Raw genomic sequence first — 144179 nt, 5'->3', positions numbered from 1 at the left:
GCCCCTGCCAATCGAATCCGATTGGGCGCCGATCATGGAATTCACCGCCACAGATATCTTTCAGCACTCGCCCTTCGGCGACATTCTGAATTCACTAAAGTCTCTCTCTTTGTCAGGAGAGCCCTGGCCGGATTATGGCCAACAGGATTGAGATGCGGACGACGAAGAAATTCGACGCCCACCCACCACCCACTTCGTAGCCACTGTCGATGATTTAACCGACATGCTCGACTTCGACTCCGATGACATCGACGGTATGGACGACGATGTAGGAGACGAACATGAACCAGCACCTATAGGGCACTGGAAAGTCACCTCGTCATATGACATATACATGGTGGATACACCCAATGAAGGCAATGGCGACGAGATAGCGGAGGATGACCCCTCCAAGAAGCAACCCAAGCGCCGACGTCAGCGGCGCCGCTCTAAGTCCCGCCAAAGCAAAAGTGGTGATACCGGCATAGGAGATAATAACACTCCGGATAGTGCCGAAGACAACAACAATCCCCTCTAGCAAGATTTAGAGCAGGAGGATGAAGGAGCCAGCTCTCCTGAGAGAGCGGCAGACGGAGCGGAGGAGGATGACAATTACATGCCCCCCTCCGAAGACGAGGCAAGCCTCGGCGACGATGAATTCGCCATGCCAGAGGATCCCGTCGAACAAGAGCGCTTCAAACGCCAGCTTATGGCCACGGAAAATAGACTGAAGAAAAAGCAGCAGCAGCTTCAAGCTGATCAAGATCTGCTAGCTGACAGATGGACTGAAGTCCTCGCGACCGAGGAATATAAACTCGAGCGCCCCTCCAAGAGTTACCCAAAGTGCAGGTTACTACCCCGACTGGAGGAAGAAGCGTATGATACGGCTGATCGGCCACCTCGTGGCCGCGATAGAGAGGCATTCCAGCCAAAAGCTCAGCCTCCACCCTGACGCCATTCAAATAAAAAGGCATGGGGAGATACGCCAGACCTGCGAGACATATTGGAGGACAAAGCAAAGCATGCAAGATCGATCTACGGATCACGATGGCGCACCACTCTGCGAGACGATAAACGTCACACCGGATACAGTAAAAGAAAATCCGGCCGGGCCGAACACAGCGGGCAAGACCCATTCGAGCTGCGTCGCGACATAGCCCAATACAGAGGCGCCGCACACCCCTTATGCTTCATAGACGAAGTAATGGAACATCAATTCCCAGAAGGTTTCAAACCTATAAATATTGAATCATACGACGGAACAACAGATCCCGCAGTATGGATTGAGGATTTCCTCCTCCACATCCACATGGCCCGCATCCACACTCATTGGACCGCACACATCAGTATGTATGATTTCCAATAAGTTGGTTGCTCGCTCCATTGTTCCTGAGAACGGAGTCTTGGTCATTTTACCCATGAGGCATGGTTCGCACGTGTCAAATGATTCGTAATCAAGAGACTCTAAAAGTCCATCAGCATGGAGCTTCTTCATGCGTTTGACACCTATGTGACCAAGGCGGCAGTGCCACAAGTATGTGGGACTATCATTATCAGTCTTACATCTTTTGGTACTCACACTATGAACATGTGTAGCATTACGCTCGAGATTCATTAAGAATAAACCATTCACCATCGGAGCATGACCATAAAACATATCTCTCATATAAATAGAACAACCATTATTCTCGGATTTAAATGAGTAGCCATCTCGAATTAAACGAGATCCTGATACAATGTTCATGCTCAAAGCTGGCACTAAATAACAATTATTAAGGTTTAAAACTAATCCCAAAGGTAAATGTAGAGGTAGCGTGCCGACGGCGATCACATTGACCTTGGAACCATTCCCGACGTGCATCGTCACCTCGTCCTTCGCCAGTCTCCGCTTATTCCGCAGCTCCTGTTTTGAGTTACAAATGTGAGCAACCGCACCGGTATCAAATACCCAGGAGCTACTATGAGTACTGGTAAGGTACACATCAATTACATGTATATCACATATACCTTTCATGATGCCGGCCTTCTTGTCCGCTAAGTATTTGGGGCAGTTCCGCTTCCAGTGACCACTTCCCTTGCAATAAAAGCACCTAGTCTTGGGCTTGGGTCCATTCTTTGGCTTCTTCCCGGCAGCTTGCTTGCCGGGCGCGACAACTCCCTTGCCGTCCTTCTTGAAAGCTTTCTTACCCTTGCCCTTCTTGAACTTAGTGGTTTTATTCACCATCAACACTTGATGTTCCTTTTTGACTTCTACCTCTGCTGATTTCAGCATTGCAAATACTTTAGGAATGGTCTTTTCCATCCCCTGCATATTGAAGTTCATCACAAAGCTCTTGTAGCTCGGTGGAAGCGACTGAAGGATTCTGTCAATGACCGTGTCATCCGGGAGATTAACTCCCAGCTGAGTCAAGCGGTTATGCAACCCAGACATAGTGAGTATGTGCTCACTGACAGAACTGTTTTCATCCATCTTACAGCTGAAGAACTTGTCGGAGACTTGATATCTCTCGACCCGGGCATGAGCTTGGAAAACCATTTTCAGCTCTTCAAACATCTCATATGCTCCGTGTCTCTCAAAACGCTTTTGGAGTCCCAGCTCTAAGCTGTAAAGCATGCCACACTGAACGAGGGAGTAATCATCGGTACGTGCCTGCCAAGCGTTCATAACATCTTGTTCTGCAGGGAGAACAGGTGCGCCACCTAGCGGTGCTTGTAGGACATAATCTTTCTTGGCAGCTATGAGGATGATCCTCAGGATCCGGACCTAGTCCGTGTAGTTGCTGCCATCGTCTTTCAGCTTGGTTTTCTCTAGGAACGCGTTGAAGTTGAGGACTACGTTGGCTATTTGATCTACAAGACATATTGTAAAATTTTAGACTAAGTTCATGATAATTAAGTTCATCTAATCAAATTATTCAATGAACTCCCACTTAGATAGACATCCCTCCAGTAATCTAAGTATAACATGATCCGAGTTAACTAGGCCGTGTCCGATCATCACGTGAGATGGACTAGTCAACATCGGTGAACATCTTCATGTTGATCGTATTTTCTATACGACTCATGCTCGACCTTTCAGTCTTCTGTGTTCCGAGGCCATGTCTGCACATGCTAGGCTTGTCAAGTCAACCTAAGTGTTTGCATGTGTAAATCTGTCTTACACCCGTTGTATGTGAACGTTGGAATCTAACACCCGATCATCACGTGGTGCTTCGAAACAACAAACTGTCGCAACGGTGCACAGTTAGGGGGAACACTTTCTTGAAATTATTATGAGGGATCATCTTATTTACTACCGTCGTTCCAAGTAAACAAGATGCAGAAACATGATAAACATCACATGCAATCAAATAATAATAGTGACATGATATGGCCAATATCACATAGCTCCTTTGATCTCCATCTTGGGGCTCCATGATCATCTTGTCACCGGCATGACACCATGATCTCCATCATCGTGTCTCCATGAAGTTGCTCGCCAACTATTACTTCTACTACTACGGCTAACGCGTTTAGCAATAAAGTAAAGTAATTTACATGGCGTTTCTCAATGACACGCAGGTCATACAAAAAAATAAAGACAACTCCTATGGCTCCTGCCGGTTGTCATACTCATCGACATGCAAGTCGTGATTCCTATTACAATAGCATGAACATCTCATACATCACATATATATCATTCATCATTCATCACAACTTTGGCCATATCACATCACAGAACACTTGCTGCAAAAACAAGTTAGACGTCCTCTAATTGTTGTTGCAAGTTTTACGTGGCTGCAATAGGGTTCTAGCAAGAACGTTTTCTTACCTACGTGAAAGCCACAACGTTATGTCAACTTCTATTTACCCTTCATAAGGACCCTTTTCATCGAATCCGCTCCAACTAAAGTGGGAGAGACAGACATCCGCCAACCACCTTATGCAACTTGTGCATGTTAGTCGGTGGAACTGGTCTCACGTAAGCGTACGTGTAAGGTTGGTCTGGGCCGCTTCATCCCACAATACCGCTGAAGCAAGATAAGACTAGTAGCGGCAAGAAAGTTGACAACATCTACGCCCACAACAAATTGTGTTCTACTCGTGCAAAGAGAACTACACATAGACCTAGGTCATGATGCCACTGTTGGGGAACGTTGCAGAAAATAAAAAAATTCCTACGGTTTCACCAAGATCCATCTAGGAGTTCATCTAGCAACGAGTGATTGGATTGCATCTACATACCTTTGTAGATCACGCGCGGAAGCGTTCAAAGAACGGGGATGAGGAAGTCGTACTCGACGTGATCCAAATCACCGGAGATCCTAGCGCCGAACGGACGGCACCTCCGCGTTCAACACACATACGGTCAGCGTAACGTCTCCTCCTTCTTGATCCAGCAAGGGGGAAGGAGAGGTTGAGGAAGATGGCTCCAGCAGCAGCACGACGGCGTGGTGGTGATGGAGCTGCAGTACTCCGGCAGGGCTTCGCCAAGCTCTATGGAGGAGGATGTGTTGGAGAGGGAGAGGGAGGCACCAAAGGCAAAAGGTAAGAGGCCCTCCCTTCCCCCCACTATATATAGGGTCAAGGGAGAGGGGGGGCGCAGCCTTGGCCCTTCCTCCAAGAAAGGGTGCGGCCAGGGAGGAGTCCATCCTCCCCAAGGCACCTAGGAGGTGCCTTCCCCTTTTAGGACTCTTCCTTTCCCTTATCTCTTGGCGCATAGGCCTCTTGGGGCTAGTGCCCTTGGCCCATATAGGCCAAGGCGCACACCCCTACAGCCCATGTGGCCCCCCGGGGCAGGTGGGCCCCCGGACCCCTTTCGGCACTCCCGGTACAATACCGATAATGCACGAAACTTTTCCGGTGACCAAAACAAGACTTCCCATATATAATTCTTTACCTCCGGACCATTCCGAAACTCCTCGTGACGTCCGGGATCTCATTCGGGACTCCGAACAACATTCGGGTTACTGCATATACATATCCCTACAACCCTAGCGTCACTGAACCTTAAGTGTGTAGACCCTACGGGTTCGGGAGACATGTAGACATGACCGAGATTGCTCTCCGGTCAATAACCAACAGCGGGATCTGGATACCCATGTTGGCTCCCACATGCTCCTTGATGATCTCATCGGATGAACCACGATGTCGAGGATTCAAGCAACCCCGTACACAATTCCCTTCGTCAATCGGTATGTTACTTGCCCGAGATTCGATCGTCGGTATCCCAATACCTCGTTCAATCTCGTTACCGGCAAGTCACTTTACTCGTACCGTAATGCATGATCCCGTGACCAGACACTTGGTCACTTTGAGCTCATTATGATGATGCATTACCGAGTGGGCCCAGTGATACCTCTCCGTCATACGGAGTGACAAATCCCAGTCTTGATCCGTGTCAACCCAACAAACACTTTCGGAGATACCCGTAGTATACCTTTATAGTCACCCAGTTATGTTGTGACGTTTGGTACACCCAAAGCACTCCTACGGTATCCGGGAGTTACACGATCTCATGGTCTAAGGAAAAGATACTTGACATTGGAAAACTCTAGCAAACGAACTATACGATCTTGTGCTATGTTTAGGATTGGGTCTTGTCCATCACATCATTCTCCTAATGATGTGATCTCGTTATCAATGACATCCAATGTCCATAGTCAGGAAACCATGACTATCTGTTGATCAACGAGCTAGTCAACTAGAGGCTTACTAGGGACATGTTGGTGTCTATTATTCACACATGTATTACGATTTCCAGATAACACAATTATAGCATGAATAAAGACAACTATCATGAACAAGGAAATATAATAATAATCCTTTTATTATTGCCTCTAGGGCATATTTCCAACAGTGGAAGCGTGCTCAGGGACGTATATGTGTTAGAGCCAGTCGCCCCAAAGTTCAACCCTTGGTCCTCCTGTCCGATCACCTTCGATCGCAGGGACCACCCCACTAGTATCCGTCATGGCGGATTCGCCGCACTGGTCCTAGACCCAATCATTGACGGATTTCACCTCACTCGAGTCCTTATGGATGGCTGCAGCAGCCTGAACCTGCTTTATCAGGACACGGTGCGTAAAATGGGTATAGACCCTTCAAGGATCAAACCCACAAAAATGACCTTTAAAGGCGTCATTCCAGGTGTGGAGGCCCATTGCACAGGCTCAATTACACTGGAAGTGGTCTTCGGATCCCCGGATAATTTCTAAAGCGAAGAGTTAATCTTTGATATAGTCCCGTTCCGCAGTGGTTATCACGCGCTGCTCGGGTGAACCGCATTTGCTAGATTCAATGCGGTACCGCATTATGCATACCTCAAGCTCAAGATGCGAGGACCTCGCGGAGTTATTACAGTCAATGGAAACACAGAGCGCTCCCTCCGAACAGAGGAGCACACCGCAGCCCTCGCAGCAGAAGCGCAAAGCAACCTCTCAAGGCAATCAACCAGATCGGTGCTTCAAAGCCCGGACACCTTCAAGCGCTCTCGGAGTAATTGGCAAATAGACCACCTGGCGCGATCTGAGCTCGCGTAGCAATACTGCGGCCACCCCAATCCCAGCCCAGTGGTGAAACTCGTGCCGCACGTACATAATTACGCATTAAAAATATCATGGGCACAGATAGGGAGGGGGACACAACTGCGGCACGCCCCAAGACGCGGCTTAAACCGCACTAGGGGCTTCCCGCTTGGTTATTTTCTTTTTTTCAGGACCTTAATCTCTGGAAATACTATCCGGCAGCACCATTGCCAAACACATGATGCAGCAACCAAGGAGGCAGACAGCTATGTCATACCACGGAATTCCCAGGTGGATTACAGCAACGAGCGAAATATTCGATTTAATATCATTCCTCGGCTTGCCCTTGGAAGGGACATAGTCCTACTCTTTGCTTATCGCACTATCTGTATCACTTTGCCTTAACGCAATTTTTTGAATAAACAATGCATGACATCACGATTATTATTGCATTCTTGTTATATATATATATATATATATATATATCTTCGTGTTCATTAACGACACCTTGCAACCATACACTTTGGTACGGCCAATACACCAGGGGCTTACGTACCCCATGACACGGTGTGAAACGTCCGAACACTTTCACGAGTGCGGCACCCCGAACTTATAGCATTATATGCATCAGCTCCGAATCATGTCTTTGGTCAAATGTTAGGTTTGCCTAGCTCCTATATTTTGGTACCTTACATTCCGCTCTATCGGCTAAGGTAGCGCTAGGAGAACTACTGCGATTGTGCCCTGGTTCTGCTGGGTTCAGCACCTCAGTAGAGAAAGCTAAAATTGACTGTCATGATAAGGCGAGAGACTGGTCGCTGTTCGGCGAGGTTTTCGAGTCCCTAAAGACTTATGCCGCTTAGAGCGAGGGGCTGGCCCTGTCCGGCTTAAAGGCGTGGAACGCACCCCAAATTCGGCCTTCCGAATACCAGGGGCTTCACTGAAATTTAAAATTATAGAATTCTATAGCTAAGTGAGAGTGATAAAGCATTATTAGTCTGGTTGCCTTGTTCACTGTGCTGAGCACCTCCCTCGAAGGACCCAAACATGGGAACAAGAGTGCTCAGGTTTATCCCGAACACCCCAGCGCTCGTGGCATGGGGGCAGAAGCCGAGGACTAGCCATCTCTCAGATTGGATAAACAGCCAAACATAAGGTAATATTTTAAATTCAAACAAGCGTTGCATAGCGCATATGAAATAAGTTTTCATAAACACAGGATAAAACGAGCAAGTCTCATTCAAATATTACATCTTTTGAACACTCGTCTGTGATGAGACGGGCACCCGGCAGAACACCCTCGTAGTACATCTCGGGGTGGCGGTGCTCCTTGCCCTCCGGTGGCCCCTCCTTGATCAGCTTCACGGCGTCTAGCTTGACCCACTACAACTTCACACGGGCGAAAGCCCGGCGTGCACCTTCAATGCAGACAGATCGCTCGACGACCTCCAGCCGCGGGCAGGCATCCACAAGCCGCCTCACCAGGCCAAAGAAGCTATTTGGAAGGGTGTCGCCAGGCCACAACCGGACTATAAATCTCTTCATGGCCCGATCGGCCGCCTTATGTAGCTCGACCATCTGCTTCAGCTGGTCGCTCATTGGCACCGGGTGTTCGGCCTCAGCATACTGAGACCAGAACAACTTCTCCGTTGAGCTTCCATCCTCGGCCTGGTAAAATTTTGCGGCATCGGACACACTGCGGGGCAAATCTGTGAATGCTCTTGGAGAGCTCCGGATTCGGGTAAGTAATCGGTAATTTACTTTTACATGCTTGCTTTGCATATAGAAAGCCTTACCCGCCGCTATCTTCTTCATCGCGTCGATCTCTTGGAGGGCCTTTTGGGCTTCGGCCTTGGCACTTTTTGCACTCTCGAGGGCCGCGGCAAGCTCAGACTCCCGCATCTTTGAGTCAAGCTCCAATGCCTCGTGCTTCGCCACGAGAGCCTGGAGCTCTTGCTGCACCTCGCCCACCCGACCCTCGTGCTTCTCTCGCTCGGTGCGCTCCTTGGCCGCTTTATCTTCGGCCTTGGTTAGCGCTTGCTTCAGGGTCGCCACCTCGGTCGTGGCCCCTGGCAAATATTCGATGATCATGTCATTTTGCAATCGCGTCTTCTTTTATATATACATATCTATAGACAGGGTATTACTTACCCTTGTTCTCCTCGAGCTGCCTCTTGGCAAGGCCGAGCTCTTTCCTGGACCCTTCGAGGGCCTGCTTCAGTATGGCGACCTCCGCAGTCAGTGCGGCGGACGCCAGCAGCGAAGCCTGCATATGCATATTGACTCACGTATATTAGACTCCTGTGATATTATTTGATCCTCTATTCAGCTTTTCTTTGTGAACACCGAACAAAGCATCAGGGGCTACTGTCTATGCGGTAATATTCCTACTACATTTTAAAACACTTACCTCGAAGCCTGTTAGAAGGCTGGCACAGGCTTCAGTCAATCCGCTCCCGGCGGACTGAATCTTCTGGATCACCGCACTCATGATAGTGCGGTGCCCCTCATCGATGGAAGCGTTGCGAAGCGCTTCCAGCAGATTGTCCGGCGCCTCTGGATGGATAGAGGTCATCGGCACAGGCGTCTTGCCCCTCTTAGAAGGAGGCCGCCTGCCCGAGCCTGGAACCGCTGGAGGTTCCGGCGCGGTGTTCGGCTGAGGTCCGAACTCGGAGCTCTCAGGGGCCCCATCCCATTGGCTCCCGGAGTCCGGAAGGTCGCCTTGAGGCGCCTCCGAGACTGTCTCCCCTCGATCCGGTGCCTCTTGAGACAACACCTCGGCGTCGTCGGCAGGATGAGGGGAGGTGGCGGTCGGGACTAGATCGCTATCCATGTCCGACAAGCCCAGGGAGCCGTCCGACGATACATCGATACTGGCTTGTGGCGGCCTGCATAATTGTGTTCGGCATTAGGGAAAGCAGTGCAACAAAGGAATCCTATGAGTTACTCTGGTATCTGAATACTTATGATCTCCCCGGGGGCTTGGCCCTAGGCAACCACTCGTCTTCGCCTTCATCGGCGGCGGTGGAACTATTCGGAAGGAGAGTCCTTCCCTTCTTGGACCCTTCGGCCCCCCAGTTGGGGCGGCCTTCCTTTTCCTGTCTCCCCCAGTCGGTGGGGGAGCATATGCTTCTTCTTCTTCTTCTTCTTCCTTGTCTTCGGGGGAAGAGTGCGCCGCAGAGTCATCGGGCGGTGGGTCCGACGACGCCTGGCGTCCGGAACTCTTTCGGGTTCCCTTGGCCTTCTTGGTCTTCTCCGGCACCATATAAGGGGCCGGAGTCAACATCTTCGCCAAAAGAGCGTCTGCGGGGCCTTCGGGCAAAGGAGCCGGACAGTCGATCTGTCCAGCCATCTTCTGCCAGTCCTGTCAAAGGTACGGGAGTTTAGATCCTGCGTAGAGTCAATCTATAAAAAATAAGTACCCTATGAAAGGTAAAGCGGCTTACCGCACTGGCTTGGCGCTTCGCGCTGAATCCGTGATCCTCAGTAATAGGAGGGGGGACCTCGACACTTTTGAACAGCACCCTCCAGGCATCTTCATGAGTCGTGTCTAAGAGCCTGTTCAGAGTTCGGTGCTGCGCCGGGTCGAACTCCCATAAGTTGAACTCCCGTTGTTGGCACGAGAGGATCCGGCGGATGAGCATAACTTGGACTATGTTGACAAGCTTGAGCTTCTTGTTCACCATGTTTTGAATACATGTTTGGAGTCCTGTCAGCTCTCCTAAACTACCCCAGGATAGGCCCTTCTCTTTCCAGGAAGTGAGCCGCGTGGGGATGCAAGATCGGAACTCGGGGGCCGTTGCCCATGCAGGGTCGCGCGGCTCGGTGATGTAGAACCACCCCAATTGCCACCCCTTTATGGTTTCCATAAAGGAGCCCTCGAGCCATGTTACGTTGGGCATCTTGCCCACCATGGCGCCTCCGCACTCCGCCTGGCGCCCTCCCACAACCTTCGGCTTGACATTGAAGGTCTTCAACCATAAGTCGAAGTGGGGCTTGATGCGGAGGAAGGCCTCGCACATGACGATAAATGCCGAGATGTTGAGGATAAAGTTCGGGGCCAGATCGTGGAAATCCAGGCCGTAATAGAACATGATACCCGGACGAATGGATGGAGAGGGATGTTGGGGAACGTTGCAGAAAACAAAAATTTTCCTACTCGTTTCACCAAGATCATCTAGGAGTTCATCTAGCAACGAGTGATTAGATGCATCTACATACCTTTGTAGATCGCGAGCGGAAGCGTTCAAAGAACGGGGATGATGTAGTCGAACACGACGTGATTCAAATCACCGGAGATCCTAGCACCGAACGGACGGCACCTCCGCGTTCAACACACGTACGGAAACAGCCACGTCTCCTCCTTCTTGATCCAGCAAGGGAGGGAGGAGAGGTTGAGGGAGATGGCACCAGCAGCAGCACGACGGCGTGGTGTTGATGGAGCTGCAGTACTCCGGCAGAGCTTCGCTAAGCAATAAGGAAGTGGAGGAGGTGTTGGGAAGGGAGAAGGAGGCAACCAAAGGCCAAGGACTCAAGGTATGAAGTCCCTCCTCTCCCCCACTATATATAGGGGTGCCAAGGGGGGGTGGCCGGCCCTAGGAGATCCAATCTCCTAGGGGGTGCGGCGGCCAAGGGGGGTTTCCCTCCCCCCAAAGGCACCTAGGAGGTGCCTTACCCTCCTAGGACTCTTGCCCCCTTGAACCCTAGGCGCATGGGCCTATGTGGGGCTGGTGCCCTTGGCCCAAGCAGGCCAAGGCGCACCCCCTACAGCCCATGTGGCCCCCGGGGATGGGTGGCCCCACCCGGTGGGCCCCCGGGACCCCTCCGGTGGTCCCGGTACAATACCGATAACCCCGAAACTTGTCCCGATGCCCGAAACAGGACTTCCCATATATAAATCTTTACCTCCGGACCATTCCGGAACTCCTCGTGACGTCCGGGATCTCATCCGGGACTCCGAACAACATTCGGGTTACTGCATATACATATCCCTACAACCCTAGCGTAACTGAACCTTAAGTGTGTAGACCCTACGGGTTCGGGAGACATGTAGACATGACCGAGATCGCTCTCCGGTCAATAACCAACAGCGGGATCTGGATACCCATGTTGGCTCCCACATGCTCCACGATGATCTCATCGGATGAACCACGATGTCGAGGATTTAATCAACCCCGTATGCAATTCCCTCTGTCAATCGATATGTTACTTGCCCGAGATTCGATCGTCGGTATCCCAATACCTCGTTCAATCTTGTTACCGGCAAGTCACTTTACTCGTACCGTAATGCATGATCCCGTGACCAAACACTTGATCACTTTGAGCTCATTATGATGATGCATTACTGAGTGGGCCCAGTGATATCTCTCCGTCATACGGAGTGACAAATCCCAGTCTCGATCCATATAAAACAATAGATACTTTCGGAGATACCTGTAGTGCACCTTTATAGTCACCCAGTTACGTTGTGACGTTTGATACACCCAAAGCACTCCTACGGCATCCAGGAGTTATACGATCTCATGGTCGAAGGAAGAGATACTTTGACATTGCAAAAACTCTAGCAAACGAACTATACGATCTTGTGCTATGTTTAGGATTGGGTCTTGTCCATCACATCATTATCCTAATGATGTGATCCCGTTATCAATGACATCCAATGTCCATAGCCAGGAAACCATGACTATCTATTGATCAACGAGCTAGTCAACTAGAGGCTTACTAGGGACATGTTGGTGTCTGTTATTCACACATGTATTACGATTACCGGATAACACAATTATAGCATGAATAAAGACAATTATCATGAACAAAGAAATATAATAATAATGCTTTTATTATTGCCTCTAGGGCATATTTCCAACAGTCTCCCACTTGCACTAGAGTCAATAATCTAGTTACATTGTGATGAATCGAACACCCATGGAATTCTGGTGTTGATCATGTTTTGCTCTTGGGAGAGGTTTAGTCAACGGATCTGCTACATTCAGGTCCGTATGTACTTTACAAATCTCTATGTCTCCATCTTGAACATTTTCACGGATGGAGTTGAAGCGACGCTTGATGTGCCTTGTCTTCTTGTGAAACCTGGGCTCCTTGGCAAGTGCAATAGCTCCAGTGTTGTCACAGAAGAGCTTGATCGGCCCCGACGCATTGGGTATGACTCCTAGGTCGGTGATGAACTCCTTCACCCATATTGCTTCATGTGCTGCCTCCGAGGCTGCCATGTACTCCGCTTCACATGTAGATCCCGCCACGACGCTCTGCTTGCAACTGCACCAGCTTACTGCCCCACCATTCAAAATATACACGTATCCGGTTTGTGACTTAGAGTCATCCAGATCTGTGTCGAAGCTAGCGTCGATGTAACCTTTTACGACGAGCTCTTCGTCACCTCCATAAACGAGAAACATTTCCTTAGTCCTTTTCAGGTACTTCAGGATATTCTTGACCGCTGTCCAGTGTTCCTTGCCAGGATTACTTTGGTACCTTCCTACCAAACTTACGGCAAGGTTAACATCAGGTCTGGTACACAGCATGGCATACATAATAGAACCTATGGCTGAGGCATAGGGGATGACGATCATCTCTTCTATATCTTCTGCCGTGGTCGGACATTGAGCTGAGCTCAATTTCACACCTTGCAAAACAGGCAAGAACCCTTTCTTGGACTGATCCATTTTGAACTTCTTCAAAATCTTATCAAGATATGTGCTTTGTGAAAGACCTATGAGGCGTCTTGATCTATCCCTATAGATCTTGATGCCTAATATATAAGCAGCTTCTCCAAGGTCCTTCATTGAAAAACTCTTATTCAAGTAGGCCTTAATGCTGTCCAAAAGTTCTATATCATTTCCCATCAAAAGTATGTCATCTACATATAGTATGAGAAATGCTATAGAGCTCCCACTCACTTTCTTGTAAACACAGGCTTCTCCATAAGTCTGTGTAAACCCAAACGCTTTGATCATCTCATCAAAACGAATGTTCCAACTCCGAGATGCTTGCACCAGCCCATAAATCGAGCGTTGGAGCTTGCACACCTTGTCAGCATTTTTAGGATCGACAAAACCTTCCGGCTGCATCATATACAATTCTTCCTTAAGGAAACCATTAAGGAATGCCGTTTTGACGTCCATTTGCCAAATTTCATAATCATAAAATGAGGCAATTGCTAACATGATTCGAACGGACTTCAGCTTCGCTACCGGTGAGAAAGTCTCATCATAGTCAATCCCTTGAACTTGTCGATAACCCTTAGCGACAAGCCGAGCTTTATAGATGGTCACATTACCATCCGCGTCTGTCTTCTTCTTAAAGATCCATTTATTTTCTATGGCTCGCCGTTCTACGGGCAAGTCAGTCAAAGTCCATACTTCGTTTTCATACATGGATCCTATCTCGGATTTCATGGCTTCTAGCCATTTGTCGGAATCCGGACCCGCCATCGCTTCTTCATAGTTCGAAGGTTCACCATTGTCTAACAACATGATTTCCAAGACAGGGTTGCCGTACCACTCTGGTGCGGAACGTGTCCTCGTGGACCTTCGAATTTCAGTAGGAGCTTGATCAGAAGTATCTTGATCATTATCATTAACTTCCTCTTTAGTCGGTGCAGGTGTTGGGTAACGTTGCAGAAAACAAAAAATTTCCTACTCGTTTCACCAAGATCATCTAGGAGTTCATCTAGCAATGAGTCATTGGATGCATCTACGTACCTTGTAGATCGCGAGCGGAAGCGTTCAAAGAACGGGGATGATGTAGTCGAACACGACGTGATTCGAATCACCGGAGATCCTAGCACCGAACGGACGGCACCTCCGCGTTCAACACACGTACGGAACAGCCACGTCTCCTCCTTCTTGATCCAGCAAGGGAGGGAGGAGAGGTTGAGGGAGATGGCACCAGCAGCAGCACGACGGCGTGGTGTTGATGGAGCTGCAGTACTCCGGCAGAGCTTCGCTAAGCAATAAGGAGATGGATGAGGTGTTGGGGAGGGAGAAGGAGGCAACCAAAGGCCAAGGACTCAAGGTATGAAGTCCCTCCTCTCCCCCACTATATATAGGGGTGCCAAGGGGGGGTGGCCGGCCCTAGGAGATCCAATCTCCTAGGGGGTGCGGCGGCCAAGGGGGGTTTCCCTCCCCCCCAAGGCACCTAGGAGGTGCCTTACCCTCCTAGGACTCTTGCCCCCTTGAACCCTAGGCGCATGGGCCTATGTGGGGCTGGTGCCCTTGGCCCAAGCAGGCCAAGGCGCACCCCCTACAGCCCATGTGGCCCCCGGGGATGGGTGGCCCCACCCGGTGGGCCCCCGGGACCCCTCCGGTGGTCCCGGTACAATACCGATAACCCCGAAACTTGTCCCGATGCCCGAAACAGGACTTTTCATATATAAATCTTTACCTCCGGACCATTCCGGAACTCCTCGTGACGTCCGGGATCTCATCCGGGACTCCGAACAACATTCGGGTTACTGCATATACATATCCCTACAACCCTAGCGTAACTGAACCTTAAGTGTGTAGACCCTACGGGTTCGGGAGACATGTAGACATGACCGAGATCGCTCTCCGGTCAATAACCAACAGCGGGATCTGGATACCCATGTTGGCTCCCACATGCTCCACGATGATCTCATCGGATGAACCACGATGTCGAGGATTTAATCAACCCCGTATGCAATTCCCTCTGTCAATCGATATGTTACTTGCCCGAGATTCGATCGTCGGTATCCCAATACCTCGTTCAATCTTGTTACCGGCAAGTCACTTTACTCGTACCGTAATGCATGATCCCGTGACCAAACACTTGATCACTTTGAGCTCATTATGATGATGCATTACTGAGTGGGCCCAGTGATATCTCTCCGTCATACGGAGTGACAAATCCCAGTCTCGATCCATATAAAACAATAGATACTTTCGGAGATACCTGTAGTGCACCTTTATAGTCACCCAGTTACGTTGTGACGTTTGATACACCCAAAGCACTCCTACGGCATCCAGGAGTTATACGATCTCATGGTCGAAGGAAGAGATACTTTGACATTGCAAAAACTCTAGCAAACGAACTATACGATCTTGTGCTATGTTTAGGATTGGGTCTTGTCCATCACATCATTATCCTAATGATGTGATCCCGTTATCAATGACATCCAATGTCCATAGCCAGGAAACCATGACTATCTATTGATCAACGAGCTAGTCAACTAGAGGCTTACTAGGGACATGTTGGTGTCTGTTATTCACACATGTATTACGATTACCGGATAACACAATTATAGCATGAATAAAGACAATTATCATGAACAAAGAAATATAATAATAATGCTTTTATTATTGCCTCTAGGGCATATTTCCAACAGTCTCCCACTTGCACTAGAGTCAATAATCTAGTTACATTGTGATGAATCGAACACCCATGGAATTCTGGTGTTGATCATGTTTTGCTCTTGGGAGAGGTTTAGTCAACGGATCTGCTACATTCAGGTCCGTATGTACTTTACAAATCTCTATGTCTCCATCTTGAACATTTTCACGGATGGAGTTGAAGCGACGCTTGATGTGCCTTGTCTTCTTGTGAAACCTGGGCTCCTTGGCAAGTGCAATAGCTCCAGTGTTGTCACAGAAGAGCTTGATCGGCCCCGACGCATTGGGTATGACTCCTAGGTCGGTGATGAACTCCTTCACCCATATTGCTTCATGTGCTGCCTCCGAGGCTGCCATGTACTCCGCTTCACATGTAGATCCCGCCACGACGCTCTGCTTGCAACTGCACCAGCTTACTGCCCCACCATTCAAAATATACACGTATCCGGTTTGTGACTTAGAGTCATCCAGATCTGTGTCGAAGCTAGCGTCGATGTAACCTTTTACGACGAGCTCTTCGTCACCTCCATAAACGAGAAACATTTCCTTAGTCCTTTTCAGGTACTTCAGGATATTCTTGACCGCTGTCCAGTGTTCCTTGCCAGGATTACTTTGGTACCTTCCTACCAAACTTACGGCAAGGTTAACATCAGGTCTGGTACACAGCATGGCATACATAATAGAACCTATGGCTGAGGCATAGGGGATGACGATCATCTCTTCTATATCTTCTGCCGTGGTCGGACATTGAGCTGAGCTCAATTTCACACCTTGCAAAACAGGCAAGAACCCTTTCTTGGACTGATCCATTTTGAACTTCTTCAAAATCTTATCAAGATATGTGCTTTGTGAAAGACCTATGAGGCGTCTTGATCTATCCCTATAGATCTTGATGCCTAATATATAAGCAGCTTCTCCAAGGTCCTTCATTGAAAAACTCTTATTCAAGTAGGCCTTAATGCTGTCCAAAAGTTCTATATCATTTCCCATCAAAAGTATGTCATCTACATATAGTATGAGAAATGCTATAGAGCTCCCACTCACTTTCTTGTAAACACAGGCTTCTCCATAAGTCTGTGTAAACCCAAACGCTTTGATCATCTCATCAAAACGAATGTTCCAACTCCGAGATGCTTGCACCAGCCCATAAATCGAGCGTTGGAGCTTGCACACCTTGTCAGCATTTTTAGGATCGACAAAACCTTCCGGCTGCATCATATACAATTCTTCCTTAAGGAAACCATTAAGGAATGCCGTTTTGACGTCCATTTGCCAAATTTCATAATCATAAAATGCGGCAATTGCTAACATGATTCGGACGGACTTCAGCTTCGCTACCGGTGAGAAAGTCTCATCGTAGTCAACCCCTTGAACTTGTCGATAACCCTTAGCGACAAGCCGAGCTTTATAGATGGTCACATTACCATCCGCGTCTGTCTTCTTCTTAAAGATCCATTTATTTTCTATGGCTCGCCGTTCTACGGGCAAGTCAGTCAAAGTCCATACTTCGTTTTCATACATGGATCCTATCTCGGATTTCATGGCTTCTAGCCATTTGTCGGAATCCGGACCCGCCATCGCTTCTTCATAGTTCGAAGGTTCACCGTTGTCTAACAACATGATTTCCAAGACAGGGTTGCCATACCACTCTGGTGCGGAACGTGTCCTCGTGGACCTTCGAATTTCAGTAGGAGCTTGATCAGAAGTATCTTGATCATTATCATTAACTTCCTCTCTAGTCGGTGCAGGCACCTCAGGAACATTTTCTTGAGTTGCGCCATTTTCCGGTTCAAGAGGTAATACTTCATCAAGCTCTACTTTCCTCCCACTTACTTCTTTCGAGAGAAACTCTTTCTCCAGAAAGGACCCATTCTTGGCAACAAAGATCTTGCCTTCGGATCTGAGGTAGAAGATATACCCAACAGTTTCTTTAGGGTATCCTATGAAGACGCATTTTTCCGATTTGGGTTCGAGCTTTTCAGGTTGAAGTTTCCTGACATAAGCATCGCATCCCCAAACTTTTAGAAATGATAGCTTAGGTTTCTTCCCAAACCATAATTCATACGGTGTCGTTTCAACGGATTTCGACGGGGCCCTATTTAAAGTGAATGCGGCAGTCTCTAAAGCATAGCCCCAAAAAGATAGTGGTAAATCGGCAAGAGACATCATAGATCGCACCATATCTAATAGAGTGCGATTACGATGTTCGGACACACCATTACGCTGAGGTGTTCCAGGCGGCGTGAGTTGTGAAACTATTCCACATTTTCTTAAGTGTGTACCAAACTCGTGACTCAAGTATTCTCCTCCACGATCTGATCGTAGAAACTTGATTTTCCTGTCACGTTGATTCTCAACTTCACTCTGAAATTCCTTGAACTTTTCAAAGGTCTCAGATTTGTGTTTCATTAAGTAGACATACCCATATCTACTCAAGTCATCAGTGAGGGTGAGAACATAACGATAGCCACCGCGAGCCTCAACACTCATTGGACCGCACACATCAGTATGTATGATTTCCAATAAGTTGGTTGCTCTCTCCATTGTTCCTGAGAATGGAGTCTTGGTCATTTTACCCATGAGGCATGGTTCGCACGTGTCAAATGATTCGTAATCAAGAGACTCTAAAAGTCCATCAGCATGGAGCTTCTTCATGCGTTTGACACCTATGTGACCGAGGCGGCAGTGCCACAAGTATGTGGGACTATCACTATCAATCTTACATCTTTTGGTACTTACACTATGAATATGTGTAGCATTACGCTCGAGATTCATAAAGAATAAACCATTCACCATCGGAGCATGACCATAAAACATATCTCTCATATAAATAGAACAACCATTATTCTCGGATTTAAATGAGTAGCCATCTCGAATTAAACGAGATCCTGATACAATGTTCATGCTCAAACTTGGCACAAAATAACAATTATTGAGGTTCAAAACTAATCCCGTAGGTAAATGTAGAGGTAGCGTGCCGACGGCGATCACATCGACCTTGGAACCATTCCCGACGCGCATCGTCACCTCGTCCTTCGCCAGTCTCCGTTTATTCCGCAGCTCCTGTTGTGTGTTACAAATATGAGCAACGGCACCGGTATCAAATACCCAGGAGTTACTACGATTACTGGTAAGGTACACATCAATTACATGTATATCAAATATACCTTTGGTTTTGCCGGCCTTCTTGTCCGCTAAGTATTTGGGGCAGTTCCGCTTCCAGTGACCACTTTCCTTGCAATAAAAACACTCAGTCTCGGGCTTGGGTCCATTCTTTGGCTTCTTCCCGGCAGCTTGCTTGCTGGGCGCGGCAACTACCTTGCCGTCCTTCTTGAAGTTCTTTTTACCCTTGCCCTTCTTGAACTTAGTGGTTTTATTGACCATCAACACTTGATGTTCCTTTCTGACTTCTACCTCTGCTGATTTCAGCATAGCAAATACTTCAGGAATGGTCTTTTCCATCCCTTGCATATTGAAGTTCATGACAAAGCTCTTGTAGCTCGGTGGAAGCGACTGGAGGATTCTGTCAATGACCGCATCATCCGGGAGATTAACTCCCAGCTGAGTCAAGCGGTTATGTAACCCAGACATAGTGAGTATGTGCTCACTGACAGAACTATTTTCCTCCATCTTACAGCTGAAGAATTTGTCAGAGACTTCATATCTCTCGACCCGGGCATGAGCTTGGAAAACCATTTTCAGCTCTTCGAACATCTCATATGCTCCATGTCTCTCAAAACGCTTTTGGAGCCCCGGCTCTAGGCTGTAAAGCATGCCGCACTGAACGAGGGAGTAGTCATTAGAACGTGCCTGCCAAGCGTTCATAACGTCTTGTTCTGCAGGGAGAACAGGTGCATCACCTAGCGGTGCTTGTAGGACATAATCTTTCTTGGCAGCTATGAGGATGATCCTCAGGTTCCGGACCCAGTCCGTATAGTTGCTGCCATCGTCTTTCAGCTTGGTTTTCTCTAGGAACGCGTTGAAGTTGAGGACTACGTTGGCCATTTGATCTACATGACATATTGTAAAATTTAGACTAAGTTCATGATAATTAAGTTCATCTAATCAAATTATAATGAACTCCCACTCAGATTTGACATCCCTTTGGTCATCTAAGTGTTACACGATCCGAGTCGACTAGGCCGTGTCCGATCATCACGTGAGACGGACTAGTCATCGTCGGTGAACATTCTCATGTAGATCGTATCTTCCATACGACTCGTGTTCGACCTTTCGGTCTCCGTGTTCCGAGGCCATGTCTGTACATGCTAGGCTCGTCAAGTTAAACCTAAGTGTTTTCGCTGTGTAAAACTGTCTTACACCCGTTGTATGTGAACGTAAGAATCTATCACACCCGATCATCACGTGGTGCTTCGAAACGACGAACTGTAGCAATGGTGCACAGTTAGGGGAGAACACTTCTTGAAATTTTGTAAGGGATCATCTTATTTACTACCGTCGTTCTAAGTAAACAAGATGCATAAAACATAATAAACATCACATGCAATTATATAAAGTAGTGACATGATATGGCCAATATCATACAGCTCCTTCGATCTTCATCTTCAGGGCTCCATGATCATCTTGTCACCGGCATGACACCATGATCTCCATCATCATGATCTCCATCATCGTGTCTTCATGAAGTTGTCACGCCAACGACTACTTCTACTTCTATGACTAACGCGTTTAGTAATAAAGTAAAGTAGTTTACATGGCGTTCTTTAATGACACGCAGGTCATACAAAAAATAAAGACAACTCCTATGGCTCCTGCCGGTTGTCATACTCATCGACATGCAAGTCGTGATTCCTATTACAATAGCATGAACATCTCATACATGACATATAGATCATTCATCATTCATCACAACTTTGGCCATATCATATCACAAAGAAAAAAAAAAAAAAACAAGTTAGACGTCCTCTAATTGTTGTTTGCAAGTTTTACGTGGCTGAAGTAGGGTTCTAGCAAGAACGTTTTCTTACCTACGTGAAACCACAACGTGATTTGTCAACTTCTATTTACCCTTCATAAGGACCCTTTTCATCGAATCCGCTTCAACTAAAGTGGGAGAGACAGACACCCGCCAGCCACCTTATGCAACTTGTGCATGTTAGTCGGTGGAACCGGTCTCACGTAAGCGTACGTGTAAGGTTGGTCCGGGCCGCTTCATCCCACAATACCGCTGAAGCAAGATAAGACTAGTAGCGGCAAGAAAGTTGACAAATCTACGCCCACAACCAATTGTGTTCTACTCGTGCAAGAAGAACTACGCATAGACCTAGCTCATGATGCCACTGTTGGGGAACGTTGCAGAAAACAAAAATTTTCCTACTCGTTTCACCAAGATCATCTAGGAGTTCATCTAGCAACGAGTGATTAGATGCATCTACATACCTTTGTAGATCGCGAGCGGAAGCGTTCAAAGAACGGGGATGATGTAGTCGAACACGACGTGATTCAAATCACCGGAGATCCTAGCACCGAACGGACGGCACCTCCGCGTTCAACACACGTACGGAAACAGCCACGTCTCCTCCTTCTTGATCCAGCAAGGGAGGGAGGAGAGGTTGAGGGAGATGGCACCAGCAGCAGCACGACGGCGTGGTGTTGATGGAGCTGCAGTACTCCGGCAGAGCTTCGCTAAGCAATAAGGAAGTGGAGGAGGTGTTGGGGAGGGAGAAGGAGGCAACCAAAGGCCAAGGACTCAAGGTATGAAGTCCCTCCTCTCCCCCACTATATATAGGGGTGCCAAGGGGGGGTGGCCGGCCCTAGGAGATCCAATCTCCTAGGGGGTGCGGCGGCCAAGGGGGGTTTCCCTCCCCCCAAAGGCACCTAGGAGGTGCCTTACCCTCCTAGGACTCTTGCCCCCTTGAACCCTAGGCGCATGGGCCTATGTGGGGCTGGTGCCCTTGGCCCAAGCAGGCCAAGGCGCACACCCTACAGCCCATGTGGCCCCCGGGGATGGGTGGCCCCACCCGGTGGGCCCCCGGGACCCCTCCGGTGGTCCCGGTACAATACCGATAACCCCGAAACTTGTCCCGATGCCCGAAACAGGACTTCCCATATATAAATCTTTACCTCCGGACCATTCCGGAACTCCTCGTGACGTCCGGGATCTCATCCGGGACTCCGAACAACATTCGGGTTACTGCATATACATATCCCTACAACCCTAGCGTAACTGAACCTTAAGTGTGTAGACCCTACGGGTTCGGGAGACATGTAGACATGACCGAGATCGCTCTCCGGTCAATAACCAACAGCGGGATCTGGATACCCATGTTGGCTCCCACATGCTCCACGATGATCTCATCGGATGAACCACGATGTCGAGGATTTAATCAACCCCGTATGCAATTCCCTTTGTCAATCGATATGTTACTTGCCCGAGATTCGATCGTCGGTATCCCAATACCTCGTTCAATCTTGTTACCGGCAAGTCACTTTACTCGTACCGTAATGCATGATCCCGTGACCAAACACTTGATCACTTTGAGCTCATTATGATGATGCATTACTGAGTGGGCCCAGTGATATCTCTCCGTCATACGGAGTGACAAATCCCAGTCTCGATCCATATAAAACAATAGATACTTTCGGAGATACCTGTAGTGCACCTTTATAGTCACCCAGTTACGTTGTGACGTTTGATACACCCAAAGCACTCCTACGGCATCCAGGAGTTATACGATCTCATGGTCGAAGGAAGAGATACTTTGACATTGCAAAAACTCTAGCAAATGAACTATACGATCTTGTGCTATGTTTAGGATTGGGTCTTGTCCATCACATCATTATCCTAATGATGTGATCCCGTTATCAATGACATCCAATGTCCATAGCCAGGAAACCATGACTATCTATTGATCAACGAGCTAGTCAACTAGAGGCTTACTAGGGACATGTTGGTGTCTGTTATTCACACATGTATTACGATTTCCGGATAACACAATTATAGCATGAATAAAGACAATTATCATGAACAAAGAAATATAATAATAATGCTTTTATTATTGCCTCTAGGGCATATTTCCAACAGTCTCCCACTTGCACTAGAGTCAATAATCTAGTTACATTGTGATGAATCGAACACCCATGGAATTCTGGTGTTGATCATGTTTTGCTCTTGGGAGAGGTTTAGTCACCGGGCCATGACATAACGTCATGCTGCCAAAACAAGACATCAAATTAGATCTGTGAAAATATTATTCTCTCTATGGTGGAATGTGGAACTTATTTTGCAGGGTCGGACACTATCCTCGTATTTAAATTCTTCTGTGATGTATTCGGAGAAGGAACCCGCCTTGCAATGCCGAAGACAATACTGCGCGTCGGACTCATCGTCATTGAAGCCTGGTTCAGGGGATACTGAGGGAGTCCTGGATTAGGGAGTCTCCGGACAGCCGGACTATCTCTATTGGCCGGACTGTTAGACTATGAAGATACAAGATTGAAGACTTCGTCTCTTGTCTGGATGGGACTCTACTTGGCGTGGAAGGCAAGCTAGGCAATACGGATATGGATATCTCCTCCTTTGTAACTGACCTTGTGTAACCCTAACCCTCTCCAGTGTCTATATAAACCGAAGGGTTTTAGTCCGTAGGACAACAACCACAACATACAATCATACCATAGGCTAGCTTCTAGGGTTTAGCCTCTCCGATCTCGTGGTAGATCTACTCTTGTACTACCCATATCATCAATATTAATCAAGCAGGATGTAGGGTTTTACCTCCATCAAGAGGGCCCGAACCTGGGTAAAACATTGTGTCCCCTGCCTCCTGTTACCATCCGGCCTAGACGCACAGTTAGGGACCCCTTACCCGAGATCCGCCGGTTTTGACACTGACAGAAGGTTTCGCCAGTTTACCGTATGAAGGATGAATCATGGCTCCTGCCAGGGTTAGCATTGAAGGCTGACGAGAGGACACCAGCCGATTCTTCTGGAGGTCGAAGTGTTGCCTGCAACGAGGCCTATCCGACGCATGACTTCTTTGTCATTACCAAAGTCTACAGCAACGAATTTGACTAGGTTGCTCTCGAGAAAGTCCTTAAAATACTGGCACTCAACGTCGGCATGGCATATGTGGTAGACCAAGCATAAGTCATGCACGCAAACCTGGATCACAGCGGGCTTCTTCCTCTCTTCGTCCTTTAGATCCTTCTCTCGTCCCAGGACTGTGGTGTGCTCAACATCTAGCCCAGCGACCCACTCATCATCTGAGTCTTCGAACATGCGTCTGAAGCGAGAAAGGCATCCTTTCATTGTCACGGAAGAACGGTGTAGATGACGTCGAACTCATCGCCGGTGATGGTTCTAACCTTGTACTCACAGCTGATCATGGAGATTTGGGACGCCATGGATTTGGGAGGAGGGTTAGGATTAGTGGAACTATCATAATGTGAATGGACGGGACGACTAGGAGCGAACCGCCGTAGTATTGAAGGACGTGCGGGGACGAGTAGGAGCGAACTACCAGCATTCGTAGCACCGCAGTTAAAATGATAATGGCAGGTCAAATCACGGGGCCCCACCTGTCCAGCAGTAACTCGCTGTCAAATCACACAGCCCTACGTTTGTAGCAGCCCACTCCCTCGTCTTCTCGCGTCTCTGTCGAACCGACTAGGCGGAACTGCCCCGCCGCCTACCGCGCAAGAAAAGCCCCGCCCTTGACTTTTAAATAGTATACAATATACTAATTTTGTATCCATGGATTGCGCCCGTGCCATGGAGCAAAGCTTCTAGAAAACGGCAGTACACATGTACGGAGTATACAGCACGCCCGTCGCATTCGCGTCGCACCCCAGACGGTCGGGCGGTCTGGCACGCTGCTCTCCGAATGGAATGCGCGTCATATTGCGTTTGCACACATATGTGGGACGACAATTGAGAACCGACCATAGGCACACTCCCCGGCCCCGCAAGTCGGGTGACTTAATAGAAGAGGGAGATGAGCGATAGTACTAGAGAAGTGTTGTACTACGTTGGTGCCTGGATGATCCATGCAAGACACGGAAGATCAGTTCGTCCATGCATGTGACCAGACTCCAGCAGACACGCCTGGATTGGCTATCGTCTACATATCGTGCAGGCTGTGTTGTACATGGCTGTAGTTGTGGTGAGAAATCTAAAAAAAGGTTTCTTGTCATCTCGCAAAATTAGGTGTCATGTGCTTTGGATCACTGCGAGGGTTAAACAGCGACAACTGAGTTGGGCTAGTCATTGGGGGCACATGCATGAACAGTGACTACTAGGCTGCCATCTAGGTCAAGCAGGCTATGTTAATTAGGACATCTATCGACAGACCCCTTTTCTATGAGTTTATCTTTAATTTGAGCTTTGTTCCTCGTCTAGTTTGTCCGTCGGGATTCATGTTGTCTCCTTTGGGCAGTGAGGTTATGATTTCTTGTCATGTGGCATTTTTTCGTGTTATATGTTATAATCCGGCGCTTCAGATCAAAATGACAACAACTGCGCCTCCGGGCCACGTGCATGAAGGCTTCTCGACAGTCATTGACGAGGTCAAGCCGGCTCTGGTAGACAAAAGAAAACTAGTACTACTCCACTATATAGGCAGGAGCCTCCGTGCTTGCTTGCTAGTCTTGCTCTCTTCACACTGTCTCGGCCTCTCCAGATCTAAACATGACAGCGGTGGCCACACTCCTCTCTCTCTACTCACCGCTGGTCACAGATCCAGTCGGATCCTCTCCACCAGGGAAGGTGAGAAGGTGCAACGTTCACGCGGTCGTCCTCGGCGACGGCTCTTACCCACTATTAGGCGCGTCCCGATCAGCCTGCCTTGTCGTTCTCTCCCAAGCCCCGCTGGCGAGGGAGGGCCTCCGACCCCTTCTTCCTCGCTGTCGTAGTGTGGGCAGATATGGCCTCCCGCCGCCCACCTAGCGACATCCCGGCGACCATCAGATATAACTTCCTTCGAAACCGGCCTTGCTCTACTTCCCGAGCTCCTGACATCGCTGCATTTGTATCTTTTACGATTTCTCAGGCCCCCTCATAGATAGGATCGATCGGTTGTTCGAAAACCACCTAATTTTTTACGTTTAAGAGGTAAAACTAGTTCATGCACTCAAATCTAGTACTACTTGGTTCAAACAAGGAAGAAAGGGGGTGGGGGTGGGGGAGGATTTGTTACCTGAATCTAGGACTTGGTCGAAAGAGGAAATAATGGGGGCGAAAAGTAGCAGAGACTGGCTATCCAACTGGTCTCTAGGTCTAATAGGGAAATAAAGGGAAACACAGTACAAACTCAATATAAACCCGATCTATTGGTTGAAAAAGGAAAGAAAGTGGGGACTGGGGGACAAGTCAACAGAGTAAGTCCAGCACTAGATTTGCTAGCCTCACACAGTATAAGGTGGCTATACCGAACAAAAATGGGACCAACCCAGATATCCTGTTCTGATGTTTGTTGCCCCAAGCCACTCTTATGTAATGCCACTGGTAAAATGTAGCAGTCGCACTGTTAAAAGTAAGGACACGTTAAACCAATGTTGTTTTCAATGTAATGCCTCCAGTAATATGAATCAATGGCACTTCTTTACATGTCCTGCTAAAATTTCCCATTAAGATAAGTTGGTTCTTTTCGTTAGAAATGCAACTGTCCTGGTCCGCCTACTCTCCCGTGCCCAAAGTAATGTCATATTTAACGGTTGTCATAATTAATCCTAATGCCCACACTAATATCTAGCAATGCCAGTGCTTTAGAAATTGCTACTGTCCTTATAGGATTGCCATTCAGATAAGGAACATGCTTCTTTTCATTTGATGCATGTTTCATCACTTGTTAGTCACCCTCCTTTCCACCTTTTTTGTGCAAACAGAGATATACATTTCACGCTCGATCTTAGTTGAACTACACAAATGATATCCAAATTATAGTTGAGCATTCCAGGAGCTTCATAACCAACCTTGATGTTGCTCAATTTTATTGCAACTAATGAAGAAGAAGCTCTGTGGGTTTCGTTTTCTGATGGAAATGGAACCGGGGCTGGAGCCCTTTTCTTAAAAAATTTGAAGAAGAAGCTACTAGCTCACGGGACATTGCTTCATTTTAGGTGAACTGCACCAAAAGGTCCCATGAATTGAATCATCCATGTTGGTGACTGAAAGAGCCAGCTTCAGCATCCCAGTCTAAGCACCCCGGCCTCCATCCTTGCGACGCACGGTACACCTCGTTTGCCACCTACTCGGCCCTAGTGTCACTGATAAAATGAAGTAATAATACAGTTAAAATAGAGCGAGTGTCATCTCTATCATTTCATTTCCAATGTAGATAAAGAAAGTGCTTCTCTTTGTTAATGTATGTTTCATCAACTAGTCCCATTGTTAATGTTTAAGCGTTTCTGCAAACTAGGGTGCTTAATTTTAGTTGATATGTACAAAAATAGAGATTTGAATGTCTCAAGGCGCCTCCTTGTACTACCGTTGTACACTGATGTTCATCACTGGCAGAAGGTGTATCTAGGAGACTTGGGACAATGTCCAGTATGAGGCGTCGTAGGGCCCATATCGCCCTTGCAGCATGGCATACTATGATACTATCGCAATATTTTCTTCTATTTATTTTGTGTGTTTCATCAACTAGTGCCACTATAATGTAATCACGCTTTTTCATTATCTATGCAAAGAGGGTTATTCAGCTGCATTTTGGTGGAACTGCACAAATGTACGTATGGAACCGGCATATATGCAGAGTGCGAGGTGTGCCAAGTAAAAAATTACCGACACCAACCATGTTGCATGCACGCATTGGCATCCACCACCACCAGTGGGATGTGTGGCGCTCTCTGTGGACGGATCTTTCTCGGCAGCAAATCATCTAACCAAATACTAGTAGCTTATATTGGCAGTTTTCTAGGGAGTACTCTTTTCTGAAAGAAGCACCAATCTATTTTTCATTATTTGTACATTGTGTCACAACTTTGACCCAAAGGTCCAGAGCTATTTTAGGGTGATTGGCGTAGTACTCGGAGATTGATTGTAAGCATGATTTTCATTAGCTGTCACACTGATTGTAAGCATGAGCAGGTGGAAGATTAGGTTACTACGAAGCTTACCTTAAACCCTACCGCCGCCGTTGAAACGAGGCGAGCGTCGAGGGAACCGTGGAGAACGGCGGGGAAGCGACGTCGCGCCATCCGGCCTCCTCTTGCGGTGGGAGAACGAATACTCCTGTGGCTCCGGCTGGCTCTGCACCCTCACGAATGTCACACCATACTCGATTGATTCGTTATCCTCTGGGTGCTCGACCTTCGACCTGTACGCCCACCACCTCCGCCTGACTGTCGCCTCGGGCGAATCTATCTGCTCCATCGCCCAGAGGAGATACTCAATGAACTGGGAGGACTGCGGCGTGACTGCCGCCGAGGAGTACATGTACATCGCCGCCCTCATCGCCGCCGTCTTGCTCTTTCGCATACATTGCCACATGGCCCGCACCGGCCTCGAAATCTCCCACTCATTGTCAAACCAACTAAGGATCTCCTTCAACCTGGCTAACTTTGCCTGGTCGCCGCTGGCGATCTGCCTGATTCGCTGCTGCATCCTCTCCATACATGTCCTTTTGAGTGGTCCGGTGCTAGCTTTGGAAGATGGGAGCAGAGGTGGTGGTCTTGCAATAGAGAAGAGGGAGAGGCGAGACGGTGGTTTTGGAATGGAGATGATGGAGAGGAGAGGAGGTGGTTTTGCAATGGAGAAGATCAGGAGAGGGAGAGGCGAGATGGTGGTTTTGGAATGGAGATGATGGAGAGGAGAGGAGGTGGTTTTGCAATGGAGAAGATCAGAAGAGGGAGAGGCGAGACGGTGGTTTTGGAATGGAGATGATGGAGAGGAGAGGAGGTGGTTTTGCAACGAAGAAGAGGGAGAGGAGCGTGCGGCAGCGATTTAGGATTGGACGAGAGGGCCAGCGCGCTGTAACTAGATCAAAATCAAAATCAATTTACCCTTCAATTAAGAAAGCGACCCCACATTAACTAGTCTCCCTTTTATTCTGGGTCATAATTGACCATGATTTTCGCACATAAAATAGATGTTATACGTTGCAAAAATAATATAATTTGAAAGTACATTCAGATACGAACCAAACGATAAATTTTTTGGTGACATGCATTCACATTTTGCTGGTCAAATACAATACATGGTCAAACTTTGACCCAAAATACGCAAACAACAAAAAAATACTTCCAAGACCAGCATCGCTCTTCCGCTCTTCTCCTCTTAAACCACCGCCGCTCCTCTCCTGTTCCAATCTAAATGCATCGCCGCTCCTCTCCTCTTCCATTTCAAACCCATCGCCCCTCCTCTCCTGTTCCAGTCCAAAACCAGCGTCGCTCCTCTCCCGTTCTAATCCAAAACCAGCGTCGCTCCTCTCCCGTTCTAATCCAAAACCAGCGCTGCTCCTCTCCTCTTCCATTCAAAAACCACCGCCGGTGAGTGAACGTGCTGTGGAGAAGCAGATCGATGGAGGAGTACAACCGATACGTGAGGATAGCAGACGGCGACCCTGTGAAGCTAGCTAGGATGTTGGAGGTACATTCTTGGTTTGACAACAAGGACCAACTAGCGGCGACGACAACATCCATGGCCAAATATCTGCAACAGAGCGAAAAGGCGGCGATACTCCCGGAGGGAGTCGCGCCAGAGTACATAGAGCTGCTCCTCTGGGCCATGGAGCAAACAGATTCACCGAATCTGATCGTGAGGGAGCAGTGGTTGGAGTATCGATCCCAGATGGAGCATCCACAAGAGATTGAAGGATCAAGCATCTATAGGGTCCATTTGTGAGGGTGTCCTACCAGAGCGAGCCGGTGGAGTCTTCGTCGACCGAACCCAACTTCAAGAGGAGAAAAGCAGTTGGCCCGACGATGCTTCCCCGCCATCATCTCCCTCGCCGTTCACATCGTCTCACGGGGCGGCTGTCTGCTGTCGAGGAATAGGAGGGGGCTGCCCCCCAGCCCAATAGTCGGGCAGGTTGTGAATTGTCAGGAGGAGCTTAGGGTTGTCAGTATTTACAGGCTGTGAATTGTGTTTTGTATTGTGTATTTTGAGAGTACTTTCAGATATGAATGTCTTTTGAATTTCAGATTTGCAGTATTGAGCATATGAAGTATTTTATGAATTCTAGAGATCTGTTTTTAGCACTTAAAAATGTAGTTTCATAGGAGTATAAAAGTGCAGACAATGTGATTCTCGGAGAAGAAACTGCAAGTTTCAGTTTCAGATAAGAAACTGCAAGTTCAGTTTCAGATAAGAAACTGCAACTTTCAGAGGCAGAGCATTTATATTAACTCGGCCTTTTCAAACAGGGTTAAATGTTGGAAGTTTTATTCATGGTCGAAAATGGAACTACCAGCCAGTTAACATCATGTTGATCAACATTCATGCATAGCACATCTTCATATGATGCACAGTCAAAATGCCCACACAATGTCGAGTGTGCGAAACACAGAGAAAACGAGGGACGAAGTTTTGGCAAGTGTTGGACGTGGTTTTGGGCTGCCTCGTGTAGGCTTTCATTTTTAACATGCGCAGCCCACGACCTCGGATGGGAGGTCCATAGGCCCTAAGAAAATACAAACAGGCCTATGGACCTCCCATCCGAGGTTTTATTTTTGGCAGCCCAATTTATGTATTTTTTTGAAGAAAACGCAGAGGTCTGTTCTATTTTTCTATATAAGAATAGGAACGTCAGGTCCAACTTATGTTTCCCTTCTAACTATATTATATATATTTAAATTATTTTATATGTTATTATATATTATTTTTATTGTCATCATATATTTAACAAATACTTACATATGTAAGAAAACAATATCCCACATCTTATTAACTTATAAAAATAATTTCTTAACAAATAAAATCCTGGATTGTTTTGGCACGAAAATCCTAGTGATTGTGTACAAAAGCTTGGTAAGATTTAAGGATGAATGTAATAATATCACTTATTATTTAAATATATTTATAACAAAATGCTCAGCCCCTTTTTATTTTTTGATAACATTGCTGGATCAACCCAACATTATAATTAGAATCAGCCCAGCAAAATCGTGTATTTCGAGAAAGTGCAAATGACCTGTAATTTTTAGGAAATAAAATAAATGGGCCGCATGGACGCTACATTATTTGTTCACCCAGCCCAGCTAATGGTTGTAATTCAAAAAAAGATCAAATTGACTATAAATTCTACCGCACAAAAAAAGACTGTAAATTCTGAAAAAATGGGTTGAATACGTGCCACATTTTTGGAGGCTGAAATGTGGGCCAATAGGTCGAAACCAACGCAAGTCGTTGTCAATTTAGTCAACAAATGATTCTGACATGTTAGCCGTTGGATTTACATCCAATGACCGGCATCCATCTTCAATCTCTCATCTTCTTCCTCCAGCACCGTCGGGACCACCTCCCTCCTCCTGCTACTAGCAGCCCTACTTAGCACGCTTCGCTATGAAGCGCTACTCCACCGTTGGCCAGGCCATCCCTCCACCCCTCCACACCTCCTGTTCTTCTCCACCGACTGCCGAACCACACCGCACTAGAACCAGTTAACCCTCGTACACCTCTCCGTCTGTGACTCTACTCCCGCGTCTTCCCATCTTCGGCTCGTTGCTGTCCGGGGCCTCGCCGTCGTCCACCACCTTGGATGCGCTCGGTGCAGCGTGGTCAACATGGTCAACAAACGACACCATCGGAAGTAGACTGTGCGTGGAGAGGCTGACAGCTGGGTCCACGGCCGCATACAAGGAAATGCCTCCTTATTACGTGCAAAATAATGATTCCTCCACCTGACATCTGGGACCCACCGGAAGGGCCTCTGTATTTCACGAAAATAACATGCCCCCCGCTGACATGTCGGACCCACCAGCTATCTTCGCACGCAAGGAAGTGTCTCCTTATTATGCACAAAAAATGAATATCCCCCTGCTAGCTGGAACCCAGCATAGTGGGAGGCTGACTTGTGGGCCTACCAAGTTGACAGGGACGGAGAGCTTTGTCAACTTAGTCAATATGAACGATTCTAGCTCCTATTACCGTACGATGTTCATCCAACGGCCGTAGTGCTTCTTCAACCTCTGGTCTTCTTGCTCCAGCCGCCCAAACCAGCGTCGGTCGTGCCGCGTGCTCCTGCCTCCCGTGGCCGGCTGTGATGCCGCAGAGGCCTCACCGCCCCCTACTACTCCCACCGCTGGCCAGGCCATCCCTCTACTCACCCATACCCCCTGTTATTCTGCGGCGACAGCAGCCTCACACCGCAGCCGAACCAGTGAACCATCGTACTCCTCTTCGCGTGGACATCCACTGCCGCGTCTTCCCCGGCTTCGAGTCATCCCCTTCCTAGTCCTCGCTGTCGTCCCCCGCCGTGGTGCTCTCAGCGCGGCGTGGTCAACGTGGTCAAGGAACGACTTCCATCGGACGTGGATTGTACATGGAGAGGCTGACAGCTAGGTCCAGGGCCGCAGCAAGGAAGTGCCTCCTTATCACTCGCAAAATAATGATTCCTCCACCTGACAGCAGGGACCCACCGGACGGGCCACCGTATTTCACGAAAAAAACGTTTCCCCTTGACTGCTGGGACCCACCAGCTACATCTTCGCACGCAAGGAAGTGCATCCAGGCAAAAAAACGATTCGCCCTCCTGACTGCTGGGACCCACCAGCTACATCTTCGCACGCAAGGAAGTGCGTCCGGGCAAAAAAACGATTCGCCCCCCTGACTGCTGGGACCCACCAGCTACATCTTCGCACGCAAGGAAGTGCCTGACAGTCGGGACCCACCTGGTCGAAGCGTACATAGCGTTGTCATTCTGGTCGCGAACGTGTACGTACATATATACTGGTGGATGTAGAGGCGCGCACATGTCGTACTAGAGGCGTGTACGTGTCGTAGTAGAGGCGTGCATGTAGCATGTACACGTACATACAGCGGCCAGGGTGCAAGAAAGAAAATACGGCCACGTATGTGTACATACAGGCGGGGTCTCAAACGCCTACTCGCGCATACGTACGGCCAGGGCTCGTGTACATGGCTGGGTCGGAACGGAGAAACAGGGTCGTCATCGTGTTCATGGGGGGCAACGTAATGCGTCGTGTTCATGGGGAGGCAACGGAATGCGTCGTGTTCATGGGGAGGCAACGGAATGCGTCGTGTTCATCGGGAGGCAACGGAATGCGTGGGAGCCAACCGGCTGGGTCGGAACGGAATGCGTGGTCATGTTCATCAGGAGGGCTTGGACGGAACATGCGATGGAAACGAGGTCTGGCGTACCGCAAAACGGAGGAAACGGACCTCCTATGTTCGGAACGGGGTCATGTTGATCGAGAGGGGTGTGGCCTACCGCAAAACAGAAGAAACAGACCTCCTACAGTCGAAACGGGGGTCCTGTTGATCGGGAGGGGTGTGACGTACCACAAAACGGACGAAACGGACCTCCTACGGTCGAAACGGGGGTCCTGTTGATCGGGAGGGATGTGGCGTACCGCAAAACGGACGAAACAGACCTCCTATGGTCGAAACGGGGGTCCTGTTCATTGGGAGGGGTGTGGCGTACCGCAAAACGGGACTCCACGGGATACTGTTCATCTCCACCGTCGACCTCCTCCAGCCTCCACGGGCTACCGTCGACCTCCTCCAGCCTCCACGGGCTCTTGTTCATCCAGCCTCCACCGCGCGCTACTCCACCGGCTACTGTTCAACCACCCCTCCACGGGCACCCCTCCACTGTCTACTGTTCATCCAGCCCTCCATACCACGGGGTCCTGTTCAACCACCCCTCCACGGGCACCCCTCCACCATCTACTATTCATCCAGCCCTCCACACCACGGGGTCCTGTTCATCCAGAGGCAACGCCACCGCTCACTGTTCATCCACCCCCCCCCCCCGCAACACTCACTGTTCATCCAATCAATCGGCTTCGGTTAGCAGCAGTAGCGAAGGAATCGCTCGATCGGGTTCAGTTAACAGCCATCGATCGATCGCTCGGGTTCAGTAACGTGTAGCCTGCAGTGCAATCGCTCGGGTTCAGTTAGAGCCCAATGCCTCGCTCTGGTTCAGTTAGAGCCAACACCCCGTACACACGCGTGTACGTGTATGAGAGAAACATGCATCGCTCGGCCCCCGACCTCCCATCGTAACCGGGAACTCCCCGAAATCCCCCCCCCCCTTGATTCTACCATGGTTTTTTCTGTCATGGACGATCCAAAGAATGTCATGCAGCTGCGTCTCCGGCCCGCCCAGGACGAAAAGCCCATTTTTTTTGTCATGATTTTTTGTCATAGAAGTAGGAGCCCACCACATCTATGATGATACCGGGTTTTGTCACAATTATTGTCATAGAAGGGTCATATGTATGACAAAAAAAATTTGTTCGGCCCAAAATGTCACGGATGTGTCTTTTTTTGTAGTGTATGTTGTTGTAGATAGATGGCCCGTGTTGTTATTCCGTTGAATTTTAATGCATTCCTAGAGAAAGCTAAGTTGAAAGATGATGGTAGCAACTACACGGACTGGGTTTGTAACTTGAGGATTATTCTCATTGCTGCATAGAAAAATTACGTCCTGGAAGCACCGCTAGGTGAGAAACCCACTACAGGAGCAACGCCAGATGTTGTGAACACCTGGCAGAGCAAAGCTGATGACTACTCGATAGTTCAATGTGCATACTTTACGACTTAGAACCGAGACTTCAACGACGTTTTGAACGTCATGGAGCATATGAGATGTTCCAGTAGTTGAAGTTAATATTTCAAGCAAATGCCCGGATTGAGAGATATGAAGTCTCCAATAAGTTCTACAGCTGCAAAATGGAGGAGAATACTTCTGTTAGTGAACATATACTCAGAATGTCCGGGTACCACAACCACTTGACTCAGCTAGGAGTTAATCTTCCTGATGATAGTGTCATTGACAGAGTTCTTCAATCACTGCCACCAAGCTACAAGAGCTTTGTGATGAACTATAATATGCAAGGGATGGATAAGACGATTCCTGAGCTCTTCGCAATGCTAAAAGCTGCGGAGGTAGAAATCAAGAAAGAGCATCAAGTGTTGATGGTCAACAAGACCACCAGTTTCAAGAAAAAGGGTAAATGGAAGAAGGGGAACTTCAAGAAGAATGATATGTCTCCAACGTATCTATAATTTTTGATTGCTCCATGCTATATTATCTACTGTTTTGGACTATATTGGGCTTTATTTTCCACTTTTATATTATTTTTGGGACTAACCTACTAACCGGAGGCCCATCTCAGAATTGCTGTTTTTTTTTGCCTATTTCAGTGTTTCGAAGAAAGGGAATATCAAACGGAGTCCAAACGGAATAAAATCTTCGGGAACGTGATTTTCTCACCGAACGTGATCCAGGAGACTTGGACCCTGCTCCAAGGAACAAAAGAGGCGGTCATGAGGCTGGGGGGCGCCCCCCTAGGGCGCGCCCCCTGCCTCGTGGGCCCCTCGGAGCTCCACCGACGTACTCCTTCCTCCTATATATACACACGTACCCCCAAACAATCAGAAGAGGGGCCAAAAACCTAATTCCACCGCCGCAACTTTCTGTATCCACGAGATCCCATCTTGGGGCCTGTTCCGGAGCTCCGTGGGAAGAGGGCCGTCATCACGGAGGGCTTCTACATCATCATAGCCTCTTCGATGAAGTGTGAGTAGTTTACCTCAGACCTTCGGGTCCATAGTTAGTAGCTAGATGGCTTCTTCTCTCTTTTTGGATCTCAATACAAAGTTCTCCCCCTCTCTTGTGGAGATCTATTCGATGTAATCTTCTTTTTGAGGTGTGTTTGTTGAGATCGATGAATTGTGGGTTTATGATCAAGTCTATCTATGAATAATATTTGAATCTTCTCTGAATTCTTTTATGTATGATTGGTTATCTTTGCAAGTCTCTTCGAATTATCCGTTTGGTTTGGCCAACTAGATTGGTAGTTCTTGCCATGGGAGAAGTGCTTAGCTTTGATTCGATCTTGCGGTGTCCTTACCCAATGAAAGAAGGGGCAACAAGGCACGTATTGCATCGTTGCCATCGAGGATAACAAGATGGGGTTTATTTCATATTGCATGAATTTATCTCTCTACATCATGTCATCTTGCTTAAGGCATTACTCTGTTTTTAACTTAATACTCTAGATGCATGTTGGATAGCGGTCGATGAATGAAGTAATAGTAGTAGATGCAGAATCATTTCGATCTACTTGTCACGGACGTGATGCCTATATACATGATCATGCCTAGATATTCTCATAAGTATGCTCAATTCTGTCAATTGTTCAACAGTAATTTGTTCACCCACCGTAGAATACTTATGCTCTTGAGAGAAGCCACTAGTGAAACCTATGGCCCCCGGGTCTATTCTCATCATATCAATCTCCATTACTTTAATCTCGCTTTGCTTTTTACTTTGCTTTTTTACTTTGCATCTTTATACCAAAAATACCAACAATATTATATGTATCAGATCTCACTCTCGTAAGTGACCATGAAGGGATTGACAACCCCTAATCGCGTTGGTTGCGAGTTGCTATCGTTTTGTGTAGGTACAAGGGACTTGAGCGTGGCCTCCTACTGGATTGATACTTGGTTCTCAAAAACTGAGGGAAATACTTACGCTAGTCTGCTGCATCATCCCTTCCTCTTCGGGGAAAACCAACGCAAGCTCAAGACGTAGCAAAGAACAGCAAACCAGTTGCTGCTCAAGTGAAGAAACCCAAGTCTGGACCTAAGCCTGAGACTGAGTGCTTCCACTACAAAGGAACTGCCCCAAGTATTTGGCGGAGAAGAAGGATGGCAAAGTGAAAGGTATATTTGATATACATGTTATTGATGTGTACCTTACTAATGCTCGCAGTAGTGCGTGGGTATTTGATACTAGTTCACTTGCTAACATTTGCAACTCGAAACAGGGGCTACGGATTAAGCGAAGATTGGCTAAGGACAAGGTGACAATGCGTGTGTGAAATGGTTCCAAAGTCGATGTGACCGCCGTCGGCACGGTACCTCTACATCTACCTTCGGGATTAGTTTTAGACCTAAATAATTGTTATTTGGTGCCAGCGTTGAGCATGAACATTATATCTGGATCTTGTTTGATGCGAGATGGTTATTCATTTAAATCATATAATAATGGTTGTTCTATTTATATGAGTAATATCTTTTATGGTCATGCACCCTTGATGAGTGGTCTATTTTTACTAAATCTTGATAGTAGTGATACACATGTTCATAGTATTGAAGCCAAAAGATGCAGAGTTGATAATGATAGTGCAACTTATTTGTGGCACTGCCATTTATGTCATATTGGTGTAAAGCGCATGAAGAAACTCCATTCTGATGGACTTTTGGAATCACTTGATTATGAATCACTTGCTACTTGCGAACCATGCCTCATGGGCAAGATGACTAAAACTCCGTTCTCCGGAACAATGGAGTGAGCAACAGAGTTATTGGAAATCATACATACTGTTATTGGAACAATGTGGTCCAATGAACATTGAAGCTCGTGACGGATATTGTTATTTTCTCACCTTCATAGATGATTTGAGCAGATATGGGTATATCTACTTAATGAAACATAAGTCTGAAACATTTGAAAAGTTCAGAGAATTTCAGAGTGAAGTGGAAAATCATCGTAATGAGAAAATCAAGTTTCTACGATCTGATCGTGGAGGCGAATATTTGAGTTATGAGTTTGGACTTCATTTGAAACAATGCGGAATAGTTTCGCAACTCACGCCACCTGGACCACCACAACGTAATGGTGTGTCCGAACGTCGTAACCGCACTTTATTAGATATGGTGCGATCTATGATGTCTCTCACTGATTTACCACTATCGTTTTGGGGTTATGCTTTAGAGACGGTTGCATTCACGTTAAATAGGGCACCATCTAAATCTGTTGAGACGACACCTTATGAACTGTGGTTTGGCAAGAAACCCAAGTTGTCATTTCTTAAAGTTTGGGGCTGCGATGTTTATGTGAAAAAGCTTCAACCTGATAAGCTCGAGCCCAAATCAGAGAAGTGTTTCTTCATAGGATACCCAAAGGAGACTGTTGGGTACACCTTCTATCATAGATCCGAAGGCAAGATATTCGTTGCTAAGAATGGATCCTTTCTAGAGAGGGAGTTTCTCTCGAAAGAAGTGAGTGGGAGGAAAGTAGAACTTGACGAGGTAATTGTACCTTCTCCCTTATTGGAAAGTAGTTCATCACTGAAATCAGTTCCAGTGATTCCTACACTAGTAAGTGAGGAAGCTAATGATGATGATCATGAAACTTCTGATCAAGTTACTACTAAACCTCGTAGGTCAACCAGAGTAAGATCCACACCAGAGTGGTACGGTAATCCTGTTCTGGAAGTCATGTTACTTGACCATGACGAACCTACGAACTATGAGGAAGCGATGATGAGCCCAGATTCCGCAAAATGGCTTGAGGCCATGAAATCTGAGATAGGATCCATGTATGAGAACAAAGTGTGGACTTTGGTTGACTTGCCCGATGATTGGCAGGCCATAAAAAATAAATGGATCTTCAAGAAGAAGACTGACGCTGACGGTAATATTACTGTCTACAAAGCTCGACTTGTTGCAAAAGGTTTTCGACAAGTTCAAGGAGTTGACTACGATGAGACCTTCTCACCCATAGCGATGCTTAAGTTTGTCTGAATCATGTTAGCAATTGTCGCATTTTATGATTATGAATTTGGCAAATGGATGTCAAAACTGCATTCCTTAATGGATATCTTAAAGAAGAAGTTCTATATGATGCAACCAGAAGGTTTTGTCGATCCAAAAGGTGTTAACAAAGTGTGCAAGCTCCAGTGATCCATTTATGGATTGGTGCAAGCCTCACGGAGTTGGAATATACACTTTGATAGTGTGATCAAAGCATATGGTTTTATACAGACTTTTGGAGAAGCCTGTATTTACAAGAAAGTGAGTGGAAGCTCTGTAGCATTTCTAATATTATATGTGGATGACATATTGTTGATTGGAAATGATATAGAATTTCTGGATAGCATAAAAGGATACTTGAATAAGAGTTTCTCAATGAAAGACCTCGGTGAAGCTACTTATATATTGGGCATCAAGATCTATAGAGATAGATCAAGATGCTTAACTGGACTTTCACAAAGCACATACCTTGATAAAGTTTTGAAGAAGTTCAAAATGGATCAAGCAAAGAAAGGGTTCTTGCCTGTGTTACAAGGTGTGAAGTTGAGTCAGACTCAATGCCCGACCACTTCAGAAGATAGAGAGAAAATGAAAGGTGTTCCCTATGCTTCAGCCATACGCTCTATCATGTATGCAATGTTGTGTACCAGACCTAATGTGTTCCTTGCTATCAGTTTAGCAGGGAGGTATCAAAGTAATCCAGGAGTGGATCACTGGACATCGGTCAAGAACATCCTGAAATACCTGAAAAGGACTAAGGATATGTTTCTCGTATATGGAGGTGACAAAGAGCTCGTCGTAAATGGTTACGTCGATACAAGCTTTGACACTGATCCGGATGACTCAAAGTCACAAACCGGATACGTGTTTTTATTAAATGGTGGAGCTGTCAGTTGGTGCAGTTCCAAGTAGAGCGCCATGGTGGGATCTACGTGTGAAGCGAAATACATAGCTGCTTCGGAAGCAGCAAATGAAGGAGTCTGGATGAAGGAGTTCATATCCGATCTAGGTGTCATACCTAGTGCATCGGGTCCAATGAAAATCTTTTGTGGCAACACTGGTGCAATTCCCTTGGCAAAGGAATCCAGATTCCACAAGAGAACTAAGCACATCAAGAGACGCTTCAATTTCATCCGCGATCAAGTCAAGGAGGGAGACATAGAGATTTGCAAGATACATACGGATCTGAATGTTGCAGACCTGTTGACTAAGCCTCTCTCACGAGCAAAACATGATCAGCACCAAGACTCCATGGGTGTTAGAATCATTACAATGTAATCTAGATTATTGACTCTAGTGCAAGTGGGAGACTGAAGGAAATATGCCCTAGAGGCAATAATAAAGTTGTTATTTATATTTCCTTATATCATGATAAATGTTTATTATTCATGCTAGAATCATATTAACCGAAAACTTAGTACATGTGTGAATACATAGACAAACAGAATGTCACTAGTATGCCTCTACTTGACTAACTCGTTGAATCAATGATGGTTATGTTTCCTAACCATAGACATGAGTTGTCATTTGATTAACAGGATCACATCATTAGAGAATGATGTGATTGACTTGGCTCATCTGTTAGCTTAGCACGATGATCGTTTCGTTTGTTGCTATTGCTTTCTCCATAAGTTATACATGTTCCTATGACTATGCGATCATGCAACTCCCGAATACTGGAGGAACACTCTGTGTGCTACCACACGTCACAAGGTAACTGGGTGATTATAAAGGTGCTCTACAAGTGTCTCCGATGGTGTTTGTTGAGTTGGCATAGACCGGGATTAGGATTTGTCACCGCGATTGTCGGAGAGGTATCTCTGGGCCCTCTTGGTAATACACATCAATATAAGCCTTGCAAGCAATGTGACTAATGAGTTAGTTACGGGATGGTGCATTACAGAACGAGTAAAGAGACTTGCCGGTAACGAGGTTGAACTAGGTATTGAGATACCGATGATCGAATCTCGGGCAAGTAACATACCGATGAGAAAGGGAACAACGTATATCGTTATGTGGTTTGACCGATAAAGATCTTCGTAGAATATGTGGGAGCCAATATGAACATCCAGGTTCCGCTATTGGTTATTGACCAGAGACGCGTCTCGGTCATGTCTACATAGTTCTCGAACCCGTAGGGTCCACACGCTTAAAGTTCGGTGATGATCGGTATTTATGAGTTTATGTGTTTTGATGTATCAAAGGTAGTTCAGAGTCCCGGATGTGATCACGGACATGATGAGAAGTCTCGAAATGGTCAAGACATAAAGATTGATATATTGGATGACTATATTCGGGCATCGGATGAGTTCCGGAGGTCATCGGATAATTATCGGAGTGCCAGGGGGGGTATCGGAACCCCTGGGGGAACTAATGGGCCAACATGGGCCTTGTGAGAGAGAGAGAGGAGTGGCCAAAGGGCTAGCCACGTGCCCCCCTTGGGAGTCCGAATTGGACAAGGAAGGGAGGGGGCGCCCCCTCTTTCCCTCCCTCTCTCCCTCTCTTTCCTTCCCCCTCCTTCTTCCTAGTTGGGCTAGGAAAGGGGGAGTCCTACTCCTACTAGGAGGAGGACTCCTCCCTCTCCTTGGCACGCCCCAAGGCCAACCAGCCTCTCCCTTGCTCCTTTATATACGGGGGCAGGGGGCACCCTAGAACACACAAGTTGATTGTTTCCAGCCGTGTGCGGTGCTCCCCTCCACCATAATCCACCTCGGTTATATCGTAGCGGTGCTTAGGCGAAGCCCTGTTCCGATAGCATCATCATCACTGTCATCACGCTGTCATGCTGGCGAAGCTCTCCCTCGACACTCTGCTGGATCGTGAGTTCGTGGGACGTCACCGAGCTAAACGTGTGCAAATCGCGGAGGTGCCGTACTTTCGGTACTAGGATCGGTCGATCGTGAAGACGTATGACTACATCAACCGCGTTGTCATAACGCTTCCGCTTATGGTCTATGAGGGTACGTAGACAACACTCTCCCCTCTCGTTGTTGTGCATCACCATGATCTTGCGTGTGCGTAGGATTTTTTTTGAAATTACCGCATCCCCAACATCATACGTACATACCCATCCATTAGATGACCGGGAATCCCGTATGCAAGCATCCGGGTAGTCGTAGTGCATTTTCGGTAAGAGGAGAAGCCAACCTTTTCAAGGGCATCCTCTTTGCATCTAAAGTAATCATCATATGCCACCACTTTCTCTCGAATACGGTTGAACACATGTCTCGCCATCTAGAAACGGCACTTGAAAAACTTGGGATTGAAGAGGGGGGACGCGCATTGAAAGTAGTTGGCGAAGAGTAGGCGATGGCCGTTCTCTCTATTGTGATTCAATGCGAGAGCATGGCTCGGAATCGACCCCTGAACCTCAGCCACTGCCTAGCAGTGTGGTCGATGACGACCAAAGTAGCAACCACAAAGTCCTCACGTCTGACGACAAATCATCCAAATCACAAATGAAATTGTTGAAAAAGAATCCAGCCTCATTATCCATTATACCTTGCGGGCAAAGCGTCCGACACCTTGCGAGCGTGGTGGAGTTCCCACCAGTGAAGAGTCGGGCGCCCTCCCCGTACAGGAAGAAGTCCTGTCGAAGCGAAAGTGGAGGGGAGGCGAGTGCGACAGGCACCCGTGGCTTCTCACTACTAGGAAAAGGCCTACTAATGGCACACCTAATTTGGCCATTAATGGCGCATTAGTGGTGCGCCATTAGTGCCACGCCATTAGTATATTTTACTAATGGCGCACCACAGGTGCGCCATTAGTATCTGGTATACTAATGGCACACCTCAGATGCATCATTAGTATATACAACAGTGCGTCATTAGTATGCCTCCCAGGGGGCCATGTATACCCAGGTGCTTTGGCATACTAATGGCGCACAACAACAAGATGCGCCATTAGTAACTTCGGCATACTAATGGCGCACTGTTTAATGATGCGCCATTAGTATCCTTTGGCATACTAATGGCGCACTGTGATGTGATGCACCATTAGTATGAATATTATGTTTTTTTTATTTTTTAATTTTCTGTTTTTTGCCCAGGTTACAAAATGTATAATTGGACAAAATATAGACAGCACACATCAACAACAGATTTATCGAATACAATAGAAGATTAGTCTCTGAATACAATTCATCATATTAGTCTCTGAATACAATTCATCATATTAGTCTCCGAATTGAAAAGACCGAACAAAGATAGAACATTATATTACAAGTCTCGAGACCGCGAGTAGCGAGCTTGTCTTCACATTACAAGTCGATATCGATCATCTAAACTACCATCACATAGAAGAGAGCTGCGGTCATCACGATGAGCATCATCACGATGAAACTCGTCTTCATCCAGCTCCTCCAGCGCTCCCTCCCCTCTCCCGCTAGATAGCGGGCGTATCTAGATTCGGCCTCGGCCCTAGTGGTGTACCCTTTGTAACTGTTACCGCTGAATCGGTGAACCTGTCTCCGACACTCCTCCCAGTTGTCGTAGACTCTGGGAACCTTACCCTTGTACACGACATACGACGGCATCGCTATGCAGTAGCCAAACGAAACGTTAGTACCAATTCACAGACAATACATAAGCAATATATAAGTATGCAACAGAACGATCGGAAGAGAAAAGCAAGACATTAATAGCATCGATTACATCTAAGTTGAACAACTCTCGAAACCGAAGAGACATACTACAAGTTCATTAAAGTTTAATTACAACATGAGCCAATCGATGTTTCAGAACTAGACACATCATCACTGCTTTCGACTCGACTCAAGGGACCGGAGCGTGGATGAAGCCGCCGTCTATCGTGGGAGTCATGAAATAACGGTCATTGTCAGCCTGCATTTGTAGCATTGTGTCGATGTCACTGTTGGACGGTTGATTTCTGAGGTAGAACTGCCCCGAGGTACGAAGGACATCTTGATAGATGAATTCCACAAACTCCGACTGGATGCGAAAGAATTCTTGTCTGATGTCCGCGTCCTGGATTGCCGACACGCTCGCGGCCCAATCTTTGAGTTTACTCGGTAGCAGAAGTTGATGATGGTCCCGTACGATCGCCCGCATGTGATGGATGGCGTAGTAGGCACCCTTCTGACCGCCAGGCGGCTGCTTGACGCAGCAGAACGTCGTATTGTGGGAGAACACGTGCTTGCCATACTTACGAATAGGCCTGGTGAAGGTGCCTCCAGATTTGACGTAGCCGGGGAGAACATCATCAAGAACCTTCTTGACATTTGTGTAGTCTACGTTCGACTGACGGTCCGGGTCGAAATACGTGGCCATGGAATATTTGGGGCTTAGGAGGATGAGCGTGCAATGTGTGTCACTGCAGAAAACACGGAATGTTAAAAGAAAAACGATCGAAATCTAAGAATTCATATGTTACGGGGCGGTTGAGGGGAGGACTTACTCGGGAAAGTAAGGCACGAGGAAGTTATCCTTATCTTGGTTTGCCAGAATGACGCCTTCGAGGTAAGAACTCGCGACTTGCCGGTCCCCAGCGCTGCCCAAGATCTTGGCACGCATGTAGAAGGGGTCGACTATCACGATGTCCGGGGTCTTGTCGCAAATGATCCGCATCTCCATACTCAGCGAAAATAGCCGAACGAAGGTGTAGTGCAGCGGATGAAGGTTCAACATAGCGTGGATGTCATCAAACCGCAGGACGATCGTACCCCCGATGGAGTTATCCACAAAGCCCTTGCCCTCTGGCACCTTGGCCGCGAAAACCGGGTATGCCACATCCTTCTCTCCGAGACGCCGCTTCTCCAAAGAAAGAACACTGTCATGCAGACTCCGCATAGCACCGGTTGCAGCATCGAGCATATTTCTCGGTAGCATCGGCCTACCCGCCACATGCACCCTCCTCGAGATATCCTCAGGTGAAGGTGGCCCGTCCTGAGCACGGATCGTACTCGGTGCCGGCTGGCCCGCACCCTTGTTAGTCTTTCTTTTGCGTGCCTTCTTCTTCTCCTGTAATGGGACCGAGTTCTGCTCACAGACCGCCTTCTTGAGTGTGTTGGGGCTGATAATATTTCGCACCTCGCCTATCTGAGGCTCGGTGAAGTCGGCAGCTGGAGGCGTCTCCTGAGAGCTGAACGGCAGACGACGCCTGTTGCAACTTGGCTTCTCCGCGGTACCAGCTAGATCGCGCACGTCTTTTGTTGGGTTGGGTTCTTGAGAAGGAGGCCCCATGAAGTCGCCACCGTACCCATGATCGGCAAAGTACTGATCGACGTTGGCAAATGTATCGTCGTCGTCGTCGTTCTGATCCTGTGCCATATGCATGTTTGGATCCAGTGGCATAGGGATGTCCGGCACCGTTGCGGCGGTCTTGCCATGGGGCCGACTTGGCGCCGGCACGACTGGCGGTGTTGTCTTTGGGGTGGTGTCCCCCGTCCCCAAACGAATCTGGCTCTTCGGCCAAAGCAGGGGCTAGCTCAGGCAGGCGCTGAGGGTCATCACGTCATCATCGTCGGCCCCGACGGGTCGAATCGGAGGTAACAACTCGTCGCAGCCTGGCAGCACCCGAACCAGTTGAACCCTAAACAAGTTGGGTGGCATCTGGGTACCGTGGAACAAGGGGTTGCCCGGTTGAACGATTTTGCCCTTGGCGACATCGACCAACTCGTTGTTCACGAAGTGCAGGAGAGTGCACGGAACGTCAGCGGCGCCCTGCGAAAACATGTAGGGCGTCAGGGATGCCCAGTCAAAGGCAAGGAGATGAAGTCCTTAGCCGAGAGAGGCTTAATTAGTTACCGTGATGATGGCGTCGAGCTCGGCTAATGTCGAGGCACCGCCAACGGCGGGCATGCAGTTGACGGAGGGGCCGCTTGCTGCAGAGGTGCCGACTGGCGTACACCCGGGTGCATTAAGCTCCCATGCCGGCGTCGGAGACACCAATGGCCCCGCCATCGCGTTCTGCGAGTTGCTGGCCATGAAGCTAGGAATCGGGGGCGGCCCCTGTTGGCCGTCCGCAATCCACGCACTAATCCCCTGGATCAAGGTAGGCACAATGGTGGTGATCGTTGCTCCGAGTTGTTGTTGCACTTGCTCTTGGACAATCTCCGGAATCCGCGCCACCTGTGCCCTGAGTTCTTGAACCTCGCGCGCCTGGCTTTCCGAGCTGGTCTTTTTCTCGCTTCGCCCACTAGTGTTATAGTATGACGACCATTTTGTCGACAAGCCTTTGCCGGCCACACGACCAACTGACGTCGGCTTACTGAGCTTATCCTTGTTCTTCATTACATTCAACGCCCTATTTAGAGTGGTGTCCCAAGGGTTGCTCTTAGTCGACCCCGCGCTACTGCTTTCAGTCGCCTGCGGAAGGAATGTGAACCATTTAGAAATTTGGCTTCATTAATTAGAATGCAACCATATGGAGCTAATTACGCGGGGGTGTATTCCTTACCAGAACAAGCTCAAGCGCCCTGGTCTTCGGATCCGTGGTAAGCTCCTTTGTTTTCGGGTCCTTCTTGTACCGGGCCCTGACAAAGTTCCTGGTCTGCTTGTCACCGTATTTATCGAAGAGGGGCGGTAGGCCTTGCTCGGCACGGTCCGCCTCCTCCTTGTCCCATATAGGCTCCGCCACTCTGTAACCGCCGGGACCGAGTGTGTGTTCCCCTAAGTTCAGCTCCCGCATTTCTTTCCCCCACTTACTTGATTCGGAGTTTGCGGTGCTCGAGCAATTGATCTTGAAGTCGTTGTAGTCATCTTCGGTGATCGAAGGATTTTTCTCCTTGATCTTCTCATAACTCTCACCTTTCTCGATCATTCTCTTCACATTGCTTTTCCAAGTAGACAGGGCCTTGCTCATCTTCGTGAGGGCAGCATTGTTCACTTTATTCCCTTTGAGGCTTGTGTTTTCAAATTCAGCGGGGAACTTGTATCGTTCATGCAGCTTCGTGAAGAGGAGGTTGCGCAAATTCCCTCGGTCAGGATGCCTCAGGTTCTCAGTGTTGATCGAGACGGTGCTCCGGAGAATGCACCCGAGCTGAAGCGAGTACCCCTTGACTATTCGTTCGGGCGCCGTTGGATTCCCGTCGGAGTCCACTTCAGTAACTTCCTCCTTGAGGGTGCGGAGCACGGTTGGGCGCCGGTCCTTCCGTTGCCTCTTTGGTTGGCTGCCATCTATGCGTGCGCCGCCATCATCAGTGGTGGCATCCTCGGCGGCACCATCAGTGGTGGCATCAGTGGGGTCATCCTCGGCGGTACCATCAGTGGTCTCAGGATCGGTGGGGAAGGCGGCGTCCTCATACAAGTGAGGTTGTTCCTCCATCTCCTGGGACAGCTTCCAGAATGCCTTGCCGCCTGAACCCCCGGCCTCATCGTTGTTGGCCATGTTTCTCTCTAAATAGGAACAAAGTTTGGTCAAAAAGTTGGTTATTGTCAAGGAACAAGATCATGGTCTCATCATTTAGGGTTTGTCGACACCGAGGCATCCTAAAAGTTAAGCTTTTATCGTTGAGGGTTTTTTGACGCCGAGGCACCCTAAAAGCCTAAGCTTTCTTCATTTCGGTTTTTATCGACACCGAGGCACCCTAAAAGCCATGCATTAGTCACAAGTACGCCGGGGCACTTGATCCTACTTAATTAACTACTAAGATACCCCGGCCCATACATTAGTCACAAGTACCCCATATGTCATATTTTTAGCAAAGTCATGCTAAAATTCACGGAAAATTTCAGCATGACCTTTGCTGAAAATAGGACATATGGAGTACCCGAATTTGCCGGAACGGAAGTTAATCGACATTCCGGCAAACTCAAGGGCTTCTCGGGTGGACAAGGCAAAAAAGGCCTCCATCACAACATGGAAAATACATTGGCATGTGAAGAGGTGAAACAATATATGCATCTCCAAGAAGTATCATTCAACATTTTGGACAAACCACTACAAGCAACATGAGACACTGAAAACAATTGCTACCAATGAATCTACACTTCTATAAGAAAATAAATCAGAAACTTAGTCTGTCATCATTAGGCAGCCACCATTAGTTATTCCGTTATGTTAAAGCAGAAATAGAAAAATAGACTGAAAACACTAAAATCAGAAACAAATCCAACTGTACAGGCCAATGCATATAGGAAAAGTGAGGGGTTGAACTTCATTTTTTTTCAAGTTTTCTTGGGTGTATGAGGTCTGCTCTAATTTGTTTTGAAAAGTGAACCTACTGTATTGGCCAATGCATATAGGAAAAGTGAACCTGCTGTACAGGCCAATGCATATAGGAAAATTAAGTCATGGAGAGTTGTTCATGATGTTCCTTGCCTTTTTTTGTCGAACAAACTTGATGCTTAAATTTTGGGTCTGAACATCAAGGATTACTTTGTACTAGGTTACAGAGACGGGGCAGAACAGTTACTTGTTGTATATATATTGCAACGTTTCTCCAATTTATCAGCTCTCAATCATAGTAGTACAATATACTTGGTGTATTTATGGGTCCACTTAGCATGAAGGAGCTTGATCAAATTGAGAATCAAACAGAAATATCGTCAAGCATATCAGGTCAAAGAAGGCAAAAAACTTGTTACATAAGGTAAGGTTCAACAGCTTAATCTTGATTCAGAGATCTCATCAAAACAAAGAAGACAGTAAAAACGGTTCCGAAATCATACGTTTCGTTTAAAATATGTGACGCCTTTTTTGTTTGAAGCAAAAAAGTTAACACAACAAATTTATTTATAGGAGAGGGAGATGCAAAGTGCGGGTTGATTTTGATAAAATAAAAGGACTATTCTGCATTGTTTTAACAATCCATCTACTAGCGTGACCATATCCCTCAGTTTTTGCTCATACAACACAAATGCATTTGGTGCATGAATTGAGCCAGTGCACCTGATACGTTCACACTCTACCATAGCCATCCGTAAAAAAATTGACAGTTACACCAAGACAGATAAATGGCTCTCTAAACACTCCATTCCTAACCTGATATGAGCATACAACGATCGACCAGTATAAAGTGAGGCTTTTTGGCTCCCGGGCTCCATGAAGCCCGAATTTTATTAAAAATTGACCTTCTAAGTTTCAGAAACATCTGAGAATATACACAAGTACTTATAGATGTATACTAGATGTGTGTAAAATTTCATTATGAAGTAAGTTTTCATGTGAGTTGTACAAAAAAAATCATGTACTTCTATAGAGAATAGTCCATGTGCTAGAAATACATGATTTTGTTAGTATTGCCTAGCTCGCACATTTGTGTATTTTACAGCCAAATGGTATAAATCCATAGGTATGTGTGCATTTTTTAGAATTTTTTGAAACCTTAAAATTATAACTTTGAAAAATATCAAATTTCAGGCTCCATGGAGCTCGAGCTCCATTAGCAATTTCTATGGATAATATTACATACAAATATGACTTCGTTTGGTGCCTAGTCAACCGTCATGTGGATCTTACATGTCAGCAAGATGTGTCAAGACAATTTAAATTGGGAAGTCTTCCAGAAATGTATATCTACTGGGCAAAAATTGGAGACAGAAATAAGTCTAGGACAACAAAATTTAGCAACTTCAAATTGACCCATATTCTTTGCAACTTAAGCAACAAAGTTAATTCCAATAAAGGAACTTGTCTATGAAACTTGTATTAAACTTCTTACATGGAAGGAAATATATGGAGTTTTCCAGAAAAATAAATGCATCATGGACGGTGGTGTGGGGGAGAGGAGGAGGGGGAGCTCACGGGGGCGGTGGTGTGGACGGGGCGACGAGGTGGGGCGACGAGGTCCGGGTGGTGGTGGTGCGACGAGGTCCGGGAGGCGACAAGGTCCGGGTGGTGGTGGTGCTCCGGCGACGATGGTGTGGACGGGGCGGCGTCCGGGCCACCGGCGACGAGGGCGGCGGGATGATGGCGTCCAACGAGGTGGGGCGACGGGGAGAGCGGCGCCGAGGGAGACGAGGACGACGGGGCGGCGGGGCGGCAGCGTCGGGAGAGGAGAGGGCGGCGTCGCGGCGTCGGGGCGTCGGGGCGGAGACGAGGACGACGGGGCGGCGTCGAGGCGGCGGGGCAGCGGCGTCGGGAGAGGAGAGGGGAAGGGGATCGAGGGCGAGGGCACAATACTAATGGCGCACCACCCCTCAGTGCGCCATAAGTACATCCATACTAATGGCGCACCTCACCCTGGTGCGCCATTAGTATTTTTTTTGATTTCTGCTCGAGCCAACAGGTTATCTTCCACCTGACCTGATCCACACCAAGTTCCCTCTACTAGCTCGACTGGTCAGCAGCCAGTTCTCACACCAGGAGGTCCTGGGTTCGATTCCTAGGCTCCACAATTTTTTTATGCATTTAAAATGCTGTTTGATACTTATTTGTGTTTAAATATGTTCAAACTTGTTTAAATCATAATAGTAATATTTTTTTATAAGACAATAATATTTTTTTAAAAAGTATCATCAAACAGTAATGCCGGTGGAGCGGGGGAGGGTGCGCGGGGTGCGGGGGGTCGGCGGCGGCGGTTGAGTAGGGGAATCAAGGGTGCGGGGGGTCGGCGGCGGCGGCCGGTGGACCGGGGGGTGCTCGGCGGCGAGGGGGACCGGATCTGGCGAGGTGGGATAGCGATCGAGATGGAGGGGGATCGAGATCGAGTGTCCATGAAATTTAAAAATATTCATGATAGTTCAAAAAGTGCCCATGAAATACAATCGAGAAATGAAGGCTACGATTTAAATACAATCGATCTTAGCTAGCTATCTGTTCACAATCTTTTTGCCCTTCTTTTTCGCAAATGGAGTTCTTCTGTGGAATGGACGTCCTTTAGGTAGGGTGGTCCTGCTTCTTCTTGTGGTGTATGCTGCTACTTCATCATCGTCGTCATGTTCGATCCTCGGGTCGCCGTACTTGTCGAAGTCTTGCTCATTGGCTACTCCACCATTCCGATGATCTTCCTTTTGCCTCTCCTCATGACAACACGACTGGGCTTTGACGGGTCGGTAATGAAGAAGCATTGGTCCACTTGGGAAGCCAGTACCCATGACTCATTTTTCGCGGTGACGTTTGCGCCCGCGGTCTTGGATTTGGCTTCGGGTATAACCATGGTGGTGAAATACCGGTCTTCTTTTAGGACGCTCTTGGCCCATCTAACACGGAACATCGGGACCTTCTCTCCAGCGTTGCTCAGCTCCCAGATCTCCTCGATCCTTCCGTAGTATCTGTCCTTGTCGTTACCGGTGTAGTATTCCATCGTTACCCCGGAGTTCTGATAACCATCGCTCTTCATGTCCTTGGCCTCGGTGTAGAATGTGTAGCCGTTGATATCGTACGCCTCATAGGTCATCAGGTTGTGCTCGGCGCCCTGTGACAAGGCGAATATGAGTTGTTCTTCCGCGGAAGAATCCTCATGTAAAGGGTACGACAGAAGCTTCTGCTTGAACCAACGCGTGAAACATGAGTTGTGCTCTTTGAGTATATCTCCGTCCGTCCTCTGTTGGCCTCGGTCATTGTACGTCTTCTTAATAAAGGTTTTGTGCTCTACCACCCAATGATCGACCACGTCTATGTGTTGTAGCGCGACTAGGTTTGCTCTTTCAAAGTCGGCGAGTCGACCCTCGAAGTCGACATGCATTTCGTGGCGACCCTCACAGTGACCCCATCTAGGGAGCCTGCCGAGGTGCCTGTTGACGGGCAGACCAACGGGGTTCTCGATGCCTAGATAATTCGTGCAGTAGGAGATGCACTCTTCGGTCAGAAAGCCCCTGGCTATGCTTCCCTCTGGACGTGACATGTTGCGAACGTATCCTTTGATGACACCATTCATCCTTTCGAACGGCATCATGCTGTGCAGGAACGTCGGCCCGAGTTGGATGATATCGTCCACGATATGGACCAGCAGATGCACCATAACGTCGAAGAATGCGGGCGGGAAGTACATCTCAAGCTTGCATAGTATCACCACGATCTCTTCCTGTAGCCTTCTGAGTTGCCTCACGCCAACAGACTTTCGAGAGATGACGTCGAAAAAGTTGCATAGGCCAAATAGAGTTTCACGGACGTGCGCGTCCATGATCCCACGGATTGCAACTGGAAGTATCTGCGTCATCAGCACGTGACAGTCGTGAGACTTCATCCCGCTGAACTTCAGCTTCGCTGGGTCTAGGTATCTGCTTATCTTTCCCGCATAACCGTAAGGAAGTTTTACTCCTAGGAGGCAGGTGAAAAACTGCTCGATCTCCTCCTGACTTAGAGTGAAGCACGCGGGAGGGTAGTCATTTCCGGTCTTCTTGACCTTTTTGCCTTTGCGATGACTTTCCGTGTCCTGCTTCGCCTCATCATCATCATCATCATATATAGCATGAAGCTCCTGCCTGATGCCCATTGATTTCAAGTCTGCCCTTGCTTTCGGCCCATCTTTGGTCCTCTCTGGCATGTTGAGCAGGGTGCCAAGCAGACTCTCGCACACGTTCTTCGTGATATGCATTACATCAAGGCTGTGAGGCACATGGTGGATCTTCCAGTACGGCAAGTCCCAGAAAACAGACCTCGTTTTCCATACCTTCAGCAGCGGCTCTGGCGCCTTTCGCTTCTTTCCCGGCTCTGGCGCCTTTTGCTTCTTTCCCGGCAGTGGGCAGTCTTTCCAATTTTTCAACAGCTCGTCTATTTCCTCGCCGCTCCTCGTACGCGGGCGTCCTCGGGGTTCGGTTTCACCATCGAACAGATCCTTGCGTTTTCTCCACGGGTCATCGTCGTGAAGCCACCTTCGATGTCCCATGAACATGGTTTTCGAAGACCCGGGATCTCTATCTAGCTGGCGATACGTTGTGTCATCCATGCACCTGACGCATCCAGAAAATCCGTGGACCACCTGCCCCGCGACATATCCGTAACCGAGATAGTCGTGCACCGTCGTGAGCAGCGCGGCTCTCATAGGGAAATATTTTTTCTCTGTAGCGTCCCACGTATTGGCTGGCGTTTTCCACAGCGTGTCAAGCTCCTCTTTCAGCAGCCCCAGATACAGATTGATGTCGTTCCCTGGTTGTTTCGGTCCTTCAATTAGCATACTCATGTGAATGTACTTCCTCTTCATGCACAACTAGGGGGGAAGGTTGTACATCCACACAAACACAGGCCAGGTGCTATGTGTGCTTCTCTGGCTGCCAAACGGATTGACTCCATCGGTGCTCGCGCCCAGCACGATGTTCCTTGGATCGTTCCCAAATTCTGGGTCTTCGAAGTTCAACGCTTGCCACTGGCTCGCGTCCTTAGGGTGACTCAGCATCTTGTCTTTTTTATCTATCTCCGGATCATTTGCGTCATCTTCTCGCTTCTTTTCCTCCCTATCCGCGTGCCAACGCAGGAGCTTTGCTACCTTAGGATCCGCGAAATACCGCTGCAGACGAGGAGTGATCGGAAAGTACCACACCACTTTTCGAGGAGCTTTCTTCCTCTTCTTGTATCGAGTGACGCCGCACACCGGACATATGGTAGACCCCGCGTGCTCGTCCCGATAAATGATGCAATTGTTCATGCACACATGGTATTTCACGTGCGGTAAATCCAGAGGACACACGATTTTCTTCGCCTCCTCCAAACTGGTCGGGCACTTGTTCCCCTTGGGAAGACTTTCGTGCCAGAATGACATGTTCTCGTCGAAGCATGCGTCAGTCATTTTGTGTTTTACCTTCATCTCCAGAGCCATGAGCGTTACTTTCAGGCGGGTATCCTCGGGCCTGCATCCTTCATACAATGGAGTAACCGCGTTTAACTCAAGTTGATCCATCTTGGCTTTCTCTCGGGCGGCAGCTCTTGCGTTATCCGTCTGCTTGAGAAGCAACTCTTGAATATGAGGGTCCTGCACCCAGCCCATCGATGGTCCAGCGTCGTCTGCTCCGCCGGCATCATCATCTTCATGATCATGCCCGTCGTCTGCTCCGGCATCTTCCTCATCATCATGTCCTGCATCTTCTACATGATGACTGTGTACAACATCACCGTCGTGATCATCTCCTGGGGATTCTTCGTCTTCTCGCCCGCCCGAGCTGCGGTGGTTGTCTTGCTGCCCTTCCTCATTTCTTGCCCGGCCCCCATGGACGACTTCGTAGTCATCTTCATCACCTTGCCACCAATAGCCATCCATGAAACCACGCAAGAGCAGGTGGTCCCGCACCTGCCCGGATTCCGGGTCCGCAATAAGGCTCTTCAGCTTGCATCTTCGACACGGACATCTTATCTCCGTCTCGTTCTTTTGAAGCATCTCGGCCTTCGCGGACCTCGAAAATCTATTCACAATGCCTTCGGTCATCGTGCGGACCATGGTTGCCTGCGGGATAGAGCAAAACGATATTTTAGAACCAAGAAAAAATTTGGCATGACTTTCCCTAAAAATAGGACCAAAAAGAATGCTTAATGCCAAAATTCTCGCCGAAACGGAAATGAATCAACATTCCGGCAAAATATTGGCAACTATCGCATTTCAAATACCGGTACACCTCCAAACACAAACACATATGCAACACCATAAACATATGCAACACCACGAACATACATAGATCTAGCTAGGCCATAAAAAGTGCATGTGCACATTGTTGTAGGGAGAACAATATAAATATAGCTTTCCCCTTTACTTACCTATCAAAACAAGGTAATTTAACCACTTAAATTGAATGAATCTATGGTGAAAATGAGGTGAAAAAGAGGAGGCACCCGAGACAAGGAGAAGGTGGAGAGAATGAAGTGGGGAGAAAGTGAGTGTGGGTTGGAGAGGCTGTCCAAAATATCTTGTTGCTGCCCACTTACTAATGGCGCACCAACTCTAAATGCGCCATTAGTAATCCAGGTTACTAATGGCGCACCTTCTGCTGGTGCACCATTAGTAGTTTTGCAAAAAAAAAAACAAAAAAAAACATACTAATGGCGCACTGTTCCACAGTGCGCCATTAGTAGTTTTGCAGAAAAAGGAATAAAAAATATAATAAAAAAAACAACATTAGTGGCGCACTTTCCGACAGGTGCGACTAGTAATGGCGCACTGTGTCTGGATGCGCCATTCGTATGTTTGGACATGCGCACTACTTTAATTTTTTTTGATACTAATGGCGCACCCTGGGCCAGGTGCGCCATTAGTAGTTTCAGCTCTAATGGCGTATCAGAAGGTGGTGCGCCATTAGTATATACTAATGACGCACCGCTTGTCTGGTGCGCCATTAGTGTCAATCCCATCTATAACCCTTTTTCTAGTAGTGTCTCGTGCACCAACGCTGGCAAGAATGTGCCTTGAATGCGGCTTTGAGGAGGGGGAGTGGGTGGATGCTTGAGACGGCCTAGGTGGCGTTCAAGCGGCCGGAAGTGGGCGGCGGCTAGGGTAACGAGGACAGATGGTGTCGGAGTGGAGGTGAAGGAGTGGGGCGGGGAGGGGAGAATGGCCTGCGTGCCACTAACGGGCGGGCCATTGGGAGTACAAGGACGAGCGTCGATGTGGATACCCTTTCCAAAATTGGTCTGGAAATGGATCGCGGACGGACAAAAAAAGACACCCGTTTGTTTGGGTCGCTGCGTTGGGCCACGATTTGTGTCTGTTTTAATTAAAATGGATAGGGACGAACAAAGTACGGTGTGCTTTGGAGTTGGCATAAGAGCATCTCCAATAGTATGTGTATATTTGGATGTCTATATATTCATGTAGACAATGGTCTAAAAAGATTATCTCATATACACGTCCAATTTTGCATCAGAATGTCTATATACAGGGACCATGTCAGGTGAGCCGTCGCTGGAGAGAGGAAGAAATCATGACTGCAGCTGAGTTTAGACAATGCCTTCACATTGTCCAGGCGTGGACATTGTCGAGATTGATATAGAGGATGTGTATATTTGGACGACCATATAGACAAGCTGTTGGACGCCTGTTTTAGAGTCACGTGGATAACGAGTATAGACATTTATATAGACTATTGGAGATGCTGTAAGGGAAGAGGGGACTCACACATGAGGAAGAACGAGTGACAAGTCTAGGGTAGAGGTCAACCCAGATCTTTACTTGTCACTATCAGTTCTTTCCGGCATACGAGACCACCCGTCAGAGGGTTCAGCCCTCTGTCTCTGTTCCCCCAACCTCGGCCCGAAGCAGCGGCTCGGATCAGGCTTCAAACCTCAGGGCTACAGATCACGCCGTCCGTTCCGTCTCTCTCGCCAAACGCGGCGGCACCAGGCTACTCCCCGGCTGCTCCCGCACTCCTAAACCCTCACTCCCCCACGTTCCCCTTCCGGTCGGGGTCGGACAGCCGCGCCGCTCGCCGGCGACGCGTCGGAGATGGACGGGGGCCACGGGCAGAGGCAGCCGCTGTCGCCGGCGATCTCGGCCTCGGCGGTGCTGCCGCACCAGCGGCAGATGCAGCTCCTCCAGCACCCGGCGCGCCCGGCAATCGCCGATCTCTTCACCCTGTACCTCGGCGTGCGTTCCCATCCCTTCCCCCCAATCTTTCACCGCACGCTCTCGCCAAACCCTAGTTCTGACCCTGCGTGCCCGTGGCCTTGCAGGTGAACTCGAAGCAGGGAGCCGAGGACCCGGCGAGGGAGACCTCGTAAGTTGCTTCCTCTCCTGTGTGCTTCAAATCGGGTTGGATTTCGTGCATAGTACCGTATCAGTATTTGGTTAAGATGGTATGGTAGATGATGTCGGATTATGTTTGTGGCGCTGTTATTTGTTTTACTGCATATGGCGTTAGCTGAGCGCATGAAGATTATTATGCCTTCTTAATGCCATATTATGCTGACAATTTTGAGTAGCTAGTGCAACCCTGGTGTGGTAGCTGTCTTCCTTGTACATTGTCTTATAGCACCTGTTCTGTACTCTGATCACGCGAATTATTCAGGAACAAGCTGCAGAAGAGAGTATCTGCTCATAACAGAGATCTGCCTCCCCGCGACGAGCAGTTCATTTCAGATTTTGAGCAGTTGTGCGTGCCGTTTCCGGTAAGCAGAAGCATTGCACAGATATTCATTTGACCACAGGGCAAAAACAGAAGAGATTGATTATGTTTCCCATTTTTCTTAGGACCAGGAGCAGTTGCAGGCTGTCACGGAATCAGTTCTCATCTCATTTGTTCTGCAATGCAGTAGTCACGCTCCACAATCTCAGTTCCTGCTCTTTGCTACACGGTGCCTCTGCGCTCGTGGCCACCTCAGATGGGACAGTCTCATTCCATCTCTACTTAGTGTAGTTTCCTCCGCCGAGGCACCAATGGGCCAAGGGGGTTCTGTGACTGTCGGTGGCCCTGTGTCTTCTTCATCAGCTATTGCAGTGCCAAATGCTCCAAGCTTTCACGCTTCAAATCCTACGTCTCCCTTGTCAGCAATGAACACTATTGGATCTCCTACTCAATCTGGTATTGATCAACCTGTAGGGGCAAATGTGTCACCCATGAAGGCGGCTGAGTTCTCTACTCTTGGGCAGCCTGGTACAACATCAAGAGGTGACCAGTCCCGCAGAGGAGCACAAGTTAGCTACCTGCATCATTTATCCTGTAGAATTATTTTAGCTGGTCTGGAGTCCAATTTGAAGCCAGCTACTCATGCTGCGATATTCCATCATATGGTAAATTGGCTAGTCAATTGGGACCAGAGACCCCATGGCGTGGATGAAGCTGATACAGTGCAAACTTCTAGGATCGGAAGGCCCGTGCATGAATGGATGCATCTATGCTTAGACGTGATTTGGATTTTAGTTGATGAAGAGAAATGTCGCATTCCATTCTATGAGCTTGTTCGCAGCAACTTGCAGTTTCTGGAGAACATTCCTGATGATGATGCAGTGATTTGCATTATTATGGAGATCCATAGGAGGAGGGACATGGTGTGCATGCACATGCAAATGTTGGATCAACACCTTCACTGCCCAACATTTGGAACTCATCGGTTCTTGTCACAATCCTATCCAAGCATAGCTGGTGAATCTGTTGCTAATTTGCGTTATTCTCCTATTACTTATCCTAGTGTTCTGGGTGAGCCACTGCATGGAGAGGTAATATTACCTTTTTTTTTCCACTAATTAGCACATCTTTCCTTTTATGCCTACTTTTCCCATGGTTGCATGGATTGTTATATTATACATGCATCGAAGCCCCCGGTCAAGCTCATGCTATCTCCATTCCAGTCTATAAGCCGTGCATACATCTTAAGATTTAACTCTGACCATCAGTTAGATCAATAATATAAAAGTCATGTGTCCTAAAAATTATACCATTGGAAACTTCTTACGAATACAAATTCAACAATATAATTTTCGTGGCATATAATCTACATTTTGTTGGTTAAATTGATGGTCAAACTTGTCTCGTGGAATGCCTGTGCGCCTTATAAACTGGAACGGAGGGAGTAGTGTTTACTATTACCTCCATGCAGAAATACTTTTATGGAGATTATTTTGATTGCAAGCACATATCATGAAGGTTTTAAACTTAAGCAAACAATTAGATAGAAAAAATAAATGAAATGTCCTTGTGAATACCCAAGAGAATGAGGGAGGAATAAGTTAATATACAAACATTCTCTATTCAACAACATTTTTGGAAAGGCAGAATTGTGTGAACACATTCTGAGATAGATTCTGTTAATGCTATTTTCACGTTGCCGTATTACATAGTTTTATGTATATTAGTGATTCTCATGTGGTCATGTTAGATGTATTTATTATTGTCTAAAGCTGGTATAGTTCAAGTGCAATGTTTTTAAAATGGTTTATGTTTAGTTACAAAGGGATCACTATTTTTTTCTATGGTTTAGTGGTTCAGTACTGCAAATACAAACAATACGTATTTATTTGCGGGTGTCTTGCACATTATTGATACAATATTCATCGTTATGACTGATCATAAATTATATGCAAGATGCATGAAGTTACACATGAAACAAGTGAAATGAAGCAACTAAAAACTGTTAGGCAACAAACTTGGGCAGTATACCAAAACTTACATTGCATTCTTGTTTAGGATCTTGCAAACTCTATTCCAAAGGGGGGTTTAGACTGGGAACGTGCTCTCCGTTGCTTGAGGCATGCTCTCCGCACAACTCCATCACCAGATTGGTGGAGACGTGTTCTTCTTGTTGCTCCTTGTTACAGATCACATTCTCAAACATCAACACCAGGAGCTGTTTTCTCACCAGATATGATTGGTGAGGCAGTTGCTGACAGGACAATTGAACTACTGAAGTTAACTAACTCAGGTTAGCATCTGGGAGCTTCACTGTTTGTCGATTCGAGTACAGATCCCTTCTCAAGTGGGTGGATTCCAGGTGTACATGGATGCTCACCCCTTTTACTAAATGCCCTTTTTAGGCATGCACCTTTTTTGTTAAGAATATAAATCTGCTTGTCGGGTATTCGTATGGAGTTATTAATTATTGCCTGCTGCCTATGCACTCATTACAGCTCTGTCATACTATTGCAGAAACTCAGTGCTGGCAAGATTGGCTTTTGTTCGCAGATATCTTTTTCTTCCTAATGAAAAGTGGCTGTATTGATTTTCTCGATTTTGTGGACAAGCTTGCATCTCGAGTAACAAATGGTGATCAACAGATTCTACGCAGTAATCATGTCACATGGTTGCTTGCACAGATTATCCGTATTGAGATTGTGATGAACACACTTAGTTCGGACCCAAGAAAGGTGATATACTCTTGTATGATGATATGTACATATTTCTTATTTTTTCCTTCCTTTTTTCTAGTTACTTAAATTCAATCGGAGGGAGTAGATTTTGTTAAACCTTACAAGAAGGTATCTACATGGTTGACATAGAGCGTGTACACGCGCGCGCGCGCGGGGGTGGGGTGGGGGATCAAGTGAGTCGTGGCCAATAAAAGAAGATGATGTGTATCTGAGTTGGTGTCCACAGACAGAGAGTCCAATAGGATTCCAACATATAAGGTGCTGAAGGGGCAGCTCCAGAAAAGACGATCCCTGGTTTTCAGTTCTTCTGGATTGCAGAGCACACAGTTCGAATCCTCAGTGACATTGAATGTTATGCCTACGAGCCATGCCAATGGCACTGAGTATCATTCTGTAGGAGCTATGCAAAGGCCTTAAGCTTGGAAGTGCATTTGCGGTTCCAAATCTGCTTTATAGGCGTGATCCTGGAGGAAAAGGAAGCATAGCCCTGTATATGGTGCAAATGTCATTGCTTTCCTTAGTTAACATGATGGTCGAGGAGGAGCTGTTGGAGATCGTATGTTCATCAACGGCTGCGATGAAGGGGGAAGTGGAGTGCGATTCTTATTTGATGACCGGGTGTTGTAAAAAGGCTATTCTGTTGTGGAATATTAAATGCACTTTATCTGGTCTACACTCAATTTGTTTAACACTAACAAACTGTTACAGATAATAACAATACACGACTAACTTCATGTTTAAGAGCTGTAAAATCTTAAATGATTACCGTTTTGTTATATCGGATAATATTTTTATGCTTCCTTTTGTTACTTGTCTTATTGTATTTGTCTTAGTTTCACAGTTACATGTTCATCGTAACTACATAATATCGTTCTAATTATTTGCTGTTCTGTCAGGTTGAAACGACACGCAAGATAATTTCATTCCACAAAGAAGACAAAAGCCTTGATCCTAATAACATCAGCCCTCAAAGTATTCTTCTTGATTTCATAAGTAGCAGCCAGACTTTGCGCATTTGGTCTTTCAACACTTCAATTAGAGAGCATTTGAACAGCGATCAGCTTCAGAAAGGCAAACAGATAGATGAGTGGTGGAAACAGATGACGAAAGGTACTTGTGCCCTAGATTTACCATCATGCTCTGCTTTGTAAAAATTCCGGCTAAATCAAGAGTTCATTAAAAGGGATATGTGTAGATAGGCCAGGAAGTAATTAAATGTAGGAAAATCCTTGTTTGCATTACATAATAACATTAGAATTCGGAATGCAGGCAATGCATGTTATTTCATTGAGAGATGCTTGGCTGCATACCATTTTTATAATTTGCAATTTTGCCTTCTATCATGTATCTACTGATAAATTAGAAACATTTTCCCCCTTGAAATAGCTTCGGGAGAGAGAATGATAGATTTTATGAACTTGGATGAGCGAGCAATGGGCATGTTTTGGGTTCTCTCATTCACCATGGCACAACCAGCATGTGATGCAGTCATGACCTGGTTTACATCAGCTGGAGGGGCAGAATTCATGCAGGGACCCAATATGCAACCAAATGAAAGAGTGACGATGATGCATGAGACTTACCCTTTGTCAATGGCGTTGCTTTCTGGGTTGTCTATCAACTTGTGTTTGAAGCTTGCTTACCAGCTTGAAGAGACTATATTTCTTGGCCAGGTAAAACTTTAAAAAATCAAGCTGCTGCTAATACCCTAGTTGCATTTATATTTCTGTTCTGTATTTAGCTTTATAAAGCCCACCACAACTTTTCATTCAGACTATAAGCTTTGTGGTTGTTAGTTTTATATACATTAGTTGATACATAAATAGAAAATAGCTTAGTTCGCATATGTTTTCACATGACCAAAACAATTTCTGTGAATAATTCTTCTGCTCATTTAAATAGCAATTGCTGATAGCTCATATGTTACAGTTTTGCTAACAATATATGAACCTGTGACTCATCTGTTTTAAAATTATGACATCATTTGCAATCTTGACTGGAAATATATCTTGCTCGAAGTATGCATACAGTCACAATTATCTGTTCTTTTGGTCTCATTGCTAATACTCATCTATCTTTAGATGCCATACAGTTGATATTGCTACTTCAATCTTAACTCTGTTCGTTGATAGGCTGTTCCTAGCATTGCTATGGTGGAAACCTACGTTAGGTTGCTGCTTATAACACCACATTCATTGTTCCGCCCACATTTTACGGTAAGTTTTGCTACCTGTTAATTTGATCTGTATTCTTCATATGGGGCTTCTGCCAGACTGACTGTTGTTTTCCTCTGATTTCCGAATTACTTTTTGTAATTATAACTTATAACCCTAAGGGTCCCCTGTTCTGAGTTCGTGCAAATCATGGTCTTATGGAAATTCTGATACATTCATGCTATTTAAACTTGGCAGACATTAACCCAAAGATCGCCATCTATTCTGAGCAAATCTGGTGTGTCTTTGCTCCTACTTGAGATACTGAATTACAGACTACTTCCTCTGTACAGGTCATTCTTTACCTAATCTGATCTTTAGTTTTTTCTTCTTCTTTTTCTTAGAAGGAAAGTAGCTTTGGCACAGCAAAAGATTGGAATATCTGAGTGTTTCTTTTCCCATCTCTTTCTTCTTTCTTTTCACCTGACTCGAAATGCCTTCTATATTGTGCATATAGAGATTTACCCTTCTAAACTGATCTCAGCATAATAATACATGAATTTCCTTTTGTTTTGCAGTCCTTTAGAAAATCCTCAAAGTCTGCGTCTTTTGTTGATTATATCATTGTGCGTTTCTTATTTTCTTACATCATTATGGGTCTTTTGTAGGTATCATGGAAAAAGCAAGGCATTGATGTATGATGTCACAAAGATAATATCAATGATTAAGGGAAAACGTGGAGAGCATCGCCTTTTTAGATTAGCTGAAAATTTGTGCATGAACTTAATTCTCTCACTGAGAGACTTTTTTTTGGTGAAAAAAGAGTTGAAGGTAAAAAGAATACACACTTTTCTTTAGAAATTCGACTATCACTAGTTTGTGGAGTGACTTCTATGTTTATGTAGGGACCAACTGAGTTTACTGAAACGCTTAACCGCATAACCATAATAAGCCTTGCGATCACCATCAAGACACGTGGAATCGCCGAGGTTGAACACATGGTTTATCTTCAACCACTATTGGAGCAAATTATGGCAACCAGTCAGCATACATGGTCAGAAAAGACTCTACGTTATTTTCCTCCCCTTATTCGTGACTTTTTAACGGTTAGGGCGGATAAGAGGGGACAAGCTATCCAAGCATGGCAGCAGGTATCATTTTTTGGGGACACATGTTTGGCCATTTATATCCGTATGCATCTACTGATCACCATCTTGGGTAATTTGTAGCTCATTTTTGTCGAGGATTGATTAGTTACGCTTCTGTTTGCTATATCTTTTTTAGCTTGTAATAACTGCTCTTCTTATTTGTGGATAGTTTGCTGGAGAATGTATCAATTGTATGTGCACCATTTATGTACTATTAGCATTAGAAAATGCCATTAAATATATACCACCAGAGTGATATTATCACATATTCACATTTTGCTACTTTATGGTTAAGTTGAATAAATATGGTTTCTGTGACCTGAAAATGCAGCATTTCCACATGCTTGTTCCGGCCATGTATAATAGTATAATATTGCCAAAGGTCTTGGATTGGTTTCTTTAACTTGCTATCATATATTTTTGAGATTATTGTGCCGGGCGCCTGGGCCACATTGTTCTTCACCTTTAATTTTGACAATACTCTCATTTCAGGCAGAAACTACTGTTATCAATCAATGCAACCAGCTACTGTCACCATCCGCTGAGCCGAACTATGTCATGACTTATTTGAGCCATAGTTTCCCTCAGCATCGTCGATATCTATGCGCTGGTGCTTGGATGCTAATGAATGGACATCCTGAGATCAACAGCGCAAATCTTGTATGATTTTATTTTTTGTGATTACTTCCATACGATGGTTGTCAGTTACTCTATACATGCGCTGCTTGATCTTATCGCAGGCTCGTGTCTTGAGAGAGTTTTCACCTGAAGAAGTTACGGCAAATATTTATACAATGGTTGATGTTCTTCTGCATCATATCCAGCTTGAGCTTCAACGGGGGCATCTAGTGCAGGTGACACAAGAAAATTTTTTTGTTACAAAAGTTGTCTCTTTGCCTTTTTGTTTTTTGTGGTTTTCCTTTTCTAGTAGCTTGCGTCTAAATTTTTCTGGTCGCTTATTTTTTTTGCAGGATTTACTTTCCAAAGCAATCACAAATCTTGCATTCTTTGTCTGGACACATGAGTTAGTTCCACTGGACATTGTGCTGCTAGCTCTTATTGACAGGGATGATGATCCTTATGCTTTACGTCTTGTGGTAAGTCCTCTTAAAAGATTAGGTTTGAATCCCATATTTCTGTTACATCATTAGTTCGATAACCACTATTTAGTTACCAACTGACTGTTTTCCAGTTGTTAGATAGCTGTTCATGGTCAAATATTGAAAGCAGCTAATGTAATAGAATGGTTTTCGAGTTTAGGGTTGATAAGTAGACTCTAGCTAGAGTTGAGGGTTGAAAACCAGACACTTTTTGTTCTATTTGCAGTTTTTAAAGCATGCACAAGTTGTTTAATGCATGGATATGGTAACACGTTACAATTTTTGTATTAGTCATTAAAAGAGTAACAGATCTCTCGGCCCGTCGTTGAGAGGTATCAGATGCCTTGTGTCCAGGTGTTCTTGTCAGCGGTCTCTTGGTGTAGTAGCAATGTCGGGTTCTGTGGATGTTGTGTATTCGAAGAGACTGGCGGGGTCACCTGTGTTGTTGTGGGGTTTCTTGCCGTGTGAGTAGTTAGTATGTGCTCCGTTTGTATTGGTTTTCGCCCGGTTTTTCGTAAATTAACTGGGCAATTCTCTTCTTAATTAATCGATGAGGCAAAACTTTTGCCTCCGTTTCGAAAAAAAAGAGTAACAGAGGGCAGCATGCGATGCCTTTTGGTAACACATTACTATTATCAAAGTGTCGTAGGAATAGACATAGAGTACCCTGCTGTATATAGGAGGGAAGCACAAGGGCACCACCGTACGGGGCCAGAGATCTGGCTGGCGGTCACCAGTGGTTGAGCTCCAGCTCTGTGGAGGGCGCGGAACTTTTTTCGAGAAAATGCAAAAGAGCTTGCGTTTCATTGTATTGAAGGGGGGGGGGGGTTTAAAGGAGGCGGTTACAGCTCGGGATGGTAGTCAATGGACGTCCCAGGTTCGCGGGATGATAGCTCTAAGCCCTAACCCGCCAGCGGCGGCCTCCTCCTTGATCTTTGTGAGCAGGTCAGCAACCAGGGGGCGGCCTTGGTTGAAAACGCAGTCATTGCGGTGCTTCCATAGCATCCAAGGGACGAGCAGGATCGCAGATGCGAGGCCTTTGCGCATGGGCTTGGGCGCGAGCTGCCTTGCGGATTGCCACCAATCATTGAGAGATGGCTCGTGAGCAGGCGGGGGGCATGTGACCCTAAGCCTGGGATGATGTGTGGGTGCGGAGGGCATCGTAAGCTGTCAGGGGCTCGCGGATGGCTGTAGAGGGGAGCTCTCGAGTCATTGCCGCTGTTTTCTCCCAAATCTTATACACCTTCATCGGGAGATGGGAGAAGATTAGACTGGGATGGGGAAAGTGGAAAACTACAGAGGATCTCCTTATATATATCCGTTGGCAGCTTGCTTGTAAATAATGTGAAGTGCGGGGAAGTCTTGTCGGGGGATGGACCCCGGGCAGGCAACGGAACCCGGATCCTGTTTAAAAAACAACGGGGTTGGCACCGCCCCTCAATACCGGCACGCGCTTGGCCGGGTCGCTCGACCCGGCCAAGCCCCGCAAGCCGGCCAGACTAGCCGACCCGGCAAGACACGTCGACTCGCCCCAACAACTAGCGCAAGACAGCCGAACCCGGCACGACCAAAGCCTCCTCGACAAGCCAGCACCACCTGTTGCGTGCTACGCAATCCAGCCGCGGGTCAACTCCCGTCCCATCCAGGCCGTATGATGGGGACGAGACTTCAATCAACGATGACCGAGGCAACAGTGCCCCGCCCATGCCTCTGGTCAGCAGGAACGTGGCAACAGTGCCCCTCACCTACCCGCTGACCAGGGCCGGCGTGGCTACAGTGCCCTCGCCTCCACCGCTGACGACAGCAAGCGGCCACCTGACGGAGAGCACCGTATGCGACTCGACTCGGCTACGCCCTGACGATCGACAAGACGACGCACAGTCCCCCTAGGCATGCGGGGCCCGCACCTAGGGGAACCCGGCGAACCACAAGCCCTCAGCGGGACCCAGCCCGGGTTCCCGGACACCGACAATACGGACCCACCGACTTGTAACATTACCATTGTACCCCCGGGGGTCCCCGGGGGGTTGGACTATAAAACCCCCGGGAGCCCATGATCATGGGAGACGAGCGAGAGGGCAAACAGAAAACACATACGAGAGAAGAGCAAGTAAGCATAGGACTAGCCACAAAACAGCAACACCGGAGAGAAGGAGCAGCCCAAGCCTTGGCCAGCTTCCTTCCTCCATACAGCTCCAGGAGCAACATTGTACTATCGATCATCCAACTACACTCGGCAGGACTAGGGGTATTATCTCTCCGGAGAGCCCCGAACCTGGGTATGTCCGGCGTCCCGCGCCCGCTCATGCCAACCTCGCTTCTGGAGTCCACCAGCGCCCTCGAGCCTCCTCCTCTCTTTAGCCATCCCTTGGCATCTGCCGTGCGCCCACCAAGACAGTTGGCGCCCACCATGGGGCAGCTTGAGGAGCTGGCCGGGAGCATGCTTCAGACGGGGCCCTTCTCCTACACCGACGAGTCCGTCGCGCTGGCGGACGACGTCGTCGGCGCGCTTGCCGCCTCCTTCGCCGCGCTGCGTATCTCCGATGCGTTCGCGGCCGACAAGTACCCCAGTGAGGTGCTCAGCTACTCCGACTCTCCCCTTTCCCTCGGCGGCGGCGTTTCCGCCGGGGCAATGGACGTCCATGTGGAGGTCTTCGTCACCGGCGACAGCGCCTCCTCCTCGTCGAGCAAGACGAGGAAGGCTGCCGAAGCCAGGGCCGCAGCGGATCAGATTGAGCCGTCCGATCCGTTGCGCGCCGCGATGCAGAGCCTCCGCATCCCCATCGGCACCGACGTCGACGCCACCAACGTCGCTGAGGCCCGAACCCAGCTCGAGGAAAGGCGCCAGCAGATGCTGGACTTGTTCGAGACGCTCGCCGCCACTCCGCGTCGCCTGGACGCTGCTCAGCTGGAGCGCGATGCCGCCTACGGGTTCACGCCCGCCGCGGCCGGGCCAAGCCGGGTCGCCGATGTGCGTGCCCGGGGAGGAGTGATTGGCCGGGCCCTCGGCGCCGTCCCAACCGTCTACGAGACCCCAGCGAAGAACATGCGCGCTGCCCAGGCAGCCGCAGCCGGCCTGGACCAACTCGCGGGTGAGGAGCTGAAAGAGCGCATCGGGCGGATGCGCGAACTCCTCCACGCCGCCAACGCCCAGCAGGACCGCCTCAATCAGCTCGCCAAGCCGGCGGGATCCGGCTTCGCCCGCCTTGGCGGGTCCGACGAACTTCTGCACACCGCTTCCTCGCCACCCGGCGAGGCGCACTTCGGCATAACCCGGACTCGGCGCGACCCGGCCGCTACAGCCGCCGGCGGATTGGGCGACGAGCCCGCCCTAGAGATCCAACGCGGACTCGGCCCGCATGGCCGGCGTCCGGCTCCAACCGACCCGGCCCCCGAGGCCTGGCCGCAAGTCGACTCGGCCCGCGCGCCATCGACGACGCCGATGCTCGCCACCGCCTCGATCGGCTCGCTCACTCCCTGGAGGTGGAGGAGAGCGGCGCTATCAGGCCGGCGTGCTTCGGCCCGCGCATCCGGGAGGAGCCCTTCCCCAAAGGATTCATGCTCCCCCGCGACACCCCCAAGTACAATGGGTCAGTGAAGCCAGAAGACTGGCTCACCGACTACACCACGGCCATTGGCATCACCGGTGCCAATCGTCGTCTCGCCGTGCGCTACGCACCGCTCATGCTCCAAGGGTCGGCCCGCACGTGGTTGAACAGCCTGCCGATGGGCAGCATCAACACGTGGGTGGACTTTGAGGAAGCCTTCGTCCGCAACTTCACGGGGACCTACAAGCGACCCGGCTGCCCTAGCTAGCTCGCCATGTGCGTGCAAGGGCCTACGGAGACCGGTCGCGAGTACCTCGCACGCTGGACCGAGCTCCGGAACAGCTGCGAGGGCGTCCATGAAGTCCAGGCGATCTAGTACTTCGTCAGCGGGTGCCGAGACGGCACCCTCCTCAAGCACAAGCTCTTACACTCCGAGCCGGCCACCATGGCCGCGCTCATGGTGACGGCGGACAAGTACGCCAACGCCGACTCCGCCATGAAGATCCAGGTGGCGCTGGATGAAGCCGGCAAGGCGAAGCAGGTTCCCCTTCCAAAGCCGGCCGGCGAAAGCAGCCGGCGGCAACAATCACCCGGCAGTCATGCCGAGTTCGGGTGGTTACGCCCTCATTCTCAACCCCACCATCGTCGCGCGGCGCACATGCAAGTTCTCCCGAGTCCTCATCGACGGTGGCAGCAACATCAACATCCTCTACCATGACACGATGACCAAGCTCGGCCTCAAGGCCGAGGACCTGGAGCCGACCCGAACGATCTTTCACGACATCGTGCCCGGCCTCTCCTGCTCCCCCATTGGCCGGGTCCGGCTAGATGTCTTGTTCGGTGACATCAGCCACTTCCGGCGCGAACCGATTTGGTTCGAGGTGGACCTGTCCAGCGCGTATCACGCGTTGCTGGGCCGGCACGCGCTCGCCAAGTTCATGGCGGTTCCCCACTACGCGTACCTGAAGATGAAGATGTCGGGGCCTCATTGATGGATAAGTCTGTGTACTAGGGTCCTTGTGGGGCTGCAGCACATGGTCCTTGTGGCAGTTAGGAGGATAAAGTCCTGGACCATCAAGGACTGGCTGTTAGGATAGAGTTCTGTTCTTGACCATCAAGGACTGTCAGTTAGCATCTTAGACTAGCATCTTAGACTAGCATCTTAGACTGGCATCTTAGCAGCATCTTAGCATATGCCTTGGCTGGCTAGCAGCCTATAAATATGTATCCTCAACCCCTCAGGTTGGCATGGCATTGTGTGAGAAATAAACCAACGAAAATTGTCCCAACTCTCCTAGTGTCATCCACAACTATCAATGCTCAGGCTGAAAGGTCTAACAAGTGGTATCAGAGCCTCGTTAACCTGCACCCTGAGCATTTCCTGTGAGCAGCCCAAGTCGGTAGCAGCAGCTGCTCCGTCTGCCTCTGGTTACCTTCCTCCCTCCGGACTGTCGAGCAGCAGCTCGTCTTCATCAGCCTCCTCTTCACGCAACAGCCCCCCTGCAGCGAGCCATGTCTGCAGGTCGCTCTCAGCACACGGCTACCTCGAGCATGCGGCGCCGGCAAGAGGCCGAGCGCGCCGTGGCAGAGGAGCGTGAGCGAGCGGCTGTAGCAGCGGCTGCTGCGGCGGCAAGAGTGTCGAGGCTGGCTGCAGCGGAGCTGGCAGCAGCCAGAGCGGAGGTAGAAGCAGCCAGGGCGGAGGTAGAAGCAGCAGCAGCAGCAGAAGCAGCCCGTGAGGCTACGGCGGATGCCAAGGCACTCCGCGGCAGCCCCGGCAGCTCCAGCAGCTCCGCGCCTGCGGACGACGGCGCCGACGCAGATCGCGCCAAAGTGGCGCAGGAGCGGACGGCGCAGTGGGCAGCCGAGCACGCCCGCGCTCCAGGTGGAGGCGCGCACCGCGACGGCGGCTGCAACGACCAGGACCGCGGCCTCTACGAGGTCCGGACTGTGGTCAGGGATGTTGGTTCCAGTGTTGGGTGGCCTACCCTCACTAAAACCAACTACGTCGAGTGGGCCGGGATCATGAAGGTCAGGCTCCAGGTGCGGCGCATGTGGGAGGCAGTCCAGGACAGCAACGTCGACCACCTAGAGGATCGACGGGCGCTGGACGCCCTCATCGCCGCAGTCCCGCCCGAGATGCAGTTCTCGCTTTCCAACAAGCGGACTGCCAAGGAGGCTTGGGACGCCATCGCCGCAGCACGCATCGGCAGCGACCGTGCTCGCAAGTCCACCCTGCAGGCACTTCGTAAGGAGTGGGAGAACCTGGGCTTCAAGCCAGGTGAGGACGTTGATGACTTTGCTCTCCGTCTCAACACTCTGCTGCAGAAGATGGTGAAGTTTGGCGATGCCACCTACACCGAGGAGAGAGCTGTCGAGAAGCTTTTTCGGTGCATTCCCGAGAAGTACAAGCAGATGGCTCGCTCGATCGAGTCGTTGCTGGACCTCTCCACGATGACGATCGAGGAGGCGATAGGTCGACTCAAGGTCGTCGACACCGACGAGCCACAGCCCCCCTCGGGGCCCGTCACCACCGGCGGGAAGCTGCTCCTAACTCGGGAGCAGTGGGATCCCAGCCTTGGTGACAAGAAGAAGGGGGAGCCTTCCTCCTCGACGGGCGGCCGCAAGCGTGGCAAGCAGCGTAAGGCGCGAAGAGGCCCCCCGGGCAGGGCACAAGGACGTGCCGAAGGTGACGCCCGCGGAGGCGCCAAGGACGGCGCCGCTGGCAAGCCCAGGCCGGCACAAGACAACAGTTGCCACAACTGTGGCCGGTTTGGCCATTGGGCCAATGAGTGTCGGCAACCACGACAAGGCCAGGCTCACGTCGCACAGGCGAAGGAGGAGGAGACGGCTCTGTTCATGGCGCATGCAAGCATTGAGCTACCCTCGGCGACTCCAGTCGCAAAGGCTTTCATCCACCTCGATGAGCCAAAAGCACATGCTCTTCTCGGCGATGGCTCCGGGAAGGACAAGGCTACGGGGTGGTGCCTCGACACCGGCGCCACCCACCACATGACCGGTCGAAGGGAATTCTTCGCCGAGCTCGACTCCGATGCGCGAGGCTCCGTCAAGTTCGGGGATGCCTCCGCTGTGGAGATAAAGGGCGTCGGCTCCGTCATCTTCACCACCAAGATGGGAGAGCACCGGCTGCTCACCGGTGTCTACTACATCCCCGCGCTAAGGAATTCCATCATCAGCTTGGGACAGCTGGATGAGAACGGCTCACGCGTGCTGATTGAGCATGGGGTCCTACGCATCTGGGATCGCCAGCGTCGCCTTCTCGCCAAGGTGCCCAGAGGTGAAAATCGACTCTACGTCCTTGATGTGCAGGTGGCACAACCGGTCTGTCTCGCTGTCCGTCGAGACGACGAGGCGTGGCAGTGGCATGAGCGCTTTGGGCACCTTCACTTTGAGGCCCTGAAGCGTCTAAGTGCCAAGGAGATGGTGCGAGGCCTGCCATGCCTCGACCATGTGGAGCAGTTCTGCGACATCTGCGTACTGACAAAGCAGAGACGACTCCCCTTTCCCCAACAGGCGAGTTTTCGGGCTAAGGAGAAGCTGGAGCTCGTGCACGGAGACCTGTGCGGCCCGGTGACGCCAGCCACACCAGGAGGTCGACGCTACTTCCTGCTGCTCGTCGACGATCTCTCCCGCTACATGTGGGTGATGATCCTCGGCAGTAAGGGAGAAGCGGCGGACGCCATCAGGCGCGCGCAGGTTGGTGTGGAGGCGGAGAGCGGCCGCAAATTGCGCGTGTTGCGCACTGACAACGGCGGCGAGTTCACGGCGGCTGAATTCGCGTCGTACTGCGCCGATGAGGGCATCCAGCGCCACTACTCCGCGCCGTACAGCCCGCAGCAAAACGGCGTCGTCGAGCGGCGCAACCAGACGGTTGTGGGGATGGCTCGGGCTCTCCTCAAGCAGAGAGGGATGCCGGCTGTCTTCTGGGGAGAGGCGGTGCTAACGGCCGTCTACATCCTCAACCGCTCTCCTACTAAGGCACTCGACGGCAGAACTCCGTACGAGGCCTGGCATGGGCGGAAGCCGGCGGTCTCTCATTTGCGGGTCTTTGGCTGCCTTGCGTTCGCCAAGGAGCTCGGCCACATCGGCAAGCTCGACGACAGGAGCACTCCGGGAGTCTTCATCGGCTACGCGGAGGGCTCAAAGGCCTACCGCATCCTCGACCCAAAGACACAACGTGTGCGCACAGCGCGAGACGTCGTGTTCAACGAAGGGCGAGGGTGGCAATGGGACAAGGCGGTGGACGACGGCTCGACGCCGACGTATGACGACTTCATTGTCGAGTACGCTCACTTCAAGGAAGCTGGGGGAGCAAGCAGCTCCTCTTCACCGGGCACGTCTACCCCGGCCCCCAAAACTACATCGACTCCGGCGCCTGCTACACCGACGACACCACAACCGGCGACGCCGCATACTCCAGCCCCGGCGGTCGCCACTCCGGGCTCGTCTTCATCAGCACCAGCTCACGCAGAGCACAACCCGATGAAGTTCGCTTCCCCGCTCACTCACGACGAGGAGCGGGTCGACGCATGGTATGGAGGCGAACCGCTGCGGTACCGTACGATGGATAATGTGCTCGGCGACCAGCCGGTGCCAGGACTGGTGCCACGTGACCTGGAGGCGCAGCTACAGCTCGTGTGTGAAGACGGCGAACCACGGTCCTTTGCAGAGGCCGAGAGAGACGCGGCATGGCGCGCCGCGATGAAGTTGGAGATGGATGCGGTCGAGCAAAACCGCACCTGGGAGCTTGCTGATCTCCCTCGAGGTCACCGCGCAATCACCCTTAAGTGGGTGTTCAAGCTGAAGAGGGATGGAGCCGGCGCCATCATCAAGCACAAGGCTCGTTTGGTGGCCCGAGGCTTCTTGCAGCAGGAAGGAGTCGACTTCGACGACGCTTTCGCTCCCGTGGCACGGATGGAGTCCGTGCGACTTCTCCTTGCGCTGGCTGCCCAGGAGGGCTGGCGTGTCCACCACATGGACGTTAAGTCGGCATTCCTCAATGGCGACTTGAAGGAGGAAGTCTACGTGCATCAGCCACCGGGGTTTACGATTCCCGGCCAGGAGGGCAAGGTGCTCCGCCTGCGCAAGGCTCTCTATGGCCTGCGGCAGGCACCCAGGGCGTGGAACGCCAAGCTGGACTCCACGCTGAAGAAGATGGGTTTCGAGCAGAGCCCGCATGAGGCTGCCGTCTACCGACGGGGGAGTGGAGGAAATGCCCTGCTGGTGGGCGTCTACGTTGACGACCTGGTGATCACCGGCACCAAAGATGCAGAGGTGGCGGCGTTCAAGGAAGACATGAAGGCCACGTTCCAGATGAGTGACCTGGGGCTCCTCTCCTTCTATCTAGGGATTGAGGTGCACCAGGACCACTCCGGGATCGCGCTTCGACAGTCCGCCTACGCCAAGCGCATCGTTGAGCTAGCTGGGCTCACCGACTGCCATCCAGCTCTCACTCCGATGGAGGAGAGGCTGAAACTAAGTCGCGACAGCACGACGGAGGAAGTGGATGCTACGCAGTACCGACGCCTTGTGGGGAGCCTTCGCTACCTCACTCACACACGGCCGGACTTGGCATTCTCCGTCGGCTATGTCAGTCGGTTCATGGAGCGACCAACGTCGGAACACCAGCAGGCAGTGAAGAGGATCGTCCGCTACATAGCAGGGACCCTCGACCACGGCCTCCATTACCCTAGGTGCCCTGGGGCGGCACACTTCGTCGGGTACAGCGACAGCGACCACGCCGGCGACATCGACACCAGCAAGAGCACGAGCGGGATCCTCCTCTTCCTCGGCAAGTGTCTCGTGAGCTGGCAATCAGTCAAGCAGCAGGTGGTGGCCCTGTCCAGCTGTGAGGCTGAGTACATAGCGGCCTCCACCGCCTGTACTCAGGCGCTCTGGCTTGCTCGACTGCTTGGTGATCTTCTCGTTCAAGACACCAGAACGGTGCAGCTCCTGGTGGACAGCAAGTCCGCCCTGGCCCTGGCAAAGAACCCCGTGTTCCACGAACGGAGCAAGCACATCCGACTGAGGTATCACTTCATCCGCAGCTGTGTGGAAGAAGGGAGCATCGAGGCGAGCTACATCAACACCAAGGATCAGCTCGCAGACCTGCTCACCAAGCCCCTTGGGAGGGTCAAGTTCCTCGAACTTTGCTCCAGGATTGGGATGATTCAACTCTCCCACAAGACGACGTACAAGACTTAGGGGGAGAATGATGGATAAGTCTGTGTACTAGGGTCCTTGTGGGGCTGCAGCACATGGTCCTTGTGGCAGTTAGGAGGATAAAGTCCTGGACCATCAAGGACTGGCTGTTAGGATAGAGTTCTGTTCTTGACCATCAAGGACTGTCAGTTAGCATCTTAGACTAGCATCTTAGACTAGCATCTTAGACTGGCATCTTAGCAGCATCTTAGCATATGCCTTGGCTGGCTAGCAGCCTATAAATATGTATCCCCAACCCCTCAGGTTGGCATGGCATTGTGTGAGAAATAAACCAACGAAAATTGTCCCAACTCTCCTAGTGTCATCCACAACTATCAATGCTCAGGCTGAAAGGTCTAACACTCATCACCATCACCGGCGATTACCACAAGTCCCTGGAGTGCGCCCGAGACGGCGCCAAGTTGGCCGAGTCGCTGGTCATCACCGAGGAGCGGCGCCATCTCGACTGGATCGTCGCCCTGGCAGGCGAGGCCTCCGCCGCGTCGATCCCGACCCCGGACCTGACCGACGAGGCCGCCTTCAAGCCCTCCAAGGAGACCAAGAAAGTGAAGCTCAACCCAGAAGACCCCAGCTGCAGCAAGTACGTTGTCATAAGCGCCCGCCTCGACAGTAAATAGGAAGGCGAGCTCGTCGACTTCCTCCGTGAGAATTGGGATATCTTCGCATGGACCCCCAAGGACATGCCGGGTATCCTGAGGAAGTACACCGAGCACAAACTTGACGTCCGCAAGGACGCCAAGCCTGTCCGTCAACCCCTACGACGATTTTCCGAAGAGAAGAGAAGAACCATTGGTGAAGAGGTCGCCAAGCTTTTGGCGGCCGGCTTCATAATGGAAGTGTTTCACCCCGAGTGGCCGGCCAATCCAGTCCTCGTCCTGAAGAAGAACAAGACCTGGCACATGTGTATCGACTACACCAACCTCAACAAGGCCTGTCCCAAGGATTCGTTCGCCCTCCCGCGGATCGACCAAGTCATCGACTCGACCACCGGGTGTGAGCTCCTGTCCTTCCTGGACGCTTACTCCTGATACCACCAGATCAAGCTGGACTCGGCCGATGCCCTGAAGACGTCCTTCATCACGCCCTTTGGGGCGTATTGCTACATCACCATGTCGTTCGGCTTGAAGAACGCCGACGCCACCTTCCAGCGCTGCATGCAGAAATGTCTGCTGTCGCAACTCGGCCGCAATATCCACGTATACGTGGACGACATCGTGGTGAAGACCAAGCAGCACCTCACGCTCCTCGACGATTTGAAGGAAACCTTCACCAACCTCCGCAAATACAAGGTCAAGCTTAACCCGGAAAAATGCGTCTTCGGCGTCCCGACCGGAAAGCTACTCGGCTTCCTCGTCTCGGAACGCGGCATTGAGGCGAACCCGGAGAAGATCAAGGCCATCGAGCGCATGCGCAAGCCGGCTCGGCTGCGCGATGTCCAGAAGTTCACCGGATGCTTGGCCTCAGTCAGCCGGTTTCTAAGCCGGCTGGGCGAGAGGGCGCTATCCCTGTACCATCTGATGAAGAAGACAAGCCCGTTCGAATGGAACGGCAAGGCAGATGAGGCCTTCCAAGACCTCAAGCGCATGCTCTCCACCGCACCAGTCCTGGCCGCGCTGACCGACAAGGAGCCGCTGTTGCTCTACATAGCCGCGACCTCGCGGGCGGTCAGCACAGTGCTGGTGGTCGATCGACCAGAGAAGGACAAGATCCAAGCCGTCCAGCGCCCGGTCTACTACCTAAGCGAGGTGCTCTCCATCTCCAAGCAGAACTACCCGCACTACCAGAAGATGTGTTACGGCGTGTACTTCACCGCCAAGAAGCTGAAGCAGTATTTCCAAGAGCACGTTGTCACCGTGGTCAGCACGGCGCCTATCGGAGAAATCATCGGATGCCGGGACGCCTTTGGCTGGGTTGCCAAGTGGGCGATCCAGCTAGCCGGCCACACCATCCTCTACGAGCCCCGCACCGCGATCAAGTCTCAAGCCCTGGCCGACTTCCTCGTCGACTGGACCGAGACCCAGTACTTGCCGCCGCCTCCCGATTCGACGCATTGGCCCATGCACTTTGACGGGTCCAAGATGCGACTCGGCTTGGGGGTCGGCATCGTACTGTCGTCCCTGAAGGGTGACCGGCTCCGCTACGCGCTCCAGATCCACTTCGCCGCCTCCAACAACGTCGCCGAGTACGAAGCCCTTGTGCACGGCCTCCGGCTTGTCAAGGAACTCGGCATTCGACGCATCCTGTGCTACGGTGACTCGGACCTGGTGGTGCAGCAGTGCTCCGGCGAATGAGACGCCCGCGACTCCAACATGGCAAGCTACTGCTTCCTCGTCCAGAAGCTGTCCGAATCCTTCGAGGGCTGCGAGTTCCTCCACGTCCCGCACGTGGAGAACAAAGCAACCGACACGCTCGCCAAGATCGCCTCGTCGCGACAAGCCATCCCGTTCGGCGTCTCCCTCGAGCACCTGCGCAAACCGTCCGTCAAGCCATCGCCGGACTCCGAGTCCATCCACGTTCCAGACGACCTGGCCGCACCTCAACCCGGCCCGGGGACTGCTGAACCCGGCCCAGGGGCTGCTCAGCTCGACTCGGCCACCATCGTCCCGGACCCGGCCGTCGTCATCCCCGACCCGGGGGCTGCTCAACCCGGCTCGGGGGCTGCCGACTCGGAACCCACCCCGGTGGCCGTCTTCGCCGTGGTTACGACTCCATCTTGGGCCCTCCCAATATCAGAATTTTTGGAGAACGGGGTTCTCCCCATGGACGAGACCGAGGCTCGGCAAGTGCAGCGCCGGGCGTCCGCCTACAACATCATCAACAACGAGCTCGTCAAGCGCAGCTCCACCGACGTGTTCCAGCGCTGCGTCGAGCAGGAACGGGGCATCGACATCCTGCTCGACATACATCAGGGCGAGTGCGGGCACCACGCCGCATCACGATCCCTGGTGGCCAAGGCGTTCCGCCACGGTTTCTACTGGCCCACGGCCCTCCAAGATGCTGAGTCGCTCGTCCTCAAGTGTGAGGGATGCCAGCGCTTCAGCAAACGCAGCCACCAGCCGGCGTCAGCACTCCGCACCATACCGATTGCCTGGCCCTTCGCGGTCTGGGGACTCGACATGGTTGGACCCTTCAAAACCGCTCAAGGCGGCATGATGCACTTGCTGGTGGCAGTGGACAAATTCACCAAGTGGATCGAGGCAAGACCAATCAAGAAACTGGACGGGCCAACAGCCATTCGGTTCATCAAGGACATAGCGGTGCGCTACGGCATGCCGAACAACATCATCACCGACAACGACACCAACTTCGCCAAGGGCGCGCTCGAGCAATACTGCTTCGTCTCCGGCATCCGCCTCGACCTGGCCTCCGTTGCGCATCCGCAGTCCAACGGGCAGGTCGAGCGGGCCGATGGACTCATCCTGTCCGGCGTCAAGCCGCGACTCGTCGAGCCACTCATCCGCTCACCCGGCAGCTGGCTTGATGAGTTGCCAGCCGTTCTTTGGAGTCTACGCACCACGCCGAATCGGTCGACCGGGTTCACCCCGTCTTCCTCGTCTACGGAGCCGAAGCCGTCATCCCGACTGACGTCGAGTTCGACTCGCCGCGCGTCGCGATGTACACCGAAGCCGAAGCCAGAGAAACCCGCGAAGATGGCGTCGACCTGCTCGAAGAAGCACGCCTCCTGGCGCTCAGTCGCTCGACCATCTACCAGCAAGGCCTGAGGCACTACCACAGCAGGAAGATCAAGCCCCTCGCGTTCCGCGAGGGCGACCTCGTCCTCCGACTCGTCCAAGAGCAGGCAGGCCAGCACAAACTGTCGCCTCCATGGGAGGGCCCATTCATCGTGAGCAAGGCCTTGCGCGACACCAACGCCTACTACCTCATCGACGCACGCAAGTCAAGGAAGCGCAAGAAGGACACCGCCGGTGAAGAAACGACCCCGCCGTGGAACGCGGAACTCCTCCGCCCGTTTTACAGTTAGCCGCACGAGCGTATGTATTGTCGCCTTCTGTAAACGCATGGAACCATGGGGTCCCCGAACGAGACTCGGGGGCTGCCTTTTGTCGACCAATTTATTGTGTCCCTTTTTTCTTGCATCACTATACCACTGAACCCGGCCACCAGTCCGACTCGCTCGACCTGGGGGCTCGGGGGCTGGCCGGCTCGGTTGCCAGCCCGCCACCTTACTTGGTGATTCCTGATAAAGTTAGGATGCTGCGGTCCCCCACTTTGCCCTAAAGCCACAGATCCAGCTTTGGCTGTCGGCTGGCAAGCACAACGGGCCAAAGCTCCTTTATGCTTCATACACTAAGTCAAAGGCTGCCGGGTCGATCAACCCGGCCCACCATTCATCAAATGAACAGCCGCACGACCGGCTGCTCGCCAACCGGCTTCGCCGGATTGCCGCCAGCTGGCCCAGTGGGTGTTTCGCTCGCGCTCAACGTTTCGAGGGACCCAAGTCCTGCGCGCTTCTCTCAAAGAACCGAACTCCTTGTCACGGACCGGAGCCTCGGCCGTCTGACTCGCGGGGGGGGGGGGGGGGAGGTTTGAGAAAGGAAAAGCGCATGAAATCGGTCCAAAAAACGACATCTACACAAGTATTTAAGCAAAAGCCCACGACCCAAGTTCATTACACCCTAAAACCCCCAGTGGGTGGGTGGACTTGCTATTTAACAAATTTTACACAAAGTGTCTCAGGCACCTCCAGCGTCGCGTCGCGACGTCGACGGCTCTTCCCTGGTGGCCTCCGGGTCCAGCGAGGCGCCGGTGTCCTCCTCAGCACCCGCGTTGCGGTAGACGCCCGTCTCCTCCGAGCTCCCCTTCGGATCATGGAGGAGCAAGCCGTAGTCGTCGCCGTCCACGGCCCTGCCGTCTTCTGTCCGCTCCTGATGGAACTCGTCATGGAAGGCGAACTCGGCGATGTAGCTGGCCCGGGAAGCCGGTCCGGCCCCATCTCCAACCAACGCGCCAGGCGCGAGAAGCTGCTCGGTTGGACGGAGTCCGGCCATAGGGCCGCCGTTATTGTGGTGCCGTCCTGGGACAACCGCCCCAACTGCGTTCCCAGGACCTGCAGGTGGGCCTCAGCGGTGGCAACGATCTCCGGGAAGGTCCAGGCCACCCGCGGATCCGTCCCGGACCCAACGACGCCGGTCGGGTCGCGCTGATAGCGGACAGCTTCCTCCGCCAGTCGCTGCGTCTCCGAGAAGGCCCCTGCTGCAAAAGGAAGAAGCGAGTTAGAAGAAGAGCAACATGGAAGAAAGGCCGGATCCCGACCCGGCAAACGACAAGAAAAAGCACTTACTGGAGAAGGACTCTTCCAGGTGCTGCGCCTCAAGCAACGTACCACGCCGCTCCCGTTCGATGATGCGAGATCGGCCGCCTTGGCAAGGGCCGCCTTCAGCTCGGCGTCCTTGTCTTCGGCCTTCTCGGCCGCCTCGCAGCGACGGGCCTCGTCCTGATGGGCCCCCTCAGCCGTGGTGACTTGCCCCTGCAGGCGTTCCACCTCGGCCTGGAGCCGGCCCTTGTCGTTGGCCAGCTGGCCGCGCTGCTGGTCCGCCTCCACCAGGGCCTGCTGCGCCTCTGCCATCTTGGCGGCTTCCGCCATAAGGAGCTCCACCTCGGCCTCGAGGCGGCCCTTGTGACCCGCCAGCTGCTCATGCAGCTGGTTGGCCTCGTCGAGAGACCGCCGAGCCGCGGCCGCCTCCGCCCTTGCCTGCGCCGCCTCGACGCCAAGACGGCCGGTGTCGACAACGAGCCGGTCGTAGCGATGACCGGCCCGGAGCAGACGAGTCAGCCAGGACAGCACCTCGGCTGCGAAAAAGGACTCAGCAGAAGAAAAAAGCAAGACTTAAGATTTGGCCCAACTGTTACACAGTTGGCCCGAATCTCGGGGGCTACACCCAGTGGGTGCGCTAGCGCGCCCCCACTAGAAAAGAGCACAAGAATACCTGCGGCGACGCGGAACTCCTCCTTGGCGGCAAGCTGCTCCATGAGCTCCCGGTGCTTGCCCAGGAGACGATTGTAGGCGGGCGATCCGGAAGGCGTCGAGATGCTGAAGAAGGCAGAAATGAGAACAAGGCCAACACTGTAAAGATTCGACCCAACTACTACGTAGTTGGCCCGAACCTCGGAGGCTACACCCAGTGGGTGCGCTAGCGCGCCCCCACAAAGAAGAAATTACAAGACTTACCAGAATGACGCGCTCTAGGTCGCGCGTCCGCTCCACCTCGGCCTGGGCGAAGGCCTCGAGCCGTTATGTCCGGCCTCACAGGCGGCGACTGACGGCGTCCAGCGCCGCCTCCTCCTGAGTCTGAGGCCCGAAGACAACGGCGCCCCCGCTCCGCGCCAGCTGCGGCACGGCAGCTCGGCGCCCTCCCTATCGGGGCACCAAGGCGTACTCCCCGCTGGCCGCTCGCGACGCGGCCAACACCTCCTCCGACGCCCCCCCAGCGCCGATGACGACCCGGGCGCCGGGACGCCCTGCATCGTCGTCTTCGACCCGGACGCCGGAACGCCCTGCGTCGCCGTCTCCGGCCCAGCTGCTGGGGTGGCCTCTGGCACCGCCGCCCGCGGTGCCTCCTCGCCGCCCGCAGCATCTCTTCAAAAACGACGCCGCCTCCACCACCATCAGTCCCCGCTCGCTCGACCACGTCGGCCCGCGGCGGGGTGTCATCCGCCACCTCCACGACCACCCGGTCAGGGATCACCACCTCAGCCCGACCTCCACGGCTGCGCCCACCGACGACGGCTCAAAGACCGTCGCCGCCACCACCGTGCCCTCCGGCATCTCGCGCCAGGCCGGCTCCGCGCCGGCTCGCGCCCATGTCGCCGCCGCGTCGGTCCAAGCACGGACCGACGCCGCCTCCAGCTCCGCCGCGGCCCGGTTCCTGTCCCGCCAGGCCAAGGCTTCGGCGTCATTCTGATCCAGGCCGAGGTCCGAGTCGGCCCGTCCCTCCACCTCGGCCTGGTCGGCGAGGTCGGACCGGCTCTTGCGGAACGCGGCCCCTTCGGCGGCCGCGGCTTCCGCCACCACCCTCGCCAGTGCGATTGGCGACCTGAAGAAGAAGACAGAATGAGCAGAAAAGAAACAAGACTAGCTCAAGAAAAAGAATCTGAGCGCAAACGAGAGATGAAGCTTACCCTGCCAAGACCGGGACCGGGGTTGGCCTCCCGTCCCCGCCGCTGCGCTTCCTCTTGGCCGGCCTCCCGGCCCTGGCCGGGTCCGCCGTGCGCTTCGGGGCCCGGGGTCGCAGCGCGACCGCTGTCTTTCCCATGTGGTCGGCTCGGCGCCGCCCCACGCGAGGACCCGGCTCCGCCCGCATCGCCGCCTCCCCCGGCCAACGCCACTACACCGACAACTGGCGTCAACACTGACCGTTCCGTGCCGCGGTCGGCAATTCAAGACACATGAAGAAAAACACGAGACTTACCCGCGCGACGCCCAGCGCCGGCGTCGGACTCGGCCTTCTCCCCGCCATGAGCCGCGGGCTCCTCTGGCGCCACCTGCGTCACCTGCAACGGGGCCCGGGCGTAAGGATGCCGAATTGCGTTCAGAAGTACCCCCCGCGTTGCGTCAGGACGGATAAGAAGATGCGCGCCAGCAAAGTAAGAAGACCAGACACACACCTGCAGTGCCGGATTTGACTGGCTCTACGGCGCCTTGCCGAACTGCCAGTCCTCCCCAAGGTTGGCCTTGGAGATGGCATTCACGCCACGCGCGATCTGCTCCGCGGACAACCGCGTCGACCCCATGTGGTTGGGGTCTTGAAGGCCGACCATTTCGCCGATGAGGCAGGAGCGCCCCTGAAGCGGAAGGACCCGACACCTGATGAACGCGGCGAGGAGGTCAGTGCCGGTGAGCCCCTCCTGAGTCCTCATCACCGTCACCCGCTCACAGAGATTGACGATCTCCTGCGACGGCGCCTGGGCGAGTAGCCCCAGTTCGTCTTCGCACGCGGCGGTGCGATAGCGAAGGCCGGAAGGTTGATGTGATCCGCACCGAGGTTGCAAACGTAGGAGTTCTGCCACTTCTTGGCAGAATCCTCCAGCGGGATCTTGGGGAAATCCGCCCCCGACCGCTTCGAGATGACGGCGGCGCCGCAATCGGCGAACTCCTCGGCCGACGGGCCCTGCTGCTTCAAGGAGAAGAAGCGCGCCCAGAGGTCGATCGTAGGCTCGACCCCCAGGTACCCCTCGCAGAGGGTGACGAAGCCGTAGAGCTGGACGATGGCGCCGACGCCAAGATGATGCGGCTAGAGCCCGAACCCGCGCTCGAAGTGCGTGAGGAAGACCACGCGCTCCCGCCCCTCGGTCCGAGGCCTCTGCTCGCCGCGCGGCAGGCGGACGCCGACGTCCGTCTCCCGCGGCAGGCGCCGCGTCGCCTGGAGTTGGGTGATGTCCTCGGAGGTGACATTCGAACCCATCCAGGAGCCCGATGGCAGCGACATGATCAAAGGAAGAAGAAGGAAGATGGACGGCGAAGGAGTTCTGCTCGGAGCAGCGGGCGCCGCAGTGCGTCAATTGCAAAGAGCGGAGCGAGAGCAAAGGGACAGGAGGGCGCGAGCGAGAATAATGTCCGCCGCCCCCCTGTCCCCCGATTTATAACCCTCGGTTTGAACATGGGGAAGTGGGAGAAGTGGGATCATCTGCACGCGCCCGTTCCACTACCCCGCAATAAGTGCGCACGTACACGCACAGTAACTGCCTGGGGAAGAGCAACCGGCCCCCGGATGCCGCAATAAATCTGCGCGCTTGGGCCGAGGGCGCGCGGCGGCGGGCCCCAGCCCGTCGCCCGGTCCCGTCACGCGCGTGGCCTGTTAGGCCCCTTCGACTTCCGGGCACCACGTGGCGCCTGCGCAAAGCCCGAGGGATTGCCCCAAGATTCGCCGGACTTCTCGGTTCCCGCCACGACCGGGATGCCACGATCCGGTTCCCGAGAAAACCGGCACTGAGTGGGTGTTGCCGGACCCGGGCTCGCAGAATCCACCTTGCTTGAGGGGGGAACTGCGAAGGCTCACTCATCCGAAGACGGCGGACCTTCACAGCTTTGGGGACTACTGTCGGGGGATGGACCCCGGGCAGGCAATGGAACCCGAATCCTGTTCAAAAAACAACAGGGTTGGCACCGCCCCTCAATACCGTCACGCGCTTGGCCGGGTCGCTCGACCCGGCCAAGCCCCGCAAGCCGGCCAGACTAGCCGACTCGGCCCCAACAACTAGCACAAGACAGCCGAACCCGGCACGGCCAAAGCCTCCTCGACAAGCTAGCACCACCCGTGGCGTGCTACGCAATCCAGCCGCGGGTCAACTCCCGTCCCATCCAGGCCGTATGATGGGGACGAGACTTCAATCAACGATGACCGAGGCAACAGTGCCCCGCCCATGCCTCTGGTCAGCAGGAACGTGGCAACAGTGCCCCTCACCTACCCGCTAACCAGGGCCAGCGTGGCTACAGTGCCCCCGCCTTCATCGCTGACGACAGCAAGCGGCCACCTGGCGGAGAGCACTGTACGCGACTCGACTCGGCTACGCCCTGACGATCGACAAGACGGCGCACAGTCCCCCTAGGCATGCGGGGCCCGCACCTAGGGGAACCCGGCGAACCACAAGCCCTCAGCGGGACCCAGCCCGGGTTCCCGGACACCGGCAATACGGACCCACCGACTTGTAACATTACCATTGTACCCCCGGGGGGTTGGACTATAAAACCCCCCGGGGGCCCATGATCATGGGAGACGAGCGAGAGGGCAAACAGAAAACACATACGAGAGAAGAGCAAGTAAGCATAGGACTAGCCACAAAACAGCAACACTGGAGAGAAGGAGCAGCCCAAGCCTTGGCCAGCTTCCTTCCTCCTCCATACAGCTCCAGGAGCAACATTGTACTATCAATCATCCAACTACACTCGGCAGGACTAGGGGTATTATCTCTCCGGAGAGCCCCGAACCTGGGTATGTCCGGCGTCTCGCGCCCGCTCATGCCAACCCCGCCTCTGGAGTCCACCAGCGCCCTCGAGCCTCCTCCTCTCTTTAGCCATCCCTTGGCATCTGCCGTGCGCCCACCACGTCAAGTCTCCTGTGGAAGGTTTGGCAAGGGGCTGCGGGAAGCAACTCTGGTGGCGCTTCTCCACCCCAGTGTAAAGCCGACAGGTGTTTGTTGAGTGTGTGCTTCTAGACGGTTAGAAACACCACAAGCTGAAGCACAAGCCCAAACAAACAGGGTCTTTTGAGTACCAACCAGTGCCTGAGCTGGCTAATTTCTACTCTAAGTAACAACTAGAGTTTTGTCTGTGTATACCAAGGTAATTAGAAAGCATTGTACTCGGACGGATTTGACATTTTAAAACTGACTAGTTGCTTCATCTGTGTATGCTAAAGCTTGGACTTGCTTTGATGATAAATTTAACATTACAGATAAGTCTGCTTGAAAGACCTGAACTTCAGCACCGAATTAAAGCATTCTGCAGTTCTCGCTCACCTGAGCATTGGCTAAAAAATCAACCTCCAAAAAGAGCTGAGCTCCAGAAAGCTCTTGGTAACCATCTTTCATGGAAGGACCGGTAAGTGCAATCTTTTAATTGATATTCAAGTCCAGTGTTTTAGTTAAATATGCAATTATGCATTTGGAATTTGAATGATATATAACATATTCGTTGAAAACATGCGTAAAGCAGGTTCATTTTTAACCTTTAGTTGTCTTTTGAATAGCAATACCAACTAGCTATTTGATTGAAAATTTGCTTGTTAATCTGATTGCCTGGTACAGTCTGATATATTTGGATCTGTAGATAAATTCGAGCGTACAGGGCTTAGTTTATCTTTAGTCAGGGGCGTTTCTGGGTATGCCTGATAAGTACTTATCCATTTATTTCCCAGCCTTAAATTGAACCATCCCTGTTTTTATCTGAATCTCGCTGGTTTGGTAAACCCTTGTCCTATTCCCAACCATATATGGCCACTAGTAATAGACTTCCTGAACATTCTTAAGGGTGGATGTAAGATGCCTTTTTCTACGTATTGCTGTGATTAGGGTTTACTTTAGCAATGGATCATATATCTACTTTACCCGGTAAAAGAACATATCTACTTTTTTCTGCATTCGTTTTTTGTTTGTAAAATCATCTTGATGTTTTAAGTTGCGTGCATTTTTCATGATTCAACTTTGTATAAGTAACTAATAAAGCAAGGTTTAGTGGTAGAAAAGCAATACATTGTAATGAAATTGATCAAAGTTAGTTTTGAGTTTTTCGACAATTCTTCCAATTTGCTGCTCGGGCCAGTGCCAATAGTCTCAATATGTAGGGTGGAAATGGATTGGATGCTGACTAGATGGTACTCTTCCCAGTTTCTTTTCCATATTTTCAAAACGAGTACAGATGCAAATACGGATGTTGTCGAACACGAGGACAGCTCGGGTGCTACTTGAATACAAATATCCTAATTTTTTTTGCGAGGTTAAATATCCTAAAACTTTGACGACACACTATAGGGCACTTGATATTGCTGTTGATTGATGACATATGATGAACAGTGGTTCCCTTGATCTCTTTGGTTGTTCAAGGCTTCCAGCGGCACAATATACCAGCTAACAAGTCTTAGAGCTAGGCAGCAAACTAGTTTGGCATTTTATCTGTAAAAGTGTGGGTCATAATTAAGCGCATGGTAGATTTTTGTCCAGCTCTTTAAGCATGCATCCTGATTCCTGAAGAGCAACACCATGACGTGATTGATTACTACTGTATGGTCATGTTATTACCGTGCGCGATGGAAGCTGAAAGGAGTAGGAGCGTGCCTGCGTGGCGAAGAAAGCAAAAGAGTCGCATGGAGGGCACTAGTGTGAAGAGGGCGACGTGCAAGTTGCTTGACAAGGGATGCGACTGAGGTGTCTGATGCCAGAGTTTTGGCACTAAACTTTGTTTATTGGGCTTTTCCTTGCTAAATGGGCTGAGATCTAAGGGGACAGCTGCACTGGGTCAGGGAGCTGGATAGTTTTTACTCCGACACTGATACATTCGATTTCGAAAATTAGTATCCTCGTCTTTTTCCAATGCCACATCCGCATTTATATCTGGATATTAAGTCCCCATATTGTCAGGATCCAGATTTGATTCTGATTCGGATGCAGATATCTCATCCCGTAGTAGCCTTTTCTTGAATACGAACATCAGATAATTTGTATTATCTGGTGCTAGTTTCCACCCTTAACAATATGTTGCTCCGGTTCAGAGGGGCTGATGCACCTACAGAAAATCCCTACAAAGTGAGCCCAATAATTAATTTGCAGTTTGGGACGCAGGGGTAGTTAGAAGGGTGTGCTAGCCTCAATCCCCTGGCTGATACATATATCTCTTTACTTTCTATGTTTATATTACCTTGTAGACTTGTACATGGCATATTATGTTGATTTGGGTATATTTGACTTTTTAAATCATATTTCTGTTGGTATATTTTGCCTTTTGGGTTTCTGTGCAAAAGTTATTGAAGCTTGATTCACTATAGTTGTTTTGTGAATGCAGCTATCCTCCCTTTTTCGATGACATTGCTGCCCGCTTGCTTCCAGTCACCCCGCTGATAATTTATAGGCTTATTGAGAATGATGCTACAGATATTGCGGACAGGGTTCTCGCATTTTATTCTACCTTTCTCGCTTTCCACCCACTGAGATTTACATTTGTGCGGGATATTCTTGCATACTTCTATGGTCATCTTCCAAGCAAGTTAATTGTCCGGATCCTCAACGTGCTGGGTGTTACCACCAAGGTAAACCCCTGTTTACTCTTTTCTGGAAACTCTTCTAGCTGTCCAGTTCTATTCATACTAATGGTGATCATTTTACAGACTCCTTTCTCGGAATCCTTTGCTCAATATTTAGGGTCTTCAAATTCTTCTATTTGCCCACCACCAGAATATTTTGCCAACCTTTTGCTAGGCCTTGTTAATAATGTCATACCTCCTTTGAGTAGCAAGTCCAAATCAAACCCAGCAGATGCTTCTGGCGGACGCACAAATTTCAGCAAGCCTCACGCATCTACGCAAGCTGGTGGAAATAGTAACGCTGATGCTCAGAGGGCATTTTATCAAAATCAGGATCCTGGGTCATACACACAGCTTGTTTTGGAAACAGCAGCTATTGAGATTCTCTCACTCTCTGTGCCAGCTTCTCAAATAGTGTCCTCTCTAGTTCAATTAATAGCTCATGTACAAGCAATGCTTATACAGTCTAATACTGGTCAAGGAATGTCTGGTGGTTTGGGCCAAAATTCTGGGCTGCCAACTTCTCCTTCAGGCGCCGGTGCCGAGTCTGCAGGTGCCAGCCGAGCAAACATTTCGGCAAGTGGAATCAGCGCTAACTTTGTTTCTAGAAGTGGCTACTCTTGTCAGCAGTTGTCTGTTTTGATGATTCAAGCATGTGGCTTCTTGCTGGCACAACTCCCACCAGAATTCCACATGCAACTTTACTCAGAAGCAGCTCGAATCATAAAAGATTGTCGTTGGCTTTCTGACAGTTCGAGACCTGTGAAAGAGCTTAACTCAGCTGTCGGTTACGCACTTCTGGACCCAACATGGGCTTCTCAAGACAGTACATCGACAGCCATAGGTACCGTAAGACATTTTTGTTTACTGTCTTTTTACCCCATTTCAGCCTAAACATTTGGGCCCATTCAGCTCAGTGTTAATTTAATACACTTATACCATTTTGTGCTCTAGTTATATGTTTGTTCTGCCTTGATTGCAGGTAACATTGTGGCCCTTCTACACTCATTTTTTAGCAATCTTCCTCAAGAGTGGCTGGAATCTTCGCATACTGTCATCAAACATCTCAAGCCAGTGACTTCAGTTGCCATGTTGAGAATTGCCTTCCGCATATTGGGCCCCTTATTGCCTCGTCTAGCCTTTGCTCGACCTCTATTCATGAAGGTATGCTTGGTTTTCCCTTTGTACTTCTAGTTACTAAGAGGATGTATAATCTCAATAATCAGAGCAAATTTACAGCTGTTTTGAACAAATTTCTACGATATATGTTACACCTGTAATCTCAATAATCAAAGCAAGATCATGTTCCAACATGGCTTCTATTCTGTCTTCTGTTTCAGAAACTTCACACTGAAAAAGCACTGCTAGCCTCTTTCCAATGTACTCCCTCCGGTCCATATTACTTGTCGCTGCTTTAACTAAAGCAGCGACAAGTAATATGGACCGGAGGGAGTAGTATTTTTTGGCTATTTAAAGACTGCAATCCTATAGGAATGTTTTCCATATATATGTTTGGAACAGGGAATGAGTTTCTAGGATTCTTACGGAATGACTCTCGAATAGTTCCTCTCGTGCATTCATATAGGCTCGCAGTCATATATCATTAGGCCCTACACTTGTCTGATTTGTTGTGTCTTTGACACAATTGAGCTGTAAGTGTGCCCTTGCTTTCTGAACGAAATAAATGAACGCATGTTATTGATTGTTCCCCACGACCGGATGTTTTCATCCATGGGAAGAGCTTCATGCAGGCCAAAAGTGGCCAGGACCCACAACATCCTCTCTTGCTATATTTGCTAGTTTTCATCATTTTCGCACTAACAGAAACACCATTTTTCTTTACTCCACCAGCCCCTGCTCTGCTGGCTTCACCGGTGGCCCGATACATTGTTGTATGAAGTACAGTTTATTTGTTGTTCTGTACTAATTTTCTCTTGTCCTCGGGATCTGCAGACACTGGCTTTGCTGTTCAGTGTGTTGGGGGATGTGTTTGGGAAGAACTCTCAGGCCTCACCTCATGTGCCTGCATCAGAAATTGGAGACATCATTGACTTCCTGTAAGATACTCCTAATCCTCGCTGAAAATTCTCGGGCATGGACTACATGTATTTTCCCATTTTGTGCTCAATCGTTAATTCGCTGTATAGCTTCTCATATGAGCTTATGTTCTCGTCGCGAAAACAGGCATCATGCCGTCATGTACGAAGGTCAAGGCGGCCCGGTTCAGAGTACCAGCAAACCTAAAGTGGAGATACTGACATTGTGCGGGAAAGTGGTGGACATGCTTAGGCCCGACGTGCAGCATCTCCTCTCCCACCTGAAGACCGAACCAACCTCGTCGATTTACGCGGCGACCCATCCAAAGCTAGCGCAACAACACCCATCCTAATCTACAACACAACATGGATGCTGTAGAATAGTGTACGCCTGAACTGCTGCGGCTCGGCTGATCTCGCTGTACAGGCCTGAGCGCCAAGCAGTTTTAACCAGTTAACTTGCTGCCAAACCGGAACCTGGAATTTATCTCAACGGTTAGGGGCAGATTGTCCGCTGGATCTGTGTTGTAACCCCATATATATATGTAGCAGTGGTGTAGATTGCGACGTTTATCATCTAAAAATGAACTTGTCTGTCTAAAGTCAAAACATATTTACTGTCAGCGCCATGCAAGCGCTTGTGCGTTTCGTTGGTCGCTTCATGGCTGCAACTCATTGGCTGGAGTTAGCGGCAGTCGGCGGTACCAAGTACTAGTGCCTCTTTTCCTCTGATGCTGCAGTGCAGGACACGGCTCGTTTGGTCGATGGTCACGGTCAGGGGTTACCCGTCGTGACACCGATCTGAGACGAGCAAGAAAGAGTGCATCGCGTGCTTGCAAGGTTTGTCACGGAGCAGGCGCCAAGGACGACGGACTGACCCTTGTCGCCGGTGGGCATCAGACGCTCGCTGGTGTGTACCCCGTGTCCTGAACCGTGGACATCGCATCACAGTGGATCGCTGCCTGCAAGACAGCTTCTCTCCGGTTGGGTTGGCCCGGAAAATTTCGGTTTTTCCCACGTTAACATAGCCCGCACTCCTGTGCAAACTACAGTCGTCGTTGTACTGCTGACTGCGAGCAAGTTCACCAGTGTCAGCTATGCCTCGTAAACATCAGCGGTCACTTCTCTAAATTTTCAACAGCATACCCCGGGTTCAAATCCCGATGTTCACGTGTTGGGCACGGTACAAAGTTTGTGTGAAAATCCACACGTTTCCGAGCAAAAATGCTAGAGCCTCCCACGGTTCATTCAGCCTCTTTCTTTCCCGATAGATAGATACTAGTACCGCCGCGGTGATTAGCAAGCAAGGTCCACGTAGTACGTGCCTGGTAATCCGTGGCCCGTCTTCTCCTGCTGCTAATCCGTGGTCGGGTGCACAGCCTAGTAGCAGAAAGAAACGCCGTGCATATATGCATGCATGGTCCACCCGTGTGGGTGAGGGTGAGGCCGAGGCCGGTCCATCAGAGCGAGCAGAGGCCGGCTCACACGTACTGGGGTTCTGCCCGCCACGTGCGCGTGGCCCCTTTCCACTTCCGGCCGCACCTATTAATCCCCCGCTACGCGCCTCCGCTCCCACATTAAGGCCAAACTTCTTCCTCCTCGGACTGACCGATTCCCTCGAGACCCGAGCGAGCGCCTGCCCCCGCCGCCTCCCTTCGCTTCCCAGCTCGCTCGCTCACTGGTGCTCGCCCGGCTCGATCGACCGGCAGAGATGGGCAGGCAGCCGTGCTGCGAGAAGGTGGGCCTGAAGAAGGGCCCGTGGACGGCGGAGGAGGACCAGAAGCTCGTCGCCTTCCTCCTCTCCCACGGCCATTGCTGCTGGAGGCTCGTCCCCAAGCTCGCAGGTGAGATGAGAACACACACGCAAATGCATGGCAACCATCCGACCACCCGCAAAGCATTTGGAGTCTCAGTCGCATGCTTGCCATCGCAGGGCTGCTGAGGTGCGGGAAGAGCTGCCGCCTGCGATGGACCAACTACCTGCGCCCCGACCTCAAGCGGGGCCTCCTCTCCGACGACGAGGAGAAGCTCGTCATCGACCTCCACTCGCAGCTCGGCAACAGGTGCGTGTCCAGCTCGATTCCGGACATTTTTCTGCATGTTCGCGTCGTGAATTCTCTTCTTGTGCTGCGGCGCAGATGGTCCAAGATCGCGGCGCGGCTGCCGGGCAGGACGGACAACGAGATCAAGAACCATTGGAACACCCACATCAGGAAGAAGCTCAAGAAGATGGGCCTCGACCCCGTCACCCACCAGCCCGTCGCCGCCTCCCGCGCCGACCCCCTCGAGGACCTGCAGCAGGAGCACTGCGATGACAAGGCCTCGTCCCAGGAATCGGCCGGCTCCGGCACCGGCGCTGGCGCCGAGGAGGAGGCGCCGACGAGCGCCGAGCCGAAGCAGGGCGCCGCCTGCTCTGTCTCCACCGCGTCGGCCGTATCGCCGTCCCCCTGCTCCTCCTCCTCCGCCTCGGCCTCGGCCTCCGCCGCCACGCCCGGCGGCGCCGACGTGGACTGGCCGGACCCCCTCGACCTCTTCCAGGTCGACGCAATCATCGACATGGACTGGGCCAGCATCCTGTCCGGTAGCGGCGGCGGCGGCGACATTGGCGTCGATCTCTTCGACCAGTGCTCCGACGTTGGCTTCGATCAAGAGGTGTGGATGTGATCCTGACGATAGCGTTTGAGGGTTAGAGTAGATTGTGCCAGGAACACCTCACTTCTTTCCTTCTAGCTGTTTTCCTCTCACTCTCACTCTCACTCTCACTCTCTATGTGCTCTGATTTCTTTGGTATCTTGGGAGAGAATTTGTCCATGTTCATGCATGCATGCATGCATACTTGTTGATAACGAATGAGAAAAATGGCGAGCGTGGTTTGTGAAAATCCGTGAAACGAAGAAAGTGTCAAGAAGCAGTTCGCTGGATCATCGATCACGGTATCATCTTTGGTTCAACGCGCTCATGCACACACACAAAAGAACAAACATTCCCACCCATACCTCCCCTATAAACATATTCAATTCTGAAAGCGAAAAGCTAAGCCTTTCGTCAAAGAAAAATGTCTTGTTTTATGAACATGGCTGAATAGTATTTGTGCATGCACGCTCCAATGGTGGACTGCGGCAGAGACTCCCTGGAATGAAAGCTCAGTACTTCCGGGACCAGTTTGGAAGTGTGAGGACTGCTTTAGCAATAGTAGTGGAGTACTTAAGTTGAAGATGTCTGTTGCTAATATAACCACACACTGATTAGTTTAATATAAGAAAGGCTCCACGCACAAAAGCATCCTTGTGTATATAATCCAAAAAGGAAAGAAAGATAATTCAAAAAACAGTACTCAAAGAAGGATCATTCACAACTTTTATGGTCGCAGCCTTGTAAACCTTCTCTTTGCCAGGTCTCGAGAAGCATCCTTCCAATCACCGGGAACATAATTCTTGTTGATTTGACCGTTAGGCTCTATTTGAGATTGAGTGTGCTTTTTCGCGAAGGGCGTGGCTAGGTATCAAGTCTCAGTCAAGTGATATAACATTTTTTAAGTAATAAAGCGTCCTTTATCGAAAAAGTGATATAACATTCAAGAAAGAAAAAAATTTAAAAAATACATGGATTAATATAAAATCTTATTGATATAGCATTGACTGACACTTAACCAAGTCTCAGTCGACTAAGATTTAGCAAGACTGTTTTGAAATACCAAGGAGCACAAGAAAAGACCCCCAATAAAAGCAGGCCTTCTTTCGATGATTAGAAAAAACAATAAAAAACATGCCTTTAGATATACACTGTTTTGCTTGGTTCCTTTGCATCAACACCTAAATAATTACATACAATAAAACAGTCATGAACTGAATATTTTACTTTTATGTTACATTTGAGAACCCCTTAAATGTCTTCTCAAAGGATTGTCAAAATTCTGAGATAGTATATCTAATTAGACTTTTTTCCACTCTATTATACTTACATATAGATGCTTTCCAGTTACACAAGAAAAGGCGTTTCACAAACTAGAAGTACTTGTATCACAAATCAAGGCAAGGACAACTCAGTGGATTGTCACTTTTAGACCATGCTTGTGCACAATTGAATCTACGGTATTTTGAAATGCCCGGTGCCAAAGGTCCTGGGCGGGGGGAGGCGGCGGATCCCATCTGAGGCGGCGGGGGCGGCCCTTCTCATGTGATCCAACGGCGGCGGCTAGGACGGAGTATCCGGGCTGTGCGGCGGGGGCCCGAGCACCATCGCCGGCGGAGCGGCGGCCCTGCATGGACGGCGGCGGTGGCAGTGCCCCATCCGGCGAGGTGGGCTGTCCTGCTCGTGATGGTGACGACGGCTACTGCGGATCCAATGCCCCGTTTGGATCCGTCGCGGGGAGGCCTTTCGCCGACCGGCGGCGCGTGGAGGGACCGATGAGGAGATGCCGGATCTCCGCCGAAATACCGACGGCAACATACGTCTTCATGGCGAGGTTCCGCTCGGTTCCAGCCAGCCACGAGGTCGGGAAGACATGGCTTCCGATGAAAATCGTGCCAGACTGTGGTCTTGGCGGACGATGGCGGCGTCTCAGACGTCGTTTCCTTCTGGAGGCATCTGATGAAACTATGTACCTAGGGTAGGGGCACGAACCCGTCCAAAGAGCCCTACCCAAGGACATCCCTAGAAGAAGTCACCTTTCAATCGACTTGAAGGTATCTCACTCGACGGGTCCAAGACACTCGATCAAGAAGCTACCACTCGACCATGAAGCTAGCCACTCGATCGCCAGGAGATCTGAAGTCACTCCGCAGGCAAACGGTCGGCTATTAAGTAGTCTTTATGGTCATTGTAGCACTCTATTAGGGGCGTTACCAGTAACGCCCAACCTTAAATGTACCTTAAACCCTGCATTACTGAGGGCAGGAGAGGGCCGGCGAACTCTATATAAGCCACCCCCCTCCTCAGTATGAAGGGTTCGGACCCCTGTTATTCACACGCCAGTAATCCAGTCGACCGCCTCCGGGCACCGAGACGTAGGGCTGTTACTTCCTCCGCGAAGGGCCTGAACTCGTACATCTTGGTGTGTTTACAACTTCCCAATAGCTGAGATCTAGCCTCTCCATACATACCCCCCTACATCACTGTCAGAGTTAGAACCACGACAGTTGGCGCCCACCGTGGGGCAGGAATCTTAGCGCTTGATTGGAGAAGTTGCGATTTTTCCGATCCCTTTGATCATGGATTCGTGCAGAGTTTTGGTGGAGGGCCGCGAGATCCGCCTCGGCGCGCTCACGTTCATCACCGACGACTCCGCCTGGCTTCAGGAGGCGCCACTCGACATCGACGCGCTCCCCGTCCGCGGTGCGACGCATTTCCGCGCATGCGTTCGTGGCGTCCTCCTGCAGCAGCCGTCGACCCAGTATCGGTCAGCCCCCGTATCGTCTCCCCGCTCTGTCTCCCACCGGCGCAAGCGCTCCGGTCGGTCGAGACTTCAGAGGTGGGTGAGGCATGTCGCGGCTCGCCAGTCGGCCGCCCCGCAAGTCGCGGCAATCGAGCCCAATGAATCCCTCTGCAGCCTGTTCGACTGGCTCCGCGGAGACCGCATCCGAGTGCGACAGCAGCGACCCAGCGGCTGAGATCCTGGCGGTCGATGGAACGCACAGTCCTCCCGGTTTCCCTCGCGCTGGTGGAGGCGCGGGTGGGGGCGACCCGTCGCATCCCCACGATGAGTATCTCCCCGAACCTCTCACGTCATTGCAGCGAGAGGAGCTTCGCTGCTGGAATATGGACGCACTCCGCACTCCTATCGTCGGAGAGTCCCCCGAGGCCCGGGCCTTGGAGGACGCGCACTTGGCTAATTTGGCCGAGCGCACTCGACCGGAGAATCTCCAGCGAGCACTCGACGAGCAAGCGCGTCAGCAGGCTCCCGAGTCTAGTCGACGTCAGCTCTTCCCGCCGACGCAGGTATACCGAACCCCAGTTCAGAATTTGGCCGCCGCGGCCCGTATAGCAGAATCGATTCAGCCCTCCCAGTCGGAGGCTGGCAGGGGCTTGTTACAGATCAGAGCGTTGCTCCGGGCGGCGGGAAACCGGAATTCCACTGTTTCTCAGTCGCGGAACAGGATCCATAGTCGATCCGTTGCAACAGATACAATCCAGTCGGCTCACAGCCCGAGATCGCCCCCGAGGCGTGAGGGACGTGGTGACCGGCATGATCAGTACAGGAGGAATGAGCAGTATGATCACCGGTTCGATCGTGATGATCGACGTCGAGTGCCAACCCCTCCCCCGAGGAGTGGGTCGTATCCGCCTCGACGGCAAGATGACAGACGCCCTCATAGTGTTGGGCAGAGGATTCCAGTCGACCCCAGGGACCCAGGCTTTGATGCGAGATCCATCCTCGTTCAAGGTTTGGTTGACAGGAACAGAGCTCATCGAGAAGGCCACAACAGAGATGCGCCTGCCAGTAGCGGAGTACATGCTTCAGGGCCAGAGTGTTTCAGTCGAGCCATCAGAGCTGCAGTGATTCCTCCCAATTTCAGGCTAGCGACTGGAATCGGCAAGTTCACCGGTGAATCTAAGCCTGACACTTGGCTCGAAGATTACCGAGTGGCTGTACAGATTGGCGGTGGCAATGATGAGGTGGCCATGAAGCATTTGTCTCTCATGTTAGAGGGGTCAGCCAGAGCGTGGCTAAATCAGTTGGCACCCAGCAACATTTACACTTGGGAGGACCTCTCCCGAGTGTTTATCACAACCTTTGAAGGAACATGCAAGCGACCTGCAGGCCTTACAGAGTTGCGGTCTTGCGTGCAGAAGCCAAATGAAACTCTGAGGGAATACATCCAGAGGTGGATCACACTGCATCACTCGGTTTAGAATGTGCCAGACCATCAAGCAGTTTGTGCCTTCAAGGAAGGCGTTAAATACAGAGAGTTGAATCTGAAGTTCGGTCGAACTGGAGAGATGTCTCTGAATCGGATGATGGAGATTGCCACCAAGTACGCTAATGGTGAAGACGAGGACCGACTCCGGAGTGGCAAGCACAAGGCAGTCGCCCAAGAAACCGGAGGAAACTCCAGTCGGAAACGGAAGCGGAAGGCCGAGCCAGCCGCTCCTGGGGAGGCCCTGGCCGTAGCCCAGGGAAACTTCAAGGGAAAACCCAAGGGCACCTGGAAGCCCAAGAAAGTCAAGGATCAGGATGGAAACGATGTTTTGGACCTGCCATGTCACATCCACACCAAGAAAGATGAGGAGGGTAATTTTATTTACCCAAAGCATACCACTCGACAGCGTCGGCTCCTGATCCAGCAGTTTCAGGGCAAACAGTCCAAAGATAAGGAAAAAGAGTCAGACAGAGTTGAGGACAAAGAAGACAGTGACGATGGATACCCCCAAATCAATTCCACCCTGATGATTTTTGCTGACGTCGAAAGCAAAAGTCGACTGAAAGTCATCAACCGTGAGGTGAATATGGTTGCTCCGGCAACACCCAGTTATCTGAAGTGGTCTCAGACTGCCATCACGTTCGACCAGTCTGATCACCCTACGCACATTGCCACCCCTGGGAGGCAAGCTTTGGTGGTCGATCCAATTGTCGAAGGCACTCGACTGACCAAAGTCCTGATGGATGGTGGCAGTGGCCTAAACATACTGTACGCCGAAACTTTGAAAGGAATGGGCGTTCCGATGTCCAGACTAAGTACCAGTAACATGAGCTTCCACGGAGTCATTCCTGGCAAGAAAGCCGAATCACTCGGCCAGATTGCTCTTGATGTGGTTTTCGGCGATTCAAAGAATTACCGCAAGGAAAAGTTGACATTCGAGGTTGTGGACTTCCAAAGTGCTTATCATGCCATTTTGGGCAGGCCAGCTTACACACGCTTCATGGCTCGACCATGTTACATGTACCTCAAACTGAAGATGCCTGGCCCCAAAGGTGTAATCACTGTTACAGGAAACCGAAAGAAAGCAGAAGAGTGTTTTCAGAAAGGCTCAAAGATCGCTGATGCTCAGATGGCAGTGGTCGAGCTGCAAGAGTACCAAAAGACTACCGATCCGAGTGAATTGCTACGAGCCAAGAAGCCTGCTTCAGAATCAGCTTTTCAGTCGTCTGGTGAAACAAAGCCAGTCCACATTCACCCGACCGACCCTGATGCTGCCCCGACTCACATCTCAACGACGCTCGACTCCAAATAGGAAGAAGCGCTCGTCCAGCTCCTCCGTGAGAACTGGGACATCTTCGCATGGAAGCCCTCTGACATGCCTGGAGTTCCCAGAGGGCTGGCTGAGCACTGTCTAAGAGTCGACCCAAAATTCAAGCCTGTGAAGGAACATCTTCGACAGTCCGCCGTCCAGGAGAAGCAAGCCATTGGCGAGGAGGTAGCTCGGCTCTTAGCAGCAGAGTTCATCCGAGAGATTTACCACTCCGAGTGGCTCGCCAATGTTGTCATGGTCCCCAAGAAGGACAAGTCACTTCGCATGTGCATTGATTTCAAACATATCAATCGGGCCTGCCCGAAAGATCATTTTCCTCTCCCTCGCGTCGACCAAATAGTCGACTCGACTGCGGGGTGCGAGAGATTGTCTTTTCTAGATGCCTATTCCGGGTACCATCAGATCCGTCTGTATGGACCCGACGAGATCAAAACAGCTTTCATCACTCCATTCGGATGCGTATGTTACGTCACCATGCCGTTCGGCCTCAAGAACGCCGGAGCCACGTTCATGAGAATGATTCAGAAGTGTCTACTCACTCAAATCAGTCGGAATGTGGAGGCATACATGGATGATATTGTGGTCAAGTCACGGAAAGGTTCCGACCTGCGGGCTGACCTTGCTAAAACCTTTGCCAACCTCAGGAGGTATGATATCAAGCTCAATCCGTCAAAGTGCACGTTCGGAGTTCCAGGTGGAAAGTTACTCGGTTTTCTCGTTTCCGAACGGGGGATCGATGCCAATCCTAAAAAAGTTGGCACCATACTCCGGATGAAGCGTCCTGTACGCGTGCACGATGTACAGAAACTTACAGGTTGCTTGGCCGCTCTAAGACGATTCATTTCTCGTCTCGGTGAAAAGGCATTGCCTCTTTACCGACTGATGAAGAAGTCTGACAAGTTCGAGTGGACTCCAGAAGCTGACGCAGCGTTTGCAGAGCTCAAAGCTCTGCTCTCCACCCAGCCGGTGCTTGCTGCCCCAATCAGTAAAGAGCCTCTGCTGCTGTACATTGCGGTCACGGGACAAGTTGTCAGTACAGTACTCACGGTCGAGCGGGAAGAAGAAGGAAAGGCCTTCAGAGTTCAATGCCCAGTATATTATGTGTCTGAAGTTTTGACCCCTTCGAAGCAAAGATATCCCCATTACCAGAAGCTTGTATATGGGATCTACATGACCACGAAGAAGGTTGCACACTACTTCTCTGACCATTCCATTACAGTCATCAGCGACGCTCCACTGTCAGAGATCTTGCACAACAGAGGTGCAACTGGTCGAGTGGCTAAGTGGGCGATTGAACTCCTCCCCCTAGATATCAAGTTTGAAGCAAAGAAGGCTATCAAGTCCCAAGCAATTGCAGATTTCGTCGCCGAGTGGATTGAACAGCAGCTTCCGACTCAAGTTCACTCGGAGCACTGGACCATGTTCTTCGATGGATCTAAGATGCTGAATGGTTCCGGCGCTGGGGTAGTATTGGTCTCCCCCCGAGGAGATAAGCTCAGATATGTTCTCCAGATCCACTTCGATTCCTCTAATAATGAAGCAGAATATGAATCACTCTTATATGGGTTGCGCATGGCCATTTCACTCGGCGTCCGGCGCCTCATGGTCTACGGCGACTCAGATTTGATGGTTAATCAGGTGATGAAGGAGTGGGACGTCAGAAGCCCAGCTATGACTGGCTACTGCAACGCGGTAAGAAAGCTAGAAAAGAAATTCGAGGGGTTAGAGATTCATCACATCCCCCGACTGAAAAATCAAGTAGTTGATGATCTGGCAAAGATAGGCTCCAAGAGAGAAGCCATTCCCAGCAATGTGTTTTTGGAGCACATCCGCTCGCCGTCAGTCCAGGAGGATCCTTTCACAGAAGAAGCCCCACAACCGAAAAGTGCCACAGATCCGACTAAAGTCGAAGTTCCTGCTGTGGTCGACCTAATCATGGAAGTCCTGGCAATCACTCCCGACTGGACGATACCGTACATCGCGTATATCCTAAGGAAAGAACTCCCGGAGGACGAGGAAGAGGCTCGACAGGTCGTCCGCCGATCCAAGGCCTTCACAGTCATAAAGGGACAGTTGTATAGGGAAAGCGCGACTGGAATCGGTCAGAAATGCATAACACCAGAAGAGGGTCAGATGATCCTTAATGATATCCACTCGGGGACCTGTGGTCACCATGCGTCCTCTCGGACCATTGTGGCTAAAGCATACCGAGCAGGATTTTACTGGCCAAGAGCAAATGAGATGGCAAAAGAGATAGTCGACAAGTGTGGAGGGTGCCAGTTCTACTCCAACATGTCACACAAGCCTGCATCAGCCCTGAAGACCATTCCACTCGTCTGGCCCTTTGCTGTCTGGGGACTAGATATGGTCGGCCCGCTCAGAACAGGCAGAAGTGGTTTCACTCATGTGCTTGTGGCAGTCGACAAGTTTACCAAATGGATTGAAGCTAAGCCTATCAAGAAACTTGATGCTTGCACTGCTATCAGTTTCGTCAAAGGGCTAACATTCAGATATGGAGTCCTGCATAGCATCATCACTGACAATGGGTCAAACTTCGATTCGGACAAGTTCAGAGCTTTTTGCGCCTCACAAGGCACTCGAGTCGACTACGCATCGGTCGCCCATCCCTAGTCGAATGGACAAGCTAAAAGAGCAAATGGTCTGATTCTCAAAGGATTGAAGCCTCGATTGATGTGTGATCTCAAGCACGCAGCAGGCGCTTGGGTCGACGAACTTCCGTCGGTTTTGTGGGGGCTGAGGACCACCCCGAACCGATTGACTGGAAGAACGCCATTTTTTCTGGTTTACGGAGCCGAAGCCGTCCTGCCGAGTGACCTACTTCACAACGCCCCCAGAGTCGAGCTTTATAACGAAGACGAAGCAGAGCAAGCCCGGCAAGACGCAGTCGACCTCCTAGAGGAGGAGAGGGAAATGGCTATGATCAGATCGACCATCTATCAGCAAGACTTGCGCCGATTCCATGCCAGAAATGTGAAGAGCCGAGCCTTCCAGGAAGGAGATTTGGTCCTCCGAGTGGATCAACAGAAACCACACAAACTTGCTCCTACTTGGGAAGGTCCCTTCATCGTCACCAGAGTCCTCCACAATGGAGCGTATCACCTCTACAATGTTGATCGTCAGATTGACGAGCCACGAGCTTGGAATGCGGAACTACTCCGCCCCTTTTACACCTGAGTTCTCCCTTGGACGGGATGTAATAAGAAAAATTTCTGCAGTTTATTTTTATCAAAGACAAGAGTGTTCCAATAATTGCTGTCACTTCTGTTTGCTTACGAAATCCCCCAGTGGGTGACTTAGCTGCGAATCCGTTTCGCCTAAGTTCGAAAAATCCTACCGAGTGGAGAGCCAGACTCCCACTCGGAGGCTTAGCTGCAGCCCAGCGCTCGCCTAAGTTTGAAAAAATCCTACCGAGTGGAGAGCAAACATCCCACTCGGGGGCTTAGCTGCAGCCCAGTGCTTGCCTAAGTGTTCAAAAAATCCTACCGAGTGGAGAGCAAACCTCCCACTCGGAGGCTTAGCTGCAGTCCAGTACTCGCCTAAGTTCTCCCACTAAGAGACTTAGCTGCAGTCAGCACTCGCCTAAGTTTAAAAAAAATCCTACCGAATGGAGAGCAAACCTCCCACTCGGGGTCTTAGCCGCAGTCCAGCACTCGCCTAAGTTCTCCCACTAAGAGACTTAGCTGCAGTCAGACGCTCGCCTAAGTTTGAAAAAATCCTACCGAGTGGAGAGCAAACCTCCCACTCGGGGGCTTAGCCGCAGCCCAGTGCTTGCCTAAGTGTTCAAAAATCCTACCGAGTGGAGAGCAAACCTCCCACTTGGGGGCTTAGCCGCAGTCCAGTACTCGCCTAAGTTCTCCCACTAAGAGACTTAGCTGCAGTCAGCACTCGCCTAAGTTTGAAAAAAAATCCTACCGAGTGGAGAGCGAACCTCCCACTCAAGGGCTTAGCCGCAGTCCAGCACTCGCCTAAGTTCTCCCACTAAGAGACTTAGCTGCAGTCAGCACTCGCCTAAGTTTGAAAAAAAATCCTACCGAGTGGAGAGCGAACCTCCCACTCGGGGGCTTAGCCGCAGTCCGGCACTCGCCTAAGTTCTCCCACTAAGAGACTTAGCTGCAGTCAGACACTCGCCTAAGTTTGAAAAAAATCCTACCGAGTGGAGAGCAAACCTCCCACTCGGGGGCTTAGCTGCAGCCCAGCGCTCGCCTAAGTGTTTAAAAATCCTACCGAGTGGAGAGCAAACCTCCCACTCGGAGGCTTAGCTGCAGCCCAGTGCTCGCCTAAGTACAAGACACAACCCAATCCGCGAGTCGACTGCTACCTTCCCCTCCGGAGCTGCGCCGCAAATACTAGGTTATTCCGAGTGAAGATCGAGTTCCACTCGACGGATCATCCATGAAGATATTCAACGATGAATCCAATTCAGATAAGACCTAAAGGTCCCAGACCTCAGGCCAAAGCAATCGAGCCCTCAGCTTGACGGAGTTTAACGGTTACAAAATCCACTCGGCATTCTGAGGCAAATTTAAAGTGGAGCTCAAAAGTTTTTTACTCCTCAGGTGGAGGACTGGAAGAGGCGACGAACTCGTCCAAGTCGATCCCGTCTGCAATACGGGTGGCAGCAGCGATGAAAGTCTCCATGAAATCTTGAAAATTGTGCTTCCTGGTATTGGCAACTTGGATGGCGGCCAGCTTCTCTTCTCGCGCCTCCTTGCAATGAACGCGGACCAGAGACAGAGCCACATCAGCGCCACACCGAGCAGAAGACTTCTTCCACTCCTGCACTCGGTCAGGGATTCCGTTAAGTCGAGTCATCAGAGACTCGAGATTGTTTTGGAGCGTAGCCTCTGGCCAAAGTGCCGGGTCGATCCGTGACATGGCAACCTTCAGTCGAGCCAAGTAGTCCACGATGCCGTCAATGCGAGATTCCAGTCGGAGCAGATTCATGGCAGCTTCATCTTTCACGGGAGAGTTGATTGGATCCAAACCTGTTTCGATCCGCCCAGTCTCCTCTTCAAAGTTCTGACAAAGCTCTGCATACACGATCCAAGGATAAGTCAATTTTCATAGACTGAGTTGACCCAAAAAAACCAGTCGGAACTGAATGTGCACCTTCAAGCTTGATGTACAACTTCTTGGCGAGGCTCCTCAAGTAGCTCTCCAGGTCGTCCCTCCTGCGAGTGATGCCTTCCATCTTCTCGTTCAGGGTGAGGTTCTCCTTCTTCCAACGTGAACACTCCCTGTTGGCCTCATTCAGAGCGGTCTTCAGCTTGGTATTCTCTTCTTCTAAGTGGTCGACAGAAGCCAGCTTTTGTACGGCCAGAGCGGTCTTGTCATCAGCCTCCTTACGGGCAGCAGCCAAGTCCTTATCCTTCTTCGCCAGAGCTTCGTTCAGTTTTTCTGCGAAGAAATGATGATCGAATCAGAAATAGCAAAAGGGTACTCAAGCCTAAAAACTAACCAGTCGACAAAGTCGTCTTACCTGCGGCGCCATCTCTGACCTTCTGCAGCTCTGTTCTGGCCAGCTCCAGATCAAGGTTCAGTTGAATCTTCTGCTTCTCCAACTCAGTATAGCGAGCTACAAGTTCACACGATTTCTGTAAAAGCAAAATCAGTCGACAGACGTCCAAGATAAGTTGCTTCCGAGTAACTAAGAGACAATGACGACGTTTCTAAGACCACAGCCGAATAAAAAACATTCGACAGTAGTCTCGGGGACTACACCCAGTGGGTGCACTCAGCGTGCCCCCACTGGTTCGACCAAAAAAAACAAAAAAAAACAAAGAGAAAGAGAGAAAAAGTCGACTGCCCGCAGTCGACCGGATACAGTTCCACTCGACCTGGCCCGACCAAACCGAGTGAAGAAATACAGCTACAGCAACACAATGTAAAGACTACAGTCGACTGCCAGCAGTCCACCGTAGTCTCGGGGACTGTTGGGGAACGTAGCAGAAATTCAAAATTTTCCTACGTGTCACCAAGATCTATCTATGGAGAAACTAGCAACGAGGGGAAGGAGAGTGCATCTACATACCCTTGTAGATCGCTGAGCGGAAGCAGTGAACGGGGTCGATGGAGTCGTACTCGTCGTGATTCAAATCACCGATGATCAAGTGCCGAACGCACGGCACCTCCGCGTTCAACACACGTAAGGAACGGAGACGTCTCCCATGCCTTGATCCAGCAAGGAGGAGGGAGAGGTTGATGGAGATCCAGCAGCACGACGGCGTGGCGGAAGTAGCGGGATTCCAACAGGGCTTCGCTAAGCGCTGCTGGAGGAGGAAGATGTGTCACGGGAGGGGAAGGGAGGCGCCAGGCCTTAGATTGGTTTGCTCCTCCTTTTCCCCACTATATATAGGGCCAAGGGAGAGGGGGAGGCGCAGCCCTTGCCCCTTCCTCCAAGGAAGGGTGCGGCCAAGGGTGGGGAGGAGTCCATCCTCCCCAAGGCACCTCGGAGGTGCCTTCCCCTTATAGGACTCTCCCCTTTTCCCATCTCTTGGCGCATGGGCCTCTTGGGGCTGGTGCCCTTGGACCATATAGGCCAAGGCACACCCCCTACAGCCCATGTGGCCCCCCGGGGCAGGTGGCCCCACCCGGTGGACCCCCGGGACCCTTCCGGTGGTCCCGGTATAATACCGATGACCCCGAAACTTGTCCCGATGGCCGAAATAGCACTTCCTATATATAATTCTTTACCTCCGGACCATTCCGGAACTCCTCGTGACATCCGGGATCTCATCCGGGACTCCGAACAACTTTCGGGTTACCGCATACTAATATCTCTATAACCCTAGCGTCACCGAACCTTAAGTGTGTAGACCCTACGGGTTCCGGAGACATGCAGACATGACCAAGACGTTCTCCGGCCAATAACCAACAGCGGGATCTGGATACCCATGATGGCTCCCACATGTTCCACGATGATCTCATCGGATGAACCACGATGTCAAGGACTTAATCAATCCCGTATACAATTCCCTTTTTCTATCGGTATGTTACTTGCCCGAGATTCGATCGTCGTCATCCAATACCTAGTTCAATCTCGTTACCGGCAATTCTCTTTACTCGTTCCATAACACATCATCCCGTGATCAACTCCTTGGTCACATTGCCCATATGATGATGTCCTACCGAGTGGGCCAGAGATACCTCTCCGCTTACACGGAGTGACAAATCCCAGTCTCGATTCGTGCCAACCCAACAGACACTTTCAGAGATACCTGTAATGCACCTTTATAGTCACCCAGTTACGTTGTGACGTTTGATACACCCAAAGCACTCCTACGGTATCCGGGAGTTGCACAATCTCATGGTCTAAGGAAATGATACTTGACATTACAAAAGCTTTAGCATACGAACTATACGATCTTTGTGCTAGGCTTAGGATTGGGTCTTGTCCATCACATCATTCTCCTAATGATGTGATCCCGTTATCAACGACATCCAATGTCCATGGTTAGGAAACCGTAACCATCTATTGATCAACGAGCTAGTCAACTAGAGGCTTACTAGGGACATGGTGTTGTCTATGTATCCACACATGTATCTGAGTTTCCTATCAATACAATTATAGCATGGATAATAAACGATTATCATGAACAAGGAAATATAATAATAACCAATTTATTATTGCCTCTAGGGCATATTTCCAACAGTCTCCCACTTGCACTAGAGTCAATAATCTAGTTCACATCGCCATGTGATTAACACTCACAGGTCACATCGCCATGTGACTAACACCCAAGAGTTTACTAGAGTCAGTAGTCTAGTACACATCACTATGTGATTAACACTCAATGAGTTTTAGGTTTGATCATGTTGCTTGTGAGAGAGGTTTTAGTCAACGGGTCCGAACCTTTCAGATCCGTGTGTGCTTTACAAATCTCTATGTCATCTCCTAGATGTAGCTACCACGTTCTATTTGGAGCTAATCCAAATAACTGTTCTACTTGGAGCTATTCTAAATTGTTGCTCCATTATATGCATCCGGTATCTCTACTCAGAGCTATCCGGATAGGTGTTAAGCTTGCATCGACGTAACCCTTTACGATGAACTCTTTTACCACCTCCATAATTGAGAAAATTCCTTAGTCCACTAGTTACTAAGGATAACTTTGACCGTTGTCCTGTGATCCATTCTTGGATCACTCTGGTACCCCTTGACTGACTCATGGCAAGGCACACTTCAGGTGCGGTACACAGCATAGCATACTGTAGAGCCTATGTCTTTAAGCATAGGGGACGACCTTCGTCCTTTCTCTCTATTCTGCCGCGGTCGAGCTTTAAGTCTCAACTTCATACCTTACAACTCAGGCAAGAACTCCTTCTTTGACTGATCCATCTTGAACACCTTCAAGATCACGTCAAGGCATGTGCTCATTTTAAAGTACTATTAAGCGTTTTGATCTATCCTTATAGATCTTGATGCTCAATGTTCAAGTAGCTTAATCCAGGCTTTCCATTGAAAAACACTTTCCAAATAACCCTATATGCTTTCCAGAAATTCTACGTCATTCCTGATCAACAATATGTTAAAACATATACTCATCAGAAATTCTATAGTGCTCCCACTCACTTCTTTGGAAATACAAGTTTCTCATAAACTTTGTATAAACCCAAAATCTTTGATCATCTCATCAAAGCATACATTCCAACTCCGAGATGCTTACTCCAGTCCTTAGAAGGATTGCTGGAGCTTTGCATACTTATTAGCATCTTTTAGGATTGACAAAACCTTCCGGTTGTATCACATATAACCTTTCCTCAAAAGAAAATCGTCGAGGAAACAATGTTTTGACATCCTATCTGCAAGATTTCATAAATAATGCAGTAATCGCTAATATAATTCCAACAGACTCTCAGCATCGCTACGAGTGAGAAAGTCTCACCGTAGTCAACTCCTTGAACTTGTCGGAAAACATCTTAACGACAAGTCGAGCTTTCTTAACGGTGATACTTACCATCATTGTCCGTCTTCCTTTTAAAATCCATATGTACCTAACAGCCTTACGACCATCAAGTAGTTCTTCCAAAGTCTACACTTTGTTTTCATATATGGATCCTCTCTCGGATTATATGGCCTCGAGCCATTTATCGGAATCCGGGCCCACCATCGCTTCTCCATAGCTTGTAGGCTCATTGTTGTCTAGCAACATGACTTTCAAGACAGGATTACGTACCACTCTGAAGTAGTACGCATCCTTGTCATCCTACGATGTTTGGTAGTGACTTGATCTGAAGTCTCATGATCAAAATCATAAGCTTCCACTTCAATTGGTGTAGGTGCCACAGGAACAACTCTTTGTGCCCTGCTATACACTAGTTGAAGTAACGGTTCAATAACCTCATCAAGTCTCCACCATCCTCCCACTCAATTCTTTCGAGAGAAACTTTTCCTCGAGAAAGGACCCGATTCTAGAAACAATCCTTTATTGCTTTCGGATCTGAGACAGGAGGTATACCCAACTGTTTTGGGTTGTCCTATGAAGATGCATTTATCCGCTTTGGGTTCGAGCTTATCAGCCTGAAACTTTTCCATATAAGCGTCGCAGCCCCAAACCTTTTTAAGAAATGACATCTTAGGTTTCTCTAAACCATAGTTCATACGGTGTCATTTCGTGGTGCCCCTTTTAAAGTGAATGTGGTTGTCTCTAATGCCTAACCCATAAACTATTGTGGTAATTTGATAAGAGACATCATGGTATGCATCATATCCAATAGGGTGCAGTTATGATGTTCGGACACACCATCACACTATGGTGTTCCAGGCTGTATCAGTTGTGAAACAATTTCCACAATGTCTTAATTCTGTGCCAAACTCGTAATTCAGATATTCATCTCTATGATCATATCATAGATATTTTATCCTCTTGTCACGACGATCTTTCAACTTCACCCTGAACTTACTTGAAACTTTCAATAATTCAGACTCGTGATTCATCAAGTAAATATACTCAACATCTACTCAAATCATCTGTGAAGTAAGAACATAACGATATCCACTACATGCCTCAGCACTCATTGGACTGCACACATCAAAAATGTATTACTTCCAACAAGTTGCTTTCTTGTTCCATTTTACTGAAAACGAGGCTTTCAGTCATCTTGCCCATGTGGTATGATTTGCATGTCTCAAGTGATTCAAAATCAAGCGAGTACAAAACGGTCCATTTGCATGGAGTTTCTTCATGCATATATACCAATAGACATGGTTCACATGTCCCAAGATCCATCAACATGGAGCTTCTTCATGCGTTTTATACCGATATGACTTACGTGGCAGTGCCACAAGTAGGTGGTACTATCATTACTATCTTTTGGCATGAACATGTGTATCACTACGATCGAGATTCAATAAACCATTCATTTTAGGTGTAAGACCATTGAAGGTATTATTCAAATAAACAGAGTAACCATTATTCTCCTTAAATGAATAACCGTATTGCGATAGACATAATCCAATCATGTCTATGTCAACGCAAACACCAATCTCGATGGTAGAGGGAGCGTGCGATGCTTGATCACATCAAGCTTGGAAACACTTCCAACACATATCGTTATCTCACCTTTAGCTAGTCTCCGTTTGTTCCGTAGCTTTTATTTCGAGTTACTAACACTTAGCAACCGAACCGGTATCTAATACCCTGGTGCTACTAGGAGTACTAGTAAAGTACACATCAACACAATGTATATACTACTATCGACTTTGCCAGCCTTCTCATCTACCAAGTATCTAGGGTAATTCTGCTCCAGTGGCTGTTCCCCTTATTACAGAAGCACTCAGTCTCGGGTTTGGGTTCAACCTTGGGTTTCTTCACTTAGAGCAGCAGCTGAATTGCCGTTTCATGAAGTATCCCTTCTTGCCCTTGCCCTTCTTGAAACTAGTGGTTTCACCAACCATCAACAATTGATGCTCCTTCTTGATTTCTACTTTCGGGGTGTCAAACATCGCGGATATCTCAAGGATCATCATATATGTCCCTGATATATCATAGTTCATCATGAAGCTCAAGCAGCTTGGTGGTAATGACTTCGGAGAAACATCACTATCTCATCTGGAAGATTAACTCCCACTTGATTCAAGTGATTGTTGTACTCAGACAATCTGAGCACAAGCTCAACAATTGAGCTTTTCTCCTTAGTTTGCAGGTTAAGAAAAATCGTCGGAGGTCTTATACCTCTTGACGTGGGCACGAGCCTGAAATTCCAATTTCAGCCCTCAAAACATCTCATATGTTTCGTGACGTTTCAAAACGTCTTTGGTGCCTCAACTCTAAACCGTTTAACTGAACTATCATGTAGTTATCAAAATGTGTATGTCAGATGTTCGCAACATCCACAGACAACGTTCGAGGTTCAGCACACTGAGCGGTGCATTAAGGACATAAGCCTTCTATGAAGCAATGAGGACAATCCTCAGTTTACGGACCTAGTCCGCATAATTGCTACTATCAACTTTCAACTAATTTTTTCTCTAGGAACATATCTAAACAGTAGAACTATAGCGCGAGCTACGACATAATTTGCAAAGATCTTTTGACTATGTTCAGGATAATTAAGTTCATCTTATGAACTCCCACTCAGATAGACATCCCTCTAGTCATCTAAGCGATTACATGATCCGAGTCAACTAGGCCGTGTCCGATCATCACGTGAGACGGACTAGTCAACGACGGTGAACATCTTCATGTTGATCGTATCTTCTATACGACTCATGCTCGACCTTTCGGTCTTCTGTGTTCCGAGGCCATGTCTATGCACATGCTAGGCTCGTCAAGTCAACCTAAGTGTATTGCATGTGTAAATCTGTCTTACACCCGTTGTATGTGAACGTAAGGATCTATCACACCCGATCATCACGTGGTGCTTCGAAACGACGAACTGTAGCAACGGTGCACAGTTAGGGGGAACACTTTCTTGAAATTATTATGAGGGATCATCTTATTTACTACCGTCGTTCTAAGCAAATAAGATGTATAAACATGATAAACATCATATGCAATCAAATAATAGTGACATGATATGGCCAATATCATATAGCTCCTTTGATCTCCATCTTGGGGCTTCATGATCATCTTGTCACCGGCATGACACCATGATCTCCATCATCATGATCTCCATCATCGTGTCTTCTTGAAGTTGTCTCATCATCGACATGCAAGTCGTGATTCCCTTGACAAGAACATGATCAATCTCATACATCACATATATCATTCATCACATCCTTTTGGCCATATCACATCACATAGCATACCCTGCAAAAACAAGTTAGACGTCCTCTAATTGTTGTTTGCATGTTTTACGTGGCTGCTATGGGTTTCTAGCAAGAACGTTTCTTACCTACGCAAAGACCACAACGTGATATGCCAATTGCTATTTACCCTTCATAAGGACCCTTTTCATCGAATCCGATCCGACTAAAGTAGGAGAGACAGACACCCGCCAGCCACCTTATGCAACTAGTGCATGTTTGTCGGTGGAACCGGTCTCACGTAAGAGTACGTGTAAGGTTGGTCCGGGCCGCTTCATCCCACGATGCCGCCGAATCAAGATAAGACTAGTAACGGCAAGCATATTGAACAAAATCAACGCCCACAACTACTTTGTGTTCTACTCGTGCATAGAATCTACGCAATAGACCTAGCTCATGATGCCACTGTTGGGGAACGTAGCATAAATTCAAAATTTTCCTACGTGTCACCAAGATCTATCTATGAAGAGACTAGCAACGAGGGGAAGGAGAGTGCATCTACATACCCTTGTAGATCGCTAAGCGGAAGCGTTCAAGAGAACGGGGTTGATGGAGTCGTACTCGTCGTGATTCAAATCACCGATGATCCTAGCGCCGAACGGACGGCACCTCCGCGTTCAACACACGTACGGAACGGAGACGTCTCCCATGCCTTGATCCAGCAAGGAGAAGGGAGAGGTTGATGGAGATCCAGCAGCACGACGGCGTGGTGGAAGTAGCGGGATTCCAACAGGGCTTCGCTAAGCGCTGCGGGAGGAGGAAGATGTGTCACGGGAGGGAGAGGGAGGCGCCAGGCCTTAGATTGGTTTGCTCCTCCTTTTCCCCACTATATATAGGGCCAAGGGAGAGGGGGAGGCGCAGCCCTTGCCCCTTCCTCCAAGGAAGGGTGCGGCCAAGGGGGGGAGGAGTCCATCCTCCCCAAGGCACCTCGGAGGTGCCTTCCCCTTTAGGACTCTCCCCTTTTTCCCTCTCTTGGCGCATGGGCCTCTTGGGGCTGGTGCCCTTGGCCCATATAGGCCAAGGCACACCCCCTACAGCCCATGTGGCCCCCCGGGGCAGGTGGCCCCACCCGGTGGACCCCCGGGACCCTTCCGGTGGTCCCGGTACAATACCGATGACCCCGAAACTTGTCCCGATGGCCGAAATAGCACTTCCTATATATAATTCTTTACCTCCGGACCATTCCGGAACTCCTCGTGACGTCCGGGATCTCATCCGGGACTCCGAACAACTTTCGGGTTACCGCATACTAATATCTCTATAACCCTAGCGTCACCGAACCTTAAGTGTGTAGACCCTACGGGTTCGGGAGACATGCAGACATGACCGAGACGTTCTCCGGTCAATAACCAACAGCGGGATCTGGATACCCATGATGGCTCCCACATGTTCCACGATGATCTCATCGGATGAACCACGATGTCAAGGACTTAATCAATCCCGTATACAATTCCCTTTGTCTATCGGTATGTTACTTGCCCGAGATTCGATCGTCGGTATCCAATACCTTGTTCAATCTCGTTACCGGCAAGTCTCTTTACTCGTTCCGTAACACATCATCCCGTGATCAACTCCTTGGTCACATTGCGCATATGATGATGTCCTACCGAGTGGGCCCAGAGATACCTCTCCGCTTACACGGAGTGACAAATCCCAGTCTCGATTCGTGCCAACCCAACAGACACTTTCGGAGATACCTGTAATGCACCTTTATAGTCACCCAGTTACGTTGTGACGTTTGATACACCCAAAGTACTCCTACGGTATCCGGAAGTTGCATAATCTCATGGTCTAAGGAAATGATACTTGACATTAGAAAAGCTTTAGCATACGAACTACACGATCTTTGTGCTAGGCTTAGGATTGGGTCTTGTCCATCACATCATTCTCCTAATGATGTGATCCCGTTATCAACGACATCCAATGTCCATGGTTAGGAAACCGTAACCATCTATTGATCAACGAGCTAGTCAACTAGAGGCTTACTAGGGACATGGTGTTGTCTATGTATCCACACATGTATCTGAGTTTCCTATCAATACAATTATAGCATGGATAATAAACGATTATCATGAACAAGGAAATATAATAATAACCAATTTATTATTGCCTCTAGGGCATATTTCCAACAGTCTCCCACTTGCACTAGAGTCAATAATCTAGTTCACATCGCCATGTGATTAACACTCACAGGTCACATCGCCATGTGACTAACACCCAAGAGTTTACTAGAGTCAGTAGTCTAGTTCACATCACTATGTGATTAACACTCAATGAGTTTTAGGTTTGATCATGTTGCTTGTGAGAGAGGTTTTAGTCAACGGGTCCGAACCTTTCAGATCCGTGTGTGCTTTACAAATCTCTATGTCATCTCCTAGATGTAGCTACCACGTTCTATTTGGAGTTATTCCGAATAACTGTTCTACTTGGAGCTATTCTAAATTGTTGCTCCATTATATGCATCCGGTATCTCTACTCAGAGCTATCCGGATAGGTGTTAAGCTTGCATCGACGTAACCCTTTACGACGAACTCTTTTACCACCTCCATAATCGAGAAAATTCCTTAGTCCACTAGTTACTAAGGATAACTTTGACCGCTGTCCCGTGATCCATTCTTGGATCACTCTTGTACCCCTTGACTGACTCATGGCAAGGCACACTTCAGGTGCGGTACACAGCATAGCATACTGTAGAGCCTATGTCTTAAGCATAGGGGACGACCTTCGTCCTTTCTCTCTATTCTGCCGTGGTCGAGCTTTAAGTCTTAACTTCATACCTTACAACTCAGGCAAGAACTCCTTCTTTGACTGATCCATCTTGAACACCTTCAAGATCATGTCAAGGTATGTGCTCATTTGAAAGTACTATTAAGCGTTTTGATCTATCCTTATAGATCTTGATGCTCAATGTTCAAGTAGCTTAATCCAGGCTTTCCATTGAAAAACACTTTCCAAATAACCCTATATGCTTTCCAGAAATTCTACGTCATTTCTGATCAACAATATGTCAACAACATATACTCATCAGAAATTCTATAGTGCTCCCACTCACTTCTTTGGAAATACAAGTTTCTCATAAACTTTGTATACACCCAAAATCTTTGATCATCTCATCAAAGCATACATTCCAACTCCGAGATGCTTACTCCAGTCCTCAGAAGGATTGCTGGAGCTTTGCATACTTATTAGCATCTTTCAGGATTGACAAAACCTTCCGGTTGTATCACATACAACCTTTCCTCAAGAAAATCGTCGAGGAAACAATGTTTTGACATCCTATCTGCAAGATTTCATAAATAATGCAGTAATCGCTAATATAATTCCAACAGACTCTTAGCATCGCTACGAGTGAGAAAGTCTCACCGTAGTCAACTCCTTGAACTTGTCGGAAAACATCTTAACGACAAGTCGAGCTTTCTTAACGGTGATACTTACCATCATTGTCCGTCTTCCTTTTAAAATCCATATGTACCTAACAGCCTTACGACCATCAAGTAGTTCTTCCAAAGTCTACACTTTGTTTTCATATATGGATCCTCTCTCGGATTATATGGCCTCGGGCCATTTATCGGAATCCGGGCCCACCATCGCTTCTCCATAGCTCGTAGGTTCATTGTTGTCTAGCAACATGACTTCCAAGACATGATTACGTACCACTCTGAAGTAGTACGCATCCTTGTCATCCCACGAGGTTTGGTAGTGACTTGATCTGAAGTCTCATGATCAATATCATAAGCTTCCACTTCAATTGGTGTAGGTGCCACAGGAACAACTCTTTGTGCCCTGCTATACACTAGTTGAAGTAACGGTTCAATAACCTCATCAAGTCTCCACCATCCTCCCACTCAATTCTTTCGAGAGAAACTTTTCCTCGAGAAAGGACCCGATTCTAGAAACAATCCTTTAATGCTTTCGGATCTGAGACAGGAGGTATAGCCAACTGTTTTTTGGGTTGTCCTATGAAGATGCATTTATCCGCTTTGGGTTCGAGCTTATCAGCCTGAAACTTTTTCACATAAGCGTCGCAGCCCCAAACTTTTTAAGAAATGACAGCTTAGGTTTCTCTAAACCATAGTTCATACGGTGTCATCTCATCGGAATTACGTGGTGCCCTATTTAAAGTGAATGTGGTTGTCTCTAATGCCTAACCCATAAACTATTGTGGTAATTTGATAAGAGACATCATGGTATGCATCATATCCAATAGGGTGCAGTTATGATGTTCGGACACACCATCACACTATGGTGTTCCAGGCTGTATTAGTTGTGAAACAATTTCCACAATGTCTTAATTCTGTGCCAAACTCGTAATTCAGATATTCATCTCTATGATCATATCATAGATATTTTATCCTCTTGTCACGACGATCTTTCAACTTCACCCTGAAATTACTTGAACCTTTCAATAATTCAGACTCGTGATTCATCAAGTAAATATACTCAACATCTACTCAAATCATCTGTGAAGTAAGAACATAACGATATCCACTACATGCCTCAGCACTCATTGGACTGCACACATCAAAATGTATTACTTCCAACAAGTTGCTTTCTTGTTCCATTTTACTGAAAACGAGGCTTTCAGTCATCTTGCCCATGTGGTATGATTTGCATGTCTCAAGTGATTCAAAATCAAGCGAGTACAAAACGGTCCATTTGCATGGAGTTTCTTCATGCATATATACCAATAGACATGGTTCGCATGTCCAACTTTCAAAAGAGTGAGCCAAAGATCCATCAACATGGAGCTTCTTCATGCGTTTTATACCGATATGACTTACGTGGCAGTGCCACAAGTAGGTGGTACTATCATTACTATCTTTTGGCATGAACATGTGTATCACTACGATCGAGATTCAATAAACCATTCATTTTAGGTGTAAGACCATTGAAGGTATTATTCAAATAAACAGAGTAACCATTATTCTCCTTAAATGAATAACCGTATTGCGATAGACATAATCCAATCATGTCTATGCTCAACGCAAACACCAATCTCGATGGTAGAGGGAGCGTGCGATGCTTGATCATATCAACATTGGAAACACTTCCAACACATATCGTCAGCTCACCTTTAGCTAGTCTCCGTTTATTCCATAGCTTTAATTTCGAGTTACTAACACTTAGCAACCGAACCGGTATCTAATACCCTGGTGCTACTAGGAGTACTAGTAAAGTACACATCAACACAATGTATATCCAATATACTCTATCGACCTTGCCAGCCTTCTCATCTACCAAGTATCTAGGGTAATTCTGCTCCAGTGGCTGTTCCCCTTATTACAGAAGCACTCAGTCTCGGGTTTGGGTTCAACCTTGGGTTTCTTCACTAGAGCAGCAGCTGAATTGCCGTTTCATGAAGTATCCCTTCTTGCCCTTGCCCTTCTTGAAACTAGTGGTTTCACCAACCATCAACAATTGATGCTCCTTCTTGATTTCTACTTTCGCGGTGTCAAACATCGCGGAATATCTCAAGGATCATCATATATGTCCCTGATATATCATAGTTCATCACGAAGCTCTAGCAGCTTGGTGGTAATGACTTCGGAGAAACATCACTATCTCATCTGGAAGATTAACTCCCACTTGATTCAAATGATTGTTGTACTCAGACAATCTGAGCACAAGCTCAACAATTGAGCTTTTCTCCTTAGTTTGCAGGCTAAGAAAATCGTCGGAGGTCTTATACCTCTTGACGTGGGCACGAGCCTGAAATCCAATTTCAGCCCTCAAAACATCTCATATGTTTCGTGACGTTTCAAAACGTCTTTGGTGCCTCAACTCTAAACCGTTTAACTGAACTATCACGTAGTTATCAAAATGTGTATGTCAGATGTTCGCAACATCCACAGACAACGTTCGAGGTTCAGCACACTGAGCGGTGCATTAAGGACATAAGCCTTCTATGAAGCAATGAGGACAATCCTCAGTTTACGGACCTAGTCCGCATAATTGCTACTATCAACTTTCAACTAATTTTTCTCTAGGAACATATCTAAACAGTAGAACTATAGCGCGAGCTACGACATAATTTGCAAAATCCTTTTGACTATGTTCAGGATAATTAAGTTCATCTTATGAACTCCCACTCAGATAGACATCCCTCTAGTCATCTAAGTGATTACATGATCCGAGTCAACTAGGCCGTGTCCGATCATCACGTGAGACGGACTAGTCAACGTCGGTGAACATCTTCATGTTGATCGTATCTTCTATACGACTCATGCTCGACCTTTCGGTCTTCTGTGTTCCGAGGCCATGTCTATGCACATGCTAGGCTCGTCAAGTTAACCCTAAGTGTTTTGCGTGTGTAAAACTGTCTTACACCCGTTGTATGTGAACGTAAGGATCTATCACACCCGATCATCACGTGGTGCTTCGAAACGACGAACTGTAGCAACGGTGCACAGTTAGGGGAGAACACTTCTTGAAATTTTAATGAGGGATCATCTTATTTACTACCGTCGTTCTAAGCAAATAAGATGTATAAACATGATAAACATCATATGCAATCAAATAATAGTGACATGATATGGCCAATATCATATAGCTCCTTTGATCTCCATCTTGGGGCTCCATGATCATCTTGTCACCGGCATGACACCATGATCTCCATCATCATGATCTCCATCATCGTGTCTTCTTGAAGTTGTCTCGTCATCGACATGCAAGTCGTGATTCCCTTGACAAGAACATGATCAATCTCATACATCACATATATCATTCATCACATCCTTTTGGCCATATCACATCACATAGCATACCCTGCAAAAACAAGTTAGACGTCCTCTAATTGTTGTTTGCATGTTTTACGTGGCTGCTATGGGTTTCTAGCAAGAACGTTTCTTACCTACGCAAAGACCACAACGTGATATGCCAATTGCTATTTACCCTTCATAAGGACCCTTTTCATCGAATCCGATCCGACTAAAGTAGGAGAGACAGACACCCGCCAGCCACCTTATGCAACTAGTGCATGTTTGTCGGTGGAACCGTCTCACGTAAGAGTACGTGTAAGGTTGGTCCGGGCCGCTTCATCCCACGATGCCGCCGAATCAAGATAAGACTAGTAACGGCAAGCATATTGAACAAAATCAACGCCCACAACTACTTTGTGTTCTACTCGTGCATAGAATCTACGCAATAGACCTAGCTATGATGCCACTGTTGGGGAACGTAGCAGAAATTCAAAATTTTCCTACGTGTCACCAAGATCTATCTATGGAGAGACTAGCAACGAGGGGAAGGAGAGTGCATCTACATACCCTTGTAGATCGCTGAGCGGAAGCGTTCAAGTGAACGGGGTCGATGGAGTCGTACTCGTCGTGATTCAAATCACCGATGATCAAGTGCCGAACGCACGGCACCTCCGCGTTCAACACACGTACGGAACGGAGACGTCTCCCATGCCTTGATCCAGCAAGGAGGAGGGAGAGGTTGATGGAGATCCAGCAGCACGACGGCGTGGTGGAAGTAGCGGGATTCCAACAGGGCTTCGCTAAGCGCTGCGGGAGGAGGAAGATGTGTCACGGGAGGGGAAGGGAGGCGCCAGGCCTTAGATTGGTTTGCTCCTCCTTTTCCCCACTATATATAGGGCCAAGGGAGAGGGGGAGGCGCAGCCCTTGCCCCTTCCTCCAAGGAAGGGTGCGGCCAAGGGTGGGGAGGAGTCCATCCTCCCCAAGGCACCTCGGAGGTGCCTTCCCCTTATAGGACTCTCCCCTTTTCCCATCTCTTGGCGCATGGGCCTCTTGGGGCTGGTGCCCTTGGCCCATATAGGCCAAGGCACACCCCCTACAGCCCATGTGGCCCCCCGGGGCAGGTGGCCCCACCCGGTGGACCCCCGGGACCCTTCCGGTGGTCCCGGTATAATACCGATGACCCCGAAACTTGTCCCGATGGCCGAAATAGCACTTCCTATGTATAATTCTTTACCTCCGGACCATTCCGGAACTCCTCGTGACGTCCGGGATCTCATCAGGGACTCCGAACAACTTTCGGGTTACCGCATACTAATATCTCTATAACCCTAGCGTCACCGAACCTTAAGTGTGTAGACCCTACGGGTTCGGGAGACATGCAGACATGACCAAGACGTTCTACGGTCAATAACCAACAGCGGGATCTGGATACCCATGATGGCTCCCACATGTTCCACGATGATCTCATCGGATGAACCACGATGTCAAGGACTTAATCAATCCCGTATACAATTCCCTTTGTCTATCGGTATGTTACTTGCCCGAGATTCGATCGTCGGCATCCAATACCTAGTTCAATCTCGTTACCGGCAAGTCTCTTTACTCGTTCCGTAACACATCATCCCGTGATCAACTCCTTGGTCACATTGCGCATATGATGATGTGCTACCGAGTGGGCCCAGAGATACCTCTCCGCTTACACGGAGTGACAAATCCCAGTCTCGATTCGTGCCAACCCAACAGACACTTTCAGAGATACCTGTAATGCACCTTTATAGTCACTCAGTTACGTTGTGACGTTTGATACACCCAAAGCACTCCTACGGTATCCGGGAGTTGCACAATCTCATGGTCTAAGGAAATGATACTTGACATTAGAAAAGCTTTAGCATACGAACTATACGATCTTTGTGCTAGGCTTAGGATTGGGTCTTGTCCATCACATCATTCTCCTAATGATGTGATCCCGTTATCAACGACATCCAATGTCCATGGTTAGGAAACCGTAACCATCTATTGATCAACGAGCTAGTCAACTAGAGGCTTACTAGGGACATGGTGTTGTCTATGTATCCACACATGTATCTGAGTTTCCTATCAATACAATTATAGCATGGATAATAAACGATTATCATGAACAAGGAAATATAATAATAACCAATTTATTATTGCCTCTAGGGCATATTTCCAACAGGGACTACACCCAGTGGGTGCACTTAGCGTGCCCCCACTCGTCCAAGGATTGGCAGACACACCCAGTGGGTGTACAGATACAGATACAAAAGATCTTCGGAAAAGAGACTCTTCAAACAACATATCATAACAGACCAAGTGTTGAGTCGACTGACCTGGACGTTGCTCTGAAGAGCCGAACTCGCGTCATAGGCTGCTTGGCTGGCCTCCCGAGCCATCTTCACTTGCTCCATCATGATCCCCGCCTGGCGTATAGCCTCCTTTGCAGCAGCCACTTGGTCCTCAGGGATGGGGTACGCAGCAAAAAGCGAAGGTGGATCCGCAGTCGACGCCGAAGGCCGCACGCTCGTTAGAGGAATGGCAAAAGTCACAGAAGCCCGAGTGGTGTCACCACCATCCCGAGCCATGGCCTCAGACGCCGGAGTAGGTTGGGGGGGTCTTGTCAGCCGACGATCTCTTATTCCTCCTCATTCTCAGCGGTTCGTTGTCGTCGTCATCCGGAAGGTCGATAACATGAGGAGGGGCTGCAAGAGAAACATTCAATCGACCAGAGTTGCAATAAATGATCAGTCGACTCAAAGCAGAACGTTAGTAATCGTACCAGGGTTGGAGGTAACAGCATCCTCCATCTCTTGGTCGTCGTCCTTGGGGGAGACCTCAGAAGTAGCAGCGCTGCAAATCTCGAAAGTCAGTCAGTTGGCTCAATGAATCGACCAAGGATCTGTCCATGGTCGACGAAGGAAAGCAAGTTTTATTATTACCCGGAAAGGGTAGGGACAGCTATCTTCATCTTGGGCAGAGCCTTGGGCGGTTTGGACAGCGTCGTGCGTGGGTGCTTGGGAACCTTCCCAGTCGGCGTAGGAGAAGAGGTCCGAGGGCGTTTCGACGATTGCCCAACAGAAGCAGTCGCCTTGCCACGTTCCCGCGCTGGGTCGTGTGTGTGCTTGGACCGCCCCTCTGGGCGAGGGGGTTCGACCTCCTCCTCCTCCTCTTCGCTGGAGTCGACGTTGTCGTCTCCCTCTCCTTCACCGTCGGACTCCCACTCGCCTTGGTCGTCCCCACTATCACCTCCGCTCGCCTCCCCTTCCTCAGTTGGCTCCTGAGCCCCGTTGGGCGTCGAGTACATCTCGGTGGTCGCCTGGAAAGCAATGGACAAGACGAGAGTCAATCGACCAACTCAAAGAAGACCAATGCAGAAAACAAGATTTCAGTCGGGAGCATAAAGACATATCTGGTCCACTTCATACGAGTTGTCGAGTGGAGTTACCCTCCTGGCTCCTCGGGGGTTGTCTTTGTTCCCCGTGATGCTCGACAGCCACCCCTCCAGCATCTCGTTGGTGACCTCCTCCAGGTGGATCCGAGTGGTGTCATCGAGACCCGAGTACAACCACATCGGGTGGTCACGGGCCTGGAGCGGTTGGATGCGTCTCTGGAGGAAGACCTCCAGCAGGTCCATACCAGTCACACCCTCACGGACAAGCTCGACCACTCGACCGGCCAACACTTTAACTTGGGCCCTTTCCTCCGGCGTCACTTTCAGAGAAGCGGGTTTTTCAGCTCGGTCGAGGGAGAAAGGAGGAAGACCAGTCGACTGTCCTGGGGTCGCCTGGTCCTGACAGTAGAACCAGGTCGCCTGCCAACCACGGACCGACTCCGGGAAAGTAATGGATGGAAAACAACTCTTCCCCCTCGTCTGGATCGCCAAGCCCCCGCACAACTGGATCACCTGCGTCCTCTCATCACTCGACTTGGCCTTCTTGACCGATTGAGAAAGGCAGGTAAAGATGTGCTTGAAAAGTCCCCAATGGGGGCGGCAACCCAAGAAAGCCTCACACATGGAAATGAAAGCGGCAAGGTATACAATGGAGTTGGGAGTAAAGTGGTGGAGCTGCGCTCCAAAGAAGTTCAAGAAGCTCCGGAAAAAAGGATGGGGCGGCAGAGAAAACCCTCGGTCGATGTGGGTGGCTAGGAGCACGCACTCACCGTCGCGGGGTTGAGGTTCGATCTCTCCCCCCGGAAGACGCGCGGCTTCGTGGGGAATGACTCCCCCCTCGACCATGTCGTCGAGATCCTCTTGCCGGAGCACCGACGGCATCCAGTCGCCTGGATCCAACCTTTGGGCAGAGCGGTCCTAGAGGAAGATCCGCCCCGAGCAGACCTCTTCCCTTTCCCCGCCGCCGCCTTCTTCGTGCGCTCCAGAGCAGTCGTCTTGCCCTTCACCATCATCGCTGGCGAAATCTCGAACGGGCTTGCGGCGCTAGGGTGAGAACGGAGGTGGCGGAAGGACTTGCGAAGGGAGAGAGGAAGAAGAAAGCAGAAGGGAGCGCACTGTTTGGAAACCCCAAGCCGGCAACTTATAAGGGGCCGCTTCCGAGTGGCTGACTGGTAGGCCCAGGCTATCCAGTCAAATCCCGCAGCAGACGCACGCACAGTACGTGGCGAAAAAGGCGACGCGGGGATCGAGGAGCTTCCGCTTTATCGCTTCTGATTACTACGGCCGCTCCCGTCCCGCGCGCTTCCCAAAATCCGAATCCTGCGACATCCGCGGGCCACAGAACAACTTGTCAAAACAGGAGACCCCGATCGCGCCGGTGCTCAGTATGTCACAAGTAAAGAAATTCACTCGACGATAGGCCTGGAATGGATCAAGGCGACTGAAAGAGGTTGATAACGTCATCCGTGACGATTGGCCCAAAACGAGGCACTCGTGTAGCCCAAAGAACCAGTCGGGAAGATCCCCAACTCTTTCCCCACTCTAACCTTGATCCATTCGGGGGCTAATGATGAAACTATGTACCTAGGGTAGGGGCACGGACCCGTCCAAAGAGCCCTACCCAAGGACATCCCTAGAAGAAGTCACCTTTCAATCGACTTGAAGGTATCTCACTCGACGGGTCCAAGACACTCGACCAAGAAGCTACCACTCGACCATGAAGCTAGCCACTCGACCGCCAGGAGATCTGAAGTCACTCCGCAGGCAAGCGGTCGGCTATTAAGTAGTCTTTATGGTCATTGTAGCACTCTATTAGGGGCGTTACCAGTAACGCCCAACCTTAAATGTACCTTAAACCCTGCATTACTGAGGGCAGGAGAGGGCCGGCGAACTCTATCTAAGCCACCCCCCTCCTCAGTATGAAGGGTTCGGACCCCTGTTATTCACACGCCAGTAATCCAGTCGACCGCCTCCGGGCACCGAGACGTAGGGCTGTTACTTCCTCCGCGAAGGGCCTGAACTCGTACATCTTGGTGTGTTTACAACTTCCCAATAGCTGAGATCTAGCCTCTCCATACATACCCCCCTACATCACTGTCAGAGTTAGAACCACGACAACATCGTCGTTGCAGGTCTCATCAACCTGATTGGGAAGTTCCGAGGGAAACCCTAGATCTGGGTCTAGCGGATCGGACGATGACGGTGCTATCGGTATCGTTCTCCCTCATGGGGGCATCGTTTTGGAGCGAGTGCTGGTTGGAGGGGACAAGAGGAGGATCGGTGTTTCATCTGCTCCATTAATGACGGCGGATCTCGGCGGCGTGGCGCAGTGGAGACTCGACGCCTGATGAGCGGAGATGGACTCGCGCAGGAGGGTGACGCTGCCTGGCATCATGGTGGCGTCGGCGGCAATTGGACCGACCAAGGTTGATGCAGCAGTACAGCTCTGAAGATGAATTCGTGGCAGGTGGCTGCGGCGGCCTCATACCCGGCAGGGGTCCTGGTTGAGAAGCACGCCGGACTGGTGGGAGCCCATACCCGGCAGGCATCCTGGGTGGGACCTCAAGTCTTTAGATGTTTAGGTTTGGCTGCGTGGTCTGTTTGGTATTAGGCCCAGACTTTCAGCGCCCCTACATCAACTGGATAGAGATAGCGACAATTGTTGCTTAGTTTGGTGGCTTTAGACTTATTGTTGTATGACTCTGTACGGTCTTGTGTCAATAATTAATAAAGTGGTCGTATGCATCGTCCAGATGCAGAGGCCGGGGGTCGTCCTCCTTTTCTAAAATAAAAAAAATAAAAAATAAAAGACCCATTTCATATCTGGGATGGATTCCAAGTTCGGTCTTTGAAAGACTTGATTGGTTGGGAGATACTCCACTCTCGAGACAATATGCAGCTTTTCTTCACGCTGGGAAGAGGGGAAAAATGACATTGTGACACATCTCATGGGCACTGCTCCTTTAATTTGTCCTTCAAGGGAATTGTTGGGGCAGAATCTGCATGACCTTTTTACATCAGTAGGTCAAACACATTTAGTTGTGACAAGAAATATATTCAGTTGATATCTACATCAAAATAGGGGTTTCTCCATGAAGTCCTTGTATACTACTGGCACACATAGGTGCTCGTTCTCAATCATTAAATCTGGAAAACTAAAAGAATCAAAGGGGAGGGGTTATACTCACCGAGGATAATCTTTGCAACAAGCATTGGTCGAACAATGCAAAATGTTTCTTTTGTAATCAAAATAAATATATAGAACACTTACTTTTGTAAGTCCGACAAGTCATTTTGCATGGCAAGTCATTGTCACACAACATAGGCAATGTCCGGTTTACGCCCCCCTCCCCCTCCTCCCCGGATGCGCTAGTATATTGTTGACATGTTTAGTTTGGAAGTGTGAGTACTATACTATACTTGGCAGTGGTAGTACTTAATTTGAAGAAGTCTCTTGCTAATATAACCAACCACTGATTAGATAGTAAAGGCTCCACTCAGAGAAGACTCATTTCGCTAGGATGGATCTAAGTTCGGCTTCAAAAGACTGGATTGGTTGGGAGATACTTCCTCCATTTCAAAAAAGAATGCGTAACAACAACATGAGTACCAAGGAGGCTGCGGCGAGGAATATTTTTACCAACATGGGTGGCAGCATGACCTTATGATTGGACCACCTATGCTTTAGGCGTCATACAGATTTCATCTTTGTATTTCGCCTACTTCTTTTATATTGGCTTGTCATGAGGACTTTGTTGGCTGTGTGCATCTTAGTCATGCAGAGGCCGGGTGTAATGCTTAAACCTTTTAAATAATAAAGCGCCATTTTTCAAAAAAAAAGAGAGTACCAAAGAGGTGTTAAGAGTGTTCTTACGGCTTTATGCATTGACTCATAAAGTTACTAGTCATAAATGCTCGTGTATGAATTGGTTTGCCATGGCTTGATTTCGTAATACAATTGTGATGTGAAAAAAAGATAAAGATCAAGACATGCTCTATTACAAAAAGATTAACCACTCCACTCTTAAGAGAATATGCATATATTTTAGCTTTAGAGGAGAAATATTGACATTGTGACACACATGATGAACACCACTCATCTAATTTGTCCTTAGGAGGAATTGTTGGGTAAAATCTTTCATTTTTCTTTTGCTTTTTATGTGTCAACAACAAAAATAGCATAATTGGAAAGAAATAAAACAATCAAATAAGGTGTTTGTGTGCAGGTACCCGATTTGTTTGGTGAAGCCTTCCCGACAATGGCACCATAAATTCTTATACTACTTATAATAGTGTTGGGATTCCTCGAAGAGTAAGGTGATGTAGTATAGTAGCAGATAGTATTTCCTTCAGTTAAAAACCAAGGCTTATCGAACCAATAGGAGACGGCACACAAACAACTTTAGCAGTACCTGCACACACACACACACAAACAGATTTTTGCACTCAACAAATACAAGGGAATCACTCCCCTTGTTCTTGACAGTTGCAAGTATCAAATATGATAGCAATAGATATAATAAATAAAAATAAAAATAGAAGTAAAAGAAAACAACGAGGAATTATAAGATTTGTTTAAGTACAAAGGTGAATGGACCTGAGGCCATAGCGGTAACTAGAGACACCTCTCTCATAAATAGCATTGGTGGATAAACAAACTACTGTTGCACAACTGACAGAAAAACGCATAGTTATGATAATCATCCATGGCATAATTAATATATAGGCATTACGTCTGCGACAAGTAGACTGTAATCCAACTGCATCTACTACTATTACTTCACACTATCCAGCATGCATATCAAAATATTAAGTTCATGACAAACAGAGTAACACATTAAGCAAGATGACATAATCTAGACATAATAAGATCATGCAATATGTTCAACCCCCTCCCCCCGGGTGGGCCACAAGGCGCACCCTACACACCCCGGGGGCGCGTCCCCCTGCCTTGTGGCTCCCTCGTGCATCATCTGGTCTCCTCTCAAAGCTTGCAGGGTCTCTTTATATTGAGAAAAAATCGTCAAAAAGTTTTGTCGTGTTTGGACTTCGTTTGGTATGAAGTTCCCGCAATACCAAAAACATGCAGAAAATAGGACTGGCACTGGGCAATGAGTTAATAGGTTTGTCCATAAAAATAAATATAAAATGGCATATAAAGTATACGAAAGTGGCAATATAATAGTATGAAACAATAAAAAAATAGATACGTTGAAGATGTATCACACGCCAGCCCGCACGTAGGAAGCAAAGCCGGACAGACAAACCACCCGCAACACGACACAGCTAAGCCAGGCGTGTGCGGGACGGGCCAGCCGCAGCTGGAGATACCATACTCCTAACCATTCAAATGCCGTTTTTTTGCGGGGCATTCAAATGCCGCCTTAGTAAGACACAACATCTTCATCTAGAAAAAAAAAGTGAAAAAAATGATAAGACACTACATGAAGATAAAATAAAGTGAACCAATCTGTATTTGGATGGTTAGAGAAACAGTTGTATCCCCAGCCCACCAGAGTTCAAGTCCTGGTGCTCGCATTATTCCTGGATTTAGTTCAGGATTTTCTGCAATGCATAGGGATAGGATGTGTTGGAAATATGAGCAAATTACTACGAGATTTAATCCGAATGAACACAAGATAAATCATGACAGCAATAGCAGAGATTAAACTAATCATGCGAATTAGCATAGTAGATGAACAGATCACATCTAAGGCACATACTAGAAACATGAATTCTACCACGATCTCGAACAAGAAGGATGGAATCACGTACGGTGCAGCGGGAGCAGCACCGCAGGCGTTTACGTTGTCGCCCATGTCGTCGAGGATGAGGTTGCCAAGGTCGGGGAAGAAGTCGTCGTTCGCGAAGTCGTCGCTGCCAGCAGTCGCGCGAGTGCACTCCCCAAAAACCTGATCGCCCCTCTCCCGTACATGATCACGAGAGGCGGGGTTCGGGAGGCCTACTGTCCCTTCTCCCGGTGCACGCCGAAATGAGGGATGGAGAAGACTTTCTTGGCGGTGCAATGATCTGGAACGGTGGTGAGAAACCATACGAAGCGGTGGCGTCTAGGGTAGACATCTGCCTGACTATATAGTGCGGAACGGGTAGGTCGTGGGAGTAAACCCCACGTCCGAGTCATCACGATCCAAAAGAATCGGAAACGGTTCAGTAATTAACGTGTCCGTTAATTATTAATTAATGACTCATTAATTTTTTCCCGAGCAGCAAAAATATAGACAACGTGCATAGCTTTGTCCTTCGCTCAATTCCGCAACCTGCATCGCGTCATGACGAGGCGTGGCGAGGCGAGGCGAGCGAGGAGGAGGAGGAGTGCGCGTGTAGGTCTTCTCTTCTCATGCTCATACAAGTGGTAGAAGAGCTCACCTTATAAAGAGGTGCAACTCTCTCTCAACTTTCGAGGTGGGACTAAACTTTTGTCTCACTCACTCCACTCACATGTGTGCATGAATGAGCCAAGAGAATTTCAGAATTTTAGTTGGGCTTTGGGCCAAAGGCCTACTAGCAAAATTCCAACAATCCCCCCCCCACAAAGTCTCATTGGCACATCTCATCATTTAGTTCCAAAACATTGTTTATATACCGGTGCTTAGTGGAGACTGTGAAGTTAAACTTCCACTTAGAGTTTTATGCTATACTAGATCACAACTTGAATAGTGGACTATGCCTTGCAATACAAGTTTTCCGCGAAACTAGTTTCATACAAATTCTTGATCGATATTGGGCTGCCGCAAGGCTTCCCCGTGGGTGGAGCGTATACATCATACTTCAGGACCTTTCATGAATTTATTAGAGAACACCCAATTCTCACAGACTGCGACGTTAACAGTCAAATTCATATAGATGTGTTCCTCAAGAGATGCTCTGCAGGACAACATCTCTGCTTACTCAAATAAGCCACTTGGAACACATTAAGATAAATATCAACCTTCCATGCAGATCAGGAGAGTATTGCATCTTCACGGAGTGGAATAATTAAAATAGGGATACTCTCCTCTCACCTGACCAATAGCTTGTCTCCCACTTCTACTTCACGGGATCTCCGATCACATAGAGTGGGTTACCACTATGGACAACTCATGCGGTGGGTCTCAAGCCCATCTTCATCGATGCATTATCTATCACATTACGTGATAGACCCTTTGTGAAGGGATCTGCCAAGTTTTTCGACATTTGGATATAATCCAACGTAATAACTCCGGAGTTCCTCAATTTTCTGACAGATTTTAGTTTCCTCTTCACATGTCTTGAGGACTTCATATTGTCCTTAAAACTGTTTATCTTGACGATCACAATTTGATTATCACAGTTCATCAAGATAGGGGGTATTGGTTTTTCAACCATAGATAAGTCCATCAAGAGCTCACGAAGCCACTCTGCTTCAACAGTGGCAGTGTCTAATGCTGTGAGTTCTGCTTCCATAGTTGACCTTGTTAAGATGGTCTGCTTGCAAGACTTCCAGGAAACAGCGCCACCACCAAGTGTAAAAACATAACCACTTGTGGTCTTAATCTCATCAGCATCAGATATCCAGTTTGAGTCACTATAACCCTCCAGTACCCTTGGATACCCGGTGTAGTGAATCCCATAGATCGCGGTGCCTTTCAAATAGCGCATAACTCTCTCAAGCGCATGCCAATGATCATCTCCCAGTTTTGACACAAACCAACTCAGCTTGCTCACAACAAAAGAGATGTCAGGCCTTGTGGCACTCGCCAAATACATAAGCGAGCCAATAATCTGAGAATACCTCAGTTGATCTCTAGCAATCCGTCAGTTCTTTCGAAGCAACACACTAGCATCATATGGAGTTGGAGAAGGCGTGCAGTCGCTATACCCAAAACGACTCAAGATCTTTTCCACATAGTGAGATTGAAGCAGTGTGGTCCCACCATTCTCATCTCTCAACAGCTTGATGTTTAAGATAACATCAGCTACTCCTAAATCCTTCATATCAAAGCAGCGAGATAAGAAATCCTTAACCTCCTTGATTAAATCAAGTTTGGTTTCAAAGATCAGTATGTCATCGACATACAGACAAAGAATAACTCCTTCGCCCCCACCATAGCGATAGTACACGCACTTGTCACCATCGTTTACTACAAAGCCGACAACAGTTAATGTTCTTTTCGAACTTCTCATGCCACTCCTTAGGAGCTTGTTTGAGGCCATATAAAGACTTTAATAACTTGCACACCTTTCCTTCCTGACCAGGTACTACTACAAAACCATCTGTCTGATCCATATAAATTTCCTCCTTTAACTCTCCATTGAGGAAAGCTGTCTTAACGTCCATTTGATGAACGAGAAGACCATGTGAGGCAGCCAGTGATAGTAGCACCTGAATTGTGGTCAGTCTAGCCACGGGTGAGTAAGTATCAAAGAAGTCTTCACCTTCTTTCTGGGTATAACCCTTGGCCACAAGCCGTGCCTTGTACTTTTCAATCGTACCATCAGGTCTAAGCTTCTTCTTGAACACCCACTTACATCCTACAAGGTTTGCACCCATAAGGACGGTCAGTGATCTCTCAGGTACCATTAGCTAAGATGGAATCCATCTCGCTACGTACAACTTCCTTCCAGTAGTCAGCATCAGGAGATGCATAGGCTTCTGAAATAGTTCTGGCTGTGTCATCCACGAGGTACACAATGAAATCATCACCAAAGGACTTTGCAGTCCTCTGTCTCTTACTCCTCACAAGAGTTTCATTGTCACCCTCAACAGGATTCTCAACGTGTTCCATGATCCATCACAATGGTGGGTTCAGGAATTACAGCGAATTACTCACTAGATGGAGTAGGTATCTCCTGATTTGATGAACTCGACATATCCTTCATAGGAAATATGTCCTCAAAGAAAGTTGCATCATTCGATTCCATAATCGTACCAACATGCATGTCGGATACCTCAGATTAATAAAGTTGCATCATTCGACCCCAGAAGAACACAATCCACGGTTTTTGGTCCAAGCTTGCGCTTCTTGGGAATTGGTATATTGATTTTCGCCAAACAACCCCAAGTACATAGGTAAGAGAGTTTTAATCTTTTCCTTTCCCATTCCTCAAATGGAGTCATGGTCTTATGCTTTGTGGGAACTCGGTTTAGGACATGGCACACAGTCATTAGTGCCTCCCCCCACCATTCCTTGGAAAGACCCGATGTGTCTAACATGGTGTTAACCATATCAATTAGAGTTCGGTTCTTTCTTTCGGCTACCCCATTTGACTGAGGTGAGTAGGGAGGCGTCCTCTCATGGATTATACCATATTCCGCACAAAACAGATCAAATTCATTGGAAAAATACTCTCCTCCACGATCGGACCTAAGCCGTTTAATTTTTCAATCAAGTTGGTTCTCTGCCTCAACTTTATAGTTTTTGAAGAAATTTAAAGCCTCATCTTTTGATTTCAGAAGATACACATAACAATATCTAGTGGAGTCATCAATCAACGTCATGAAGTATCTCTTTTCACCTTTTTTCAACACGCCATTCATCTCATAAAGATCAGAATATATAAGCTCTAGTGGCGCCAAGTCTCTTGCCTCTGCAGTTTTATGGGACTTGCGAGGTTGCTTAGCTTGCACACATACTTGGCACTTAGAGCCTTTGACAATAGAGATTTTCAGAATTAAATTCATATTGGCTAGCCGCGTCATGCAACCAAAGTTAATGTGACAAAGCCGTGAATGCCAAATATCAAACTCATTATTGTGGCAAACATTATTAATAACTTTAGTGCAAATATCTGATAAAGACAGACGGAACAAGCCTCTGCTCTCATAGTCTTTTCCAACAAATTGTCCATATTCAGAAATTACAACTTTATTGGATCCGAAAGCCAACTTAAAACCATCTCGACATAAACGGAAACCGCTAACGAGATTTTTATTAATGGACGACACATGATGAACGTTCTTCAAACGCACGGTCTTCCCCGAACTAAACTTCAGATCGACCGTACCCACACCTCGAACGATGGCATGTGACCCGTTCCCCATCAGCACGGGAGAAGTCCCTGTGACCTAGTAAGAAGAAAACATGGAGGCATCAGCACAAACATGTACATTGGCACCGATGTCAATTAACCAATTAGGAGATTGAAATACTGAAAGGATGGTAGGAAGAACACCGTACCCAGAATCTTTCATATCAGTATCACCGATGACAACATTAGCGGACTTGCCGCTCTTCTCATGTTCGCGCTCCTCAAAGTGGTTAGGACACTTCGGAGCCCAATGATTAGGATCACCGCAGACATGGCAAAGTCCCTTCCCTTTCTTATGAGAATTCTTTTTGAAGTTGATAGAATGTGACGGCTTGTTCTTTGTATCAAACTTGCCTTTGCCCTGAGTTTTGTTCTTGTTATTTTTGAACTTGTTGGGATGGAAGTTCTTCTTCTGTACCATGTGGGCACTATAAGCTCCCTCAGCAACTCGAGCACATGTGTCCTTTGCTCTCATTCTCTTCGACATCAAGAGTACCAATGAGATCCGCAACGGAAAACTCCTGCCTCTTGTGTTTCAGGAAAGTAGCAAAATTGTTCCACGAAGGTGGAAGCTTAACAATGATGCCTCCGGCAACAAATTTGTTCGGCAACACACACTTGAAGTACTCAAGTTCTTTTGCGAGCGACTGTATCTCATGAGCCTGCTGTACAACAGAGCGCTCATCAGTCATCTTTTAGTCATAGAATTGCTCCATGACGTATAACTCGCTGTCGATGTCCAAGGCACCAAACTTGGCCTCGAGCGCAGCCCACATGTCCTTGCCGTTGTCAAACGACATATACGAATCCACAATGAAGTCATCAAGAATACTCAGAAGAGCGCCTTTAAAGAGAGTATCGATCTTCTCAAAAGCTTCCAGCTGTGCTGGATTAAGATCGCCCTCAGGCTTGCCCTTGGTGGCGTCATAGCAGCCCATGGTCTGAAATCAGTAGACTGCTCTCGTGCGCCACCTCTTATATTGCGCCCCCTTAAAGGCAGGCGGCTTCAGATGCGTAGCAAAACCACTCGGAGTAAATTGCGTATAATCAGGTTTTTGGATTGTTGAAAATATGAGCAAATTACTACGGGATTTAATTCGAATGAACATAAGATAAATCATGACAGCAATAGCAAAGATTAAACTAATATGCGAACTAGCATAGTAGATGAACAGATCACATCTAGGACACATACTAGAAATATGAATTCTACCACGATCTCGAACAGGAAGGATAGAATCACGTACGGTGCTGCGGGAGCAGCACCGCCGGTGTTGACGTTGTCGCCCATGTTGTCGAGGATGAGGTTGCCGAGGTCGGGGAAGAAGTCATCGTTCGCGAAGTCGTCGCTGCCAGCAGTCGCGTGAGTGCGCTTCCCAAAAACTTGATCGCCCCTCTCCCGTACATGATCACGAGAGGCGGGGTTCCGGAGGCCTGCTGTCCCTTCTCCCGGTGCACGCCGAAATGAGGGATGGAGAAGACTTGCTTGGCGGCGCAATGATCTGGAACGGTGGTGAGAAACCATACGAAGCGGTGGCGGCTAGGGTAGACGTCTGCCTGACTATATAGTGCGGACCGGGTAGGTCGTGAGAGTAAACCCCACGTCCGAGTCATCACGATCCAAAAGAATCGGAAACGGTTCAGTAATTATTGCGTTAATTATTAATTAATAACTCATTAATTTTTTTCCGAGCAACAAAAATATAGACAACGTGCATAGCTCTGTCCTCGGCTCAATCCCGCAACCCGCCTCGCGTCGCGGCGAGGCGAGGCGTGGTGAGGAGGACCGCGTGTGTAGGTCTCCTCTTCTCATGCTCATACAAGTGGTAGAAGAGCTCACCTTATAAAGATGTGCAACTCTCTCTCAACTTTCGGGGTGAGACTAAACTTTAGTCTCACTCACTCCACTCACATGTGTGCATGAATGGGCCAAGATAATTTCAAAATTTTAGTCGGGCTTTGGGACAAAGGCCTACTAGCAAAATTCCAACAAGATGTGTGTGTTCATAGGGGTTAATGTATGTGCGTATGTATGAGCGCTTGTGTTTGTACCGTGTTAAAAAAGATAGATAAAATAAGCATTTCCGTTATGTAAAATAACCTAGATGCACGGTTGCCCAGCCGATATATCGGCGTCAACCTTTTCCGATACCCAGCCGTCAGGCGGTAGGTGCCGGGTCACCGGCGCCGTGCAGAGCCCGGGGAGGGACACCACCATATGAGCGTATCAGCGTCCCGCCGGCTTGCTTGGATCACTTGGCACACACGCACGCGCGCCGGACCGACAGACATGCCCGGCGGGACGGCGATGTGCCGGAAGTGGTGGGCTTCGGGTAAAGCTGACGTGCCGCCGTTCCATCGGCGTCGGTCGGTCTCTCTCCTCTCTTGAGAAAGCTAGTAGCTTGCTAGCTGCCCCCACATCTGCTGATCGTTGCAGCAGTATTGCATGCACCCGCGTTACGCGAATGTTTTTTCCCGTCGGCGTCGTTCGTCACCATGACCTCAGCATGGCGTAATCGCCATGTCACTTCTTTGTGTCCATATTAATTTGCGTAGGAAGCTAGGCGCGTGTCAGTGAATGATCTACACATTCATTGTGATCACGAGATGTGATCAGGCCATTTATCCCTTTTCTATGTACATTTTCTTTTTCAGAATGATTTGATTCTTAGGGCCTGTTTGGTTTCAATAAGTCACCTGACTTATAAGTCAGGTGACTTAAAATCAGTAACTTATAAAACACGCTTGTTTGGTTGTCATCTGACTTATAAGTCATTTGAGCACACTTTTTCACTTTGTTTTTTAATGTAAAGGTAATGGAACCCATGTAAAAGGGGTGACTTATAAGTTTTAAGTTGGGGTGGAGCAACTTATAACTTATAAGTTGGGGTGACTTATAAGTTGGGTCCATTGGGCAAAATAAGTCACTTTTTGCACTTTTCGACTTATAAGTTGGTGACTTATTTGGAACCAAACAAGGCCTTATTGTTGACTGGCATTCAGTTTGAAGCAATACACACACACACACACACACACACACACACACATACTAGCACATATGCCCGTGCGTTGCAACGAGAAAAATTAATGTTTTATGCAAGTATAATGTCTCACAACACCGGATTCACTATGAAAAAAGAATGCTTCAACGCTCCTTCTACAAAATGAACATAAAAAATACTATGCAATTTAGCCGTGTTCATATTTTTTTGTTGGGCATAATCTCCCACTAATTCCATCTAAGTATAATCCTTTCTTTAGTTACCGTGACGTCCTCACCCGTTTTAGACGGGAATCAAATCCTTCCTTCTCTAATTTAATATCCCCAACACATTGAAGCATACATAGCCTTCTTTTTAACTATCCTACCTTTTTACCTCAAGTCCTTCCTTTAATTAGCATCATCTATTTGAAAATTCTATTTATTAAGACCACAATCTTTCTTTTAATTAGTCCACCGGTTTACCCAAAGTCCTTTTTTAATTAGCCATATCCGTTTAAATATTTTATTTAAGCCCACAATCCTTTCTTTAATTAGCTCATTTGCTTAAACACGAGGACCGTCACTCATATATTTAGAGCGAGTTGGGATTTAGTAAATGTGAATGACCCATAGGTTGTTGCATCGAAGATCTAGACAGGAGGTCCTGTTTAAATTCCTATAATGTTAATTTTGACCTAATTATTTTTCACGAACTCTATGAAGCCCATAAAAGGCCCATCGAAATGAAAAGGACTGAACCAAACCAAGAATATCAAGTCCCTTTTTTAATTAGCCACATCCGTTTAAATACTTTATAAGTCCACAATCCTTTCTTTAATTAGCTCATTTGCTTAAACACGAGGACTGTCACTCATATATTTAGAGCGAGTTGGGATTTAGTAAATGTGAATGACCCATAGGTTGTTGCATCGAAGATCCAGATAGGAGGTCCTGTTTAAATTCCCATAATGTTAATTTTGACCTAATTATTTTTCACGGACTCTATGAAGCCCATAAAAGGTCCATCGAAATGAAAAGGACTGAATCAAACCAAGAATATCTATTCTCTTTAATAGTTGGACTGAACCAAACCAAGAATACATATTCCCTTTAATAGTAGGTATAGAGTATAGATATAGATTCCCTTTAATAGTTGGACTGAATCAAATCAAGAATACCTATTCCCTTTAATAGTAGGTATATATATATATACAGGGGCGGATCTGGGCCCCAGGCCCTCAGGGCCCACGCCCGGGGCGTGGCCTTTTTGTTTATTTATTACCTAGCTATATTTTTTAATGGGCCGGGGGTTTAGCCCAACACACAGCCAGGGCCCAGGCCAGCTTCTCCATCTTTGCACTCGCACACAGCCCAGGACCCAGGTCGCCCAGACCTAGCGACGCACACGCACGCCCGGAACTGCAGCGAGTTCCAGTGCGCAGCCGCCGACACATACGCACGCCCGGAACTCGCCCGCTCGCCGCCTCTCTGCCTCTCTCTGCACGCCAGCTTTGCTCCGGGATCCGGCCTCTCCTGCCCTTGTTTCCGCATGTCCGCCACGCTCAACTACAGTGCAGGGAGTCCCAAACTCAGGACTGGCCAGACCTGGACTGGCTGCAGGATTGGTAATGGATGTGGATGTGCATTGTGCTACTGCCTTGCTGCTGTTGTTAAATTTTTGTAGATTGAACATTTTTTTATCTGCTTACTATAATGTGTTTATTTGCTCCTGCAGTACTGCTCAGGTTATTGTTGTTACTGCTGTCAAACATCCAATTTCACTAAGTTTTTAACTTTGTACAATATTAGTTGTTTCATTTGATGTTTATGTCTTCTCATATGAAATTTTCCTGTTGATTTCTCTAAGGTGTTGCTCTTTTCCACCGTTATGGAAGACATTGATGAAGCAAGCCATTGATTTGATATTCTTTTTTACTGCATATACTCTAAGCATTGAGCTTAAATTCTAAATTTTTGGTGCAATTGGGCCATATTGGAGGTAGCTATAGCTTGATGGACATTATATATATAATGTGTGATGCGAACCAATCTGTGATTGGATGGTTAGAGGGATTGTGGTATCCTCAGCCCACTAGGGTTCAAATGCTTAAAAAAAGTATGTGATGTTGGGTGACGGGTAACCTTTTTCCAGACAGATGAAATCATGGAATGCATTTTTTTGTATTATTCATGTAAGTACATCGCAAATAATGTGCGACGTGAGGAGATGAGGCCGAGAGCCCCATGTCCATGTTTATGTACCACCACCTCCACCCTGCTTTTCTTTTCTTGAACAGGACAATGCACCTGCCAACACGCTCAGCTTGGCGCGGAGGCGAGACACGTGTCACGCCGAGGGCCTCAGCTTGGCCCCCGGTGGAGCCTGATGGCAACACATGACACACCCGCACTACTACACTTTTGAGCAAACTCATCGATCAGCATATAGATAGATGTGCATCTTCGGGCTAACTGGCCAATAGGAGCTCGACAATTCAAGCAATATTGCATGCCCCTCTAAACTTGGCGCCACTAATTAGATATATACACACACACATACTCCTTGTCCTTGGAGATATACATTTGCATGTCGTCGATGTCGATGATCTGTAAAGAAAAGCAGCAGGCCACATCATTCACATCTCGAGCGCTCTGCAAAGGATAGCACGATGCGGCCAGCCGGAGAGAATGTGGATGATGTTGATCGATCGACAACCTATGATGCTCGAAAATACGCCACACATGCACGCATCGATAGCCGTGGCGAGCGCGATCATGGCGTGTGTCAGGCGGGCTGCCGGCGACGAGCGGCCGGCATGGCACCAGGTGGCTGGCGGCGGCCGAAGCGGCGGTCCTCCACCGCGCGCGCTCTCTCTCTCCCATGGCCCCGGGGGGGCTCACGCGCACACTGTCACTGCACAGCGCAGGCGGAAAAGGGCCGATCGCTGGCCGGCCTTTCTCTACGGGCATGCAAAAATAAAGCGCCGCGGCGGGCATGTGTCAAACGCTGCAATGATGCGACAACGAGCTCGGATCTAATCGTGGCCGGGATCCTGGGCCACGCCGCATCGCAATTCACAGGCCTCTCTGCCCTTTTCCCTTTTGTTTCTTTCTACTACTGTTTCTGCTACTACTAGCAAGCAAGATGATGCATCCATGGAGAAGCTGGGTTGTATTGGTAGAAGAAAGTGAGAGTGCGAGGTTTTGGGTGGAACCGTGCGCTGTGGTTGCCTGCGCCCAAAGGTGGCTGCCGTCTTTCATGGGGCGGTGCTCGCTCATCCTTAATTTTGCCGTGCCAGTCCGACCGGTGTCCTCCGTCCCACCCAACGACTCCTCCCCTAGCTTAGATAGTGTTAACTAATCACCGGTATGATTAAAGTGCACACAAGTGACCACCGACGAGTTCAGTCAACTGCATAACTTGCCACATCCTTCCTCCTTTTACCTTTCATTCGCATATTAGTTTTATCTTGAGTTAAGCTTTTCAAAACTTGGCTAAATTTATGTTCTTGAAACAAACTTTTGCCAAGCTTTACATATAAAGCTCAAACGGCCGGACAACTACAAAGTAATGAAAAAAAAAAACCCTCATAGAAGCTGGTGTTTTTTCCTATAAACTGGACCAGACTTCAGTAAGATTGACTAGGTATAAGTTGAAAAATCACGGCTGATAATACTGAATAAATGTAATAACATATTTCATGTTGAATATAATGGTATTGATTTGGTATTGTGCAAGCTGATATTGTCCAATAAACTTGACAAAAACTTCAAGAAGTTTGATTTAAGACAAGTCCAATATAATACTATGGAAAGTAAAAAAGAAACGAAGGAAATATCCAGGCCAAATAAAGAGGAGAAGGGAATACAAAATTACTGACATACTAGTAGTAGTAATTTCGACCAAACAACATCACTTGTATGTGCACGTTGTTAGAACATCTACATCTGGGCGCCTCAAACCTCCATAATATGCCCGAGCAGAGGGATTGATCACTAACTTTTTTTTTGAAAAGGGGAACATCCCGGCCTCTTCATCAGAATGATGCATACGGCCACGATTGATCACTAACTGGTAAAAAAAAGGATCCAGACGGGTGTTGGGGAACGTTGCATGAAAAACAAAAACAAAATCTACGCACATGCAAGATCTATCCATGGAGATGCATAGCAACAAGAGGGGAGAGTATGTCTACGTACCCTCGTAGACCGTAAAACAGAAGTGTTTAACAACGCGGTTGATGTAGTCGAACACCTTCGCGATCCAACCAATCAAGTACCGAACGTACGGCACCTCTGCGTTCAGCACACGCTCAGCTCGATGACGTTCTCGCCTTCTTGATCCAGCAAGACGGGCGAAGTAGTAGCTGAGTTCCGGCAGCACGACGGCGTGGTGACGGTGATGGTGAACTTGTTTCCACAGGGCTTCGCCATGCACTTCGAAAAAACTGGGCGGAGGACTAAACTGTGGAGAAGGGCGCCACACACGGCTAAGAGATTGTCGTGGGTTGGTGTGGCGCCCGGGAGGCAGTTAGGAGGCGCCCCAAGGGTGTCCGGCCGCCCCCCTTGGGCTCCTGCCCTCTAGCGCCCTCCCCCTTCCTTGTTTGCCTGAGGGGGGGGGGCAGGAGGGGGTGCCCCCCCTTTCCTTCCTCTTAGGTGGAGGGAAGGAAAGAGGGACTAGCCCTCCCTCCTTTCCATCCATAGGGCCGACGGCCAAGGGAGGGGCGCGCCAGCCCATTGTGGGCTGGTGTGTCCCCCCCTCTTGGCCCATAAGACCCATTAACCTTCTGGGGCTTCTCGGAACCCCTTCCGGTGATCCGATGACTACCCGACACACTCCGAAACCTTTTCGGTGACCAAATAGCATCGTCCTATATATCAATCTTTACCTCCGGACCATTCTGAAGCTCCTCGTCATGTCCGTGATCTCATCCGGGGCTCCGAACAACATTCGTTCACCAAATCACATAACTAATATAATACTATATCATCAACGAACGTTAAGGATGCGGATCCTACGGGTTCAGGAATGATGTAGACATGACCGAGACGCCTCTTCGGTCAATAACCAATAGCGGAACCTGGATGCCCATATTGGTTCCTACATATTCTAAGAAGATCTTTATCGGTCGTACGTTTATGACAACATATGTAATTCCCTTTGTCCGTCGGTATGTTAGTTGCCCGAGATTCGATCGTCGGTATCTCCATACCTAGTTCAATCTCATTACTGACAAGTCTCTTTACTCATTTCGGAATACATCATCTCGTAACTAACTCCTTAGTCACTTTGCTTGCATGCTTCTTGTGATGTTGTATTACCAAGAGGGCCCAGAGATACCTCTCCGATATACGGAGTGACAAATCCCAATCTTGATTCATGCCAACTCAATAGACATGTTCGGATATACCTGTAGAGCATCTTTATGATCATCCAGTTACGTTGTGACATTTGATAGCACACAAGGTATTCCTCCGGTATCCGGGAGTTGCATGATCTCATGGTCAAAGGAATATGTATTTGACATTAAGAAAGCGATAGCAATAAACTGAACGATCAGATGCTGAGCTAATGGATGGGTCTTGTCCATCACATCGTTCTCCTAATGATGGAATCCCGTTATCAAGTGACAACACATGCCCATGGTTAGGAAACCTTAACCATCTTTGATCAACGAGCTAGTCTAGTAGAGGCTCACTAGGGACACGGTATTTGTTTATGTATCCACACATGTTTTTAAGTTTCCAATCAATACAATTCTAGCATGAATAATAAACCTTTATCATGAATAAGGAAATATAATAATAACAACTTTATTATTGCCTCTAGGGCATCTTTCCATCAACAGGCTCCTCATACTGGCCCTAAATGCCTGGGCTGACCAACATCCCTCATATCCAGTTCAAATCTAGGGTGGATATAGGTACACCTCGGCGCGGCTGCCACTTCAGACCAGACGGTCCGACCCTACCCCCAATTGCACCAAATCCTCTCCCCCACCTAGCCGATTCGACCTATTCCTCTCCTCTCTTCTCCTTCCTCCGCGCCGACCCTCCCCTAGCTCCGCCGCCGTACTGAGCCCTCGATGCCGCCAGCACCGCCACAACATTCCTCCCATCCATTCTCGTCACCACGAACATTGTCACCGCCCGGATGCCACCGCGGTACGTTCGGCAAACCCCGGACTACACCTTGCCCTCTAAGTGTTTGACACATTGTCCGACAAGTTTTTGGTGATTGTTTCATAGGCAAAATGATGAATTCCAATGGTTCGTCTGGTGAGAAGTATGGACAAACAAAGCTTGGTGAAATGATTCAAAATGAGTTCTTCAGTTCGTCGGGCGAAGAGCATGAACAAACAAATCTTGATGAAATGATGCAAAATGAGTTCTTCGATTCGTCGGATTCGGACGAAGAAGCCGAAATGATCATGAGCATGTGTATCCAATAGGAAATGGACCGAGAGGTGGATCACATTCTCAAATTCAAGGGCTCGATCAAAGGAAGATGAATTCTGAACTGGGATAGGGTCTCTGGAGCACGGCTACTCTACAATGACTGCTTTACTCCCAACCCAACATTCACTAATGACCCATGGTTTCATCGACGGTTTTGTATGCGCAGACCATTGTTCTTTTGCGTTGTGGAAGGAGTGGAGGCACACGATCCCTACTTCAAGATCACCGGGGAGTTGTGGACAACTATCATTCTCTGCTAAGCAGAAATGCACAATTGCTTTGAGGATGCTTGCACATGGTGTCGTCGCCGATGTAGTTGGTGCAATGGTCTGGAAGAGGGATATCACATGCCTAAAGACCACTGCCAAGTTTGTCCGTGTCGTAGTGTAGGTGTTTGAACCAGATTACCTAAGAGAACCAAATATGTAGGATACAGAATAGTTGTTGGCTATTGTAGAGGCAAAAGGTTTCCCAGGTATACTCGGTTCAATTGATTGCATGCACTGGCAATAGAAGAACTGCCCCAAAATTTTGCACATATGCGGACCCACAATAAAACCAAAAAGGAAATGTTTGAATTGTGCACTTCAAATAAATTTTATGTTCGAACTATGTGTTTTTGCAACCAACAAATGTTATTTACATGCAACATTCATACGTATCATGGACGTGCATGAATTTGTGAGATCGGATTTGAGGTGTGTGGTGGGCGGCCAAGACATATGAGGGGCTATCCGATGCTATCTGCGGGTTTGCCCGGACACGTCCGTGGACGTATAGGGTACGAATTTGCATGTCTAGTTTTAGATGCTCTTACTCCAATAAAAGATGCTGGAGTACCCACCTCTGTGGGTGTCTCGTGGCCAAAGAGGCCCTCTGAGTCGTTCGTTTCCGGGTGGCTTGCTGCGGAAGCCTCACGGGGCGGCTCGATGCCGTTTGATCTACCCGGATGGCACGCCCCCGGCCAACCTGGCTGGCAATCCATGACAGGTGGACCATGCGGGCGCACTCGGGCCACTGTTATTGGACAACATCGAGAGCTCCCTCAATGTCCCTATCGCGTGCTGTCCCGTGCACGACAGGAAAGCCAGACCCACCTGTTGGTGGCCTCTGGTGTTGGGGAACGCAATATTTCAAAACATTTACCTACGATCATGCAAGATCTATCTAGGAGATGCATAGCAACGGGAGGGGAGAGTGTGTCTACGTACCCTCGTAGACTGAAAGCGGAAACGTTTAGTAACGCGGTTGATGTAGTCAAACGTCTTCGTGATCCAACCGATCCAAGTACCGAACGTACAACACCTCCGCGATCATCACACGTTCAGCTCGGTGACGTCCCTTGAGCTCTTGATCCAGTTGAGGCCGAGGGAGAGTTCCGTCAGCACGACGGCGTGGTGACGGTGATGATGAAGTTTACCGGCGCAGGGCTTCGCCTAAGCACTACGACGATATGACCGAGGTGTGTAACTGTGGAGGGGGTACCGCACATGGCTAAGAGAAACTTTTGTGTGTATTTGGGGTGCCCCCCTCCCATGTATATAAAGGGGGGAGGAGAGGTGGCCGACCATAGGAGGGGGCGCGCCATGGGGGAAGTCCCACTTGGACTCCCGGTCCAAGTAGGATTTGGCCCCCCCCCCCCCCCGAACCATTCTGGTGTCTGAATTTAGCCTTCCAATATATGAATCTTTATTTCTCGACCATTTCGAGACTCCTCATCATGTCCGTGATCTTATCCGGGACTCCGAAAAAACTCTGGTTCATCAAAACACGAAACTCATAATACAAATCGTCATCGAACATTAAGCGTGCAAACCCTACGGGTTCGAGAACTATGTAGACATGACCGAGACACATCTCCGGTCGATAACCAATAGCGGAACCTGGATGCTCATATTGGCTCCTACATATTCTACGAAGATCTTTATCGGTCAAACCGCATGACAACATACGTTGTTCCCTTTTGTCATCGGTATGTTACTTGCCCGAGATTCGATCGTCGGTATCATCATACCTAGTTCAATCTTGTCATCGGCAAGTCTCTTTACTCGTTCCGTAATACACCATCTCGCAACTAACTCATTAGTCACATTGCTTGCAAGGCTTAGGTGATGTGCATTACCGAGAGGGCCCAGAGATACCTCTCCGATACACGGAGTGACAAATCCTAATCTCGATCTATGCCAACTCAACAAACACCATCGGAGACACCTGTAGAGCATCTTTATAATCACCCAGTTACGTTGTGACGTTTGATAGCACACAAGGTGTTCCTTCGGTATTCGGGAGTTGCATAATCTCATAGTCCGAGGAACATGTATAAGTCATGAAGAAAGCAATAGCATAAAAACTAAACGGTCATTATGCTAAGCTAACGGATGGGTCTTGTCCATCCATCATTCTCTAATTATGTGATCCCGTTCATCAACTTACAACACATGCCTATGGCTAGGAAACTTAACCATCTTTGATTAACGAGCTAGTCAAGTAGAGGCATACTAGGGACACTCTGTTTGTCTATGTATTCACACATGTACTAAGTTTCCGGTTAATACAATTCTAGCATGTATAATAAACATTTATCATGATATAAGGAAATATAAATAACAACTTTATTATTGCCTCTAGGGCATATTTCCTTTAGTCTCCCACTTGCACTAGAGTCAATAATGTAGATTACATAGTGATGATGCAAACACCCATGGAGTCTTGGTGCTGATCATGTTTTGCTCGCGAGAGAGGCTTAGTCAACGGGTCTACAACATTCAGATTCGTATGTATCTTGCAAATCTCTATGTCTCCCTCCTTGACTTGATCGCGGATGGAATTGAAGCTTCTCTTGATGTGCTTGGTTCTCTTGTGAAATCTGGATTCCTTTGCCAAGGCAATTGCACCAGTATTGTCACAAAAGATTTTCATTGGACCCGATGCACTAGGTATTACACCTAGATCGGATATGAACTCCTTCATCCAGACTCCTTCATTTGCTGCTTCCGAAGCAGCTGTGTATTCCGCTTCACACGTAGATCCCGCCACGACACTCTGCTTAGAGCTATGCCAACTGATAGCTCCACCATTCAATAAAAATACGTATCCGGTTTGTGACTTAGAGTCATCCGGATCAGTGTCAAAACTTGCATCGACGTAACTGTTTACGACGAGCTCTTTGTCACCTCCATAAACGAGAAACATATCCTTAGTCCTTTTCAGGTATTTTAGGATGTTCTTGACCACTGTCCAGTGATCCACTCCTGGATTACTTTGGTACCTGCCTGCTAAACTAATAGCAAGATACACATCAGGTCTGGTACAAAACATTGCATACATGATATAACCTATGGCTGAGGCATAGGGAATGACTTTCATTTTCTCTCTATCTTCTGCAGTGGTCGGGCATTGAGTCTGACTCAACTTTACACCTTGCAACACAGGCAAGAACCCTTTCTTTGACTGATCCATTTTGAACTTCTTAAAATCTTTATCAAGGTATGTGCTTTGTGAAAGTCCAATTAAGCGTCTTGATCTATCTCTATAGATCCTGATGCCTAATATATAAGCAGCTTCACCGAGGTCTTTCATTGAAAAATTCTTATTCAAGTATCCTTTTATGCTATTCAGAAATTCAGTATCATTTTCGATCAATAATATGTCATCCATATATAATATCAGAAATGCTACAGATCTCCCACTCACTTTCTTGTAAATACAGGCTTCTCCAAAAGTCTGTATAAAACCATATGCTTTGATCACACTACTAAAGCCTATATTCCAACTCCGAGAGGCTTGCACCAGTCCATAAATGGATCGCTGGAGCTTGCACACTTTGTTAGCACCTTTTGGATCAACAAAAACTTTTTGTTGCATATACAACTCTTCTCTAAGATATCCATTAAGGAATGCTGTTTTGACATCCATTTGCCAAATTTCATAATCATAAAATGCGGCAATTGCTAACATGATTCGGACAGACTTAAGCATCGCTACAGGTGAGAAGGTCTCATCGTAGCCAACTCCTTGAACTTGTCGAAAAACTTTTGCAACATTCGAGCTTTCTAGACAGTAACATTACCGTCAGCGTCAGTATTCTTCTTGAAGATCCATTATTCTCTATTGCTTGCCGATCATCGGGCAAGTCAACCAAAATCCACACTTTGTTCTCATTAATGGATCCCAACTCAGATTTCATGGCTTCAAGCCATTTCACGGAATCTGGGCTCATCATCGCTTCCTCATAGTTCATAGGTTCGTCATGGTCAAGTAACATGACCTCTAGAACAGGATTACCGTACCACTCTGGTGCGGATCTTACTCTGCTTGGCCTACGAGTTCGGTAGTAACTTGATCAGAAGTTTCATGATAATCATCATTAGCTTCCTCACTAATTGGTGTAGGAATCACTGTGTGACGCCCCCGATTCAATCGTACACTAATCATGCACGCAAATGTGTACGATCAAGATCAGGGACTCACGGGAAGATATCACAACACAACTCTAAAACATAAATAAGTCATACAAGCATCATAATACAAGCCAGGGGCCTCGAGGGCTCGAATACAAGTGCTCGATCATAGACGAGTCAGCGGAAGCAACAATATCTGAGTACAGACATAAGTTAAACAAGTTTGCCTTAAGAAGGCTAGCACAAACTGGATACAGATCGAAAGAGGCGCAGGCCTCCTGCCTGGGATCCTCCTAACTACTCCTGGTCGTCGTCAGCGGGCTGCACGTAGTAGTAGACACCTCCGGTGTAGTAGGGGTCGTCGTCGACGGTGGCGTCTGGCTCCTGGACTCCAGCATCTGGTTGCGACAACCAGAAAGAAAGGAAAGGGGGAAAAAGGGGGGAGAAAGCAACCGTGAGTACTCATCCAAAGTACTCGCAAGCAAGGAGCTACACTACATATGCATGGGTATATGTGTAAAGAGGCCATATCAGTGGACTGAACTGCAGAATGCCAGAATAAGAGGGGGATAGCTAGTCCTATCGAAGACTACGCTTCTGGCAGCCTCCGTCTTGCAGCATGTAGAAGAGAGTAGAATGAAGTCCTCCAAGTAACATCTCCATGGTAGAAGCTCCAAATATCATCTCCAGTAGCATCGCATAGCATAATCCTACCCGGCGATCCTCTCCTCGTCGCCCTGCGGAAAAGCGATCACCGGGTTGTCTGTGGAACTTGGAAGGGTGTGTTTTATTAAGTATCCGGTTCTAGTTGTCATAAGGTCAAGGTACAACTCCAAGTCGTCCTGTTACCGAAGATCACGGCTATTCGAATAGATTAACTTCCCTGCAGGGGTGCACCACATAGCCCAACACGCTCGATCCCATTTGGCCGGACACACTTTCCTGGGTCATGCCCGGCCTCGGAAGATCAACACGTCGCAGCCCCACCTAGGCAAAACAGAGAGGCCAGCACGCCGGTCTAAACCTAAGCGCACAGGGGTCTGGGCCCATCGCCCATAGCACACCTGCACGTTGCGTACGCGGCCGAAAGCGGAACTAGCCCCCTTAATACAAGAGCAGGCTTACGTTCCAATCCGGCGCGCGCCGCTCCGTCGCTGACGTCTGAAGTGCTTCGGCTGATACCACGACGCCGGGATACCCATAACTACTCCCACGTAGATGGTTAGTGCGTATAGGCTCGTAGCCAGACTCAGATCAAATACCAAGATCTCGTTAAGCGTGTTAAGTATCCGCGAATGCCGAACAAGGCCAGGCCCACCTGTCTCCTAGGTGGTCTCAACCTGCCCTGTCGCTCCGCCACAAAGTAACAGTCGGGGGCCGTCGGGAACTCAGGCCCACCTCTACCGGGATGGAGCCACCTGTCCTTTCGGCCCCCTCGTCAGAATCACTTGCGGGTACTCAATGAGCTGACCCGACTTTAGTCACCATCTGTATAGTATGTATGTATGTATAGTATATACCCGTGATCACCTCCCAAGTGATCACGGCCCGATAGTATAGCAAGGCAGACTGACAAGAATGTAGGGCCAATGATGATAAACTAGCATCCTATATTAAGCAT

The 144179-nt window shown here is 49.0% G+C and overlaps 2 protein-coding genes across 3 annotated transcripts; both read left to right on the top strand.

The window, feature by feature from the left end:
* Window positions 1-55558: 55558 nt before the first annotated feature.
* On the top strand, window positions 55559-88748 carry LOC123128297 (mediator of RNA polymerase II transcription subunit 23). The gene is made up of 21 exons (XM_044548265.1): window positions 55559-55953; window positions 56040-56083; window positions 56375-56474; window positions 56557-57522; window positions 58490-58724; window positions 58949-59166; window positions 60066-60279; window positions 60556-60842; window positions 61302-61385; window positions 61581-61675; window positions 61991-62153; window positions 62228-62473; window positions 62963-63130; window positions 63211-63324; window positions 63442-63567; window positions 83771-83916; window positions 85873-86116; window positions 86195-86954; window positions 87093-87274; window positions 88064-88167; window positions 88295-88748. The coding sequence occupies exons 1-21, from the start codon at window positions 55813-55815 to the stop codon at window positions 88497-88499; spliced, it is 4842 nt and encodes a 1613-aa protein (XP_044404200.1). The 5' UTR covers window positions 55559-55812; the 3' UTR covers window positions 88500-88748.
* A 940-nt stretch (window positions 88749-89688) lies between these two features.
* LOC123130919 (MYB-like transcription factor ODO1) lies at window positions 89689-91027 on the top strand. Of its 2 annotated transcripts, XM_044550710.1 has the most exons (3): window positions 89701-89990; window positions 90080-90209; window positions 90285-91027. In XM_044550710.1, the coding sequence occupies exons 1-3, from the start codon at window positions 89858-89860 to the stop codon at window positions 90808-90810; spliced, it is 789 nt and encodes a 262-aa protein (XP_044406645.1). In that variant the 5' UTR covers window positions 89701-89857; the 3' UTR covers window positions 90811-91027. The 2 variants fall into 2 exon arrangements, with proteins under 2 accessions (XP_044406644.1, XP_044406645.1); XM_044550709.1 differs by having other exon boundaries at window positions 89689-89990; window positions 90080-91027.
* Window positions 91028-144179: the final 53152 nt, after the last annotated feature.

This window comes from Triticum aestivum, chromosome 6A, assembly GCF_018294505.1.
Source record: "Triticum aestivum cultivar Chinese Spring chromosome 6A, IWGSC CS RefSeq v2.1, whole genome shotgun sequence".
Classification (NCBI taxonomy): Eukaryota; Viridiplantae; Streptophyta; class Magnoliopsida; order Poales; family Poaceae; genus Triticum; species Triticum aestivum.
This window is presented reverse-complemented; position numbering and strand designations above follow the sequence as displayed.

Bases quoted from the DNA above. Each gene is read 5' to 3' on its own strand.
- LOC123128297 (XM_044548265.1), top strand. From the start codon at position 55,813: ATGGACGGGGGCCACGGGCAGAGGCAGCCGCTGTCGCCGGCGATCTCG. The intron at 56,084-56,374 runs GTAAGTTGCTTC...CGAATTATTCAG, and splicing joins GACCCGGCGAGGGAGACCTC to GAACAAGCTGCAGAAGAGAG. The intron at 86,117-86,194 runs GTAAACCCCTGT...ATCATTTTACAG, and splicing joins TGCTGGGTGTTACCACCAAG to ACTCCTTTCTCGGAATCCTT.
- LOC123130919 (XM_044550709.1), top strand. From the start codon at position 89,858: ATGGGCAGGCAGCCGTGCTGCGAGAAGGTGGGCCTGAAGAAGGGCCCG. The intron at 89,991-90,079 runs GTGAGATGAGAA...TTGCCATCGCAG, and splicing joins GCTCGTCCCCAAGCTCGCAG to GGCTGCTGAGGTGCGGGAAG.